At 43.4% G+C, this 144179-nt stretch overlaps 1 long non-coding RNA gene and 1 pseudogene across 2 annotated transcripts; one reads left to right on the top strand and one right to left on the bottom strand.

The window, feature by feature from the left end:
- The first annotated feature begins 60818 nt into the window (after positions 1-60818).
- On the top strand, positions 60819-123212 carry LOC307182408. The gene is made up of 6 exons (XR_013827164.1): positions 60819-61205; positions 84569-84713; positions 86861-86925; positions 87651-87740; positions 92778-92857; positions 121721-123212. It is a non-coding gene; the product is annotated as an uncharacterized lncRNA (long non-coding RNA).
- On the bottom strand, positions 65780-69667 carry LOC307181836 (cyclin-dependent kinase 1-like; annotated as a pseudogene). Its single transcript has 3 exons — positions 69631-69667; positions 66348-66663; positions 65780-66168 (listed from the first exon to the last, which is right to left on the bottom strand). The product of its transcript is annotated as a cyclin-dependent kinase 1-like (transcript).
- Positions 123213-144179: the final 20967 nt, after the last annotated feature.

Genomic DNA, 144179 nt, shown 5'->3' with positions numbered 1-144179 from the left:
TTGAAACCCTTAAGGACTTGGTCTCTTCAGGATCCCATAAAGATTGTTAATTTTACCTTCTGCTTGATTGTTCTTCCTTCACATTCAAGTCCTATCCATTCACCAAAGCTTAACCAAAGCATTATATCTTCCATAAATCCTTTCATGATGATGCTACTTGATGCCTACAGCATGGCTTAAAATGGGGAGCTGCCAGATTTGGCCCATCTCTTTTTATAAATAAAGTTTCATTGGAACCCAGCCATGCTCACATGCTTTCTTAGCTGCTTTTGCACTACATCAGAAGAGTTAAGTAGTTGCAACAGAGACCGTATGACCGGCAAAGCCTAAAATATTTACTGTTTGCCCCTTTGCAGAAAAAGTTTGTCTACCCCAGCTTAAACCATAAAGTTTATAACTTTAATTTATATTGTGCTTCCTTAAATTCTTTCAGAATGCTCTCCCAGCTTATTCTTTTTATCCCCTTCTTCCTATCCACTCTGCACTCTTCCCATCTTCTTTTGCTCCGAACTTTCATCACATTTTATCTGTTTATTTCTTGTGATGCTTTTCTCTTTCTAAAAATTGTAACCGTCATTTATTTAAATGCCTGTTCTGTATAATCTCTAGTCTGTAAGCCCTTTGCGGGCAGAATCTCTTCAGATCCATCTCTGCAACCCCTCAACTATTAGCACAGGGTTCAGTAAGTGGGGAAAGAACCTCGTTGGTTTCAGAGTCTGCCATGGCTCCTGAATGGCCTTTCTGGAATTGCCATGAGAGGTGTCAACAGTTTTCTGGCAGTTCTGTTCAGGGTTGTGACATCCTGAAGAGCTGTGTTCCTTGTAGAATAAAGCTATCTAACCCTGCCCTTGAATTACTGCTTCCTCAGTAGTGAGATCACCATTTCATGGAGGGTAGGGTGCCCTGCAACTTTGTGGATGAATTAGGGGATATTATTGATCCTGGTTCATTTCCATCTCTCCCTTCTTTTCTAACATGATCCCATTTTATAGAATTCCAGGTGTAGGCCCCTCAGTTCTATGGAGATGTCTGAGAAAAACAAAAGCTTCCTGACTTTCCATCTTTATTATACAAAATCACAGTGAAATTGTGGGAGGCAGAATAATGGCCCCCAAAGATGTCTATGTCCTAATCCCTGGAAACTGTAACTACATTACTTTATAATGCAAACGGGAGTTTGAAGATATGATTAAGGGTAAGATTTTGAGATGGTGATATTATCTTGGATTATTGGATTGTCCAATTTAATAACCTGAGTCCTTAAAGGTAGAATAGTGAGGCAGGAGAGTAGGTCAGAGAGATGTGACATGAGAAGGACTCAATCCATTGTTGCTGACTTTGAAGATGGGGAAAGGGCCATGAGCTAAGGAATGAGGGCAACCTCTAGAAGCTGGAAAGATAAGGTACAGATTCTCCCCTAGAGCTTCCAGAAGGGAAGGCAGCCCTGACACCACATTGATTTTAGCTCACTGAGACCCATGTCCGACTTTGACCTCTAGAACAAGCAGATAATGTATTTATATTGTTGAAGACACTAAATTTGTGGTAATTTATTACAGGAGCAGTAGAAATTTTACCATTTTACAGAAAATATTTCACTGACTTAGGGAGGCTGTGTGGGGAGGTGGGAGCTAGCTGGTATTTGTCTATCCATTCCAGAAAAAAGAAGTGTTGTTCAGAGTCCTGGAGCTAGGTCTGGCCTGGTTGTCTTGGAGATCATTACATTTACCCCTAAGATTAAGTTAAATTGGGGAAATGTGTATGGCCTTTTGCTGTCAGTATTTTTGGGGGAAGGCATGGACTGGCTTTGTGGAGTTTTTGTTGCATGTACATAGTGTATACAGACTTCAGGTTTTTAGACCAGTTTGTAGAACTCTGGTCCTCAGGGAGTCAGGAACCCTGAAGTTCACGGCCTGGGGTGATTTCTCCTGGGCATTGCTTTGGTTACTAAAACAACTGGATGAACCATGTATCAATTATCTATTGACATAATAATGCTACATAAAAAAACATCCCCCACCAAAAAAACCCCAAAAAACAAAAAAAATCCCCCAAACCTCACTGACTTGAAACAATAACCATTTATCATTGCTCACAGGCTTATGGCTCTGCTGATCTGGGCTGGGCTCAGCTGGGCTCAGCATCTGTGGTCAGGTTGGCTGGAGGCTGATTGGTTCAGAATGACCTCAGCTGGGGAGACTTGGCTCTTCTCCACATGCTCTCTCCCCTCCAGAAGGCTAGCTGATGGTGTTCTCATGACAGGGGAGGGAGAAAGGGGGGTTGTGGAGAGTGGGAGAGGGAGAGGGAGAGGGAGAGGGAGAGGGAGAGGGGAGTAGGTGAGGCCTCTAGAGGCCTAGTTTGGAGCTGATATGTTGCTGCCCACATTCTGTTGGTCAGAGGAACTTACAAGGAAGCCTAGATTTAAAGAACAGGGAAATAGTTTCAACTTCTTGATGAGAAGAACTACCAGGTCACATTGCAAGTGGTGTGGGAAGGATGGAGAATTAGGGCCATTTTTGCAGTCAGTCTGCCACAGACTCTCCAGGAAGGGAAAAATGCCCTTAGACCCAAACAGCTCCTGAGAGCTGGCTCCTTTCCTAGCGTGGGAGTCATCAGAGCCTCCATATCCCACCCCCTTTTCACTACATGTCCTCTCTCAAAGAAAGCCACAATTCTCCCTATGAACTGCCAGCCATCAGCGCCCGCCTTCCCTGTCTCTCGGCTCCAAGCCTGAGGGATGTCGTGGACGACCAGCCAGCTTGATGAATGCCGCCTCTGTAAACCCTCCCCTGGCCTCTGTCACAGCATCAGTGTGAAATGAACTTGCTAATACTCTGAGAGCCACAAACCTTTTCCTCTTCCCCAGCACGACGCATCGAATCGATCTGGCTGGGTGAGCCGCGACAAACCAAACCCCACAGAAAAAGGCATCAGCAAATTTAAAGCCTCGTTCAAGGTCTTGATTCACCATAAACTAAGTTGCCGGCAGCAGGTGTTGACACTTCTTCCACGGCGGTTGATACCGGGATTTATCGACTTGCCATAGATGTTGATATTGACCAAGACTGAGTTCCAAATGAAAAGACCTATGGCAGTATATCTTTATTGCTCAGATAATCTGCGGACTTGCTAATCCTTCCTTGTCCCACTCAATAATGTTGCAGAAATTCTTTTGGAACGGAGAGACCATTACTTAAACACAACAAGATGCTCTTTCCCTACAAGACCTCCTGAAACAGGGATGGAGGTACCAGCAGTGTGTTGAGAACATAACCAGTGTTGGAAAATCTATTTGTGCCTGTGCCCGAAACCATAATGCCTTTAAGTTTTTAAAAACCCAGCTCTCTCCTCTTGGGAAACAGCCCAGAAAAAAACACAGTAGGATTTGACATGGAACCTGTTCATGAATAGTGTCCACTTCCCTTTCCCCACTGGTCCACTTCAGGGCCACAGGTGCGCCTACCTCCCACCCAGGCTAGTGAACAGTATGATGTCACCCTTAGTGCTGGTCCCTGACAGTGAAATTAATGTGACAGTTGGTTCTTGCTAATTGTGGGGCCCACTAGGAACACAGAAAAAGAGGGACAATTTATTACCTGCTACTCTGTTTTCTCATTGAAATAACTACAGTCTGCAGCCCTCCTAAGGGAGGATATGTACGCATTAGAGTCACCTATGGTGACTTTTGAGTTATTTTGGATATCAGGATCCCTAGGAAAATCAGCAGGGAGAAGATGAGCCAACTGAACAGGGCCAAGGAAGCAGCCCAGAGTGGCTGGGTCAGGGAGCAAGCCAGAGGGGCAGAATTTCCAACCCAGCTCCCTTACCCAGCTCTGTTCCCCTGGATGGTTTCTAAGGGCCTCTTCAAAGAGGAAGATGGAGGCCAGTGGGGAGAGGCCAAGGAAGACAGAGCCACAGGAAGATGGAGGTTTCACAGACATGCTCTCCCCTGCCATCAGGTAAGCAGGTGCAGGATGACCCAGATGCTGACCCACAGTGGGACTCTTGCTCTGTTCTCTCTTCTAAGACTTGCATAGTCATTAGCAGTGCAATCTCTACTAGCCCTCCTGGCTTGCGGCCTCAGGGAGGGAAGGAATTGATCACAACGTCAACTGCATTCCAAAGAGGTACTAACAGAGGTTGAGAGCACAGGCTTGGCCGCCAGACAGTTTTGGGTTTGCAATCTGGCTTCTGCACTTATCAGCTGGGTGACCTTGGGCAAGTCTCTTATCTTTTCTAAGCCACAGTTTTCTCATCTGTAAAAAGGAGGAAATAGTAACTGTACCATGGCAGGCAATGTTTATGGCCTCCTTTTCTTCCTTGCCAACAGAATATCAACTTTGTTCAGGTGTCACTTCCCATGATTTCTGGGGAGGTGGGCCTAGGTCCTGATCCTAGAGTGAACATGTGATCAGTTCTGGCCAATGAGATGAAAAGGGAACATTTGGGGAGTAGTTCTGGCATTTTCCCTCCCTGATATGAGAAGGCAGACAAAGAGCATCTCTCTATTCTGTCTGCCACCTGCTTCCTTCTTGACGTGAAGTTGGTTGGTGGGAGGAACCCCCACCCCCACCCCGCTCATGCTGCCCCCTGCTTCCTACAATGGAAATTTCTTGACTAATGCTATGGCTGTGGCAGCAATTTTATTCCCAAGAGACCAGGAGAGTGTGGAGACACCTATTCAGGGTCCTCTATCATGGAGCAGCTAAGACAAAGCCTAACTGCCCAAGTTTCACGTGAGAAAAATGAACCCTTGTTTGTTAATGTTGCTGTGAATTGATTATTCTGTTCCTTGCAGCCAAAAGCATTCGTAAACAATATAAGTACCTATTTCATGGTTTGATGGGAGAATTAAATAAGATAGTCGGAGGGTCTTCTGGACAGAGGCCTGAAAGCTTCTCCAATTTCTCTGCAGAGTCTTGACAGTAGGTTTGTGATATTTCCTCCTTAAGAATAATGATGAAAGAGAGAGGCTGGGAAAAGGAGCAGAGAAGTGAGATAACTCCACTTTTCTCTTTCTGTTTTGGGGAGAAGGCAATTCAGACTTTAGATGATGATTCTCCAACCACTGTGCCTGTAATTCATTGCATGCTGGGTCAAGCGACTATTGAATACATCTTGCAGACAATGGCTGGATTTTAAATTTTTTGTGTACCTCAAACATTGGTAAATTTCATTCAATTTTCTCATTGCTTTACCTACTAAGTTTAGCATTGTGTAGGGCATCACTTCAGTTCAATAAGCAGTGGTTTCCATTGTTTTAGGTTTTTTATTTCTTTGCCATTAGGTCTGCAATCTGTACAGACTGAAGGGGACTAGACAGTTCTCGTTGCAAAGGAACCTTTTGGTAAGTGAAGAATCATTATTTAATGCTAAGAATCATCTTCCAATTAATTTATTTGCTAAAATTCTTGAGAACCCAATAGTTGGATGCTCAAATAGGGTAGCAAACTGCCCCAGGTTGGCTTCTGAACCCTGAAGCTCAACGTACTGTGGTAGCTCACAGCCTGAGAGAATCTTGCAAGCTATTTGCAAGGATCAGGGGAGGGACTGCAAAACAATGTATTCTTAGCTTTGAGTTGGTATAGCTTGTCTGTCTCATAGGTTAGTATTTATTTTTAAAATTTTATTTAAAAATTATTATATAGTAAAATTAATGTTTTGTGTGTATACGATTCTATTAATTTTGACACATATATGGATCTATGTAACCACCACCATAATTAAAACAGTGGTCCCTCATGCTAGCTCTTTCTAGTCACATTGTTTTCTCACTTCCAACCTCTGCCACTGACTTGTCTGTTTGCCATCACTATAGTTTTGTGTTTTCGAGAATGTCATATAAAGGGAATCGTATAGTAGATCACCCTTTGAAACTGGCTTTTTCATTCAGCAGAATATCTTAGAGGTTCATTCAAGTTGTTGTGTGCATTAAAATCTGTTCATTTTTATTGCTGAGTGGTTGATATTCCACTATATGGTTGTTCCACAGTTTGTTTATCCATTCACCTTTTGAAGGATAGTTAGGTTGCCTCCAGTTTGGGACAATAATGAATAAAGCCACTATAAACATTTGTGTTCAGGTTTTTGTGTGAACTTGGGTTTTCATTTCTTAGGGTAAATAATTAGAAGTTGGATTGCTGGGTCATATGGTAAGTGTACGTTTAACTTTGTAAGAAGTTGCCAAGCTGCTTTCTGGAGTGGCCACACCATTTTGCATTCCTGTCAGCAAGGTGGGAGAGTTCTAGTTAGTCCATATTTTAATCAGTACTTGGCATTTTGGGTATTTAAAATTTTATTTTAGCCATTTAATGTGTGTAGCGGTATGTCACTATGATTTTAATTTGCATTTTCCTAACGGTTAATAATGTTGAACATTTTTTTGACATCCATATATCCTCTTTGATGAAGTGTTTATTTCAGTCCTTTGCCCATTTTTAAATTGTGCTACTTGTTTTCCTGTTGTTGAGTTTTGAGGATTCTTTATATATTCTGGATACAAGCCCTTTGTTGAACACGTGATTTGAAAATATTTTCTTCCAGTCTGTAGCTTGTCTTTTCACTCTCTTAACAGTGTCTTCTGCAGACCAAAGTCTCTAGTTTTGAAGAAATCTGAATTTCAGTTTTTTTCTTTTATGCGTTATACTTTGTGTCTTATCTAAGAATGTTTTGCCTAACTTTAGATCTCAAAGATTTTGCCCATGTCTTCCACAAGTTTTGTAGTTTTATATTTAGATATATGATCCAGTTGAGTTAATTTTTGTATATGGTGTGAAATTTAAGTTGAAGTTCAGTTTTTTTTATTTTAGCATATGGATGTCCAGTTGTTCCAGTACCATTTGCTGAAAAGACTGTCCTTTCCCCATTGAATGGATTTGCACTTTTGTAAAAAAAAAAAAAAAAAATGAGTTGGTCATGTTTGTATGGGGCTATTTTTGGACTCTGTTCTGTTTCATTGATACGTGCATGTCTATTTCTTTGCTAATTCCATGTCTTGACTACTGTAGCTTTATAAAGAGTATTAAAATTCGGGTAGTGTGACTTCTCCAACCTTACTCTTCATTTTCCAAGATTGGTTTAGCTATTTGTCTTCATCAGTTTGGGCTGCTAAAACAGAATGACACAGAATGAGTGACTTAAACAACAAACATGTATTTTTCAGTTCTGGAGGTAGGACGTTTGAGATCAGGGTGTCAACACGGCTGGTGAGAGCCCTCCTCTTAGTTCATAGCTGGCTGCCCTGCTGTATTCTTCACATGGAAGAAAGAGAGAGGAAGTAAACTCTCTCTTGCCTGTTCTTCTAAGGGCAGTAATTCCATTATGAGGGCTCCACTCTCATGACCTTCCCAAAGCTCCATCTGCAAATACCATCACACTGAGGATTAGGGTTTCAGCATATGAGTTTTAGGGGTACACGAACATTCAGTCCGTAGCACTATTCTAGTTTCTTTGCTTTTCCATATAAATTTTAGAACTAGTTTGCCCAATTCTATAAAAAAAAATCCTGCTGGAACTTTGACTGAAATTGTATGAATCTATAGATTAGTCTGGGAAAAATAAATATCTTTACTATACTGAGTTTTCCAGTCTGTGAGCAGAGTATGTTTTGTCATTTATTTAGGCCAAATTTGAATTCTTTCATCAGCATTTTGTAGTTTTTTCAACTCACAGGTCCCATGCATATTTTGTTAGGTTTATACATAAGTATTTTATTTTTCTTGAATATGAAATATGAACATGGTATGTATTTTTACTAGTGTCTAAAACTATGATTGGGGCTTCCCTGGTGGCGCAGTGGTTAAGAATCTGCCTGCCAATGCAGGGGAAATGGGTTTGAGCCCTGGTTGGGAAAATCCCACATGCCGTGGAGCAACAAAGCCCATGCGCCACAACTACTGAGCCTGCGCTCTAGAGCCTGTGAGCCACAACTACTGACCTTGCTAGCCACAACTACTGAAGCCCGCATGCCTAGAGCCTGTGCTCCGCAACAAGAGAAGCCACCACAATGAGAAGCCCTCACACCACAATGAAGAATAGCCCCCGCTCGCCACAACTGGAGGAAGCCCGCGCACAGCAATGAAGACCCAATGCAGCCAAAAAAAGACAAACAAACTACGATTGAGTTTTGTGTGTTGAACGTTGAACTGGTGGCCTGTGCCCTTGTTAAACTCACTTACCGTTTCTATGAATTTTGCTGTTGTTGTTATTGTTGATTTCTCAGGACTGTATATTTAGAAAATTATGTTTGTGAATAAAGACATTTTTATTTCTTCCTTTCCAATCTGTAGGTATTTTGTTTCTTTTTCTTGCCTAGTTACATTAACTACAATTTCCAGTATGATGTTGATTGGACTGGTGAGAGTATGTCTTCTTCCTTTTTTTTTTTTAACATCTTTATCGGAGTATAATTGCTTTACAATGTTGTATTAGTTTCTGCTGTATAAAAAAGTGAATCAGTTATATGTATACCTATATCCCCATATCCCCTTCCTCTTGCGCCTCCTTTCCACCCTCCCTATCCCACCTCTCTAGGTCATCGCACATCACCGAGCTGATCTCCCTGTGCTATGCGGCTGCTTCCCACTAGCTATCTATTTTACATTTGGTAGTGTATATATGTCCGTGCCACTCTCTCACTTCGTCCCAGCTTACGCTTCCCCCTCCCCATGTCCTCAAGTCCATTCTCTACATCTGAATCTTTATTCCTGTCCTGCCCCCAGGTTCTTCAGAACCATTTTTTTTAGATTCCATATATATGTGTTAGCATATGGTATTTGTTTTTCTCTTTCTGACTTACTTCACTCTGTATGACAGACTGTAGGTCCATCCACCTCACTACAAATAACTAATTTCACTTTTTTTTTACGGCCGAGTAATATTCCATTGTATACATGTGCCACAACTTCTTTATCCATTCATCTGTTAATGGACAGTTAGGTTGCTACCATGTCCTGGCTATTGTAAATAATGCTGCAGTGAACATTGTGGTACATGTCTCTTTTTGAATTATGGTCTTCTCAGGTTATATGCCCAGTAGTGGGATTACTGGGTCATATGGTACTTCTATTTTTAGTTCTTTTAAGGAACCTCCATACTGTTCTCCATAGTGGCTGTATCAATTTACATTCGCACCAACAGTGCAAGAAGGTTCCCTTTACTCCACACCCTCTCTAGCATTTATTGTTTGTAGAAATTTTGCTGATGGCTATTCTGACCCACGTGAGGTGATACCTCACTGTGGTTTTGATTTGCATTTCTCTAGTGATTAGTGATGTTGAGCATTCTTTCATGTGTTTGTTGGCAATCTGTATATCTTCTTTGGAGAAATGTCCATTTAGGTGTTCTGCCCATTTTTGGATTCGGTTTTTTTTTTTTTTATATTGAGCTGCATGAGCTGCTTGTTTATTTTGGAGATTAAGCCTTTGTCAGTTGCTTCATTTGCAAATATTTTCTCCCATTCTGAGGGTTGTCTTTTAATCTTGTTTATGGCTTCCTTTGCTGTGCAAAAGCTTTGAAGTTTCATTTAGGTCCCATTTGTTTATTTTTGTTTTTATTTCCATTTCTCTAGGAGGTGCAAAAAGGATCTTGCTGTGATTTATGTCATAGAGTGTTCTGCCTATGTTTTCCTCTAAGAGTTTGATAGTGTCTGGCCTTAAATTTAGGTCTTTAATCCATTTTGAGCTTATTTTTGTGTATGGTGTTAGGGAGTGTTCTAATTTCATTCTTTTACATGTAGCTGTCCAGTTTTCCCAGCACCACTTATTGAAGAGGCTGTCTTTTCTCCATTGTATATTCTTGCCTCCTTTATCAAAAATAAGGTGACCATATGTGCATGGGTTCATCTCTGGGCTTTCTATCCTGTTCCTTTGATCTTTCTGTTTTTGTGCCAGTACCATACTGTCTTGATGACTGTAGCTTTGTAATATAGTCTGAAGTCAGGGAGCCTGATTCTTCCAACTCCATTTTCTTTCTCAAGATTGCTTTGGGTGTTCAAGGTCTTTTGTGTTTCTATACAAATTGTAAAAATTTTTGTTCTAGTTCTGTGAAAAATGCCTTTGGTAGCTTGATAGGGATTGCATTGAATCTGTAGATTGCTTTGTGTAGTATAGTCATTTTCACAATGTTGATTCTTCCAATCCAAGAACATGGTATGTCTCTCCATCTGTTTGTATCATCTTTAATTTCTTTCATCAGTGTCTTATAGTTTTCTGCATAAAGGTCTTTTGTCTCCTTAGGTAGGTTTATTCCTAGGTATGTTATTCTTTTTGTTGCAATTGTAAATGGGATTGTTTCCTTAATTTTTCTTTCAGATTTTTTGTTGTTAGTATATAGGAATGCAAGAGATTTCTATGCATTAATTTTGTATCCTGCCACTTTACCAAATTCATTGATTAGCTCTAGTAGTTTTCTGGTAACATCTTTAGGATTCTCTATGTATAGTGTCATGTCATCTGCAAACAGAGACAGCTTTACTTCTTCTTTTCCCATTTGGATTCCTTTTATTTCTTTTTCTTCTCTGATTGCTGTGGCTAAAACTTCCAAAACTATGTTGAATAATAGCGGTGAGAGTGGGAAACCTTGTCTTTTTCCTGATCTTAGAGGAAATGGTTTCAGTTTTTCACCATTGAGAACAATGTTGGCTGTGGGTTTGTCATATATGGCCTTTATTATATTGAGGTAGGTTCTTTCTATGCCCACTTTCTGGAGAGTTTTTATCATAAATGGGTGTTTGAATTTTGTCAAAAGCTTTTTCTGCATCTATTGAGATGATCATATGATTTTTATCATTTGTTAATATGGTGTATCACATTGATTGATTTGCATATATTGAAGAATCCTTGCAATCCTGGGATAAACCCCACTTGATCATGGTGTATGATCCTTTAATGTGCTGTTGGATTCTGTTTGCTAGTATTTTGTTGAGGATTTTTGCATCTATGTTCACCAGTGATATTGGTCTGTAATTTTTTTTGTGACATCTCTGTCTGGTTTTGGTATCAGGGTGATGGTAGTTTCATAGACTGAGTTTGGGAGCATTCCTCCCTCTGCTATATTTTGTAAGAGTTTGAGAAGGATAGGGGTTAGCTCTTCTCTAAATGATAGAATTCGTCTGTGAAGCCATCTGGTCCTGGGCTTTTGTTTGTTGGAAGATTTTTAATTAGTTTCAGTTTCCATGCTTGTGATTGGTCAGCTTATATTTTCTATTTCTTCCTGGTTCAGTCTCAGAAGGCTGTGCTTTTCTAAGAATTTGTCCATTTCTTCCAGGTTGTCCATTTTATTGGCATAGAGTCGTTTGCAGTTGTCTCTTAGGATGCTTTGTATTTCTGTGATGTCTGTTGTAACTTCTTTTTCATTTCTAATTTTATTGATTTGAGTCCTCTCCCTCTTTTTCTCGATGAGTCTGGCTAATGGCTTATCAGTTTTGTTTATCTTCTCAAAGAACCAGCTTTCAGTTTTATTGATCTTTGTTATTGCTTTCTTAATTTCTTTTTCATTTATTTCTGATCTGATCTTTATGATTTATTTCTTTCTGCTAACTTTGGTTTTTTTTTTTCTGCTTTCTCTAATTGCTTTAGGTGTAAATTTAGGTTGTTTATTTGAGATGTTTCTTGTTTCTTGAAGTAGGATTGTATTGCTATAAACTTCCCTCTTAGAACTGCTTTTGCTGCATCCCATAGGTTTTGGGTCATTGTGTTTTCATTGTCATTTGTTTCTAGGTATTTTTTGATTTCCTCTGTTATTTCTTCAGTGATCTCTTGGTTATTAAGTAGTGTATTGTTAACCTCCGTGTGTTTGTATTTTTTCCAGGTTTTTTCCTGTAATTGATATCTAGTCTCATAGCATTGTGGTTGGAAATGATACTTGATACAATTTCAATTTTCTTAAATTTACCGAGGCTTGATTTGTGACCCAAGATATGATCTATCCTGGAGACTGTTCCATGAGCACTTGAGAAGAAAGTGTATTCTGTTGTTTTTGGGTAGAATGTCCTATAGATATCAATTAAGTCTATCTGGTCTACTGTGTCTTCTAAGCTTGTGTTTCTTTATTTATTTTCATTTTGGATGATCTCTCCATTAGTGAAAGTGGGGTGTTAAAGTCCCCTACTATCATTGTGTCACTGTCGATTTTCCATTTTATGGCTGTTAGCATTTGCCTTATGTATTGAGGTACTCCTATGTTGGGTGCATAAATAGTTTCAATTGTTATATCTTCTTCTTGTATTCATCCCTTGATCATTATGTAGTGTCTTTGTCTCTTATAATAATCTTTTTTTTAAGTCTATTTTGTCTGATATGAGTATTGCTACTCCAGCTCTCTTTTGATTCCCATTTGCATGGAATATCTTTTTCCATACCCTCACTTTCAGTCTGTATGTGTACCTAGGTCTGAAGTGGGCCTTTTGTAGACAGCATATATATGGGACTTGTTTTTGTGTCCATTCAGCCAGTCTGTGTCTTTTGGTTGGAACATTTAATCCATTTACGTTTAAGGTAATTATTGATATTTATGCTCCTATTACCATTTCCTTAATGGTTTGGGGTTTGTTATTGTAGGTCTTTTCCTTCTCTTGTGTTTCTTGCCTAGAGAAGTTCTTTTAGCATTTGTTGTAAAGCTTGTTTGGTGGTGCTGAGTTCTCTTAACTTTTGCTTGTCTGTAAAAGTTTTAAATTCTCCATCAAATCTGACTGAGATCCTTGCTGGGTAGAGTAATCTTGGTTGTAGGTTTTTCCCTTTCATCACTTTCAATATGTCCTGCCACTCCCTTCTGGCTTGCAGAGTTTCTGCTGAATGATCAGCTGTTAACTTTATGGGTTTTCCCTTGTATGTTATTTGTTGCTTTTCCCTTGCTGCTTTTAATCATTTTTCTTTTAATTTAATTTTTGATAGTTTTATTAATATGTGTCAGTGTGTTTCTCCTTGGATTTATCCTGTATGGGACTCTGTGTGCTTCCTAGACTTGATTGACTATTTCCTTTCCCATGTTAGGGAAGTTTTCAACTATAATCTGTTCAAATATTTTCTCAGACCCTTTCTTATTCTCTTCTTCTTCTGGGACCCCTATAATTCGAATGTTGGTGCATTTAATGTTGTCCCAGAGCTCTTTGAGTCTGTCCTCAATTCTTTTCATTCTTTTTTCTTTATTCTGCTCTGTGGCAGTTATTTCTACTATTTTACCTTCCAGGTCACTTATCCATTTTTCTGCCTCAGTTATTCTGCTATTGATTCCTTCTAGAGAATTTTTAATTTCATTTATTGTGTTGTTCATCATTGTTTGTTTGTTCTTTAGTTCTTCTAGGTCCTTGTTAAACGTTTCTTGTATTTTCTCTATTCTACTTCCAAGATTTTGGATCATTTTTACTATCATTACTCTGAATTCTTTTTCAGGTAGACTGCCTATTTCCTCTTCATTTGTTTGGTCTGGTGGATTTTCATCTTGCTCCTTCATCTGCTGCATATTTCTCTGTCTTCTCCTTTTGTTTAACTTACTTTGTTTAGGGTCTCCTTTTTGCAGGCTGCAGGTTCGTAGTTCCCATTGTTTTTGGTGTCTGCCCCCAGTGGGTGAGGTTGTTTCAGTGGCTTGTGTAGACTTCCTGGTGGAGGGGACTGGTGCCTGTGTTCTGGTGGGTGGGGCTGTATCTTTTCCTTCTGGTGGGCATGGCTGCGTCCAGTGGTGTGTTTTGGAGTGTCTTGAACTTAGTATGACTTTAGGCAGCCTCTCTGCTAATGGGTGGGGTTGTGCTCCTGTCTTGCTAGTTGTTTGGCATGGGGTGTCCAGCACTGGAGCTTGCTGGTCATTGGGTGGAGCTGGGTCTTAGTGTTGAGACGCAGATCTCTGGGAGAGCTCTTGCTGACTGATACTATCAGTGGGGCTGGGAGGTTTCTTGTGGTCCAATGTCCTGGACTCAGCCCTCCCACCTTGGAGGCTCAGGCCCGACATGCAGCCAGAGCACCAAGACCCTGACAGCCACACAGCTCAGAAGAAAAATACGAAAGAAACAAACAAACAAACAAAAAAGAACAGCCAGAACCCTATGACAAAGGGTAAAAGCAAAGCTATACAGACAAAATCACACAAAGAAGCATACACATACACACTCACAAAAAGAGAAAAATAATTATATAAAAAGAAAAAAGGAAGAGAGCAACCAAACCCTAAACAAATCCACCAATGATAATAAGCACTAAATAGTAAACTAAGGTAAGCATAAAAGCATAAGCAAGTTAGACACAGAAAGCAAGCCCCAAGTCTACAGTTGCTCCCAAAGTCCACCACCTCAATTTTGGGAACACTCATTGTCTATTCAGCTATTCTTCAGATGCAGGGTTTATCAAGTTGATTGTGGGGATTTAATCTGCTGCTCCCGAGGCTGCATGGAGAAATTCCCCTTCTCTTCTTTGTTTGCACAGCTCCTGGGGTTCAGCTTTGGTTTTGGCCCTGCCTCTGCCTGTAGGCCACCCTCAGGAGTCCGTTACCCACCCAGACAGGAGGGGGTTAAAGCAGCAGCTGATTCGGGCTCTCTTGCTCACTCACGCCAGGGGGAGGGAGGGGTACAGTAATCATAATTGGAATGTGGGGCGAGCCTGAGGTGGCAGAGGCTGGCTTGACATTGCAACAGCCTGAGGCACACCCTGTGTTTTCCTGGGAAAGTTGTCCCTGGATCACGGGACCCCGGCAGTGGCGGGCTGCACAGGCTCCCGGGAGGGGAGGTGTGGATAGTGACCTGTGCTTTCACACAGGCTTCTTGGTGGCTGCAGCAGCAGCCTTAGCATTTCATGCCCATCTCTGGTGTCCGCGCTGATAGCCGCAGTTCACGCCCGTCTCTGGAGCTCATTTAGGCGGTGCTCTGCCTTCTGTGGGCACACAGGGAAGGAATCCCCTCTCTTTGCACACCCAGTAACAATGGTCTCTTGCCTCTCTGGCAGGCCCAGACTTTTTCCCAGACTCCCTCCCGGCTAGCTGAGGCTCACGAGCCCCCTTCAGGCTGTGTTCACGGAGCCAACCCCAGTCCTCTCCTTGGGGTCTGACTTCCGAAGCCCAAGCCTCAGCTCCCAGGCCCCACCCATCCCAGTGGGTAAGCAGAGAAGCCTCTCAGGCTGGTGAGTGCTGGTCGGCACCAATCCTCTGTGTTGGAATCTCTCCACTTTGCCCTCCGCACCCCTGTTGCTGCGCTCTCCTTCGTGGCTCCAAAGCTCCGCCCCTGCCCACACCCCATCCCCACCAATGAAGGGGCTCCCTAGTATGTGGAAACTTTTCCTCCTTCACAGGTCCTTCCCAGAGGTGCAGGTCCTGTCCCTATTCTTTTGTCTCTGTTTTTTCTTTTGCCCTACCCAGGTACGTGGGGAGTTCCTTGCCTTTTGGGAGGTCTGAGGTCTTCTGCCAGCGTTCCTTGCCTTTGGGAGGTCTGAGGTCTTCTGCCAGGTCTTCTGCCAGCGTTCTGTAGGAGTTGTTTCACATGGAGACGTATTTTTGATGTATTTGTTGGGAGGAGGGCGATCTCCACATCTCACTCCTCCACCATCTTGAAATTAGTTCTCCTTCTTCCTAACCTTAGGGGAAAATAATTCAATCTTTCACCATTAAGTATGATGCTAGCTGTAGGGTTTTTATAGATGTTTTTTGTTAGGTTGAGGAAGTTCCCTTGTATTCCTAGTTTGGTGGGATTTTAAAAAGTGATTATATGTTGCATTTTGTCCAATGCTTTCCTGTATCAACTGATATGAGGTTTTTCTTTTTAGATTGTTGATATAGTGGTTTGCATAGATTGATTTTCCAATATCAATCCATCCTTGAATTTCCAGAATAAACTTCACTTGTTTGTAGTATATTATTCTTTCTATGTTCTCCTGGACTTAATTTGCTAATATATTTTGAAGATTTTGCATCTATTTTCATTAGGGATATTGGTCTCCAGTTTTCTTTTCTTCTTTCTTCTCACTTCTTTCTTTCTTTTCTCTTTTTTTTGGGGGGGGTAGGGAGTACTGTCTTTGATTTTTGGCATTAGGGTAATGCTAAGTTCATAAATTGAGACAAAGTGTTCCCTCCTATTTTCTGGAAGAGATTGTCTAGAATTGTATTATTTCTTCTTTAAATAGTAGAATTTGCCAGTAAAATCCTGGGGATTATTTTGGGGGGAAGATTTTTAAACTATAATTTAATAGTTATAGCACTATTTGGGTTACCTATTTCATCTTGGGAGAGTTTGAGTAGTTTGTGGTTTTTGAAGAAGTGGTCATTTTATCTAAGTTGTCAAATTTACATGTGTAGAATTGGTTATAGTATTCTCTTACTATCATTTTAATGTATGTGGGGTTTATAGTGATAGCTCCTCTTTCAATCCTGGTGTTGAAACTTTGTATTTCTTCTTCTTTTTCCTTCTAGAAAATTTTCAATTTTATTTATCTTTTCATAACTAGCTTTTGGTTGTACTGATTTCCTTTTTTTTTTCTGCTTTCAATTTCATTGATTTCTTCAATATTTATTATTTCTTTCCTTTTGCTTGCTCTCTGTTTACTTTGTTCTTCTCTTCTGCTTTCTTACAGTGGAAACTTGGATTATTGACTTGAAACCTTCATTGTGTTCTAATATAATCACTTAATGCTATAGATTTCTCTAGAATTATGGCCTTAGCTACATCTCACAAATTTTGATGTGTTGTGTTTTCATTTTTGTTTAGTTAAAAATATTTCCTAATTTCCCTTGAGACTCTTCTTTGGCCTGTGAATTATGTAGAAGTTTGTTGTTTCATTTCCAAGCATTTGGAGATTTTTCTGTTATTTTTCTGTTACTGATCTAGTTTAATTCCATTATGGTCAGAGAACATTCTTTGCATGGTTTCAGTTCTTTAAAACTTGTTGGTTTAGTTTTTCACCCACTATTTGATCTATCTTTGTGAATGTTCCAAGAACATGTATTCTGCTATTCTTGAGTGGAGTGCAGTATTGAGAATGATGTGTATTCTTCTGTTGTTGGGTGAAGTGCTGTGTAAATGTCAATCAGATCCAGTTGTTTGATGATGTTGTTTAGTTCTTCTATATTCTTGCTGATTTTGTTTACTAGTTCTAATTATTAAGAGTGTCAAAGTCTCCAGCTATAATTATAGAGTTGCCTGCTTCTCCTTTCAGTTCTTATCAGTTTTTGCTTCATGTATTTTGAAGCTCTGTTGTTAGGTACACAGTTAGGATTGCTATTTCTTCTGGTGAATGACTCAGTAATTTTCTCATTTCTGAAATCTTTTTGGTCTGATATTAATATAGCCACTGTGACTTTATTTTTAGTGTTTGCATTGTATGCCTTCCCCCTCTTTTTATTTTTAATAAGTTTCTTATAAACAGCACATAGTTGTGTCAGGGGTTTAAAAAAATGTATTCTGACAACATTTGTCTTTTAATTGGTGTGTTTAGATCATTTTTACTTAATGTAATTATTAATAAGTTTTGATTTAGGTCTACCATTTTATTATTTGCTTTCTGGATTGTACTCTCTTTTTGTCCCTCTGATTCCCCTTTCCATTTTATTTAGTGGTTTTTTTTGTAGTTTTATTTTGTATCTAGTTTATAGCAATTTGATTATGATGCATTTGGGCATGGGTTTCTTTGGGTTTATTCTTTTTTGGATTTGCTGAGCTTCTTCAATGTGTATGTTTCTTTCTTTGTCTATTTAGACTATTTAAATCATTTTTAGTGTTTCACTCACGTTTATTTTTTGAGTCTATCTCTTTGTACATTTTTATTTAGTGGTTGCTATAGGGATTACAATATACATCTTAACTTTTCACAAACTACTTAGAGTCAATATTTTCCCACTTCAGGTGGAATGGAGAAATCTCACCACATCAATCTCTCTATTCTCCCATTTGAGGTTGTAATTATCTTACATAGTGTACCTGCACACATTGAAAAGTTCACCAGGTGATGTTACAATTCTGCTTTTAATCATCAAACACATTTTAAATAACTTAAGAGATGAGAATAGTTTATTATACCTAACCAGATATTTACCCTTTCTGATGCTCTTCCTTCATTCTGATGTTACAGATTTTCTTCTGGTATTATTTCCCTTCTGTCTGAAGAATTTCCTTTAACAATTCTTTTAGAGCAGGTCTGCTGGCATCTTAGTTTTTCTTCATCTGAGGAGGTCTTTATTTTGTCTTAAATTCTGAAGGATATTTTTGACAAGTATGAAATCTTGGTTGATAGTGCTTTATTTTCAGCACCTTAAAAATGGTGTGCCACTTCCTCTGGTCTCCATGGTTTCTCATAACAAATCCACAGTCATCTGAATCACTGTTCTCCTATAGCTAATGTGTTGTTTTTCTCTGGTTGCTTTCATGACTTTTATTTTGTATTTAGTTTACAGCAATTTGATTATGGTGCATTTGGGCATGGGTTTCTTTGGGTTTATCCTTTTTTTGGATTTGCTGAGCTTCTTGAATTCGTATGTTTATTTCTTTTTCCAGATTTGGAGGGTTTTCAGCTATTATTTCTTCAAAAAATTTTCAGCAAGGTACTATTTTTTCTCTCTGGGACTCTATTTTTTTTTTAAATAAATTTATTTACTTATTTATGGCTGCATTGGGTGTTGGTTGCTGCATGCAGGCTTTCTCTAGTAGTGGCCAGCAGGGGCTACTCTTTGTTGGGGTGCTGTCTTCTTATTGCAGTGGCTTCTGTTGTTGTGGAGCATGGACTCTAGGTGCACGGGCTTCAGTAGTTGTGGCACACAGGCTCGGTAGTTGTGGCTCGTGAGCTCTAGAGCTCAGGCTCAGTAGTTGTGGCCATGGGCTTAGTTGCACTGCAGCATGTGGGATATTCCCGGACCAGGGCTTGAACCCATGTCCCCTGCATTGACAGGCTGACTCTTAACCACTGTGCCAGGGAAACCCCTCTCTGGGACTCTATTAACACAAATATTAGACCTTCAATTAGTGTCCCACAGGTAAGGCTCTGTTCTTCTTTTTTTTTTCCCTCTCATTTTCTTTATCTTTGTTATTCATTTTGGATAATTTTATTCTCTACCAGTTGGTTGACTCTTTCCTATGTAATCTCTATTCTGCCGTTGAACTCATACTGTATTCTTCAGTTCTAAACTTTCCTTTTGGTTCTTCTTGACGTTTTCCATTTCTTTGCTCAGAGTTTCTATATTTACATTAATTTCCAGAGTGTTAGGAATTATTTATTGGAGCATTTTAATAGTAGCTGCTTTAAATACTTTACCAGCTAATTCCAACTTTTGTGTTGTCTAGGTGTTGACACCTGTTGACTGTCTTTTCCCAAGTGAGCTGAAAATTTTCTGATTCTTCACATGTCAAGTAATTTTGAGTTGTACCCTGAATGTTTTTCATATTTTGTTATGAGATTCAGGGTCTTTTTAAAGGCTTATGGATAATGGTAATATTTTTATTTAAGTAGGCAGCTGATCTGGTCAGGTTTAGGCTGCAAGTTCGAATTCACTCTCTGTGGGCTGTTTCCATATCGATTTGGTTTCTAAATCCTTTATATATGCTACTTGAATCTCTCCCATGTGTGTGCCACCCAGTGGCTACTCTGGGACCTGGGGGGTGATCTGTATGTTAGTTCATGGTTCATAGTCTTTGGTTTGCTGTTTGGGATCAGGTCCGTGCAGGCACAGCTTGGAGGCAACCCCACAATCAGTTAGCTGGGGTCACTTTCCTAAGCTGCTTCCTCTCCCTGATCTCCCTATTATTTTCTGGGTCCTTGGGTTTTTCTGTTCTTCAGTCAGAAATCTAAGATTTTATTTATACAATTTTGCCACCCACTTTCACAAATGTGCCCATGTCAGGGTCCAAGGAGTAGAAAGACAAAGGGAAAAAAAGCAATGGAGGTTCACTCCATTCTTTTGGGACCATAGCTCCTCCAATCATAGAGGAAGTTTCCCCTCTTTCTGAGTTTTTGTTCCTGTGGGATTCATTGCTACCAGAGCATTGTTTGGGAGATAGAGTGTGAGAGAATTGAGGAAAAGAAGAAAAAAAATCTAGGAGATTTTTGCACTCTCTCTGAGCTTTAGGAGTTCCCCAAGCCAGAGCTAGAGGCTTCTCCTGGAACTTACTCTCTGTGCCCCAGTGCCCCTTCTGGGTTTTGGGCTGCATTGAGTTCAGACTGGTGGATACCAGATGGAAAAAATGGTAAACACACTATTTAATTTTGAGAGTTCTCAGATAGCTGCTCCATGCATTCTGCCCAAGATTTACAGCTGCCTTCAATGGGAGAAACAGGGTTAAGGGCACTTACTCCATCTTACCTGGAACTGGAACCCCAGTATTCTCTTTCAGATTTAATAATAATTACCATTTCTACACACCATGCTAAATACCTCACATCACTTGTTTTGCATTTTAATAATCTGGCTAACAGATGGCCTCCTTTTAAAGGAAAAATACTCTTTCATGGGCTCCTAGAGTTAATAAGCTATTTTTATCATTTTGCTCCATAAATATGTATTGACACACAACTAGGTCTCAGATTCTTATGCTTACGGTGTTTAAGCAACTATAAAACAAAATGAAATTTATAAATTAAATGCAAACAAAAGTACAACACAATAATTTAAATCAACATCATTTATTTAACGTGACAGATGACGATGTTTGTTGAAACTAAATAGCTGTTCATACTGTAAATTGTAGTGGATGACTTCGGTGCAGGTTCTTTAGTCACATCACTGTTCCCTCGTGCTGAGTGATGACTCAGTTCTCCCACGAATTTCTCTATTTAACCAATGCACCACCCTGAAGCTTCCACATGTGCAATGTGATGTGACATCATTTGGCCCATCTTTAACTCAAAGCAGCATTTACGTATTAAGTGTCTCTGTGTCTGTCTGTCTCTCTCTGTGTCTCTCTCTCTTTCTTTACCAGCCTAAACTCGTTACAAAAGTTGTCACTGGTGCCAACACTTGTGCAAATGGCATCAAAAACTTGGACACTGAGCTTTCCCAGCAGGACTTAATTATGAGGTAGTCAACCAGATAATCTGGAATATGTTAATATTATAATTTTCTGCTTACTATCCAACTGAGAACTACAAAATATAGTTTTAGAAAACTCTCTAGACTCAGAAAGTGTATTTGTGGATCCCCATTTGAGAAGCATTGCAATATGACTTAATTTAATCCTTATCTCCACTTCACAATGAGGAAACTGAGGCTTAGAGAAAGAGGTTAAATAACTTGGCCACAGTCTCATAGCTGATAAATGGCAGGGTCTGGGTACACCAAGAGCAGCTAAGTCTGTCTATCTCCAGAGCCTCCACTCGTAACTGTGACTAAGTTAAAGCTACTGTTTCCTCCATAAAAGCTCGTGCCTTGATCTGTTTTTTCAAAGTGGGCAGAGGCTACCATCTATGAGACAGAGCAAACACCAAACTGCCTTACACCATCTCCCTTCACTCCTTGATCTAAGTCCTTTATGTTCCCCTAACTGGAAGAAAGACTTGTTTTATTATACCCTCAAGACAAGGAAGAATACAAGGAACATAGAAATGTATTCTTTTTATTACTTTGAATTCTTTTTATGTCCTTGTTCCTGCACAGAAATGCATTTTCCTATAGGTGTGATCAGGGCACATGTTGATGTCGCCTCTGAGGAGCCTCTCTGTCTTCTCAGACACAATTAATCACTCCCTTTCCTCTTCAACATATAGCTCTCTGCTCACAGGCCAAATGTATACACTGTATACATTGTATTGTGCTTGTCTTTCCTCCCCCAAGCTTTGAGCACCCTGGGGACGCTTGAGCACCTTTGAGCACTTTGACTCATCTTCCTCATGTTTGTAGCGTTGGAAGAGCACCAACACAGTTTAATATGTGCTTGCTGAGTGGAATTATGTCATGAGCTCATATATTAATTGGCCATATGTTAAAAGAAAACTGATCTCGTGATTTTCTCCCTGAACGTTTTCCTCTCTTAGTTTTCTCCATCACAGAAGAGGACACTGCATCCATGCTACTTTAAGCTACCATCATCTCTTGCCTGAACAACACCCATTGCCTCTAACTGGTCTCCCCACATCCACTCCAATCCATGGGGATCTCTGACTACCAGGTTTCCCTCTGTCATTTCTCCTTCTCTGTGTGTGTCTGCTTCATTCTCCTCTTTCTTCAGTCTGGCTTTCCTTTCTTCTTCTCCTCACACCATGTATCACATTGCTGTGTAACAAATTACCCCAAAACTTAATGACCTAAAACATCCTTTATTATATCACAGTTTCAGGTCAGGCATCCTGGTGCATCTTAGCTGGGCCTTCTTCTTCTCATAGGATACAATCAAAGATGTCAGCCAGAGCTGCAGTCACCTCAAGGCTCAACTGGGAAAGGATATTTTTCTAAACTCAGCACATGGTTGTTGGCAGGATTCAGTTCCTGGCAGGACAGTTCCAGGTGTTGGACCACAGTTCCTTGCTAGCTCTTGGTGGGAAGCCATCCTTAGCTCCTGGCCATGTGTGCTGCACCATAGGGCAGCTCACAATCTGTGGCAGTTTGCTTCATCCGAGCAAGCAAGTGTGAAGAGCTAGAGTGAAAGGGAGCAAAACGGAAACCACAGCTTTTTATAACCTAATCTCAGAAGTGACATCACGTTTTCCATATTCTATTTGTTAGAAGCAAGTCACTAGTTCCAGCCCACAGTCAAGGGAGGGGGTGGTGGATTATATATGGGCATGACTACCAGGAGGTGTAGACCGCTGGGAACCATTTTAGGAGTAGCTGACCGCAGACCAGATCACAGGCCGGGAAACACCGCTGTCCCTCTGTTCTCACATTGATACATACATCTGCAGCTTCGTGGAGTGATCCAGTTCTTTCTCATGGCCCCGGTTCTATATTTCTCACGGAAAGGTCTCTGATGGACTAGCTTAAGTCATGTGCTCACTCTTGGTTCAATCAACTGTGGCCAGGGTAGTTTAAGTTGAACGAAGTTGACGATTGGGAGTCCACTACTGTCATGTGGACTGAGGGTGGGGGAGAAAAAAGGAGCCTGGTGGTTCAACTGTGGACAAACTACAAGTATCCACTGTAGATGTCCCGGCCTCTAGGGTCTGTAATCATTCTTCCCGCTTTTCCCAACTCCCTAGCTTAAATGGCATCTAAATAGGAGAAGACCTTGACTTATATTGGACTCTCGGGGACACAGTGTTACCAGCCCTCCCAAGTAGGTTCCCAACAAGGGTCCTTTTGCTTGGTGTCGTTCAAGCCGATAGAATGAGACCGAGTTCAGTTTGGAAGCAAAGGAAAGCTTTATTCTTTCTGTGCTCTAGAGCACAAGTTCTCCCCCTTCCCTACAGACCAGGAGCGGGGCTGCTGCATACGGATTTCTGCAGCGGGGAGTGGGGTGGAGTGCTCGCCGGTGGGCACAGCTGTGCTGCGCGTGGCTCCAGATCACCGCGCCGGGCTCAGCGTCTCTGCACACGGCCTGCAGCGACCATCTTGAATTGCAGTGTCGTGTGCAGCGCTTCTGCACACGGCCCTCCTGAGCTGAGGTTTGAATTGCAGTGTCGTGTGCAGCGCTTCTGCACACGGCCCTCCTGAGCTGACGTGTTGGGGCAGGTGTTTCTCACAGGGAACTCTGGTCTGAAACGCCGGATTGGAGGTCTCTGCACGCCGCACCTTATAAGTAAGTGAAACTAGACTAAGCACCAAGGGGAAAAAAAGGTTAGACTTTATTTTATTACCCAGATTCTATTTTTATTTCCTGTGAATTGTTAACAGGCTTTGCTGGTGACAACAGATCATTCTGGAAGGTTCTCAGAAAGAGAAATCAAGACCACTGTCTTTAAGTTGCAATATAAGCTCCTGGCTTTGGAGAAGTTGGCATGTCCCCGCTGGGCTGGGGTCTCTCGGGTCAGAGGAGTGAAGAAAGGAAGGCAGGACAGATTCAGAGAAGTGCATCTTTTTGAAATATCTTGGGTGGAATCCTTTCTCCTTTCTGGTGTGTTAGGCCCATAGGAATTTGTCTTGTCCCAGGAGCCTGATCCTTCACAAGCTAAGTGACAGCTGTATTGATTTTAAGATTCTTGAGCAAAGTCTGTATTAAGCTAGGGCACTTAGAATGCTTTGTCCCTGGCCCCGTTCTTCCCACACATAATGTTTCTACTCAGCTGTGGTGATCATATCCCAGATGGGAGTCCTTGAAAATGCCTTTCGGAGGGTCTCTGAACCTATCTCTTGGGCATAGGTAGATTGTGGGCTAGCAAACTGCAGACTTGCCCTGTCTCTCCTGTGCCAGTGTTGTGCTGTGTTGTCTCTTACCCCAGACACTGTGGCTGTGATGAGGCGCAGGGTGGGCTCTCTGCACTCAACAGCTGACCATCGTATGGACAACCTCCTCAGGGTGGGTCTAGAGATAATTTGTTTCTTTTTTTTTTTTTAATGATGATAGTGGCTCTTTTTTAAAAAAAATTAATTATTTTTGGCTGCATTGGGTCTTGGTTGCTGGGCACGGGCTTTCTCTAGTTGCGGTGAGCCGGGGCTACTCTTCATTGCAGTGTGCGAGCTTCTCATCGCGGTGGCTTCTCTTGTTGCGGAGCATGGGCTCTAGGTATGCGGACTTCAGTAGTTGCAGAACACGTGCCCAGTAGTTGCGGCATGCAGGCCCTAGAGCGGGCAGGCTTCAGTAGTTGTGGCTCACGGGCTCTAGAGCACAGGCTCAGTAGCTGTGGCGCACGGGCTTAGTAGCTCCGCAGCATGTGGGATCTTCCCGGACCAGGGCGCGAACCCGTGTCCCCTGCATCGGCAGGCGGATTCTTAACCACTGTGCCACCAGGGAAGTCCCTATTTCTTTTATTTTTTAAAAATTGAGGTGCAATTCATATAACGTACAATTAACCACTTTAAAGTGTACGATTCAGAGGCATTTTGTGCATTCACCATGTTCTTTCTCTGGTTTCAAAACTTTTTCATACCCCTTAAGTAATCATTCCTCATTCCCCACCCCCACCTCCAGCCTCGGGAAACCACTAACCTTCTTTGTGTCTCTATGGATTTGCTTATTCTGGATATTTCATATAAAAGGAATCATACAGTGTCTGGCTTCTGTCACCTTTTTGGAGCATAGTTTTGAGGTTCACCCATGTTACAGCATGTAACGGTACTTCACTCCTTTTCATATCTGGTTTCTTTTAAAATGAAGTATCTGAACTCACATTTGACACATTGTAACATACCTCTCCCACATTTCTCCTCCTTTTCCTTTAACCTTTCTCTCTTCTTGAGGAGCTGGGGGGAGAGGCACACTTTTAATCTGGTGAGGAACACAGAGAGATTTGATGGTTGATCTCAATCAAGATTTGTTTATAAAATATTGGACTGGATGATACAGCAAAATTACCATCAACACAGTGTTTCTGAAGTCCCTTCACTAGGGACCCTGGAGGAAAAAGTTCTCATTTGATCATGCAACAACGTTTCTTGAGCACTTACTGTGTACTGCTAGAGCAAGGAGAGCATGTTGGCTGGATCACTGGGTGAGGTGAGACACTGGCCCCATCCTCATGGAACATGCATCTCAGAGGAATGACAGAGACATCCTCCAAGCATGACAATGCTGTGCAATAGATGCTTCTGTTAGATATTTGTTCAGGGTGTTGGGAAAGCACAGAGTCAGGGTGTTTAATTGGGAAAGGCTTTCAGAAGAGACTGATGTTTGAGCTAAATCCTGAAGCCTTGAAGGAATTTCCCAGAAGGAGCAGGCCAGGAAGGGAACAGCTTATGGAAGGTCCAGACGTTATAGTGAGCCCTGCAGGCTCACACATCATAAAAAACAAGAAAAATGCCAACCAGTCCTGACTTCTCTGTAGCGAGACCATATGACCTGTCCATTGGCTGGTGAGCTTGTTTCCACCAAACGGTCCATGGGATAGGAGTACGGGGTGTATATCCACATGACTGTGAAAACACAGGTTGCTGGTATATTCTACTAGAGGTAGTGGTGTGGCAGTTCAGAGCTGGATTTTGGAGCCAGGTGACCTGAATTTGAATCCTGATTCCATTGCTTATTAGCTGTGTAACCTTGAGCAAAATATGTTAAAATCATGGTGCCTTGGTTTGGTCATCTATAAAATGGAAGGCATAATAGTTTTAAGATTATTATGAGGAGTACATGAGTTAATACAATGTACGTATAGCATCTGAACAGTGCCTGGCACAGGTCAATCCCGTTGATAATGCAAGCTCTGGGCTCAGCTTTTATTGTTCCTCTGGACTGATCACAAAAACCATTCATTGGGGCAGGAGCCGTAATGGCTACTACAAAAGGCACTGGGTGATTTATATGTCATATCTACCACTCCTGGTGAGGGCGCTAAAAAGAGAGAGACCTGACAGATGAGTAATCAGGCTTGGAGAAATCCTCTCCCAAGACCCACAGCTATTAAGGGACGGAGTCAGCATTTGGACCTGGGTTTGCCTGATTCCAGAGAACTGCTCTTAACCACTCCTCTATACTGCCTCTCTTGGCTGGAGATTCCAGAACACCAGTGGTGCACATGCCTTGGGGCTGGGGATTGTGTGTTGGAGGTCATTTCAATGCAAATTTGGGTCATTTAAGCATTTATCCCCTTCTGTTACAACTCCAGCAAAAACCTTCCCGTTTGAACACACCCCACTAATATGCTCCCTGCTCTCTGTGTGTATCAGATTAATTTCATATTTGTCCCATAAACCAAAATGCAGCGGAGTTTCTTTCTTGGGACAAAATCTAGCTGAGCATAGGGGACATATTTTGATTCTGGAGAAGGAGGTGGGGCGTGCCAAGTAGATTCAAACACCCCCTTGGGTTCTAATTATAGTGTAAGTGGAAAACTGATCCTCAACCTGTGGTCCTGGAATTGGCCTAAGGAGGAGTGGCTTTAGAAGGAACGCCAGAGGTAGTGACCTAACTGAATGTGCACAGCTCTTCTGTGAGGGTTGTGGGAGCATCCTCTGGGGTGGGGATATCAGCACCTTTCAGGACCCTGGGGTTTTCCAGCTATTAGAGATCTGGGTCAGAGTCTGTGGGCTCCCAAGAGTTAACTCTGCAGGCCATGTGCAACAGAAGTGGCCTCTTTCTGTCTTCATCATGATGGAGAGGTAATTCTTCTTAAGAGCTGTTAGAGTGCCCGAGCCAGGAATTGGCTGGAGAGAGTGGCCATAATCACGTTTCCTGCTTCTGTCAGGACCTTGGATCCTTCAAAACACCAAAGCATCCTGCTGGAGGCCTCCGCAAGTGGGAGCTATCAGGAAAAGCCCAGAAACATGGCTATGCCCATCCTCCATTGGTCTACAGGGTATGGGCTGAGAAGGCAAAGTTCTATAGAAATTTGGAGATTGAATTCTGTCCATTTTGTCATTGCTGATTTTGGAATTAGAGGAGGCAGAGGAGTAGGGGATCCATGAAGGAAGTTTACTTATGCTTAGAGACTGTCCACCTTGATGGAGCATGGGCTGGGTGGGCAGTGGGTTCTTTGAGATGCTTGATGTGAGCAGTGAGGGATAAAATGCTTCTGGGCTCTCTGGGGACACAGATATTGTCTTGGGACTCTCTCTGAAGTTAGAAGGGAGAGGATAAAAGCGTCCTTTCCTCCCTCTATCTCTCCCTCCCTTCCTCCCTCCTTCACTCCTTCCCTTCCTTTCTCATTTTTCCTTCAAGAATTTATTGAGCTGTGTGCTAAGTTGGCTGATATTCCTGTGGAGAAAACACACCAAGGTGTTCTCAGTTTAGCAGTGGAGACAGCCAACAATTACAACATACAGTGATAATGAGGTCTGTGCAAGGAGCCAGGTGAGCAGAGGAGGGAGCAAACGACTGCTTAGAATGGGAGGTGGGGGACAAGGATGAGAGAATTCACTGAGGGCCCTGGAGGGGTTCATAAGGGAGCTAGCATTTAAGGTGAACACTGGAGGAGTCTGCCAAGTGGTGAAGTGGGGAAGGGCCCCCAGAAAGAGGAAACAATGCAAGAAAAGGCTTGGAGGCATTAAAGAAAATCAGATAGGTGTTCACGAAAATGGGGATATGTAGTGTTCCAATAAAATGTATGCATTTGCAACACAAAATAAATGCTGTTCTGTTGGAGACCATTGTTAGCAATACATTGGTGTTGGTTGTAGACATTTTGGCTATTTGTGAGTTTAAGGAAACCAAAATCAATATTAGTTAACGTCTGATAACATATGTGTTAATGAATTGTGAGTATATTTTATTAGATAACCAAGGGTTTTGGTGTATCTGGAACATAACGTGTCATGAGGGTGACAGGAAGAAGAAAGAAGTGAAGATACATAGGGCCAACTTAATGCTTAACTTGCTACATGTTTTAAGGTTTTCTCTTTTCTTCTTTTTACTTTTTATAATGGAAAAGTCTCACACATAGTAGTAGAGATGAGTATGAGGGAGTCTTACATATCCATAACCCAGCTTTAATAACCACCGACTTTTTCTATTGATTACTTCCCGATTCTTTTTAATTGCTGGAGTATCTGAAGCAAATCCAGTACCCATGGATACTTCAGTATAATTTCTTTAAAAGAGTATATAGGCTGGGATGAAGTGAGAGAGTGGCATGGACATATATACACTACCAAATGTAAAATAGATAGCTAGTGGGAAGCAGCCGCATAGCACAGGGAGATCAGCTCGGTGCTTTGCGATGACCTAGAGAGGTGGGATAGGGAGGGTAGGAGTGAGATGCAAGAGGGAGGGGATATGGGGATATATGTGTATGTATAGCTGATTTACTTTGTTATAAAGCAGAAACTAACACACCCTTGTAAAACAATTATACTCCAATAAAGATGTTAAAAAAAAAGAAAGAAATCTGCTTATTCATTGAAAAAATAAATAAATAAAGGAATATATAATCACAAAAGTATACCAGATAGTTTCTTTCAAAAATAAAACTACAATATAATTTTCATGCCCAACAAAATAAACAAAAATCCCTTACTGTCATTTAAAATCTGGTCCATTTTCAATTTTCGCTTGTTTTCTCAAAAATGTCTTTTTACAGTCGGTTTGTTTAAGTCAGAATCCAAACAGAGTCCACCTGCAGCATACGGATGATTTGTCTCTTAAGCCTTTCTCACTCTGTATTAGCTCTCTACCTATCCACCTCTTGATTAAAAAAACCTTTTTTAATTAAAAAACTGTTAGGAAACAGTTGTTTGTCCTGTGGGACCCCCAAAGCTTGGATTGGCCGATTGTACCTCGTGGTGCCTTTTAGCAAGCTCCCCTAACCCCAGCATTGCCTATGAACTGGTAGTTGAAGCTAGAGACTTGACCAGATCCAGGTTCTCTTTCTTTTGGAGGAAGACTTCGTGGGTAGTTTTGTGTGTTTCCCGTTGAGTCATTAGTTAGTGAGGTTAGTGAAGTAAACTTTGGTTACTGGGTTCAAGTGATGTCAGACTAATCCATTCATTATAGAGTTTGTATTCAGGCTTTAAAGCACGAGTGGCAAAGCCAGATTTGTTTGACAAAGATCCCCCTGGTAACTATGTGAAGAATGACCTAATGAAGTGATCTTAGAGGTAGTTAAGACCAGTTGAGAGCAGTTGCAGTGGTCTAGGTGAAACAGGAAGACTTTTGACTAAGAGGGTGGACAGGGGGGTCCACATTTGAGAGATACCAAACAGGAAGTGGGTGTCTACTGGGTGTGGATGTAATCGAGGAGAATACAGTCAATCAGTTAGCCTGTTGTCCTCTTTCCTCTAGATCCATCCTACCTTCGGAGACCTTGTCCATTTCCAAGGCTTTACTACCCTTATATGCAGTTGTAACTCTGGCCTTAAACTTTCATCCTGAACTTCACACTCATATCCAATTGTCTGCTGAACGTTTCCACTGGGAGCTTATACTTCCATGTCCAAAACTGTACTCTTGTCTTGTCCCCAGCAACCTGCTTCTCCCCAAGTTTTCCCTGTCTTAGTAATGACACTCCTACTTGTTCAGACAAAAACCCTAAGAGGCTCTTTGTTTCTTACCTGTCCTTACACACTATCATCAAGTTCTGTCAGCTTACCATCAAAACATACCTGAATCTGAACAATTCTCACCAGTTTTGGCGTAAGCCAAAATATAGTCATCTTTCAGCTCACCCTAAGTCTCACTCTATTTGTACACCCATGTTCATCACAGCATTTTTCACAATAGCCAAAAGGTATAAGAAATCCAAGTGTCCATTGATGGAGGAATGGATAAACAAAATGTATATTGTATACATACAATATAGTATTATTCAACTTTAAAAAGGAATGAAATTCTGACACATGCTGCAACATAGATGAACCCTGAAGGCGTTATGCTAAGTGAAATAAGACAGTCACAAAAGGACAAATACTGTATGATCCCACTTCTGTGTGGAGTAGTTACATTTATAGAGATAAAAAGTAGAATGTTGGTTGACAGGGGCTGGGGGAGGGGAAAATGAGGAGTAAGTGTTTAATGGGTACAAAGTGTCAGTTTTGGAAGATGAATAAAATTCTGGAGCTGGATGATGTAATGGTTGCAGAACAATGTCACTGTTCTTAGCGCCACTGAACTGTACACTTAAAAATGGTTAAAACGGTATATTTTACGTTACGTATAGTCAGTCTCAACTTTTAAAAATGGCATGGAAAAAATTTCCTCAGGCATTTAAGATACATTTTAATATATTTTTTGAGCAAATCAACAATATAGCAAAAAAAAAAAATTCAGGCATAATAAACGATTGGCCTTTTTTTTTGGTTTATTGTAAGGAAGTATATCTATTTTCAGACTATTATTCTGTGTCTAGACTCTATTTTATATTCAGGATACATTATAGCTCTGTAGCTCCCATCTTACGTCTAAATTATTTTCCCTTCATATGATGACTGATGACAAAATGGGCTTCATGCCCAATTAGTTATCTCATTTTGTATATTTTGAGCACAATCAAACTTAGATTAACTTTAAAATTATTTAATATTTAACAAGTACAATAAAACATGCACTATACATATAACATATGAATATTTATAATATAGGAATATATATGTAAGTTATATAAAAATATCCATTCTATTTAAAAATATAAATGTCAGATCATTTCGCTTTCTCATCAAAAAGACTTCAAAGACTTCCCTTCTTAGTCCTTCCCATGGCCCTCAAGTGCTATAGAACCCTACCTGGTCTGTCTTTCCAACCTCATCTTTTAGTACCTTTGTCTTAGCTCATTTTGTCCTTGGCCTTCTTGTCTGTACTCCAATTCCAAGTTTGGACGTGCCTCAGGGCCTTTGTATTTGGCATTCCCTCTGCCTGGAAAACTTTCTTTCCAGATATCTGCATGTCTCATGCCCTCGCTTCAATCTGATCTGGGCTCTAATGTCAGTTTTTCAGAGAGACCTATCCTGACCATTCTAAAACAGACCCTCCCCTTCATCGCTCAGGATGCGCTGCCTCCTGTCCTGCTTAACTTTCTTGTTAGTACTAATTTCTGCATAAGGTTTCATCACATACTTACCCTTCATCTATCCTTGCCTTTCACCTATTTGTTCACTGTAGTATCCCCAGCTCCTGACACATTGATGATGCTCAATCAATGTTTGTTCAATGCATGAACTCTACAAATGTTCATTGAGTCCCTACTGTGTGCCAGACACCATGGATTTAGTTCTGTCATCTGTGTGGAAGATTATACTGTTGAGTGACACAAGGTTTTGAGATTGGGAGGACTGGAGACAGTTAGGTTACCTTAGGACTAACAGGTTGAAATGGAGAAAGGCAGCTGTAGCCCTGGTATGGAATTCAAGGCATCTGAGAGATTGGAATACATAATAGAACATACAGAACTCTACCCTGGGACTCACTACCAGTCCATCCAATCTGGCATTCTGTCTCTGATGGGGACAAAGGGGACACTGAGGAAAGAATAGTCGTGATGGTCCATAATATCAACAGTAAGGTCCATCCTAGACAGAGCCTTAGATGATGTGGCTTCAGGAATTATGAAGACATGTCCACTCCCAGAACCATAGCTCCCTGTTGGAAATTCCCTTAGAGGGATGCTGTCACTTGGCCACTAGAGAGAAGCTAAAAAAGCAGGCACTCCCATGAGAAGGCCCCTCCACTTCAAGCCTGTCCACAGATACGTGTAGATGACTCATATTGGAACTTTCCAGAAGACAGGTTTTGGGAGTTGAGTAGAGAGAGAATCTGAGGTCTGGGGCAAAGAGCAAGGGAAGTAGGAAGATGAATATATACTGAATGTTCCTAACTTCTCACTTCTAAGTCATTGTCCGCAAATTTCCTAGATAAAAACTGCTCTTACATTTGTCTAGTGCTTCATAGTTTATAGAATATTGCATTGAAAAGTCAGGTGCTCCTAAATTTGAATTCCACCTACCACTTATAACCTGTGTGACCTTTGGAAAATTTAGGTAACCTCTACAAATGTCCTAATTTGTAAAGTGCAGGTAATAATATATTTATCATGGGGTTAAATGAGATAAGGTATGTAAGGTACTTAGCCCATTGCAGCACATGCACATACACATTAAACATTAGTTTCCTTCCCTATTGCTTTTACTTTACTTCATTTGAGCCTTACATCATCTCTGGGAGGTAGGTTTGGCAAGAACTGTTATCATCCCATTTTACAAATGGAAAACGGAGACCAGGGAGATTTATTCTGACTTTCCTAAAGCCACAGAGCTTTCAAATAAGAGAGCTGGGATTTGGATTCATGTCTTGGTCCCCATATTGTCTCCACACACCATGTTGCCACTAACTCCTTTCTGGTCATGCTGTATTGATATTGTCACATGGTGCTGACACTGGGGAAAACAGGGTGTAAACATTTACCACATGGTCTGTTCCATAGGCCAGGAGGACACTGCTGCCTTTGCTTTTGTTATAATATACTTTTGCACACATGTAGAAGCAAAATGTCTGAAAGCCAGAATAGATTTACATGTTATCAAAGATATTCTGATCAAATTATATAATCTCTAATTGCATCTTGCCTTTTAGACATAACCTTTGTTGCTCTATTTCAAGCCCGTCATAATGCCTTTCATTTCACTTTTTTTCCTCCATGATTAGACACAGACTTGGCTGGCTGGAGGATGCTGGGTGGCCAATCAAGGCTAATAATTCACCTTTGCCTCCATTGTCCAAAGTTTATGAGAATTTTACCTTCTTACTAGTATCAACTCGTTCCCCATTTCCTTTCCCAGTTATTAAAAAAAAATAATGGCAAATTCAAGACGACATTTAGATAGTTGCCAGCTAAACATGGCCATACAGACAAGGGTAGTGATCTTGCGGACCCTAATTGTTGAAGAGGCAGCATCCTTATGCTATAGCTCAACAGAGTCTGCTAATTTCCAAAGCCTAGAAGGGGTCATGGGTGACTGTTGTGTAAGGCACTGAAGACTGTGCTAATGTTACCCTTCAGAAGGTATGACTTGGTTGTCAGCTGCCTCTATTGGTCCTAAACTTGTGTCTGACCAGGAGGTGGCGCCCTTTCCCTGCCCAGTTGGTGGCGCCCTTTCCCTGCCCAGTTGGTAGTAGTTGGTCATTACTGTGGGGAGGGAAAAACACAAGCTTTGTAGTTTGGACTGCCATTTCAGAGGCTCTGAGATGCAGTGGCCCGTTTCCCTCTTCTAAACGGACAGCAATCCCTTGAAGCAGGATACCGTATGGGGCTTCTCTTCTGCAGCTGCCAGAGTCACCTCTCTGCCCAGGGTATGGCCCCCTTCTCTCTTCCCTTTAGAGGTGCCACTATCACCTCATTTCTTTGGGTTTTCTTCTCTTAGAATGAGCATTGGTTTCCCCGAGAATGATGAGAACAGAGGATTGTAAAGAGGGTAGAATGGAAATGGAAAAGAGGACAGGGCGGCTGAGGGGCTGCTTTTTGCAGTGGTTTCTTCTCTCTCTCCCTATTATGATGAGCCCTTCTGCTCTTATTTTTGGAGTAACAAATTTGTCCTGCATTCTGCACCCAGAACCTAGTCCCCAGTCAGGCTTGTTACCTGGGCTGCTGTTTGCCCTAAGTCCTTTCTTTGGTTTTGGATGGATTGTGGGGAATCTAAGATCTGAACTGGGAAGGAAGAAGAAAGGGATCGGAGAAATGAAAATCAGAGAAGAAATCAGGGGGAAAGAGACGGTCAGACATCAGAGAGAAAAAAACCAGAGAGACAGTGACACATATACAAGGGTGGGGACATTGATTTGGAGGCAGAAAAATGGATTTGCATCCCAGCTTATCTACTTCAAGCTCTGTGAAGTTGGGAAAGTCACTTGACTGCTCTGAGCCTCAGTTTTCTCATCTGAAAATGGGAATAATTGCACTTCATCTGCACCACTGTGGTGAGGACTGTACAGAATGCACGGAGGAGGTCCATTTGTAAGTGATAAAGCTCTACTTAAAATGCATGATACCTGATGTCAACCAGACCTTGAGAGAGAGGATGTGGTCCTGGCCCACGCTGAACCAGGTGTGGGGCATAGGTATTCATAGGAGCCCAGGGAGGAAAACTTAGCCCCCTGTCCCCAAATTTTATTTTCTCAGAGGACTTCGTAAGAGGGGAAGATTGCTTGCTTCCAGCTCCTGGGCAGAGAAGCCTCCTTGCCCAGGATGGCACTGGTCTCTCTATGTGTGTATAAACACTTCAAGGTTACTCGTGCCCAGAATTACTACTCATAGCTGAGTTTACAATATGCCAGGTGCTTTTCTAAGTACACTACGTGGATTAACATTTAATCCCCATAACTGCCTTATGAAGTAGGTACTATAGTTAGCCTCATTTTCGATGGGGAAACTGAAGCACAGATTAAAGAAAATTGCAGAGTTGCACAGGAAGTTGCGGAGGGGATTAAAACTCAGGCCATCTGGTGCCAGGTCCTCATCCTAACCACTCTGCTACACTGCCTCTCCAGTTAGGTTCCTGCCCCTCACGCTCTCATCTGTCAGTGAGCGCGAGATTGCCTCAGAGGAGAATTTAGCTGGCATGTGCATGCCCTGTCATTCTAGGGGCACACTCTGGGGACTTGTCCCTGCACTCATGGTATCGGGGGGTTTCTTAGCTTGCAATGCCTCTCTGTGGGACCAAATGTGCTGTAATTCTTTTTCTTGCAGTGAGCTGTCAATTTCAGCACTTCAAGAGACAGATGGGGAAAAGAACATCACATGCCCTTTGTTCCTGATCAAAGGCAGCACCCAGACATTGTCTAGACACTGACAGCCCCCCTGCTTCCAGCCTTGTTTCTAGAGTTGTCTGAAAGGTTCTGGACTTCAGAGCTGGGTTTGGTTATGCAGTGGCTGGGAACAGACAGCAGGGTTTGCAGTGAAGTTGTCCCCACGAAATGAAGGGTCATCCATGATTTTAGTTACTTTCCTTAGGGCAGAAATCGTGGGCCCAGAGTGAAATCCAATGATAGCTTCATTTTGCCTTGTTTCATATCAGGAAGTGATATGGACGTGACCAGGTGAGCAAGATTCCAAACAAAGGGGCATCAATTACAGGCTTTGCAGATATTCTCATTTTGCTGCTGTGCAGATGCACTTGAAACCCAGGGCCTGAAAATAAAGGTCAGGTCTATTGGTCTCATTTTTTTCCCCCAGAGAAGGGAAAATCTCCACAGGGGCCCTGCGGCCAGAGATCTAAGTCTCCTTTTATAGGGTATTTTCCTGAGGGTTTCTTCTAACACATTCACTGCCCTAGTTTTTTTTATTTCATTGAGTAGTTTTAAAAAGAAGGTGCTGGGTTGCTCTGCTGTCTTTGTTCTATCGAGTTTGGGCACATCTGACTGTAACTTTACGTTCGCACAACAATCTGTTGTAATTTGCAGTTATGTCAAAGTTGCTTTCCCTCAGACCTTTGTGGACATCATCCTTCTGTCTTCTGGTATTGAGTGTTGCTGTGAGAAGTCTGAAACCAGTCTGATAGCTTCCTTCTTGCTTATTCTGTTTATTCTTTCTTATCTCTGAGGTCCAATAATTCAACTAGGATGCGTCTTCTTGATATCTATCATGACTTATTTATTTTCATTATTATTTTCTTTGATGTTCATTAACTTAAGCAGGCTATATCATGATGCCTATTATTCTGGAATAATTATTCTTGATCTGTATGATGTATCATTTTGAATTGCTGATTCTTCCTTCATTTCAATGAAATTTTCCTGAATTATATTTCAGAATATTTCTTGATTTCTATTTTTTAAAACTTAGGGGTACCAATTATTCTTACATTTGACAAGCTTTGTCCTCTACACCTGTAATTCCTTATCTAATTGCTTTAATCTATTTTCTCCTCATTCACTGTGATTACATCAGCTCTTCCCCCAAACCTGTTTATTCTGTATTTCAGCTGTGTCTATTTCATTTCATTCAGCTATTTCTAATTTATTGATTAGATTTGTAATAAATTTATCTTGGTTCACAATTTGGTTCCTTAGCTCTGTGAAATCCCTTGTAGTTTCATTTTATTGTTCTATCATCTCCTATTTATGGATTTTATATGTTTAAAGTTCTACAAAAGAAAACTCTCATGGAGAACCTAGTTCTGTTCCTTGGATTACTTTTTTTTTTTCTTGACTGTTAGATTGGATCTATAATGTTTCTTTTTCCTGTTGTCTCTCTCCCTAGAAAGATGGTAAGCCCCAGGGATCCTGCCTGCCTCCACAGAGGCCCCATGGTGGGATGGAGGGGTTTCTATTCACTGGAATTTTCCCACGGCTGTTCCTAGATCTGCCTACTTACTCTCTCAGTTCACATCTCCTCAAATTGTACAGTATTGGTGAGAATTCTCAGGAATCTTTGGGCTCAATTACTTTCCTATGTTCTACTCTTGTCAAAAATGATGTAAACAGTCATTCTGATCACACCAGAATATTCTGTTTCTTTTCTTGGTTACCATTTGGAATTCTGTAGTATAAGGTTTTACTGCTTTTCTTCATTGGTTGCTGCTCATGACTTCTTGCTGGTTTGTTTCACTTTTTTTTGCTTTATTTCATTGAGTACTTAAAGAAAGAGATTCTGTGTGCTTGCTCTACTCAGATGGTTCTACCCGGAAGTCTGCACTATTTCTATAATCAGAAAAAATTCTAAAAAGACTATTAAAATAAAGCAAAGAGATCTCAGTTCTCTCTAGAGTTTTGACCAACTGTTCTAGAATGCTTTTGAGTGTATTAATATCTGCCTGTATGAATAAGTTTAATATGACCACCGTTTTAAGCTTGACTGCTTGTTTGAACACAGATTGGGACAAAAATATAGAGAGCAAAGTTGTACCACATTTTCTCTCATTACTTGAGCTTCACCTTTACAGACAATTCTGAACTTGACCTCACAGAGGGCTTCAAACAATGTTTAGATTTGCTTATTTGATTTTGCTTTTCATTGTATTGATCCTAGCTAACATTTCTCTTCTCGTGGTGTAGAAACTTTGGAGATTTTCTTTCCAAGTTTGCTTTTTGTTTTGAATGTTGCTGCAAGAGAGAGGGTTACATGCAATCATCGCCCAGGGGTTTCTCACACAAGGAATATTGAAGTTTAGATTCATTTCGTATTGTGTTTCCACAGCAATAAAACCCACATGATGAACCTATATGATGAACCCATATGATGAACCTAAGTAAATCTTTTTTTTTAAATAAATTTACTTATTTTATTTATTTTTTGGTGCATTGGGTCTTTGTTGCTACACGCGGGCTTTCTCTAGTTGCGCTGAGCGGGGGCTACTCTTTGTTGCGGTGTGCGGGTTTCTCATTGCGGTGGCTTCTCTTGTTGCGGAGCACGGGCTCTAGGTGCGTGGGCTTCAGTAGTTGCAGCATGCGGGCTCAGTAGTTGTGGCTCACGGGCTTTAGAGTGCAGGCTCAGTAGTTGTGGTGCACGGGCTTAGTTGCTTCGCGGCACGTGGGATCTTCCCGGACCAGGGCTCAAACCCGTGTCCCCTGCATTGGCAGGTGGATTCTTAATCACTGCGCCACCAGGGGTAGCCCCATACCTAAGTAAATCTTACACTCTTAAGACTGACTGCTGGTTATGATTTACTGTCACTGTCAAGGTCATTAATGGCAACCTAAAGGACAATAGCATGCCTGTCACCACCTTGGATGATTTTTGGAATGTTCTGAATATTTGACTTTCAAGTTAATGTTTCAAACTTTTGGATTTTTGTCTATCTATCCAAGTTCTGAGTTTCAATTCAAATTTCATAATATTACACTTGGAAGAGATACATACAAAATTCCAGAATTCTTGGAACTTTGTATTATTAAGAAATTTGCCCCAACAGTATACGTGGGAGTTAGCTTTGGCTTACTCTGGTAAACAAAAGTAGCTGGTGTGGCTCAGATGGCTTATTTGATGGTAGGCAAGTCCAACATTTACAGATTTATAAATGCTGAGCAGACCAGCAGGCTCAAAAGCTCTTGGACAGGAGCTGCTGCTGCAGTCTATGGGCTGAGTTTCCTCTTCCTCAGGGAAACTTCAGTTTTGCTCTCAGGGCCTTTCTGCTGGTTGGATGAGGCCTAGCTACATTACCATGGATAATCTTTCCTTAAAGTCATCTGATTGTAGATGTTAACGACATCTACAGAATACCTTGAACATCGCACCGAGAGTTTGATTGGATACGTGGGTACTGTGGCCTAGCCATGCCGACACACAGAACTAACGATCACAACTAGGGAGAGGGGAGTGGAAAGGGAAACGGCAAAGTATATAGCAGAAGTGTTGGTTTGGCACATGACTCTCTCCAGAATTTAATAGGCTAAAAGCATGTTCCTACTCCTTGACTCTGGCAGACGTGACCAACGATGAGAGTCACATTTATATAACTCAGCAAGTGAGTTCCTTGGAGAGGCTCCACCATGAACTGTCCATGTGAAGGTGCACTGTGGGCACCTCTGGACACCATATCCCCCTGTTGGAGATTCATAATGTGAATCACCATATTGAAAACCTTGAGAAATCCCATAGCAAAGACACTTGTTCATCTTTTTAGAAAATCTGGCTTTTCCTAAACTCATTTGACAATGAAACCTTTTCTTTCTTTTCCACATGTAGCATTCATCAACAGAGCATGTTTAGGGAAAGGCTGGCTTAATCTCCTCTCCCTAAAGTAGTAGCCCAGTCCACTCGGATACTGCTGAGGTTTCCCTGGTAACACAAAAAGAACAACTTTTTCAATCACTCGCTGCTAAACGTAAACATTTCCTTCTATCCTGGTGTTCACAAAAAGTACAAGATTGGCAGACACGGGAAGGTGGAGTTTTGCTGCTTCTGTTTTGTGCATAGGACAAAACCTTTTAAGAGATAAACAATTCAAAAGTTTTTTTACCAAATCTTTGAGCAAAATGGCCTCTAGGAAAGTGCTGCTTTGTACATCACTTGGTATACCACAAGGTACCCTCAGGGGTATCAAAAGCCCGTGGGAAAACTTGCTCTTGCACTCTTGTGAGTTGGTGCCCCTGGCAGCAGGGAGCAGTGATGCCAGTAATGTAATACAATTGATCTCATGCAACAACAAATTCCTCAACTAATTCTTGAGTATCTACTGGGGGCTGGGCCACAGTTATGTGTGTGTGTGTGTGTGTGTGTGTGTGTGTGTATGCACACAGAAATAAATAAAGAACTTAAGTTAATGGACTTTTGGGGTAGGATTTGATTTAGTAACAGAGACCCTTCAAATAATAGTGCCTTAAACAAGACTAGAGTTTATTTGCCAGGCTCTACCAGGCAGACCACAGCTGGACTGGGTTCCAAGGTGCAAGGGAGCTGGGTTCTGCAATTTCTAAGGCATTTCTCTCATCTTTTCATCCAGAATGGCTCAATACCCCATCCTCATTCCAGCTAGGAAGGAGGCAGAAATAGTGCTAAGAAGGGCATACGCTCTCCTTTTAAGGATGCAACTCAGAAGTTTCATACCTCATCTACTGTACACCCCATTGGTCACTTAGCCACATATAGCTTCAAGGAGGCAGAGGCTGAGAAACATAATCCTCATTCCAAGCAGCTATTAACCTGGAAATGCCATGGGTCTTATTATTCTGGAGAATGGGAGAATGGATTTTTGGGTACAAATAACATTTGCTTCCCCAGGGTTATATAAAGTATATAAAGACATTTATTAAGCCCTTGACTTTCCAAAGCAAGGATGTACCATAGATCTTTTATTACAAGGATTGGACTGAGAGATTTGAATTCTAAGGGCTGAGAACCATAAGGTGGTTATCATTTATACCTATGAGTAGATAAGAACCATCCCAGAATATGAAACATTTAAGGCTGACATTCTTATTTCCAAAATCTCCTAGAGTACTTTTATTTTTAATAGCAACTTAACTTTGCATTATAATTACTTCTGAGTGTAGATGTGTCTGCCTCCCCAATTATACTGTGCTCCTATAGGGCGGGGACTCTGTTCTGTGTCTGACTCATGGTAGGTACTTAGTAAACATTGTCTGAATCCATTGTGGGGAGTTGACACCCACTCCCATTCCCACTTCTGCCTCCATGCTTACCTGAACTCTGACCTTCTCTTGAGAATTAACTGGAAGTGCTGAGGGTAAATTCAGGTAGTAGCTGAGGGCTTGGATTCATGGCATCAACTCTGTTCTTGGGATCCCTGGTTGTTGGTTGCTTGCTTAACTGCATCTAACTTGATATGGAGAATATCTCCTCCAGCTTCTGGATACCATCTGTTCTGGCTATCCATTGCCATGTAACAAACTACCGCAAAACCTAGTGGCATAAAATAATTGCTCACAGACTCTGTCAGGAATTTGAACAGGGCACAGTAAAGATGGTTTGTTTCTGTTCCATAGCGTTGGGAGACTCAGAAGCTGGGGGTGACTCAACATCTGGGTTTAGAATTATCTGAAGGTTTCCTCACTCTCATGTCTAACAGTTGATGCTGGCTGTTGGCTGGGACCTTTGCTGGGGCTGTTGCCAGAAAACCTACACATGGTTTCTCCATGTAGCTTGGGCTTCCTCACAGCATGGTGGCTGGGTTCCAACGGTGAGCTTCCCAAATGAGAACGCCAGGTAGAAGTTGTATTGCCTTAGTTCTACCTCAACTTGGAAAGTCATGCAGCATCACTTTCACCATATCTTGTTCTCTGTGGCAATCACAAAGTCCCTTCCTGTATCAAGAGGAGAAAAAATAGATTCTAGTTCTTGATAGGGTGGTGTTGTTGGTGATGGCAAGGTTCTGGGAAGAGCACATGGGATTGGAAATATAGTTGCAGCCATTCCAGAAAATGCACTCTGCCTATTGCGCTCATCCAGAGGACTGAGGAGTGAGGATTCCTGGATTCACTGAGGACTTCTGGCAGGGTAATGCTATCAGCCACATTCCCCTCATTTCACAGGAGCCTGAGAAGAGTCAGGAGTTTTGGCAAGATCCCTGGCATCATTCCCCTTATATCCTGACAAGCAGCATGGGGCGGTGAAAATCTCCCTTGACCGTGAGTTAAAAGGTCTGTGATCTGATTGTCATGTGATTTGAATAGGCGACTTGATCCATTTAAGTCACAGTTTACCCTACCTGACAGGTGAGAAGTTGTTCAGAAGTAGATCAGTTTTTTTAATCCTTTATAGTAGGAAATTCTTTTCTTCTTAAATTTGTATTATTTTCAAACAAAAGTTCAGGTGAAACCCAATATATGAACTGGATAAATGTCATTGAAAGGGGTGTGTTATACATGCCCACTTGCCCCCTTCCCCGTGGGGATTCTCCATGGAATCTCAGTGCTCCTCGGAGCACATTTGGAAAATCCTTGAGCTATGATTCTGGTCACGACGTGTGGGGTTTTTTCCCACACCAATTAATTCTTCAAAACCAGCTGGGTGTCTTACAATTTAACTCAGTTCTGACACTATCTACCTGGAGGTAGCATCAGACTCCGCAGGTTAAGGGCTCAGCCCCACAAGACTGCCCTGTACTTCAGATGCCGGTTGCAAGCCTGGGTTGTTACTTGTGCTTCTTCTGTCCAACTGGCTATGAATCAGAGGTTCTCATGAGCCCCTCCTTGTGTTCAATTAATTTGCTAGAGCTGCTCACAGAACTCAGGAAACTAGTTTACTCACTAGATTACCAGTTTATTACAAAGAATATTAAAGAATACAAATCAACGTCCAGCTGAAGAGATACATAAGATGAGGTCCTGAACAAAGGACCTTCTGTCCTCAGGAGGATTGGGGTCCAGCTCAGTGGTGCATGGAAGGGTTCTGGCACCCCAACTTGGAAACACTCTGAACCCCATCCTTATGGGTTTTTAGCACAGGTTTCATTACATAAGCATGATTGGTTAAATCACTGGCCATCGACAACTGACAACCTCCAGCCCCTTTCCCTGCCCTAGAATCCAGTGGGTGGGACTGAAAGTTCCAACCCTCTCTTCACACGGCTGTTCTCCTGGCAGCCAGCCCCCACCCTTAGGTGCTTTCCAGAAGTCACCGCACATTAACATATACTCAGGTGTGGTTGAAAGGGGCTTGTCATGAACACGGAGACACCTTTACAGCTCTTATCACTTAGGACATTCCAAGGGTTTTAGGAGCTCTGTGCCAGAAACAGAATAAAGACCAGATATATACATATGTATTTATTTAGTATAAATCACAATATCACAGCCAGGATATTTCCCTAAGAGTCTCCAGGGTGTGATTGGGGTGAGAGAGAAAAACTCAGCACCCAGCTCCCAGATCTCTCTCCTGAGTACTTTCTGCTTCCTTCCTGCTTCCTACATGTGCCCTCACTCCCACCTCTCAGCCATCTGACGCTGAAAGACCGGGCAGGTGTTCTGGATGAGCCAAAATCCCACAAATACCTGGAAGAGCAGTATTTACGGAGCAGGGATCTCTACTGGTATTGTTGGAATTTGGGGCTCTTCCAGCTTCCTGTCACTTGTGCCAGACCAGCCTTGTCTGGAGAGAAACTGGGGACTCTGTGGAAAGGCCTGAGAGCTATGGAGACGGTGGTCTCGCAGTCCCACCTTCCGGGCCTGGGGGTGACTCTGGCATCAAGTGCCCGCCCCTGGAATCTGAGGGAGAAGTGGGGCAGTCCTATCCAAACCACATGGGTTCTCAATGGGGAGGAGTGGTCCCTCAAAGGACAATAGAAGAACCCGGCAGAGATGCTGCACCGGTGGAAACAGCAGATGCCTCTGACCGGCTCAGAGCACCCAGGTGAGGGCCCGGTCCCTGGAAATGCCCCAAATCCCCCTACTTCGATGCTCAGCCCGTCCTCAATTCCCAACCCTTGTCCACAGCTCCATGAGCCTCCTCACCTGAGCTAGATGCTCGTAGCGTCCTTTCCTTTCTCTGATGCGCTTATCCGCTTTGCCCACCACTCTCCCTCCGTCTCCACTCCTCCCCCTCTTCTCAGCCCACTCCCACCCCCACTTTTTCCCTCCCACATTCTCTGCTCCCTATCTTTGTCTCTTTATCCCGTTCTTTCTTTCTTTCTTTCTTTTTTTTCCCTTTAAATCAATCCACAGAGTGATTAGATTTGCAAATGAGCCGGCAGGAAACTGGGAACAAAGGCAACCAGAGGCGAAGAGAGAGCAGGTATAATTACTGTAATTAACTCAAGCAGCAGGGACACATCCCCTCTTCAGCAGTGGCTGCTGAGAGGTGCTGCGAGGCGCCACAGGGGAGGCTGAGGGGAGCTGCACGCACCCAGGAAACTCAGGCCACTCCCCCTTCCTAGGGCTGGGGTGCCTCGAGGGGCCCCTGGTTGGGAAGCTCCTCCTGGAGAAGGTGCCTGCATGAGGATCCACCTAATCTCCTGTCCTGGGCTCAGCGGGAGCAGGGAGGAGGAATCTGGGCCCGGAGGACACGATATGCTCTCCTGTCCGCAGAGTGGGGCCGGAGAACAAAACCATCTCTTTCCTCTCTTACCTGGACACTTAGCTCTTTACTGCTTTATGACATCCTGAGAGCCTGCTCTGGTTTCTCTGGAATGCAAACATTTCTAGAGACCTTGGAGGAGGAACATGTCATGAAACTGTCATATCTGCATCCGTAAGCATCCCCCAAATACACTTCCAGATGCTTGGGGCCTTCCAATGCACCTTTGCAACCTGACCTTTCAGAGTTGCCCCTCACATCTTCGTCCTCTAGACAAACCTGACCTTGCGATACACCCTGAATATGCCCTGCATTCTTCTCTTTCTCTGCTTTCACCTGTGAGACAATCCCTTTCCTCCCATGCTGCACTTGCCTAAATGTCAGTTGGTAGAATGTCATCCAGCTTTTGAGATACACTTGAAACTAAAGTCATTTCTGTGAAGTCTATACCGACCTCACCCTCTACGGAAGCCCATAGCCCTTGTGTCTTTTATGGACCTTACCTTACTACTATACCTCCTCTCCTATCATCTGGGGAAGGCAGACAGACCCTAACTTTGGATTCCTGGAGTTCATCACCTTTGGGGGGTTGTGTCAATCAGACCCTTTTCACCTGCCAGTGACAGAAATCCCAATGCAAACTGGCATAAACAACAAAGGGAATTTATTAGTTGTAGTAACTGAAGAGTCCAGGGATGTTTGCAGTCAGCCGTGGCTGGATCCTAAACCTTATCATCAGATCACTCTGTCTCCTGTCCCCTTTCCTCAGTGTGGGTTCATGCCCAGGCAGACCTCTACACAACGTGGCCCCCAGCATCTCCAAGCTAATATCATTCCTGCAGGCAGCTGTCTCAGGGAGAGTTTCTCCCTCCCAAAGTTCCAGCACACACATAAGATTATGTGTGAGATCAGCGGGCTGGATTGGGTTCAGAGCCAATCATTGTGTTCGGAGAAATGAAGCCCAGTGATTGAACAGACTGGCATCAAGTGCCCGCCCCTGGAATCTGAGGGCGGATTGGGGCCACCCCTATCCAAACCACATGGGTTCTCAATGGGGAGGAAAATTCAAAGGACAATAGAAGAACAGAGCAGAGATGTTGCACAGGTGGAAACAGCAGATGCCTATCACTGGCTCAGAGCATACAGGTGAGGGCCCGATTCCTGGAAATGCCCCATATCCTTTCATTTTTATACTCGGCCTGTCCTTCGATACCCAGCCCATGTCCACCAGCTCTCTGATGCCTCCTCACCTGCTCTAGGTGCCCAGAGTCTGTATCACTTAACCAGGCACACACCTATATGCTGCTTTCTTATGACTGTTATGTTTTCATTTGTTATAACCTCATCTGAGCAACAAGATTACAGACCCACTGGGAGCAGGGATGTGACCATCCTTGTATGCCCCTCCTCCCATCCTGGTACAGCCCTGGGCACCTGGACAGCAGCACTATGGTGAACCAAGCACAGAATGCCTGCGATGTCCAGGTCTGAGAAATGGCTGGGTCACGTACCAGCTGAGTGACCTTGTGAAGTCCCCTGACCTCTCTAAGCCTCAGTTTCCACATCTAGAAATTTGGGCTATGAAAACACCTATTTCACAGAACTGTGAAAAATAAAGGAGATAATATGTGTGGAAGTGCCTCCCATCTTTTCTCAGCTAAGCTCGGCCTGTCTTCCTCCAGTTACCTGATTGGGTATTTAATTACAACTGAAGTAAGAAACTGGCATTCACCTTCCTTATTTCTGTGACACTGAGCTCTCCAGCCTTCCCTCTGTTTTCCTAGTCATTTGTTTTTATTTTCTTGGCCAGCTGCTTTTAGTTTTTTGTCTACCTTTTAAACAATGTACGTGTTCATGGTCAATAACACAGGCTTGGGTCCTAGGTTGCCCCTTTTGGGGTTGCAGTTATACCACTTACTAGACTGTAACCTCAGGCAAGTTATTTTACCTCTCAGAGACCCAGTTCCTCATCTGTAAAACGAGAAATCTCAGTAGTATCTACCTTATGGTGCTGGATTGAGTGAGTTAATTTGTGTAAAGCACTTGTAACAGGACTTGCTGGGGAGTAGGTGCTATAAAATTGTTAACTAATATTCCTATTTTTCTTTTTTTTAATTTTTTTTCGGTACGCGGGCGTCTCACTGCTGTGGCCTCTCCCGTTGCGGAGCGCAGGCTCTGGACGCACAGGCTCAGCGTCCATGGCTCACCGGCCCAGCCGCTCTGCGGCATGTGGGATCTTCCCGGACCGGGGCACGAACCCGTGTCCCCTGCATCGGCAGGCGGACTCTCAACCACTGTGCCCCCAGGGAAGCCCTAATATTCCTATTTTAATGTTCCAAACTGAAATATATTATCCTTCAGCATCAAATTCAGTCAATTCTTTCTCCTTAAAACTTTTCAAATTCTTTTTTTTTTTAATTCATTTTTTCACTCTCTCCATCCCTGCTCCTAATTTCTTAACTTAGTCTCTCATCATGTCAAGCATGGATTACTCCCACATCCTTTTAATTGGTCTTCCTTACCTGTCTTTCCTTCTAGTCTGTTTTCCACACAAAAATCTGATCATACGTCTCCCCTGTTTTAAGTCTTTGAATAGCATCCCACAATGATCAGGATACAAAGTCCAAGCTCTAGGGCATGACATACAAAGTGCTTCATGATTTTTTTCTTGCTTATTTCCTTAGCCTCATCTATCTCCACTGACCCCTCATGTCTGAACCCATCTGCCTTCCTTTACCTCTTTGTTTAGAATGTGCTTACTTCCTCTTTTCTCGTGGCCACTTCTTTGGCATCCACTGAGCCTCAGTTTAGGCATCACTCCTCACAAAGTCTTTCTGGATGGCTAGCCCCCTCCTCCCAGGATGGTCTAGATGTCTCACCTACAGAACCCTGGGAATATCTCTGTCCTAGCAGTTGTCACTTTGTGTAAGTGTCTGTCTCCTCCACTAGACCATAAACTTGTTAAAGGCAGGGATCTCATGTTCGAACGCCTAGCTCTTGGCACAATTTCTGGCACCTAATCTGGGCTCAGAGCTTGTTGAATGAATTGAATAATGATGATCACTACTGAATTTGTCAGGCCTCTTCTGGTTGCAAGTGACAGAAGCTGCCGTTAAGCATCACTCATCCCTGTTCTCAAATGACACCATCAAGACCATATCTCTTTCCAATTCTTGGCTTCATTTTCTTCTGTCTTGGTTTCATTCTCAAGCTGGTGCCCTGAAAATGACCACCAGCAGCTTCAGTCTGTTCACTTTGCAGCCCTGAAAACTCCTAAAAAAAAATGGCGTCTCTTTCCCAACGTTTTTAGCAAAAGTCTGGACACTACTCTCGTTAGACCAATTTAATTTAGTTGCTGTCCAGGGGCATGAAATGTGGTGATCGGTCAGAAACAACAGCAATTTATTTCTTATAGTTCTGGAGGCTGGGAAGTTCAAGATCAAGGTACTGGTAGATTCTGTATCTACCTGCTTCCTAGATGGTCATTTTTGCTATAACCACACTTGGCAGAAGGGATGATGAAACTCTCCAGGGTCTCTTATCTAAGGTACTCATCTCACTCCTGAGGCCTCCACCCTCATGACCTAATCACCCCCAAAGGCCCTGAGACCATAATAACATGCCCATCTCCGCAACTGGAGGGTAGTCATGGTCACCTGAAACAAATGGATGAGTGGGGCAGGGGTGTTTCCCCCAAAGGAAAAATGGGGTGCTTTTGCCAGAAACATGGGTTAGAGGGAAGCAAAACCAACATTTGTACAGGAATGCCAGATACTGCTAGCTCTTATATAAACATTTCAATTAATCTTCACAACGATCCAAAGAAATCCATTCCACCCATGAGAAACCCGAGGCTTGAAGTGTTTCAGTGACTTGCCTGAGTCAGCTTACAAGAGATGGAGCCAGATTCTCAGACAGTCTGACTCCAAAGCCTTCCTTCTTTAAAAAATAAAGTTTAAAAAAAGGAATATACACACACAGTAAAAGTTCCAAACACTGCAAAAAGGTGTACAGTGAACAGGTAGTTATACTTAAAGCCCTGACCCTGATCCCCAAGTTCCCCTTTTCTGCCCCTCAATCGTTCACCCAGGAGGCTTCACTTCTATGCTTTATTATGCAGATCCAGAATAGTCTTTTGTCTAGGTCTAGTTTGTTCCCACTTCCGAGGATTTTACCCCATGCCCAGCTTATTATGAGGTCTTTCCCTTTGGGCTGGCAGGCACGTGAACTAGTTCCAGCCCCGCGTACAGTCGGGAAATTGTTGGGCTGGCTTGCTTTGCGGTGGTTCTTTCCCAGCCTCTGGTAGCTTCTCGCACATGCACCGACCGGGACTCAGGCAATGACTAGAGGGAATCCTCTGCAAGTCCCAGGAGCTCTCTCTTCTCCGACCCTCTGCCCTGTCAGTCTAGCTGCTTTGGCCACCCTGAATGCAAGCTCTGCCCCCTTAACTCAGGGAGAGCACTGGGTTCCACCTGGAAAGGACCTCCTAGTAGTAAGCTGGGCAGTTATACGGCCACTTTCTTCCTTTTCCTTCCGTCAGCCATCAGCGACCCTTCCAGCACTGTCTGCTGCACAGTGTCTTAAACCATTGTTTCCTCGTCTTTTTTTTTAAAGCTGTTTAAGGAAGGAGGGTAAATCTGGTTCCTGTTACTGCATCAAGGCTAGAAGTAATGCTACTTTGGCCAGTATTTATGAATCCTTCCAGAGTTATAAAGTGCATAAACAAGCATATATATCCTCTCCTCTTTATACACACGGCAGGTTTTGCTGCACAGTTTTGCACCTTACTTTAGTCGCTTATTATCATACAGATTGTTCCGTATAGATTGACCTCACTCTTTTAAAAGCAGAGCCTGCACTCCTAACCCCTACTCTAGTCTGCCTCAGTGAATGATAGCTGAGTTATTATTGGCTGTAATTGATGCTTGGTAAATAGTTGACGTGTTGAACAAATTATGTTGAAACTGCACCCAGGTGGCTGGACTCTCATGTTCTGATGACTGGAGAAAATAGGATACACCATATTCAGTTTGGGGTCCTTTGTATTCCCGACTACTCTGTCCTCTCCTTTCACTTCTCTGAAGAGTTTCTTCTTGCTTTCTGGTCTATGGGAAGCTGAGAAATAATAGTATTTAAACCTCAGCTCTTGTCTCATCTCCCATTTGATAAGAATCCAATTTACATGACAAAACCACATCCACTGCATAAAAAGAGGCACACGTGTACCCTTTCGGGGCAGCACTGTAAGGTGATATAGAAGTGTGCCTGGGGCTCCCCTGGTGGCGCAGTGGTTGAGAGTCCGCCTGCCGATGCAGGGGACACGGGTTCGTGCCCCGGTCCGGGAAGATCCCACATGCCGCGGAGCGGCTGGGCCCGTGAGCCATGGCCTCTGAGCCTGCGCGTCCGGAGCCTGTGCTCCGCAACTGGAGAGGCCACAGCAGTGAGAGGCCCGCGTACCGCAAAAAAAAAAAAAAAAAAAAGAAGTGTGCCTGGACAGTGCTTAGCTTCTAGAAGCTCAGCAAATACTTTTTGGATGAACTTGGGGTTCACTTGTGTCTTCTGCAATTATTATCTAGGCCCTTCCCCCCAAAAAAGTTCTGGTTGTCTAGTATCTATTTAGGACCTGTTAAGTGATAGTGTCAAAGATGAGTATATATGAGATAATTCATTGACTCATTACTTATAAATGGAAATTGGAAATACCCTAAATATTCATAGCAACAGAATTTTGTTGTTAAATCTGTGAAACAAGGCTGTTAAATAATGGTGAAAGATTAGTATATAGCATTAGTATTCTCTTAGTCTATTTGGGCTGTAACAAAAGTACCACAGACTGGGTGGCTGGTAAACAAAATTTCTTTCTCACAGTTCTAGGGGCTGGGAAGGCCAAGATCAAAGCTCTGGAAGATTCGGTGTCTGGTGAGAATCTGCTTCCTGGTTCAGAGATGGCCATCTTCTTACTGCATTCTCATGTGCCAGCTGGGCCAGGAACCTCTCTGGGGCCTCTTTTATAAGGGTACTAACCCCATTCATGAGGTCTCCACCCTCATGACCCATCCCCTCCCAAAGGCCCTGAGGCAGGAGATAGACGGGCCCCAGGCTGAGCAGCTGGAGTTTGTCTCCTGTGCAAAAATACTCCAAAATGAAGATAATAGCAGGTGCCCTGCCCAGGTAAGAGATAAAGACGCCACCTATTTCTCATTCTTGAGGTCAAGGAGACCTTCCCGACTACACGTGCACAGAAAGACTCCTTGGGAGTCAAAAAGGGAGGGGGCGCTGCCCCATAGTAGGTGATGTCAACCTACACATGGGCTTGTCCGCTAGAATCCATCTTGGCTAAGAGATGCGTGCGCACACAGGGGAGGACCCTGGGAGAAACCAAACACAGACTCAGAGCCAGGCAAAGCCAGATGACTGGCAGAGGATACCTGGAAGAAATGCCCCATATAAGTGATTCAAACTACCACGAGGGCTCGACTTTCTCTCTGAGACTGCCATTTGAGTCTATTCACACGTACCCTTTCTCCTCCTGATAAACACTTTACTTGTTTCACTACTTTCCATCTCTTGTGGACATTCATTTCTACAAAGCCAGCGGGCCAGGCCCTTGTCACTGGCCACTGGCCTAGTGGTTAGGATTCAGCGCTCTCACTGCCGCGGCCTGACTTCAATCTCTGGCCAGGGAACTGATATCCTGCTTCAAGCTGCTGAAGGCCAAGACCACCTGAGATCAGCCCCACCTCCTAATAGCATCACACTGGGGCATAGGATTTAATATATGAATGGGAGGGGGCACAAACATTCAGTTTATAGCAAGTATATAGCTCTTAAAAATGTGTGCTAGTGTGTGTGTGATACAGGTTAACATGGCCCTCAAATGCAAGTCAACCACTTCATCTGGGCTTTAGCTGACTTTCTTTTACCACAACTTTGGAAGCTCACACTCAGCTCGAGGTACAAGTTTACTGTTTAACATCTCTTCTAGTTCTCCCAGCAGGCCGACAAAGTAGCTTTATTTGCCTCATCTCTACAGAGCTAGTCAAGGCCATATAGGTAATGTGTGGAGGAACTAGGATTTGAGTTCAGGTCCTTCTGACCCTACAGCCTGAGCTCCAGCTCCCCATGGGGGTTAAAGCATTGTTCCCAGAGAGTGCTCTGCAGAAATCAGCTCTGACTGATGGTTACAAGCAAAAGGGGCTCCCTATTCTCAGGGATGTTTGCATTTGTTCTTGAGGTATACGCATTTCTGTTGTGATTTAAAGTGGGAGGCAGCTCACATAGTATAGGCACACCTCATTTTACTGGTATTTATTTGCAGATAACGCTTTTTTTTTTTTTTAACAAATTGAAGCTTTGTGGCAACCTTGCATCAAGCAAGTCTATTGATGCCATTTTTCCAATAGCATTTGCTCACTTTATGTCTCTGTGCCACATGTTGGTAATTCTCACAATATTTCAAACTTCATTATTGTTATGTTTGTTATGGTGATCTGTGACTAGTGATATTTGGTGTTACTATCGCAAAAAGATGTCAACTTGCTGAAGGCTCAGATCATATTTAGCATTTTTTAGTAAGAGAGTATTCTTTAATTATGTACATTTTTTTTACACATAATGCTATTGCACACTTCATAGACTACAGTAGTAGTGTGTAAGCATAATTTTATATGCACTGGGAAATCAAAAATTTTGGTGTGTCTCACTTTATTGTGATATTAGCTGTATTATGGTGTTCTGGACCCAAACCTGCAATATCTCCAAGGTGTGCCTGTATCTTCTAGCATCTGCCTGTGGTGGAGAGAGGAGTTTTTAACAGATGGTGGCTGGGTTGACACCTTGGTATATAAGGTAGCCATTTCTACAAACTGCCTGGGTCGTAGAAACTGGAATATCAGGGTGACGAGGGCTCCAGAAAGAATGACTTAGGCCCACCTCTTCATTTTACAAATGAGGAAATTGAGGCCAAGGGAGACTACCTTGTCCAAGGACACCACTTGTTTGGCTGAGAGAGAACTAGAACTTCCTGATCCCTAGTCCAGTTCTCTTTACTCCTTCTGTGAATAAGGAGTATTTTCTAACTTTTTCTAACTTTTTCTAACTTTTCTAACTTGCCTGGCAATCAACGAATGGTTTCACATATAGTTTCCATTTCTCTGTATTTTAGCTTGTGTTCTTACTCCTTCTGTCTCAGGCCTCCTCCTGATTGTACTGATATTTAGTTCACAGTGAGATGACAGGTTGATCCATGGAAAAGAGGGCTAGAGAGTTGAGCAGAAGGGCCATAGGAGGTAGGATTACAGCCTTGCATCAGCTCTGATAGGGATAGTTGCACATCAATACACCCCGGATTTGTGACTTGAAAAGCTATGTGTACAGGTAAGATTTTACAGGTGAGTCATATTAGGGATGCCTCCTATTTAAAGACTACCATGGCCACCCCTTTGCCTTATCCATTCCATCTCTAGAGATTTAACTTACAAAGATATATGCAAAAGGATGTTTTGAAAAACATTGTATACAGTAGCAAGAGATTATAAACAACCTGAATATCTACTGATGGGGGGATGGTTATAAAAACTGGTACATCCATACAGTGGAGTATATTTGAGATGCAATGTGGTAGATCGTATGGGCTAATATGGTGCAACCTACAAAATATATTGTTAAAAAAATAAGGTGTGTATATGGCTTGGTTTGTGTTCCCTTAAAAGAGAGCCTCGGACAAGGACGTGGGTGCAAGTAGTTTATTTAGGAAGAGATCCCAGGAAAAAGAAATCAGGGAGTGAAGAGAGGGAGACAGAAAATGCAAATAAAGTACGTACTGAGTTGTTGCTATAGCCAAGAGAAGCCCGAATAAGCCCAGACCTTTGAAAAACACACAGAATGTCTGTCTCCCAGAATTGTCTGTCTTGTTGGTAAGAAGGAAGGCTGGGATATTTATTAACGAAGCCCATCCTTCACTGGTTAAGGTTGTTCCATGGTGTTAACTGCCTCCTACTTCTGGCTGCATTTCCCTGCGGACTGAGCAGGCTCCTGTGGCTTTGAAGAAAGTGCTGGTGTTCAAGGTGGGAATCTGTCAGAGCAGAAATCAGAGGTGGTATGAGAAAATGAGACGCCAGGCGCCAGAAGCACCTGCTATAATACAAAAGATGTCTACTTGCCTGTAAACAAAGTATATGTGTGTGTCTGTGCATGTGTAGCTACGTAAATATCTATATACAAATACCAATATAGAGGTGTATTCACATATACACGTGGACAATTTTGACTAATGCATAAAATCACTGGGAATACTGGTTACCTTTGGGTAGGGAGATGGGGTGTTTAGAGGTCTGGATATTTGGTGTGGGAGAGGACTAAGTTTTCAATGTCTAGCTTTTTGTACTAGTTGCTGTTTTCAACCACATGAATGTATTTATTTATTTGTGTATTTATTTTTGGCTGTGTTGGGTCTTCATTGCTATGTGCAGGCTTTCTCTAGTTGCGGCGAGTGAGGGCTACTCTTTGTTGCGGTGCGTGGTCTTCTCATTGTGGTGGCTTCTCTTGTTGTGGAGCACGGGTTCTAGGTGCGCAGGCTTCAGTAATTGTGGCGTGCGGGCTCAGTATTTGTGGCTCACGGGCTCTAGAGTGCAAGCTCAGTAGTTGTGGCTCACAGGATTAGCTGCTCCACGGCATGTGGGATCTACCCGGACCAGGCTCGAACCTGTGTCCCCTGCGTTGGCAGGTGGATTCTTAACCACTGTGCCACCGGGGAAGTCCCATGAATGTATTTTTTGAACAATGTTTTAATTAATTTTGTTGAGGTATAACTTACATATAATAAAACACACCTATTTTAAGTGTACAGTTTAATGAGTTTCAATGAACGTATACAGCCATTTAACCACCACCATAAACAAGATATAGCACATTTCTGTTGAGTTCCCAATTGGCCTTTTGCAGTCAGTCCTCTACTCTCACTCTAGGTAACCACGGATCTATTCTGGATCACCTTAAATTAAATTTGTCTTTTCTAGGGTTTCTATAAATGAAATCATACACTATACACTTTTTTGTGTCTAGCTTATTTATGTCAATAGTTTGTTCCTTGTTACTGGTGAGTAGTATTCTATTATAACACAATTTGTTTACCATTCACTTTCTTTTTTTTTTTTCCAATGTTTTATTTTATTTATTATTTATTTAGTTAGTTATTTTTGAGGTACACGGGCCTCTCACTGTTGTGGCCTCTCCCGTTGTGGAGCACAGGCTCCGGACGTGCAGGCTCAGCGGCCATGGCTCACAGGCCTAGCCGCTCCACGGCATGTGGGATCTTCCCGGACTGGGGCACGAACCCATGTCCCCTGCATTGGCAGGCAGACTCTCAACCACTGCGCCACCAGGGAAGCCCGAATGTTTTATTTTTTTTTTAAACATCTTTATTGGAGTATAATTGCTCTACAATGTTGTGTTAGTTTCTGCATTATAATAAAGTGAATCAGCCATACATACACATCTATCCCCATATCTCCTCCCTCTTGCATCTCCCTCCCACCTTCCCTATCCTACCCCTCTAGGTGGTCACAAAGCACTGAACTGTTGTCCCTGTGCTATGTGGCTGCTTCTCACTAGCTATCTGTTTTACATTTGGTAGTATATATAAGTCAACGCTAGTCTCTTACTTCGTCCCAGCTTACCCTTCCCCCTTCCCGTGTCCTCAAGTCCATTCTCTACATCTGTGTCTTTATTCATGTCCTGCCCCTAGGTTTTTTATAACCACTTTTTTTTAGATTCCATATATATGTTAGCATACAGTATTTGTTTTTCTCTTTCTGACTTCACTCTGTATGACAGACTCTAAATCAATCCACCTTGCTACAAATAACTCAATTACGTTTCTCTTTATGGCTGAGTAATATTCCATTGTATATATGTGCCACATCTTATTTATCAATTCATCTGTTGATGGACACTTAGGTTGCTTCCATGTCCTGGCTATTGTAAATAGAGCTGCAATGAACATTGTGGTACATGACTCTTTTTGAATTATGGTTTTCTCAGGGTATATGCCCAGTAATGGGATTGCTGGGTCATATGGTAGTTATATTTGTAGTTTTTTAAGGAACCTCCATACTGTTCTCCACAGTGGCTGTATCAATTTACATTCCCACCAACAGTGCAAGAGGGTTCCCTTTTCTCCACATCCTCTCCAGCATTTATTGTTTCTAGATTTTTTGATGATGGCCATTCTGACTGGTGTGAGATGATATCTCATTGTAGTTTTGATTTGCATTTCTCTAATGATTAATGATGATGAGCATTCTTTCATGTGTTTGTTGGCAGTCTGTATATCTTCTTTGGAGAAATGTCTATTTAGGTCTCCTGGCCATTTTTGGATTGGGTTGTTTGTTTTTTTGTTATTGAGCTGCATGAGCTGCTTATAAATTTTGGAGATTAATCCTTTGTCAGTTGCTTCATTTGCAAATATTTTCTCCCATTCTGAGGGCTGTCTTTTGGTCTTGTTTATGGTTTCCTTTGCTGTGCAAAAGCTTTGAAGTTTCATTAGGTCCCATTTGTTTATTTTTGTTTTTATTTCCATTTCCCTAGGAGATGGGTCAAAAAGGATCTTGCTGTGATTTATGTCATAGAGTGTTCTGCCTATGTTTTCCTCTAAGAGTTTGATAGTTTCTGGCCTTACATTTAGGTCTTTAATCCATTTTGAGCTTATTTTTCTGTATGGTGTTAGGGAGTGATCTAATCTCATACTTTTACATGTAGCTATCCAGTTTTCCCAGCATCACTTATTGAAGAGGCTGTCTTTTCTCCACTGTACATTCCTGCCTCCTTTATCAAAGATAAGGTGACCATATGTGCGTGGGTTTGTCTCTGGGCTTTCTATCCTGTTCCATTGATCTTTCTGTTTTTGTGCCAGTACCATACTGTCTTGATTACTGTAGCTTTGTAGTATAGTCTGAAGTCAGGGAGCCTGATTCCTCCAGCTCCGTTTTTCGTTCTCAAGATTGCTTTGGCTATTCGGGGTGTTTTGTGTTTCCATACAAATTGTGAAATTTTTTGTTCTAGTTCTGTAAAAAGTACCATTGGTAGTTTGATAGGGATTGCATTGAATCTGTAGATTGCTTTGGGTAGTAGAGTCATTTTCACAATGTTGATTCTTCCAATCCAAGAACATGGTAGATCTCTCCATCTATTTGTATCATCTTTAATTTCTTTCATCAGTGTCTTATAATTTTCTGCATACAGGTCTTTTGTCTCCTTAGGTAGGTTTATTCCTAGATATTTTATTCTTTTTGTTGCAATGGTAAATGGGAGTGTTTTCTTGATTTCACTTTCAGATTTATCATCATTAGTGTATAGGAATGCCAGAGATTTCTGTGCATTAATTTTGTATCCTGCTACTTTACCAAATTCATTGATTAGCTCTAGTAGTTTTCTGGTAGCATCCTTAGGATTCTCTATGTATAGTATCATGTCATCTGCAAACAGTGACAGCTGTACTTCTTCTTTTCCAATTTGGATTCCTTTTATTTCCTTTTCTTCTCTGATTGCTGTGCCTAAAACTTCCAAAACTATGTTGAATAAGAGTGGTGAGAGTGGGCAACCTTGTCTTGTTCCTGATCTTAGTGGAAATGCTTTCAGTTTTTCACCATTGAGGACAATGTTGTCTGTGGGTTTGTCATATACAGCCTTTATTATGTTGAGGAAAGTTCCCTCTATGCCTACTTTCTGCAAGGTTTTTATCATAAATGAGTGTTGAATTTTGTTGAAAGCTTTCTCTGCATCTATTGAGATGATCATATGGTTTTTCTCCTTCAATTTGTTAATATGGTGTATCACATTGATTGATTTGCGTATATTGAAGAATCCTTGCATTCCTGGAATAAACCTCACTTGATCATGATGTATGATCCGTTTAATGTGCTATTGGATTCTGTTTGCTAGTATTTTGTTGAGGATTTTTGCATCTATGTTCATCAGTGATATTGGCCTGTAGTTTTCTTTCTTTGTGACATCCTTGTCTGGTTTTGGTGTCAAGGTGATAGTGGCCTCGTAGAATGAGTTTGGGAGTGTTCCTTCCTCTGCTATATGTTGGAAGAGTTTGAGAAGGATAAGTGCTAGCTCTTCTCTAAATGTTTGATAGAATTCGCCTGTGAAGCCACCTGGTCCTGGGCTTTTGTTTGTTGGAAGATTTTTAATCACAGTTTCAATTTCAGTGCTTGTGATTGGTCTGTTCATATTTTCTATTTCTTCCTGATTCAGTCTTGGCAGGTTGTGCATTTCTAAGAATTTGTCCATTTCTTCCAGGTTGTCCATTTTATTGGCATAGAGTTGCTTGTAGTAATCTCTCATGATCTTTTGTATTTCTGCAGTGTCAGTTGTTACTTCTCCTTTTTCATTTCTAATTCTATTGATTTGAGTCTTCTCCCTTTGTTTCTTGATGAGTCTGGCTAATGGTTTATCAATTTTGTTTATTGTCTCAAATAACCAGCTTTTACTTTTATTGATCTTTGCTATCATTTCCTTCATTTCTTTTTCATTTATTTCTGACCTGATTTTTAAGATTTCTTTCCTTCTGCTAACTTTGGGTTTTTTTTGGTTCTTCTTTCTCTAATTGCTTTAGGTGCAAGGTGAGGTTGTTTATTCGAGATGTTTCCTGTTTCTTAAGGTAGGACTGTATTGCTATAAACTTCCCTCTTAGAACTGCTTTTGCTGCATCCCATAGTTTTTGGGCCATTGTGTCTCCATTGTCATTTGTTTCTAGGTATTTTTTGATTTCCTCTTTGATTTCTTCAGTGATCACTTCGTTATTAAGTAGTGTATTGTTTAGCCTCCATGTGTTTGTATTTTTTACAGATCTTTTCCTGTAATTGATATCTAGTCTCATAGCGTTGTGGTCGGAAGAGATACTTGATACAATTTCAGTTTTCTTAAATTTACCAAGCCTTGATTTGTGACCCAAGGTATGATCTGTCCTGTAAAATGTTCCATGAACTCTTGAGAAAAATGTGTATTCTGTTGTTTTTGAATGGCATATCCTATAAATATCAATTAAGTCCATCTTGTTTAATGTATCATTTAAAGCTTGTGTTTCCTTATTTATTTTCATTTTGGATGATCTGTCCATTGGTGAAAGTGGGGTGTTAAAGTCCCCTACTATGAATGTGTTACTGTCGATTTTCCCTTTTATGGTTGTTAGTATTTGCCTTATGTATTGAGGTGCTCCTATGTTGGGTGCATATATATTTACAATTGTTATATCCTCTTCTTGGATCGATCCCTTGATCATTATGTAGTGTCCTTCTTTGTCTCTTCTAATAGTCTTTATTTTAAAGTCTATTTTGTCTGATATGAGAATTGGTACTCCAGCTTTCTTTTGGTTTCCATTGCATGAAATATCTTTTTCTATCCCCTTACTTTCAGTCTGTATGTGTCTCTAGGTCTGAAGTGGGTCTCTTGTAGACAGCAAATATATGGGTCTTGTTTTTGTATCCATTCAGCCAATCTGTGTCTTTTGGTGGGAGCATTTAGTCCATTTACATTTAAGGTAATTATTGATATGTATGTTCCTATTCCCATTTTCTTAATTGTTATGGGTTCGTTATTGTAGGTCTTTTCCTTCTCTGGTGTTTCTTGCCTAGAGAAGTTCCTTTAGCAGTTGTTGTAAAGCTGGTTTGGTGGTGCTGAGCTCTCTCAGCTTTTGCTTGTCTGTAAAGGTTTTAATTTCTCCATCAAATCTGAATGAGATCCTTGCTGGGTAGAGTAATCCTGGTTGCAGGTTTTTCTCCTTCATCGCTTTAAATATGTCCTGCCAGTCCCTTCTGGCTTGCAGAGTTTCTGCTGAAAGATCAGCTGTTAATCTTACGGGGATTCCCTTGAGTGTTATTGTTGTTTTTCCCTTGCTGCTTTTAATATGTTTTCTTTGTATTTAATTTTTGACAGTTTGATTAATATGTGTCTTGGCATATTTCTTCTTGGATTTATCCTGTATGGGACTCTGTGTGCTTCCTGGACTTGATTAACTATTTCCTTTCCTATATTAGGGAAGTTTTCAACTATAATCTCTTCAAATATTTTGTCAGTCCCTTTCTTTTTCTCTTCTTCTTCTGGAGCCCCTATAATTCGAATGTTGGTGTGTTTAATGTTGTCCCAGAGGTCTCTGAGACTGTCCTCAGTTCTTTTCATTCTTTTTTCTTTATTCTGCTCTGCAGTAGTTATTTCCACTATTTTATCTTCCAGGTCACTTATCTGTTCTTCTGCCTCAGTTATTCTGCTATTGATCCCATCTAGAGTATTTTTAATTTCATTTATTGTGTTGTTCATCGTAGTTTGTTTCATCTTTAGTTCTTCTAGGTCCTTGTTAAATGTTTCTTGCATTTTCTCTATTCTATTTCCAAGATTTTGGATCATCTTTACTATCATTATTCTGAATTCTTTTTCAGGGAGACTGCCTACTTCCTCTTCATTTGTTAGGTCTGGTGGGTTTTTATCTTGCTCCTTCATCTGCTGTGCGTTTTTCTGTCTTCTCATTTTGCTTATCTTACTGTGTTTGGGGTCTCCTTTTTGCAGGCTGCAGGTTCGTAGTTCCCATTGTTTTTGGTGTCTGTCCCCAGTGGCTACGGTTGGTTCAGTGGGTTGTGTAGGCTTCCTGGTGGAGGGGACTAGTGCCTGTGTTCTGGTGGATGAGGCTGGATCTTGTCTTTCTGGTGGGCAGGTCCACCTCTGGTGGTGTGTTTTGGGTTGTCTGTGGACTTATTATGATTTTAGGCAGCCTCTGTGCTAATGGGTGGGGTTGTGTTCCTGTCTTGCTAGTTGTTTGGCATAGGGTGTCCAGCACTGTAGCTTGCTGGTCGTTGAGTGAAGCTGGGTGCTGGTGTTGAGATGGAGATCTCTGGGAGATTTTCGCTGTTTGATATTATGTGGAGCTGGGAGGTCTCTTGTGGACCAGTGTCCTGAAGTTGGCTCTCCCACCTCAGAGGCACAGCACTGACTCCTGGCTGCAGCACCAAGAGCCTTTCATCCACACGGCTCAGAATAAAAGGGAGAACAAGTAGAAAGAAAGAATTAGTAGAAGTAGAAAGAAAGAAAGAAAGGGAGGGAGGGAGGGAGGAAGGAGGGAAGGAAGGAGAAAAAGAAAGAAAGAAGATAAAGTAAAATAAAATATAGTAAGATAAAATATAATAAAGTTATTAAAATAAAAACATAATTATTAAGAGAAAAAAAAAACGGACGGATAGAACCCTAGTACGAATGGTGGAAGCAAAGCTATACAAAGTCTCACACAGAAACATACAAATACACACTCACAAAAAGAGGAAAAGGGGAAAAAATCATAAATCTTGCTCTCAAAGTCCACCTCCTCAATTTGGGATGATTCATTGTTTAAAGGAGGGAAGGAGGGAAAGAAAGAAAGAAAGAAATAAGATAAAATAAAGTCAAGTTATTAAAATAAAAAATAATTATTAAGAAAAAAATTAAACAAAAACAAAAAACGGACGGATAGAACCCTAGGACAAATGGTGGAAGCAAAGCTATACAGACAAAATCTCACACAGAAGCATGCACATACACACTCACAAAAAGAGGAAAAGGGGAAAAAAATCATAAATCTTGCTCTCAAAGTCCACCTCCTCAATTTGGGGTGATTCGCTGTCTATTCATGTATTCCACAGATGTAGGGTACATCAAGTTGATTGTGGAGCTTTAATCCGCTGCTTCTGAGGCTGCTGGGAGAGATTTCCCTTTCTCTTCTTGGTTCTCACAGCTCACAGGGGCTCAGCTTTGAATTTGGCCCCGCCTCTGCCTGTAGGTCGCCGGAGGGCGCCTGTTCTTCGCTCAGACGGGACAGGGTTAAAGGAGCCGCTGATTAGGGGCCTCTGGATCACTCAGGCCGGGGGTGGGGGGCGGGGCACGGAGTGCGGGGCGGGCCTGTGGCGGCAGAGGCTGGCGTGACGTTGCACAGCCTGAGGCGTGCCGTGCGTTCTTCCGGGGGAGTTGTCTCTGGATCCCGGGAACCTGGCAGTGGCGGGCTGCACAGGCTCCCTGGAAGCGGGGTGTGGAGAGTGACCTGTGCTCGCACACAGGCTTCTTGGTGGCGGCAGCAGCAGCCTTAGCGTCTCATGCCCGTCTCTGGGGTCCGCACTTTTAGCCACGGCTCGCGCCCGTCTCTGGAGCTCCTTTAAGCAGCGCTGTTAATCCCTTCTCCTCGCGCACCAGGAAACAAAGAGGGAAGAAAAAGTCTCTTGCCTCTTCGGCAGGTCCAGACTTTTTCCCGGACTCCCTCCCGTCTAGCCGTGGCGCACTAACCCCCTGCAAGCTGTGTTCACGCCGCCAACCCCAGTCCTCTCCCGGCGCTCCGACCGAAGCCCGAGCCTCAACTCCAGGCCTCGCCCGCCCCAGCAGGTGAGCAGATAAGCCTCTCGGCCTGGTGAGTGCCGGTCGGCCCTGATTGTCTGTGCGGGAATCTCTCCGCTTTGCCCTCCGCACCCCTGTTGCTGTGCTCTCCTCTGCGGCTCCGAAGCTTTCCCCCTCCACCACCCGCAGTCTCCGCCTGTGAAGGGGCTTCTAGCGTGTGCAGACCTTTCCTCCTAAACAGCTCCCTCCCACTGGTGCGTGTCCCGTCCCTGTTCTTTTGTCTCTGTTTTTTCTTTTTTCTTTTGCCCTACCCAGGTACGTGGGGAGTTTCTTGCTTTTTGGGAGGTATGAGGTCTTCTGCCAGCGTTCAGTAGGTGTTCTGTAGGAGCTGTTCCACGTGTAGATGTATTTCTGGTGTATCTGTGGGGAGGAAGGTGATCTCCGCGTCTTACTCTTCCGCCATCTTCCTGGAACTGATGATCAATTTTTTAAATTGAAGTATAGTTGCTCTACAGTATTATATAAGTTACAGTTGTGTAATATAGTGATTCACAATTTTTACAGGTTATGCTTCATTTAGAGTTATTATAAAATATTGTCTGTGTTCCCCATGTCTTGCAATATCACCTTGTAGCTTTTTTTTTTTTTTTTTTTGCACGGTACGCGGGCCTCTCACTGTTGTGGCCTCTCCCGTTGCAGAGCACAGGCTCCGGATGCGCAGGTTCAGCGGCCATGGCTCACAGGCCCAGCTGCTCCGTGGCATGTGGAATCCTCCTGGACCGGGGCACGAACCCGTGTCCCCTGCATCGGCAGGCGGACTCTCAACCATTGCACCACCAGGGACGACCCATTGTAGCTTATTTTATATCTAATAGTTTGTACCTCTTTCTCCCCTACCCCTATATTGCCCCCCCACCTGCCTTCTCCCTACTGGTAACCACTAGGTTGTTCTCTATATCTGTGAGTGGTCTGTGAACAAACCACTAGTTTGTTCTCTATATTCTCACGGATATAGAGAATACAAATACAAATGGTATTTGTCTTTCTCTGTCTGACTTATTTCACTTAGCGTAATGTCCTCCAAGTCCATCTATGTTGCTGTAAATGGCAAAATTTTGTTCTTTTTTGTGGCTGAGTAGTATTCCATTGCGTGTGTGTGTGTGTGTGTGTGTGTGTGTGTGTGTGTGTGTGTATCTTGCATCTTCTTTATCCATTCACCTGTTGATGGACACTTAGGTTGCTTCCATATCTTGGCCATTGTAAATAATGCTGCTATGAACATTGGGGTGCATGTATCCTTTTAAATTAGTGTTTTTGGTGGTTTTTTATTTTTGGATATATATCCAGGAGTGGAATTGCTGGGTCATATAGTAGTTCTATTTTTAGTTTCTTAAGAAACCTCCGTATTGTTTTCCCCAGTGGCTGCACCAATTTACATTCCTACCAACAATGTACAACGGTTCCCTTTTCTCCACATCCTCACCAACATTTGTTATTTGTGTTCCTTTTTTTTAAAATATTTACTTATTTATTTGGCTGTGCCGGGATCTTCGTTGTTGCATGTGGGATCCTTGTTGTGGCACGTGGGATCTTTAGTTGCAGCATACAGGGTCTTTAGTTGCAGCATGCAAACTCTCAGTTGTGGCATGTGGGATCTAGTTCCCTGACCAGGGATCAAACCTGGGCCCCCTGCATTGGGAGCACGGAGTCTTAGCCACTGGACCACCAGGAAAGTCCCTGTTTGTGTTCCTTTTGATGATAGCCATTCTGACAGGTGTGAGGTAATATCTCATGTGGTTCTGATTTGCATTTCCATGATGATTAGTGATGCTGAGCATCTCTTCTCGGCCATCTGCATTTCCTTTTTGGAAAAAAATGTCTATTCAGTTTTTTTGCCCATTTTTTAATTGGATTTTTTTTATGATGTTGAGTTGTATGAGCTGTTTGTATATATTGGATATTAATCCCGTATTGGTCATATCATTTGTAAATATTTTTTCCCATTTAGTAGGTAATTTTTTTGTTTTGTCAATGGTTTTCAAAAGCTTTTAAGTTTAATTAGGTCCCATTTGTTTATTTTTCCTTTTATTTCCTTTACTTTAGGAGATGGATCCAAAAAATATTGCTGCAATTTATGTCAGAGTATTCTGCCTATATTTTCCGCTAGGAGTTTTATAGTATCTGGTCTTACATTTAGGTCTTTAATCCATTCTGAGTTTATTTTTGTATATGATGTTAGAGAATTTTGTAATTTCATTCTTGTACATGTGTCCAGTTTTCCCAGCGCCACTTATTGAAGAGACTGTGTTTTCTTCATTATATATTCTTTAATGATCAATTTTAAGTTAACTTTTGTTTATATTGTAAGACAATGTTCAAAGTTTATTTTCTTTCTGGGATATTCAATTGTTCTAGCAACATTTGTTGAAAATCCTTTCCCCTTGTATTACTTTGGCATTTTTGTCAAAAATTAATTGACCGTATGAGTGGGTCTATATCTGGACATTTTATTCTGTTCCACTGATCTATATGTCTCTCCTATGTTAATAGCACACTGTCTGTATTATTATAGCTTTATTGTAGATCCTAAAATAGTGTAGGTCTTACACTATTTGGGGATGTAGTGTAGGAGGTAGTCTAAGTCCTCCATCTTTGTTCTTCTTTTTCAAAGTTGTTTTGGCTCTTTTAAATCCTTAACATTTACATGCAAATTTTATTATCGGCTCATCAGTTTCTATTAAGAAAAACCTGTGGCATTGTGATTGAGATTACATTGAATCCCAATACATTGGGAAATATTAATATCTTAATATTGTGTCTGACAATCCATAAACATTGTATATATCTTCCTTTATTTAGGTCTTTTAAATTTTTTTCAGTGATTATTTTATCATTTTCAGTGTGGAGGTTTAGCATGTATTTTGTTAAATTTATCCACAAGGGTTTTATATCTTTTGGTGCTGTCACAAAAGTTATTTGTGGTAGCCAGCCTCCAGGTTGGCCCTCAATGCTCCTTCCCTCCTGGTATTCATGCCCTTGTACAGTCCCCCCTGCAATGCACACACATCGTACCAGGTCTGTGTGACCAATAGGATATGGCAAAGTGATGGAATGCCACTTCTGAGAGTAGGCAGTAAAAGGCATCATGGCTTCTTCCTTGTTCTCTGTTGGATTGCTTGCTCTGGAAAACATGAGAACAGCTCTACTGGAAGGTCAAATGTGGTGAAGAACAGATACCCTCATAAACGAGGAACGGAGGCCTCCACTAACAAGACGTGAATGAGTGATCTTGAAAGTGCATCCTCCAGACCCAGTCGAGCCTTCAGATGACGGCAGCCCTGGCTGATATCTTGACAGCAACCTCCTGAGAGATGCTGAGCCAGACCACCTGGTGAAGCTTTTCCCAGATTCCAGACTCGTAGAAACTGTGTGAGATTCTAGATGTTTGTTGTTTCAAGCTGCTAACTTGGTAATTCATTATGTAGCAGTTGAGAACTAATACAGTATTTTAAAAAATTAATGGTATCTATTTTATTTCAATTTCTAACTCTTTGTTTCTACCATTTAGAAATTCTTCTTCTTTTTTTTTTTCCCGGTAAGTGGGCCTCTCACTGTTGTGGCCTCTCCCGTTGCGGAGCACAGGCTCCGGATGCGCAGACTCAACGGCCATGACTCACGGGCCTAGCTGCTCTGCAGCATGTGGGATCTTCCCAGACCGGGGCACAAACCCGTGTCCCCTGCATCGGCAGGCGGACTCTCAACCACTGTGCCACCAGGGAAGTCCCTTCTTTTTATTTTAAATATACATAGACCTTGTACCTTTGTCCTTGCTAAAATCAGCTCTTTTGCAGGTATTTTAGGATTTTCTACGTAAGCAATCACGTTATCTGTGACAAAGACAGTTTTGCTTCTTTTCAAAGCTGGATGCTTTTTGTTTATTCTACTGCCTTATTAACCTGGTAGGACTTTTAGTATAATGTTAAAAAAATGGTGAGAGCAGATATTCTTGCCTTGTTCTTGATCTTAAGGGGAAAGCCATTCAGTCAGTGTGATGTTAGTTGTAGGTTTTTCCAAGATGCCCTTTATCAGGCTGAAGAAGTTTTCTTCTGTTCTTAATTTACTAAAAGGTTTAAATTTTGGGGCTTCCCTGGTGGTGCAGTGGTTGAGAGTCTGCCTGCCGATGCAGGGGACATGGGTTCATGCCCCGGTCGGGGAAGATCCCACATGCCGTGGAGCAGCTAGGCCCGTGAGCCATGGCCGCTGAGCCTGCACGTCCGAAGCCTGTTGCTCTGCAATGGGAGAGGCCACAACAGTGAGGGGCCCACATACCGAAAAAAAAAAAAAAAAGGTTTAAATTTTTTTCTCATTTTTTTGTCATCAATACTAGATTTATAGTTTTATTATAGTAAAAAATAGTTGTTACAGTGAGATCTACACACATATACAGAATTACATTTAAATTCATATAGAACAGTATTTACATTTTAAGTTGTACCTGAAATTAGAAGATGAAGTATGGCTTAAACTTTACAACAAAGAAAAGAAAAATACATGGGATAAAAATAGAGTTAACAGTAAAAATAGAACAGTCTGTTCTTGATACATGTGGAAACTTTTTGTCAGAATGCTACATCTTCTTAATATGATTGTCTAAACCATTAAAATATGGGTAGCTCAGTTTTATTTTGTCAGCAGTTTCTTTGACAGGATTATAAACTAATGTTTTTGAAAGCAAATCCAAGCCATTTTCAACCAAGCTTTTGACATGGGATGCTAGCTTCCTGGTTTTCACTTGGAAAATGTATTCTTATAGTCCTGTAAAGATGCCACTTCTGGCCATGCTTCATTACTGGGGGGGCCCAAAGTTCAGAATATTTTAAAGAGTTGATCAACTTCTGAATTCCCATAGAAAAGTGGCTTCTTTGTTGTTAATTCTGCAAATATGGTGTCTATATGCCAAATGTCAACTGGAGTCGAGTAGTGAGCTGACCCCAGCAGTACTTCTGGAGATCTCTACCGGAGTGTTACTAACTCATGTATGTATACTCTAATAGGTATTCCAGAAGCTCTGGCAAAGCCAAAGTCAACTAGTTTAATTGTTCCTTTGTTATCAATAGATTTTGAGGTTTTAAATCCCTGTGAAGAGATATTCTAGGCTGACAAAACACAATCCCTTGTAGGGTTTATTACAAATAACTCTTAACAAGTGAAGAATCCATGAACAGACCTGGAGGGATAGAATCCAAGTACTTTTGAGATCCAAGGAATTCAAAGATGAGATGTAACCTGGATTCTTGCGTAACCACATTTGAAGATTGACTATGTTTGGATGACAGTTCTAAAAGAGAAATTTCCTGAGTTGAGGCACTAGGAACACTTCCTCTTTACTTTCTAGTCTGATTTTTTCATGGCTACCACTTGACCTGTAGTTTTGTGTCTACCCTTACACATAATTCCATAGATACTTCTCCAACTTTCTCTATTTTGGAATAATCATCCACAATTACTAAACAGGAATGGTAGATCCTGGATTATCATTCTGTGATGGTAGAGGATGTGGTTGGAGGTGTCAGAGGGGTGGTGGAGGCAGTGATGCAGCCATCATATCTGTGTTGCTCTTCCTCAACTTCCAAGAGCCCTGAGAGCTTTTATTATCAATAATTTTCTAATAATCTTTCTGAGTCTATTGAGATAATTGTTTTCTTCTTTTTTGTTCTGTTAGTATGTTGAATTACATTGATTGATATTTGAATGTTAAACCAGCCTTGCATTCCTGAGATAAAACCCACTGGATCATCATGTATGAATTGTTTTTGAAAACATTTGATGAATACTTTTCTATTATTTGAGGCACATTTGCATTTCATCTGAGAGAAGCCAGGAGACTCTGCTCCCATTGGCTGCTTTTGGGAGCACAGTGTTTCCTTGGTGCTTGAAACTTGGATAAGTGGGTTTTTGTACCCCTTTGAGATCCTTGGGGGAAGTGTCCAGACTGAGACATGTGGGAATCTTGGTAGAGTGTTGATAATTTCTTGCCCCCCCCCCCCGAATCAATATATTTGTTCAATCAAAATGTTTGTTCAGGGCTTCCCTGGTGGCGCAGTGGTTGAGGGTCCACCTGCCAATGCAGGGGACATGGGTTCGTGCCCCGGTCTGGGAAGATCCCACATGCCGCGGAGCGGCTGGGCCTGTGAGCCATGGCCGCTGAGCCTGCGTGTCCGGAGCCTATGCTCCGCAACGGGAGAGGCCACAACAGTGAGAGGACCGCGTACCGCAAAAAAAAAAAAAAAAAAGTTTGTTTAGCTTTAATTTGGAGAAGGAGTTGAAAACTGGGAAAGTGAAAAAAGAATGGAGAAGGAGGACTGCTGGTAGAAACCTCAAAATAGGGAGAATATTAAGATATTAGCTACCTTAAATGACAAATATTCACTATTGAAATCATGGCCCTTAGAGGTCTTAGCTACAACTTCAGGATCATTTTGCAGTATTCCGTTAACCACACATTCTACTTTCCTGAGAAGAGTTTCGAACTTGCGTTTTTCCTCTATCTATCTCCTTAATTTCCAGCGACACACCGGCATCCAGTGATGTTTGAACGTATCTTTCCTTGTGTAGTAGTGCTCCATGCAGCTGCCCGGCAGACCCACTCCTTAATTTGACTCTGGCCTATTTCCTCTTAATGCTTTGATCAGTATTTGTCGAGAGCTCAGTGTCCCCTTCTTCGAGACTCCAGGGAGATGGGTATGAAATATTATAATAATTTATTTTCACTCAAGGGCATTAAGACCAGGAGAAACCTCTCTTGGCCTGCCTCGGGGCCTGGGGTTAGTGTCCGTGTGTTAGGAGTAGGGAGACTGAGACATGGGATTATGAAAAGGAAACTTTCAGTGGATGAAATGATAGGAGAGAGTCTGGGTGGCTCCATCGAGTCCCAGATAGCTGCCAGCTTCTGAAGGTTAACACACTGAGAAGGGCTAGACCCTCTTGGCTTTCTCCTGTGTTCAGGCCGCTAGGGATCTATGTGTCTGTGAAAATAGCTGCTGTGCAGAGTAGAGCATTGCAGGCTCTCTTTCTCTATTCTCTGTCTCATTTTTCATTCTCTCCTCGATCCCCCTCTAACCTAGACTGGGACAATCAGATGACAAAAGAGATCTACTTTAAAACGAGTGCACTCAGGTATTTATAGTAAGGAAATGGACTGAATGAGCCAGCTGCTAAAAATAGATGGTATGACTTAATCCATGCAGGAAGATTGTGGCGCGATGCATTTAGGGATAACATAAATCATTTCAGATCTAATATTTAGAAAACTTATCCCAGATTGGAATGGTTGGCCTCTTGTGAGAAATGCTATAGATTTTTCTAAACTGGTAGCAGGGGTCGGGATGGGCTTTGCAGGGAAAAGGCTTGACATCAGCCTAGACATCAGAAGATCTTCTCAAGTCTGTTTTGGTTTTCCTCCAGAGAAATTGGTCTAAGTCCTCTAAGCTCTTTACAAAACAAATGTCAGTAAACCTTGCTGAGTCCATAAGGTGGGTTTGGGGCTCTGACTTACGTTTGGGGGATACTAACTCTGTCAACTGTAGATACTCATTCAATTTTCCCACATGGGTAAGTTCTTTTAATAAATAAACACATGCGTAGCATTTATTGAACACTTCCTGAGTGACATGCACCATGCTAGGCCCTTCTCATTCTATTTTATTTAGACCTCACCCTAACCTTGGCATATGCTCTCCTTTTTGCTGATACACAAACTGAGGCTCAGCTAGGATTTTCCAAAGCCATGTTGGTTGAGAATAGCAGATTGAGATCTGAACTCATATCTAGCATGGGGGATAGATATGGAGTCTTGCAGTATTTTTGCAATCCTCTTGGCATTTTATTCTGGGCTGTGCACTTACAGGCCCTCAATCAGTGTTTATAATGAAGGCTTTCTTGATTCTCATTATCTCTTCCTCCTTTGAGTTCAATAGCCTACTTGTACTGTTCAACTTCGCATCCACTTTATGTTATCTTATATCATCCATTGTATCAGTTAGGAATGTGTTAATTTGCAAGGAAAAATACCTCAACCGATGTGGTGTTTTAAAGAAAAATGGTTGCAAGTTCTTTTTATGCCTCTAATTGAGAGCTGGCATCTGTGTCTCGTCTCCTTGAATCTGGTGACTGCTTCGACCAACTGAGTACTGTAGAAATGACACTGATTCCTGCATGAGCCTGGATCATACAAATCCACGCAGCTTCCTTCTAGGTCTCTTGGAATGCTTGCTCTCAGAACCCAGCCATTGTGCTGTGAAAAGCCTAAGCCATGTGGAGAGGCCACATGTGTTGGCACTTGGTCAACAGTCCCATCTGAGCCCAGTCTTTTATCATTCTAGCCTGGGTACCAGACACATGAGTGAAGAAGTTTTCATGGAAATGGATTCTCCAGGGCCAGCTATTCTAGTTCCTGGGTGTTTGAGTCACTCACCTGGTTGAGTCTTCTCAACAGAGGCTCCGGATATCATGCAGTAAAGACAGACCATTCCAGATGGACCCTGTCTGAATTCCTGACCTGCAAAATCTGTGAGCTTAATAAAATGACTTATTTTAATGGCACTTTTAGAGTAGCTTGTGACACAGTACAAGTAACTGGGATATCCAGCTAGCACTGGTTTACAGCAATTGAAATACGTGTATACATGTATTTAATGTAGTAGAAGATCTAGAGGTAAGCCCTTGTTGGCATTAGTTCACTGCTCAGCTATGCCATCAGGGACCCAGGATCTTTCCATGTGTCCATATTGCCATCCTTAGTGTGTTGCCTTTGTTCTCATGCTTGTTGCCTCATAGTTTTGGCATAAATGCTGTAGCTCCAGGCATTGCATCCGCATTCAAGTTAGGAAGAAGAAAGGACAGGCAGAGCTAGTCTCATCTATATGGTTTTATTAGGAAAGCAAAAGCTTTCCCAGAAGCCCTCAGGTCTTTGCTTATGTTTCACCAGCTAGAATTTTGTCACGTGTTCACCCCTCAGGGGAAGGGAGGCTGAAAAAATGAGTATTTACCTGGCATATTGCTGTCCTAGTCTGGATTTGCTTAGCAAGGATACCGGAGTGCGTGAGCACCACGTGGGCAAGACCAGTGTCTGCCACATACCTCAGTTGCTTTGCATCACTTTTTTCTGGTTGGTTCAACTAGGTGGTGAGTTTTTGAAAACAGAGACAGCGATGGTTCCTCCTCTGGAATGCTTCTTAGCATGCCATATAGCGCTGAGAATGTCACTTCTGTTTTATATATTCACCTACTGAAGAAAGAGAAGAACAGTAAGGGGGAGATTTTCTAGAGCAGAGGTATTCGCATGTTTTCCTTGCGTATCCCCTGAAAAAAATTTGAGAGGCAGTGTACCCCCTTGTACATTTTTAACTTGGTATCTACGGTTACTATAACTTTACATAAAAATTTCAAAGAATGTAATTTTGGGCAAATAATAAATACTGAAATTTAAAAATTTTTAAATAAACCTTTACATTGCCCTTTTTAAAGTTTCCAGTCTAAATATCATAATGATTTGATACTACTGTCTTCTGTTTAAAAATATACAAAAGAGCTTTTCTTTAGTAGTCAGAAAATTTTACATCATTGCTTTTTCTCCTTGAACTCACATTTTCATTCCACTTTCCCCACAGAATTTTATCCTCATGTAATATATTTTTATGCTTGAAAGTTTTTTATCGATTTCGGTATCACGCTTCTCTGCAACAAAAACATACATATAGATTGAAACAGCATTTTAAAACATTTCATGTGCCTAAAAGGCTTTAAGTATTAAAACATTCCTTCTGGACTGAATTATCATTAAAATTGTTATACTATGTAATTGAGAAAAACAACATAGATATATTATAATTTTGATATGGAATTATTAAACACAGAAGTGAAACTCATTGGAAATGCATCTGCTGTGAGATGGATGGCATTTTAAAAACTCGTATCATGTATCTGTGGGTGAATATTACTTATTGCTTGATTGAGACAGTTCGACATCAGTTGCAAGCCAAGTTTTTGTTTATTAAGACAAGTGCTGACGGATGTTAACTAGACTTATTGTCATCATTTTGCAATCTGTACTAGGATTGAATCATTACATTGTACACCTGAAACTAGCGTAACATATTTCAATTAAAATAAAAGGTTAAAGTGCTGAAAACGTTCACATAAGTAAGTGGAAATGTAAGGAAAATTGTTACATTTGAATTATTTGAACTGCTTCCAAGTCATATATTAAAAATCACATAGTGGTCTATCATCAAAAATTTGTTTTAATGATCTATCAGCTGACAGCGCAAATTAGGTCCCCATTTGATTATGTGGAAAACGCCTGACTCGGAAAAGAAATTGTAACCAGTCATTTGAGTTGCTCATTTGCAAATGGATTTTCCCCTCTCATTAGAGACATTCACAACCTCAATATTTCTATTTATTCCCTGTTTGGAGCCCTGGAAGTTTGTCCTCCAGGACACATAAGATTTGGGATGTGTGAGCACTATGTCTTGCTTTTGGTAAGTGGGAGGAGGGCTACTGTGAAAGAGAAGATAGGGAAGATGTGGAAGGAGAACTTGCCTGGTGCCCCAGCTGCAGGCAGATCAATTTTAGGGGAGTCTGTAGGAAAAATGAAGATTTGGAAATTCATCTTTATCAGTCTATCCATGTCCCCAAACCAAGTCCTCTTATACCCCCAACAGCATGTGTACCCCAACTTGAAGGCTGCTGTTCCAAAAGCTGTTAGAACTCATAGAGACGTTATCACTCTTGGAGAGGATGAATTTGCTTGAGTTCCCCTTTAGGCATACTGGCTCGCACTTAATGAGCTGCTCTGTGCAGTGCCTTATAGGTACCATCTTACCAAGTCCTGAAAACAATCTTAAAGGTAAGATTTTGCAGATGAGAATGCAGTGGTTAAGGGAAGTAGCAGGCATCAGGCACCAAAACTGGGGTTCAAACCCAGGTCGATGGGTTTACAGAGCCTGAGCTATTTAGCCACTGTGTAAATTGTGCCTGGCTCTGGTTACAGGGAGCATAGCTCTTCACGGGAGCTGTTGCCTGGACTGCTGTTGCTTTTATCTTTGTTTCCTTCTTGGCAAATTTCTCTAAACCCAGATGGCTGGGCTCTACCTCTAGAATTTCTGATTCAGTAGGTCTGGGGGAGGCCGAGAATCTGCATTTCTAACAAGTTCCTAGGTCTGGGAGCCCACTTCTCTAAAGCACGTCCAGCTTCATGGGAGAGATTCCCGTTTCTAATGTATTTAGGGACTGATGCTTTTTCCCTTAAGTTTCTTTTAGGGCTGAGGTTTTCATTTGCCTTGAAGTGAGTATATGTAAAATGCACATTGCATATATATTTCAATGCCTGAAACAACTTTGGAAAAACTTGTGCTGCAGGAATTTTTGCTGGAGATTTTTTTGGTGGTTTTGCACACGAAGGTCCTCTCTGTCTCTGCCAAGTTGTTCACTCTGTCTGTCTGGATGGAATGTCCCTTCCTTCATTCTTCACCTGTTGGTTCAGTCCTCAAGACTCATCTCAAAATAATATCTTCTCTCTGAAATTTGCTGGTTAACTTAAGTACCTCTTCCCTGAACTCCTCTAGCCCGGCATAGAATGCTGTAGGCATAATATTGCTTACACATCTCTCTTGCATTGGTTGATAAATTTGATACTAGCAAAGTGCCCAATAAATAATAATAGCTAGCAAACATTTAATAAGCACTTACTAAATACCAGGCATTTGCTTACATTTCCTATTTCATTAAATTCTTACAACAATATTATGAGGTAGACACAGTTATTATCCCTATCGCATAGTTGAGGAAACTGAGGCACAGAAAGGTAACTTAGACAAGGGCATACAGCTATTCAGGGGCATTTCCTTTGTTGAAGTCTCTGTGGCCTAGACTGACCCTTGGGCTTGCAGCCCGAAATACTGATCTGTCAGCTCATGAAGCTCATTGACATGAATGCACATAATCTGTGTCGAGAGAATGCCAGGCCATTGATTTGTGTGGCTAGAAATGCCCAGGGGAAAGGGTACTCTGGGCAGTGTATTCTGTCTCTTATGGCAGACTTCTCGGGAAGCCTAAGTATAAGCCTCCATTTGACTTGCTAGCACAGCAGTTCAGACCAGGGGAGTTAGTGACACAGGTGCAACCTGTAGTGGCCTCGGGTTAATACAATTCATTGCTGCAACAAAGATACTGTTGGGAGCAATAGGGCAAGTCCTTGGGTACTATTGCTTGGTGGATAAGAGAAGAGATTCTGCAGCTAGACTGAACGGTTCAAATTCCAGCTCGGCCACTTACTAGCTATGAGGAGTTGAGCAAGTTACTCATCTGAACAAGATGTTGATAATCATGGAAACTATCTCATAGGCTTGTTTCGAGGGCTAATACATGTGCATATATAAGGAACTTAGAGGTGTGCCGAATATATAACAAGAGCTGTACTATTGTGACTATTAGTGTTGTATTCTCAGTGCCCTGTGGAGGCCTGGCACATAATAGCAGTGCTCTGCATGAATGAATAAATGAATGACTAGTTTGACTAAAACTTTGTTAGACTCTACCAATATTTACTTGAAAGCAGTCACTGTCAAAAAAAAACTAACAGTAAAGAGATACATTTTAAATTGAGACCAGTACACGTGTACACACACACACTTCATGAAAACAATAAACAATACTTACTATTATTACATGTGATGCAATCATATTTTCTATTCTATGTTATTTCATTTTTTAAAAAATGCTGGTAACTCACTAGTTGATTTTACCACCTATAAAGGAGTCAGGACAATTTGATAAACTACCGCCTTAAGAGATTTCCCCTTTAATGAACACATTCCATGTATAGATATGTTAATATCACCAGGCAGGCTTTGCATATCTTTGCTCAATCTTTAGAAGACAGACTCATTACCCTCATTCCTCTCATTTTCAAGTTCTTGGACCCTGTATATAGGTCAGTAGAGATCATCTCCTCTATTCTGTGGCTGGCCTTGAGGTCTGTGGGTCTTTCCAGGGCCCGTGGATGGAACTCTTCCATGAAGCCCCAATTTCCTCAGGGCTGGGTGGACCAGAGCTGTGACCTAAAATTAACTACATCAAAGGCCTTGAGCCTCTTTGGCAAAGTTCAAACTTGGCTAAGGAAATGCTGTCTTTACAGACTCTAGTCTCAGTTTTAACACTTTCGCCGAAGGTTGACCAGCACCAGCTGTGGAGATGGTCTTGGTCTTTCCCGGCTTCTTGGCTCACCAGATGTAAGTTGCTACCACCCTACCTCCCAAAATGGGCTGTTGGCTCCTGGGCCCCCTTCCACACTGGGGAAGCCTTATGCTTGTATTTAGCCCAGATTCCTCAGGTTTTTTTTTTTTTTTTTTTTGAAATAAATTTATTTATTTATATATTTTTGGCTGAGTTGGGTCTTTGTTCCTGCGCACAGGCTTTCTCTAGTTGCGGCCAGCGGGGGCTACTCTTCATTGTGGTGCGCGGGCTTCTCATTGCGGTGGCGGGCGGGCTTCAGTAGTTGTGGCTCACGGGCTCTAGAGCACAGGCTCAGTAGTTGTGGTGCACGGGCTTTGTTGCTCCGCAGCATGTGGGATCTTCCCGGACCAGGGCTGGAAGCCGTGTCCCCTGCATTGGCAGACAGATTCTTAACCACTTCGCCACCAGGGAAGCCCTCCTCAGTTTTTTGGTGGCTGGCAAGGGTGAGTAGGAAAGTGTGCTGCTGGAGAATTATGTTCGATGGGGTGGGGTGGGCCGCAGGGTGCTGGAAGGAGAGGCTGGGTGGAGCGTGTCCTGATGTGGGTTTAGAACTGTATAGACTCTAAACCGAGGTGCCCTTTTGAAATGCACTGGCCTGACCTCCTTTTGCTGCCCTGGATTGTGCTCCCCCGTCTTTGGTCACTCTTCTTGTGTGAATGGTCAGGACAGAATCCTTGGGAAACTTTCCTAGCCATCAGCTTGGTTCTTTTCAAGGCTTGTGTATAAATGCCACATGTAATACTAGTTCAAGTCAAAGGAGAGGAAAGAAAAAGACTGTATGGTCAGGGGAGCTCGATGTGTCAGTAATGATACTAACAACCACTGCTACTATTTACTGAGCATTTCTGAGTGATGATACAGTGGGTTCTGCCTCCTGATTCAAACTGGCAACTGCGTCTCTGCTCTGTTATCTTGTGGTCGAGGGGACCTCTATTCATCTTTGTTGTTTAAACATTTTAAACTCTCTTCCATTGTTTCTTCGAAATGCTAAAGCTAGCCTTCTTAAACCATGCCCATTTAGGGCTCTTGTTTTCTTCTGGCTTAGGAGGGTGTAAACCTCCACCTGTCTTCCCACGCTCCTGTCCCTCTGTTCTTCATTACTTTTCAAGAATGTTAGCGCCTTAGTATATTCCCACCCAAAGACTCAGTAATGCAGACTTTTAAGATTTAGTGATTTTGTATGTATTACACATTTTCCAAGTATTCCCTAGCCTGTTTGTTGTTGATAATTATTTTTGCAAAGTCTTCATTACTTCCTAATAGTTTAAATGTGTTTCTTGGCCCCCTCCCTCTTTCCTTTCCTGTACTTTCACTATTCAAGCAGTGGGTTGTGGATTTTTGGATTTTATGGAGCAATAGTTAAAAAAAAAGTAGGGTAACTTACGTAGGGTTGCCATCTTTTAATGTTTTTCAAATAAAAACAAATACCATTTACTTTTTTTTTTTTTTTTTTTTTCGGTACGCGGGCCTCTCACAGTTGTGGCCTCTCCCGTTGCAGAGCACAGGCTCTGGACGCACAGGCTCAGCGGCCATGGCTCACGGGCCCAGCTGCTCCGCGGCCTGTGGGATCCTCCCGGACCGGGGCACGAACCCATGTCCCCTGCCTCAGCAGGCGGACTCTCAACCACTGCGCCACCAGGGAAGCCCCCACCATTTACTTTTAATTAATATAACCTTATTTATTTTAAAATAGTTTTAGAATTACAGAAACATTGTGAAAACAGTACAGAGAATTCCCATAGACGTCACACCCAGTTTCTCCTATTATTAACATCTTACATTCGTGTGGCACATTTATCTCAGTTAATGAACTAATATTGGTACATGATTATTGAATGAAGTCCATATTTTATTCACGTTTTCTTAGTCGTCCCCTAATGCCCTTTTCCGTTTCAGGGGCCCATCCTGGACACCACAGTCCATGTAGACTCCTCTTGGCTGTGACAGTTTCTCAGACTTTCCTTGTTTTTGGTGACTTTGACACTTTTGGCAAATACTGGTCAGATATTCTGTAAAAGACCCCTTAATTGGCATTTGCCTGATGATTTTCTCATGATTAGGCTGCGGTTGTATGTGTTTGGAGGAAGACCACAGAAGCCAAGTGTCATTCTCATCACATATCAAGGGTGCCTACGGTCAACATGACATCACTGCTGTTGCTGACCTTGATCACCTGGCTGAGGTGGGGTCTGTCAGGTTTCTCCACTGTCAAGCTATTTATTTATTTACTTAAGGAATGATTATATTTATTCTTTAAACACTCTTTCAAAAAACCTTAAGGATGCCTCACTTGACAATGGCTGGACACTGTCAAATTATTCTTTTATTGCCCTTTCCATACCGTTCTTTTTGGAAAGAAGTCAGTATGTGCAGCCCATGCTTAAGGAGTGGGGATTTGTGTTGCTTCTTTTTGAGGATGGAGTATCTACATAAATTATTTGGAATTCTTCTGTATGGGAGATTTCTCTTCTCCCCCATATATGTCTTCAATCATTTATTTATACAAGTGTGGGATAGAATCCAGTGCTACTTTATTTATTTTGTTGCTCAGACTATTCCAGCTTTGAGCACTGCTGGGGGGCGGGGGTTGTCTTCCAGTTGGCTTCCATCATTGTGGTCACCTGGGCTCTTCAGTGACATGAGCTATCAATTTCTTTTTACTCTAAGTCTTTTTAGTCTTTTTATACTTTTTAAGTCAGTTTAAGTGAAGGTTTCTGTCACTTGTAACCATAAGATACTTTTTTTTTCCCACTCAGAACCTAGATATGTTTATTTTATTTTATTTATTTATTTATTTATTGGAGTCTAGTTGCTTTACACTGCTGTGTCAGTTTCTGCTGTACAGCAAAGTGAATCAGCCATGCGTATACATGTATGCCCTCTTTTTTGGATTTCCTTCCCATTTAGGTCCCCACAGAGCACCGAGTAGAGTTCCCTGTGCTCTACAGTAGGTTCTCATTAGTTATCTATAACAAATACCATTTACTTTTACCATCACTTCATAAAAGAAGTTGCCCAGTGGAGTCCTAGAAGCATGGCAGTTGCCTTTGTGGAGATGAGTTCTCAGAGAAGCTCTCCTTCCTTACTGATTCAAGTTCAGTGTAATCTCTTGGGCACCCACTGTGTGCTCAGCTCTGTGGTGGACATAAAAGAAGGATTGGAGTTTTGCCTTTACCTTCAGGGATCCCACAGAGGAGACGAGACAAGCAGCTATGTAGGACTGTAACTCTGGGTCTGCCTTCTCCATGAGACTGTACTCTACTTAAAGGTAAAGATCATACCCTTATGTCTCCTACGTCCCACTGCACCAGCACAGGTCTGACACTTCATACGTGCTATATCAATGTTTGCTCACTCATAATGAATTACAGGACAGTACAAGATCAAATATGTGTAGACCTTCGATTGAAGTCAATCATGTACCACTACTGTATCATGGGCGGCAGAATAGAGCAGGAAGGGGTAGGTCACAGCTGACTCAAGTTGGCAGGAAGACTTCATAGCAGGAGATGGTGAGATTGAGATGGGCCCTCAGGAATGATTAGAAGTCAGACAACCTGGCAGTAAGCAGTGGGGCTCTGTTGGAAAGCAGCTTGAGGCCCAGGGAGTAATATTCAGAAGAGGTTATGTCTTTGTTTTGCAGGGTAATCGCTTATTTGGATTTTACGGTAGCATGTGTTGGTGATGGATACCAAAGAACCTTTAGGGCAGTGGTTCAAAACTGGGAGTGATTTTGCCCCCTAGGAGACATTTGGCGACATTTGGCAACATCTGGAGACATTTTTTTTCTTAAAACTGGGGGAAGGGTGCTACTGGCATGTAGTTCTGGCATATGGTAGAGGCTAGGGATGCTACTAAATACCTTACAATGCACAGGGCAGTCCTCTTCCCCCACCAAAGACTTGGCTGGCCCCAAATGTCAGTAGCACTATAAGTTAGAAACTCTGGGGAATTCCCTGGCAGTCCCATGGTTAGGACTCTGAGCTCTCACTGCCGAGCGCCCGGGGTTCCATCCTTGGTCAGGGAACTAAGATATCACAAGCTGTGCAGCACAGACAAAAAAAAAAAAAGAAAAAGGAAAAAAGAAACTCTGATGTAGGGGGATTAATATGAAAAAGGAAATAGATATGATGCTATCAATAGCATTTCATGATCATGAGAAGTGCCTGGAAGCCAAAGCTACTATTACAGGGTAGCATTTACTTCTCTCCTTCTCTCCAAGGAACTTCCTTTTCTCTCCCTTTATGGGTCTCTCTCCTGACTTGTGTTGCTGGTGTCTTTCTCTTCTCTCATTACCTCCCCTTTGGTTTCATATCTTCAGAGCTTCTACTGCCCTCCTGCAAGTCAAGAACCTCAGAGCTACCTGGGGAACTCTGGAAGGCTGTCTGGGCAATGAATAGAATTTGGAGATGAATGCAGTGGTCTTGGCCCAACATATGTCTTTGCTTTCATGTCATCTAGGCTAAAAGTCATTCTATTAAGCCTCATGGGTTATGTATTTATTCAAAGGGACTTTTTTGGCTTTGTCACATTTCTAATCTGTCAAGATTTTCCCCGCCCCAGGGGTGTGATAGCTGCATTTGTTTACCTTAGGGATGACAGCAGGATATAGAGGTGAGTTTTCCAAAGTATAGTCCCTGTAACATTAATTCTCTATATTAATAAGTATTCTCTGAAAAAAAAGAGTTAAGAAAAAAATATTTCAGTGGTCACTCTACAGGGTTAAACAGATATTTTAGTGTAAGACTTCTTAGAGTCTTTATTATTCATATGGGCGTTTTGAGTTTCCAAGGGAAGGCAGTGGCATTCTATAGTCTCAAACCTAATTGACCACGGGACACATTTTGTACAACATGTATCAACAACTTAGTTTGGGAAAGTATGGACTTTGGAGCTTTGTACCCAGAATTCACGTCTCTGCCTCCATCACTAACTCATTTCTTGGGATAAGTGCTTGACTTTTTGAAGCCTCAGCTTCCTCATCTGGAAAATATAGTTATATGTAGGCAAATAATCCTTCCTCACAAGGTATTGGGTGTTACCTCCCAATCTCATGCTTTCATGGTTGTCACATGTTTCTACATTTTGTTGTTGACATGAATGTCTTTCGTACTAAACTGAAATCATTGAGCGCCTAGATGGTATCTTATGATCTTTATATTCTCAGTTCTTCCCTCAATTCCTGGCCTATCATGGCCTCGGTAAATGCTAAATGAATCATGGGTAATGTATGTAATAGGCACAGTGCACCTTGTGCAGTCCAGTGAATGCTAGTTCTCACCTGGCTCCTTCCCTTAGCCCTCCTCAGTGTGTAACAGCTTCTTGGAAGAGATAGGAAGGAAGGGGATTGGAGCCGTATGGTGATGGTAACTTCGATATTTTGGTTGGCTAAAGGCTTCAGGAGGTTTCATGCTTTATCTGTATGACAGTTAGCTAGTGTATATCAGAGGCTTGCTTAAGGAAGGTGTGCTCATCTATTTATAATTTTGTGCCACAGTAACATTGGTTAGTTCTCATCTGGAGCATTCTGCTCAATTTGGGACATCAACTCTCGGGAGGGGGGGATATTGGTTTCTTTAACATCCTTAGCCACGACTGCTTCTGGAAAGGATTGTGGAGAGGGCAAGGGAAACATTCACAAGCTGATGAGGGTCTTCCTGGGAGGGTTCTGGTGCAGATGGACATCTCAGATTATGATGGATGGTGAAGGAAATGACAATGTGTACAGGGATACATGTTAATCTTCTTCGTAAGAGCAGCACACTATAAAGAAAAGGGCTTTGGACTTGTATGAGCCAACCTGGATTTCAGTGTGTGTGTGACTGGGTGGGGGGTTTCCTGCCTCCTGGGCCTGAGTTTGTCTTAAAAATGAAGGTCTGGGGCTTCCCTGGTGGCGCAGTGGTTGAGAGTCCGCCTGCCGACGCAGGGGACACGGGTTCGTGCCCCGGTCCGGGAAGATCCCACATGCCGTGGAGCGGCTGGGCCCGTGAGTCATGGCCTCTGAGCCTGCGCGTCCGGAGCCTGTGCTCCGCAATGGGAGAGACCACAACAGTGAGAGGCCCGCGTACCGCAAAAAAAAAAAAAAAAAAAAAAGAAGGTCTGGGGGACTTTCCTGGCGGTCCAGTGGTTAAGACTCAGAGCTTCCACTGCAGGGGGTGTGAGTTCATCCCTGGTTGGGGAACTAAGATGCCACATGCCATGTGGTGTGGCCAAAAATTAAAAAAAAAAAAAAAGAAGAAGATTTGGGGCTGGAAGATGTTTGCAGGTCTCTTTTTGTTTGATAAAGCGTAACTCTGAGACATTTGAGGGCTGTGTTGGACAAGAGAGTCTAGACTGCAGACTTTTTCTGTGGGTTTCAGAGGGCAGAACTCAGACCAGTAGGGTGGGAAGAGAAGAGGCCAGCTGGCTGCTCAATAAGAAAAAGTCATTTCAGAGGGAGGGAGAATGTGGATGAATCCTATTGCCAGAAGTGCTACCAGAGTCACCTGCCTGGGCTCTTCTAGAGATGACCCTTAAGACCCCTGCTGTCAATGAAGAAAAGTTTTATTTTAGAGTAATTTTAGATGTATGGAAAATTGTGAAGATAATGCAGAGAATTCCCACATACCCTCCATCCAGTTTCCCCTAGTATTAACATTTTATATTAGTAGGGCACATTTATTATAATTGATGAACCAACATTGATACATCATTATTAACTGAAGTCCACACTTTATTCAGATTTCCTGAGTTTTTACCTTATGTTCTTTTTCTGTTCCAGGATCCCACCCAGAATATCACATTACATTTAGGCTCCTCTTGGCTGTGATAATTTCTCAGACTTTCCTTGCTTTTGATGACCCTGACAGTTTTGAGGTGCACTGGTCAGGCATTTGGTAGACTGTCTCTCAGTTGGGGTTTCTCATGACGTGTTTCTCATGATTAGACTGGGGTCGTGTGTTTTGGGGAGGAAGACCATAGAGGTGAAGTGCCCTTCTCATCACATTGTATCAATGTGACTTTTCACTGACGATGCTGACCTTGACCACCTGGCTAAGACAGCATTAGTCAGGTTTCTCCAGTATGAAGTTGTTATTATTGTTTTTGCCCCTGTTATATCATACTCTTTAGAAGGAAGTCTCAATGTACAGCCCACACTTATGGGGTGGGGAGTCGGGCTCCCCTTCCTTGGGAGGAGTCTTTAGTTTTAAAAGAAAAAAATGTATTTGGACTCTTGTTTGTCTCCCAAGGCTCTTGCAGAACCCCAGGTGCAGTGAGTGAGCCCATTCTCATTTTTTCCTCAACATCAGACAGCTAATCAAGGCGTGAGGATTTACTTAAACTAACAAATGATTATCCTTCCCTGTAGAAGAGTTACCAGAATGCTGAATTTGCTAATTACTCTTCTCTCTGCTTCTTCCAAGCAGTGATCTTGAGAGAGATGAGACCAATCTATCTTAAGTGAGGGCTGCAACTCAGGAAACTGGGAGGCTGAGGAACAGGGAGGGGTGCCCACTTACCAAAAATGAAGTGGGGGGAGGTGGATGCAGAACTGAAGTGACCTAAAGGGAAATGATGTGGTTAAGAGGGAATTAACCACACTGGGCCTAATTGAAATTTCTCGGTCTGTCCTATCCATCAGCATTTCTTCTGGATTTCTGCTTGTATTGATACCTCTGCTAATGGGGGTTGAGCAGAAATGTTTATCTTGGGACAGGGGCTGCTTGGAGTCTCTCTGGCCTTCTGTTCCCAACTTGCTGCCATTTCCTCCACATCAGGCCTTTGCTGCTCACATCCAAAGCTGAACGTTTGTGTTCAATTCTGCCGTTAACTGTCTGTGTGATCTTTGAGGTCCCATTTCTTCATCTGTAAAATGATGCATTAGTTTGAACCAGAAAGGGTAAGATAGGCATTAGTGATGCTTGATCCCTTTTCATACTTTTGGTAGATATTGCTAACTGATCGCACCATTCTCTCCTGCTGAGACAGATGGGGCCTCAGAATCTTTCTCAACACAGTGCTGTAGGTATTAACTATTTTTAAAAAAATTTATTTATTTGGCTGCATTGGGTCTTAGCTGTTGCCCAAGGGATCTTCATTGTGGCAGGCGTGCTTCTCTCTAGTTGTGGCGTGCTGGCTCTAGAGCGTGGGCTCAGTAGTTGCAGCGCACAGGGTTTCTAGTTGGGGCGTGCAGGCTCTAGAATGCACAGGCTTAGTTGCCCTGCAGCATGTGGAATCTTAGTTCTCTGACCAGGGAATCGAACCTGCATCCCCTGCATTGGAAGGCGGAATCTTAACCACTGGACCACCAGGAAAGTCCCAAGTAGGTATTAACTATTGATACATATCAGTTGGGGTGGGCAACAAGTAAATGATTTGCCATCTCTGGACTAGAGGCTTTTTTAGGGTCTTAACGATATTAAGATTCAGGTTTATACAATTCATTCATTATTCAGTCAACAAATATTTCTGAGTGTCCACATGTGCTAGGCATTGTGCTAGAGGCTGGGTATATGTTAGTGAATAAAATAGACATTGTCCCTGCCTTTGTGGGGCATAAAGATTGTAAGTTCTTTGTTAAATGTCATGTGTTGTATCTCAGTAGCTCTTAGTATAGTTGAGGGCAATCAAAATCAGCTGATGGTGGGAGGGGTAGGAAGTAGATTTCATTAAGCACCTTGGGCAAGGTTCAAATATATTATCTCATTTAATCCTCACAGCCACCTTATAAGTTAGGAAGCAACAGTCACAGTTTACAAATGAGAAAAGCAAGGCATACAGAAGAAGTTGCCCAAGAGCCAGGAGTGGTAAGTGGTAGAGCAGAGACTGAACCTTTGTCAGTCTGATGCCAAGGGCAGTGGTTTTTATACCACATCTCACTCATCCAAACTTTCTGTTCTTTCATAAAGAGAGAACATCTTCAGTAAGGAAGGAGGGCAGATTAGAGTCCACGCCACGGAGAAGGGGAGAGGATGGGCCCGTGTAGATACTGACCTGTGGCTGCTGGCGGCCCTGGCTGGGGCTGCTGTGTGTGGCTGGTGCAGCCAGTCAGCCCAGTGGAGCAGGGGTCTGGCTAGAATGGTGATGTGAATGAGGGCAGCCGAGAGAACGCGCCTCCTCCTGCCCCTGGATCATTATCATATCACGTCAGCCTGATTTCCTCCTAGGCCTACCTCGGACTTGCAATGTAACCAGTCCTCTTCCAGTTTCTACCAGCTGCTTAAAGCTCTAAGATTTCTCCCTATGCTCCTGTGCTCCCTCAAGTTGGGTTGCACCCTGGAAAGATGTGTTGAAGGAAGAGGAGGAAGGAGGCAAATATTGGGCATAGTGGGTTGAACTTGCCCTCCTGCATGTGGCTCTACTCCAGGCCTAGACCTCTGTCAGGTCCTGGACAGCCAGCCTGGCCTTGCTCTGTTCTCACATTTAATACAAAGCTCTCCACCAGACTTTGGCAGGTCAGCTCCTGAATGCCCGGAGTTTCATTCATGGAGACTGATGATGTTCAGAGTTCAGAGGCCCATTAGTCCTCCTTGAATAGTAGGTCCAATATGGGAGAAATAAAGGACTTTCCTGGAAAAGGAATAGGGAAGAACATCTCTGAGGCTTCACTTAGGTTACTTCCAGAGACTAGGAAGACCCCTTTTCTCTTAGGCAAGCACTCCCTTTCTTCTTCTCCTAAATAACAATTTAATGGGCTATGAGAATCTCTCCTTCCTTATAAGTGAACTAAACATCACAGTTGGTCCCTGTTGTTTTCATTCCAGTTTCCCTGAGAGCAAAGCCTGAAGCCAGGACTTGGATGCAGGTAGTTTATTTGGGAGGGGTGGTGGACACTGGGTGCACCATCAGATCTTCCTTTAGGAATGAAGGGCTGATTGCTTATCTGCTGCGAGTGCTGTGGCTGGGAGCTCTCCGCTGTCAGCCCTCCCAGGGTGGCCTGTTACAGACAGCCCCCCAGTTCAAGGTCACACCCACTTCCGGGTGTGCTTACATCCAATGACTGATGGAAGTCAGGGTAGAAAGCTCTTGTCGCCTCCCCCCCAACTCAGGATAACCTGGAGGTGTCATCTCAGCTTCAGAACTCCTCTGAGGGTCAGTGGAGGCTCACCTGGTGCTTCGTTCCTTCCCCTCCACAGGTGTTGTTGATTCCTAGAACCCTCCATAATGAACCTGACCTGTGACTGTAGCTGCCAAATGTAGTCTGGGAAAGTGGATACTAGGATGGGGTTTGGGAGCTGGATCACCATTGCCTGGCTGGCAGCGAGGACCATGTTACTCACGGTAGGTGGGGTAGTACAAACTATAATTTGTGGTGATCTGGGATGTATACCAGTGGAAAAGAATGGATTAGCTGGTGCAGTGTATCAGCATTTGAGAAATATGGGATAAAGAGTAGCCATGAGGACAGTGAAATTGGGTAGATGTTGCTAAGCTCAAATAATGCTTTGAAAGAAGACATTGCAGAGTTGAGAGCGATCGGTCGCAACTATAAGGCTAAGTGTGAAGGCCAGAGGACTTCCTTCTGGCATGTAAAGAGGTTCTCATCACCAGCAGAAGGAGAGCAGGGAAATCTGAGGCCCAGGCTCAGGACTTAATCATTAGAAAGAAGAGATGACTTCAAAGAAAGTTAAATTAGCAACATAAGCAAGTGCTTAGGTCGAGTCTAACCAAGGTCGGGGCCCTGGTTAGGAAAGAATGGGATCGTAACACATGGAATGGGGACTTCTGGTTGATGTAGCTGAAAATGTTGAATCATCAGATTCTTCCATACTCTCTGAGCCTGCAGGAATGACCTTTTCCTCCCTATTAAGGGTTGGTGTTCCCCTTTCCTTGAAGACAATGCAAAGATCTCTGCAAGACAGCATGTGCCTCCCCAAGCATGCTGCACCTCCCCTCCTGGCCACTGGGCCACAAATTAGGGTACAGTCATGACACCTGGCTAGGGACAAACTGATAAGCTCTCTCCTTGGAGAGCTGCAGAACCCAAGCAACATATTCCAGCAGGAGCCAAGAGAGTATGCTTGGGGCTGGTTTTTGAGATGCTTGATCAAGGTGGGATGGAATGTAGAGTTGGTTGAGGGAGAGTTTTTCAATTTGGGAGGGAGTCCTCTGCCGGGGGCACACTGCTGCAATAGGTCCTAGAAGCTTGGGAAAAGTGTTGGCCCACACTAAAAGATGCCCAGATTTCTCTGGGGCTTGGTAGGAGGAGGGGACAAAAGGTTGAGAGAAATGAGCATGGTAGAGTGGATATACTATTAAAGCCAGAAAACCCACAAAGGATGATGTTCCATTGGAAGACCCTGAGGATTTATAGAAGCAGTAAGGAATTTGTGGGTAAGAGGAACGCCCTCATCAGTGAGGTGGCTCTCCTCCAGAGACCGAGGGCCGGTGGCAGGAGATAGATGCCTGTACAGAATAGTGCTCCATGAGAGCAATGGGGAAGGTAGGAGCCTGAGGCAATAGAACCCTGCAGAAGCTAGGTGGATACATTTGTTGTAGTGAGCAGAAAGGTCATGGGCAGTCAGAGGGGTCCTCAGCTGTGGAGTTAAGGGATGGCTAATTGAACATGGCATCTCTAGGGGCAGCCGAAGAGGATGGCACTCAATCTGCATAAAGGCCCAGCAGGATGGTCACCCATGGCTATTTACTCATGTAACTGTTCGCGGGGCGCGGTAAAGGAGAGAATGACCTAAACTCGTGAAGGACGGTTGACACAGGGTCAGAATTGACACTGCTACTTGGAGACCTGAAGTGTCATTTTGGACGCTGGCTGGCTGGAACATGAACTCTTCCCAGACCTTTGGGGATTACTTTGCCTACTCCTTTTCAGAGGATCTTTCCGCATGTCTCGGGTAGTTCCCTCTCACAAATGTGCACGTTGTTGCTCAGCGAATTACCCGAGAAGAGCTTTGTGCAGTATCTCCTCTCTGGTACTCTGCCCCACAAATTATAGCGACCATGGGGTCCTCGAGCTTTGATTTCTGGCTCCCGAACTCAGAGAGACTGCCAGGCTCTGTTTGTACACCCCCTGCTTTTGTCGTAGTCAGAAACTATCTTTACGTAAGCGGGTGTAATAGGAGGGCTCATCTGATCACAGTCCTGTGTTGCCTGTTATCTAATCTCTGAGAACTTATGTCCCTTTCTTTTGTGGTTTTTCCAAGTTGTTTAAGGTGTGAGAGTAAATCTAGGCCCTGTTATTCCTTCTTGATCAGGAGTAAAATCCTCTGATTTTGTTCCTTTGTTTGTTTAAATGTACCACTCAACCCTAATGACACAAAGGACTGTAAATGACAAGTAAAGTGCACGCTTGGTAGTTGTGGTGAATGATTCCTTGGACAATAAAGCAGTCAGAGTTCTATAGCTTAGCTACTAACTTGACCAAGACTTGCCAGGATTTTGCAGCTGAAATTGATGCTTTTTCTGCCTAGTGGAAGTACAGCTCCCTTTTGCTAACGGACCTTACTGGAGGCTGGTTGGTGTCTCCGTAATTGATGTGAGTATCCCATTGGTGGGCTTGAGTACCCACTACCCGCCTCCAACAGGGAGCAGCTGTTATGTGCTGACATCAGAGTGTTTCAAGGTTAGGGCTGTTTGGCCTGGGTAGTGGCTACCAAGGATGTCTGATGGAAGCAGGAGCAAGGGAGTGTATAAAATTGGGGAAGCCACAGAGGTGAGTGTGGGATGTATAAGGGGAAGCAAAATTCAGTGGCCGGGGAGCCAAGTGAGCACACAAGGGAAGGAAGGGGCCAAAGTGGAGGTGGGAAGAAGGGACTGAGGCCCCATGACTGTTGCCTTGCCCAGGCCTGGAACACCAGAGGTTCTTTCTAAATGTGAGGGTGAGTAAGCCCAGTTAAAGATGGAGAGTCAGGGGGGAGCTGGAAGGATGGACTGAGGAGCTAGGTTTATTGAGGACATCCTTTATTCCTTTCCTTCTAAGTCTGACCCCTCCCAGAGAGCATCAGAGTTTGGTTCAGAAGCTCATGAGCAGCTTGGCCTTCTGCAGGAGGGCCAGGAAGGATGTAATACCAGTGTCTAGTGCAGCTCTTCCAGAAGTGATTTCCTTAGATCACAGTTCTGTGAGGGGCTTTTCCTCCCTTGTCAAATAAGTTTGGGAAACACTGCATCTATATCTCTATCTTGAAGAGCCATTAGCACGTTAAAAGTTCTTAGAAACCCTGCAATGAAGAAAGCTTTTAATTTTATCTACCTTTTCCTCAGTTTGCCCTGCCACAGGAAATGGGGAGCCCCACTGCGGTAACCAGCTGGGGAGCGGTGGAGGGCACAGACATTCAGTAGATAACAGGAATGGTGAGTAGGGGATTGTGGGTCATTCTTTATGTCGTGCTCACTACTGGTTCAGCCATTCTGGTCTTCGTGTTTCTGGAGTCCATCTAGCTGTTCTAGCTAGGTAGGTTCTAGCTAGGTTCCATCTAGCTAGGTAGTGCCTCTGCGTGAGCAGCTTAGCTTGTTCCTTGTCCTAGAGCCCCTCACGCCCCATCCTCCCGTTCACCCACATCCCCACCTGGTTCTTCAATGACTGCATCATTCTTGCCTCCACTCTCCCCTCACGGGCTCACAGAGGCTTTCCTGACCACCCTGCTTAAAGCTGGCCTCTGCAGTCATTTTATTTATAGGGCTTTTCCTCTTCTGAAATTAATTCATTTACTTGTCCTTCTGCTAGAATGAGATTTCCAGGAGAGCTGGGATCTTTTCTCCTCTACCGTGGCATGCCCATAGCTGTCAGCTGCTTCATACAAGTTAATAGCTAATGGTTCTCAGGGCTGACTGAGCCCTCCCTTGGGACAGGCACTGCTCTTGGAGCTTTCCCTGTGTTTTTGTGTTTTTAAGACTTGTTGACTAAATTAATGAGGGGAGCCCTCTCCTCACCCCCCATACAACGCTGGCCCGCAGCTGGTCCTACCTTGACCATTCTGGTCGGCACTAGCCCTCTTCCTCCATCACACCATCTACTGCTTGGGAACTGCATTTCATGTGCAGATCATAATTTACCTGTTGAGTCCCTTCTTTTTTAAAAAATTTTATTGGAGTATAGTTGATTTACAATGTCATATTAGTTTCAGGTGTTGATTCCCTTCTTACCAATGGTTAAAATTAATTGGGTGTTTTTCTTTTTTTTTTAATAACAACTTTACAACTTGCTTTGTAATGATTATTGTAGCTTTGCTGCAAAAAAAGAAGTTTCTGAACTGTGCTGCAGTATTGCTGAAAAGCCCTCCTCTGGGCTGGTAATACCTAAATAGAGGCTTGTTGGAGCAGGAACTCTCACTCACTCACCTCCATTACCAGGTGTTCACTGAGCATGTAACATGGGCTAGGCAATGGGCAAGTGCTGAGGACAGTGTTGAACAGACAGGCACCACCCTGGACCACCCCCCCCCCCCCCCCCGCCCCGTGCTTACATCCTAGAGGAGTTTTGTGGTGGTTCTGCACATCTCATGGTGTTAACCCATGACCGGACATTCATTTATTCATTCATTCAATCACCTGTTCACTCATTCACCAGTATTTGTACCAACCAGGTTCTAGGCACTGTGCTTGGTATAGGCATACAACAGTGAATATCAACAGATACATAACTCACCGGACAGGGTATAGGGGAAGGGACAGGTAGCTATAAGGCCTATCAAGCCGTATGAGGGCTTTGCTGTAGTTTGGGGCACCTGGGAGGGCTTCCTCGATCTGAAAGAGGAGGAGGTGTTCACTGGACACTGTGGCCTGCTTTTGCTGACACTGGGAACAGAAGTGCCCTGAGGTAGGAGGCAGCTGTGTTGTTCTGGAAACCCAGAGAAGAGCAGTGAGCTGGGAGCCAGGGAGAAGGGGCATCTTGTGGGTCCCTGTGGACAGATAGGAACTCTAACCGTGGCTTTTATTTAAACAAAGACTCTTTTTCAGTGTAACTCAGTCCTAGGCCTGCACCAAGTTGTTCCCCTTCCTAGGGAGAGTGAGGCTGGAGACAGACATGCCCTTTGAAAGAGGCCTCCAGAGAGGCCCTGTGCTGGGTGTCTGCAAGGAGCAGAGGGTTGGTGTGAGGGTTGACGCCGAGCGCTGCAGGCTTGTAGAATAAATACCACCAGGAACAGGTTGTTATCCACTGCCTCCTCTGAATCCCTTCCCGCTTGCAGTGAGGCGACTGTTTGTACAAGTCAAACATTGATTCGGCAGCTGGTGGGAAAGTGTTCTGGGCTGGAGGGGGAGGGGCTGATCGCAGGGAGTGGGGAGGAAGGGGGGAGGGGAAACTGACGGGGGAGAGAGTTGGGGGAGGCCCGCACTCAGGGGTTAATTCCTCCTGCCTGTGTCTCTGTCCCTCTTTGCTGGCAGGCTGTATTTATAGACGGGATAATTGCAGAGGCTTTGAAAGCAGGGCACTGGAAGAGAGGGGCTGGTGGGTGCTGGTGGAGAGGCCTGGGCCCCACCTGCTTCTGGAAGCTGCCCCTCCCCCGTCCTCGGTTCCTTCTTCTCAGGCCTCCTTGGGAGACCTTGATCAGACAAAGGGGCGGGTGCTGACTAGCAGCGTCCTCGCAAGGTGTCAAGTGCCTCACTTTTAATCCCCCAAACTGCCCTAGGTGGTGAATACAGTTATTTCCCTAGCTCTTTGGTGAGACCTTTCCTGACCACCTTAGCTAAAGGCGCGCCTACGCCCGAACCCACCGGCCACTCTCTAGAACCTCACCATGTTTTTACTTCTTTCATAGCACCGATCATAATCGGACAGTTGTCTTATTTTTTACGTGTTTTTAGTGTCTGCTTTGTCTATCTTGTTTGCTGAATGCCTGGCCTAGAATAGGTGCTCGAGAAATATTTGTTGAATAAATGAATGCTTATTTAATAGAATAGGAAACTGAGGCTCAGAGTGGTGAAGTAGTTCTCGGGGTCACATGGGGTAGAAAGTAGCTGAGCTGAAATTAGTGTCCAGGTCTGATTGACATCAAGGCTTAAGGTCCTACCAGTGGACCGGGAGTCTCAAACACAGAGCCCAGGCCTCTAAGGTGAGTGAGTGAGTGAACAGGGCTGTGTGTGTGTGTGTGTGTGTGTGTGTGTGTGTGTGTGTGTGTGTGTGTGTGTGTTCGAGGAGAGGTCTCTGTGCTGCCTCTGGTGCATGGAGCTCCCTCCTGACCCTGGCTGAAGGGGCAGATGCTGTTCAGCTGTGGCTAATTGTTGCTAAATCTTCCGATTTTTAGGACAAGCCAGAAATCTGGATTTTTATGTGAAATGTCCTGGATTTTAAATGCTGGCAACAAATCCACATTTAAAAAACACACCACACAGAGCACAGCCAAACCCATCACAGCTGCAGGCTGGATGGGGCCATGGTTTGCAACCTCTGTTCTCAACTCGCCTGCCTTGTATTGAAAAGCAACACAAATAAGGCTCATCCCTTCCACGGACACTGCACATTGGGTATCTCATAGCCTTTCTTTACCTAGTGTTTCATTTAACATTCACAATGTTTCAGGAGGGAGGTAGGGGAGATTGCTGTACCCGTTTTAGGGATTAGCAAACAGAGACTCAGAAGGACTCTTATGAAGCCACAGGGAAGTGGCAGTGAGCTCTCACTCTTGGGCCCTTTGCCTTCTAGCCCAGTGTTGTCTGTCCTGCCCAGGACTACCTCTCGCCATGGGTTTCATTTCTCCTTCTCTACTTGAGATATAGGAGAGAGGTTCTGTGTGATGATTCCCATGTTGTGCCACCCACGGGTTTGGGGTACCCCCAGCAGGGTTTATTCTTGCCAGCTCTGTGGAGAGCGGCCTGTGCTGGTTCTTGTTTGGAGATGCAGTTATCAAAATACTGTCACGCTGAGTAATGATATAGCTCCATCAACACACTTTGTGATTAGGTCTAAACAGTCGTCAGTCAGCCCAACAGGAGAAGGGAAGCCCTTGGCTAGCCTGCAAACTCTGGTACACTGCAGTGCCTCCCTTATTCAGCCCTGGGCCACCCCAAGAGTGAAAGGGCAGCAGTCGACTGTTGAATGCATGAATGAATTCCCAAGTGCCCATGGGATGAGGGGAAGAAGACCTTTAATTATACTGTCATAACCGTAGCTAGCATTTATTGTGCACCTACACATTCCAGATACTGCTTTAAGCCTTTTCCATGTCTGTTGGGGTAATCTGTAAATCTAGAACAGTGACTGGCCCTCTGTAAGTATTTGGAACACGTTACCCATGAATGTTTCATGTGATCCTCACAGCAACCCTGGGAGGGAGGCATTATCATCCCAATTTGTAGATAAGGAAGCCAAGTCACGGGGAGGTCAAGCAGCTTGTCCAGGAAACCCAACCAGCAGTGGTGGGCTCAGGGCTTGAACCCCCAACTGTCAGACCCCAGAGCTCAGGCTCTCACCCACTTGGGAATCGCAGAGGGAGGTTGCCTAGAGAGACCAGAGGAGACAAGAGAAGTGAGGAAGAGCATTCAAAGAGTCAAGAAAGGAAGGGTGTGTGTGGGAACCAGGCTGATAAAGGGCAGCGAGTGGGAGGCCTCAGGCAGAGAAAGGGCAAGAGTGAATTGAATTGGAACCTGGTTCTAGGTGCCCCCCTCCCTGCTGCCATGTTTCCCACGTGAACATGATAGAAGCTGACAGATCTGGGATTAATCTAAAGGCTTCGGTTCCCTGAGTATCAGATGAAAATTTGCCTCAAGCCTGGCCAGGGCGTGATTTGTAAGGGGGCTTAACCTCGGCCGCCAGCCAGGCTTCGTACCCTCCACGCTTCTCCATGGAGGCTGGAAGGGCCAGGGGCCATCTGCTGAGCCAAGTCAGAAGTGTTTAAAAACAGGCAAGAAACAAGAGAACTGATCAGCTTTTCTCAGTGAACTTAATGCTCTCTGAAGGAAGTGTGTAATTACATGAACTTACGTGTGTGGGGAGAGGCCCATAGCTGTCCGTCTGTGTTTCTCTCTCACCGTGTACTACCCGTGGGTGGTCTGCAACCTTTTACAGTACATGTCTCCACAGCTCATGCATTTGGGTGAGGAAGGTGAAGAGGTACAGGTGCTTCAAGCTTTCTTTTTGCCCACGGCCCATAGTAAGAGAAACCTTTGATATCATCACACAGTACACAAATACAAAACAGTGGCACCAGTCTCTGTGGTCCCATCGCGGCCAGGCCTGGGAGCCAGGGCTGCTGGTGGGTGTGGTGAGGTCCACATCAAAGCTCAGCCCTCGCCTTCAGGGAGGCTGAGCCGGTGTGGTCATGTCAGGAGGTGAGTTGAAGATAGTGGTGGTTAGAGCCTTTTCCTTGAGCAAGCCAGGCCAGGTAAATCTGGGAAGGTGCTTAAAGTGGGATCAGGGTAGGTGAACTCCAGTTCTCCTTCTCTGTTTGACAGTCTATGGTGACTGAGTGTTGGCCAATGAGCTGCAACAATAAGACCTGTTGGGGGCTTCTGGAAAAGATGTTTCCTTCCTGGTAAGTAAGAAGTATAAAAGGAAAAAGCCATTTTGCTGCTCTCTCTTTTTTAAAACTTTATTTTCTATACATTTTTAAAGATTACTGTCCATTTATAGTTATTTCAAAATATTGGCTCTATTCCCCATGTTATGCAATATACCCTTGTAGTTTGTTTTATAGCTAATGGTTTGTACCTCTTAATCCCTTATCCCTATATTGCCCTTTCCCCTTTTCCTCTCCCCACTGGTTACCACTAGTTTGTTCTCTATATCTGTGAGTCTGCTTCTTTTTTGTAATATTCACAAGTTTGTTGTGTTTTTAAGAGTCCACGTATAAGTGATACCATACAGTATATGTCTTTCTCTGACTTATTTCACTTAGCATAATGCCCTCCAAGTCCATCCATGTTGCTGCAAATGGCAAAATTTCATTCTTTTTTATGGCTGAGTAGTATTCCATTGTGTGTGTGTGTATAATGTGTATTACATATAATGTGTATTTTATATATAATGTGTATTTTATATACATATATATATGTATATAATCACATCTTCTTTATCCATTCATCTGTTGATGGACACTTAGGTTGCTTCCATATTTTGGGAGCTGTAAATAATGCTACTATGAACATTGGGGTGTATGTATCTTTTCAAATCAGTGTTCTGTTTTTTTTGAAAATATATACCCAGGAGTGGAATTGCTGGGTCATATGGTAGTTCTATTTTCAGTTTTTTGAGAAACCTCCATAATGTTTTCCATAGTGGCTGCACCAATTTACCTTCCCACCAACAATGTACAAGGGTTCCCTTTTTTCCTCATCCTTGCTAACATTTGTTATTTGTGTTCTTTTTGATGATAGCCATTCTGACAGGTGTGAGATGATACCTCATTTTGGTTTTGATTGCATTTCCCTGATGATTAGCGATGTTGAGCATCTTTTCATGTGCCTGTTGGCCATCTGCATTTCCTCTTTGGAAAAATGTCTATTCAGTTCTTCTGCCCATTTTTTAATTGGGCTGTTTCTTTTTTTGATGTTGAGTTGTGTGAGCTGTTTATTTATGCTGCTGCTCTCTTTTTTGAATAGTGTTTTGGATACTGTTGTGTGATTATATGATGGTTGGAATATTGCAGCCATGGTGATGGTTGGAATATTGCAGCCATGATGTGACTGTGAGGGGAATGTAATATAAGGAGGATGGCAGAGGACTGATGGGACTAGGCCAAGCTGGGGTACTTACCCTGGGACCACCTACCTCTACTTGTCTAGTAAGTAATAACTGTCTCTATAGTTGAAGCCACTGTTGGTCATATTTCTGCTCCTTGCAACTGAAATAATCCTAACTGATTTAGAAGCATAAACTTGGAGGCTGTATTCTGGGCTTTAGGAGGTCCAGACTTTTTGAACTGAGTCCTAGAAACAACGTTGGATGATTCAGACCAATGGGTTGGCTTGCACCTTACTTTTTTGTGTGTGAGTGAAGTTAGTGTGGCACCTCATAGCATTGGCTCAGGATGCCTATTCCTTGTGTGTTTTGCTCTATTTGATTTCCTTGCTACTTTTCTCTTTTATAAGAAGAAAAAAAATCACTTTGAATTAACGGGGGAGTTTCAGTTTCATTTTCAATCAAAAAAATGTCCTGGCCAAGTACATTGGAATAGTCACACATAAGGAGCTAAGTACCCAAGGGTGATGGTGAGAAGAGAATGGGGAAGAGGACCTCTAAATAGCTAACATTAATTGCACACCTATATATATGAGACATAAAAAGTTGAATTCTGGGGGCTTCCCTGGTGGCGCAGTGGTTGAGAGTCCGCCTGCTGGTGCGGGGGACATGGGTTCGTGCCGCGGTCCGGGAAGATCCCACATGCCGCGGGGCGGCTGGGCCCGTGAGCCGTGACCGCTGAGCCTGCGCGTTGGGAGCCTGTGCTCCGCAATGGGAGAGGCCACAACAGTGAGAGGCCCGCGTACCGCAAAAAAAAAAAAAAAAAAAAAAAAAAATTGAATTCTGGGACTCTTAAATTTTATTTCATTGATCTATATATTTATCCTTAGGCCAGTGCCACCCTGTGTTGATTACAGTAGCTTCGAAGTAACTTTTGAAATTGGGAAGTGTAAGTCCTGCAAATTTGTTCTTTTTCGAGATTATTTTGACTATTCTGGATCTCTTGAATTTCCATATGAGTTTTAGGATCAGCATGTCAATTTCTGCACAAAGGCAGTAGGGATTTTGATATATTGAATCTGTACGTACATTTGGGGTGTACATCTTAACAATATTAAGTCTTCTGATCAATGAACATGGGATGGCTTTCTATTTTTTAAGTCTTAATTGATATCAGCAATGTTTTCTAGTTTTCAGAGTACAAGCTTACACTTCTTAAGTTTATTCGTAAGTATTTAATTCTCTTTGCTATTGTAAATGGAGTTGTTTCTTAATTTCATTTTTAGATTGTTCATTGCAAGTGTATAGAAATACAATTGATTTTTTTTTTTTTTTTTTTTTTTTTTTTTGCGGTACGCGGGCCTCTCACTGTGTGGCCTCTCCCGTTGCGGAGCACAGGCTCCGGATGCGCAGGCTCAGCGGCCAGAGCTCACGGGCCCAGCCGCTCCGCGGCATGTGGGATCCTCACGGACCGGGGCACAAACCCGTGTCCCCTGCATCGGCAGGTGGACTCTCAACCACTGCGCCACCAGGGAAGCCCTACAATTGATTTTTGTATATTGATTTTGTATCCTGCAGTCTTGCTGAACTCATTTCTTCTGGGTAATTCTATATGGGATAAGTATTTTTTTTCTCTCTGTAATTCTACTTGTTGCTGATCTCCAAGCTTGGCTCCATAAGTGTTTTTAACATTTTTAATATAAGTAGACAGAACATTTGAAAAGCATGTACCTGGTGAGGCTAGACATTTCCCCCCCACCCCCAACCTTTTTTTTTTTTTTTTTTTTTGCGGTACGTGGGCCTCTCGCTTTTGTGGCCTCTCCCGTTGCAGAGCACAGGCTCTGGACGCGCAGGCTCAGCGGCCATGGCTCACGGGCCTAACCGCTCCGCGGCATGTGGGATCTTCCCGGACCGGGGCACGAACCAGTGTCCCCTGTATCGGCAGGTGGACTCTCAACCACTGTGCCACCAGGGAAGCCCTCCCACCTTCCCTTTTTTTAAATTAGTTTCACTTTTGCTTTGAGTCTGAGATATGGAGCAAGATGGGGAATCATTTCAGGTATCTGGGGAAGAAAGGAAAAGGAGATCCATTTACTTAGGGAATTAGAAGAGCCGGTTTGAACAGAAACAGGAGTAAAGGAGAGAGAGCAAGAAAGCGGAAATACCCAGCACCATGAAGTAAGTTCCCTGAGGGAGTGTAAACAAAAGCCCAAGGAGGTGAGAGAAGGAGAGTAAGGGGGAGAACATTAAGGCGGTGTTCAGAAAAAGGCACGTAGGGTATCTGTCACTGAGCCTGGTTGCCTGGGTGAGGGGGTGCCAGTGACGTGCCCAGGAAAGGCTCTTTAGTGTTGGTGTGGCTGGGAGTAAACAACACTGTTGCCACCCAGTTCTCAATATTTGCATCAACTACTATAGCATGTCTGTTATGCGTTTGGCACTTTCATTCATGACTCCTTAAAATGACTCTGGATGGTAGATGATGTTATCTCCATTTTACAGGCAAGGGAATTGAGCCTCAGGGAAGTTTAGGAACTTTCCCAGTTAGTGAAGGACCAAGTAAAAGCCGAGAACTAGGTATTTGTTGGCAATCTGTATATCTTCTTTGGAGAAATGTCTATTTAGGTCTTCTGCCCATTTTTGGATTGGGCTGTTTGTTTTTTTGTTATTGAGCTGCATGAGCTGCTTGTAAATTTTGGAGATTAATCTTTTGTCAGTTGCTTCATTTGCAAATATTTTCTCCCATTCTGAGGGTTGTCTTTTCATCATGTTTATGGTTTCCTTTGCTGTGCAAAAGCTTTGAAATTTCATTAGGTCCCATTTGTTTATTTTTATTTCCATTTCTCTAGGAGGTGGGTCAAAAAGGATCTTGCTGTGATTTATGTCATAGAGTGTTCTGCCTATGTTTTCCTTTAAGAGTTTGATAGTGTCTGGCCTTACATTTAGATCTTTAATCCATTTTGAATTTATTTTTGTGTATGGTGTTAGGGAGTGTGCTAATTCATACTTTTACATGTAGCTATCCAGTTTTCCCAGCATCACTTATTGAAGAGGCTGTCTTTTCTCCACTGTATATTCTTGCTTCCTTTATCAAAGATAAGGTGACCATATGTGTGTGGGTTTATATCTGGGCTTTCTATCCTGTTCCATTGATCTATCTTTCTGTTTTTGTGCCAGTACCACACTGTCTTGATTACTGTAGCTTTGTAGTATAGTCTGAAGTCAGGGAGCCTGATTCCTCCAGCTCCATTTTTCGTTCTCAAGATTGCTTTGGCTATTCGGGATCTTTTGTGTTTCCATACAAATTGTGAAAATTTTTGTTCTAGTTCTGTGAAAAATGCCAGTGGTAGTTTGATAGGGATTACATTGAATCTGTAGATTGCTTTGGGTAGTAGAGTCATTTTCACAATGTTGATTCTTCCAATCCAAGAACATGGTATAGCTCTCTATCTATTTGTATCATCTTTAATTTCTTTCATCAGTGTCTTATAATTTTCTGCATACAGGTCTTTCATCTCCTTAGGTAGGTTTTTTTTTTTTTTTGCGGTACGCGGGCCTGTCACTGTTGTGGCCTCTCCTGTTGCGGAGCACAGGCTCTGGACGCGCAGGCTCAGCGGCCATGGCTCACGGGCCCAGCCGCTCCGCGGCATGTGGGATCTTCCCGGACCGGGGCACGAACCCGTGTCCCCTGCATCGGCAGGCGGACTCTCAACCACTGCGCCACCAGGGAAGCCCCCTCCTTAGGTAAGTTTATTCCTAGATATTTTATTCTTTTTGTTGCAGTGGTAAATGCGAGTGTTTTCTTAATTTCACTTTCAGATTTTTCATCATTAGTGTATAAGAATGCCAGAGATTTCTGTGCATTAATTTTGTATCCTGCTACTTTACCAAATTCATTAATTAGCCGTAGTAGTTTTCTGGTAGCATGTTTAGGATTCTCTATGTATAGTATCATGTCATCTGCAAACAGTGACAGCTTTACTTCTTCTTTTCCGATTTGGATTCCTTTTATTTCTTTTTCTTCTCTGATTGCTGTGGCTAGAACTTCCAAAACTATGTTGAATAAGAGTGGTGAGAGTGGGCAACCTTGTCTTGTTCCTGATCTTAGTGGAAATGCTTTCAGTTTTTCACCATTGAGGATGATGTTGGCTGTGGGTTTGTCATATATGGCCTTTATTATGTTGAGGAAAGTTCCCTCTATGCCTACTTTCTGCAGGGTTTTTATCATAAATGGGTGTTGAATTTTGTCAAAACAAACACATGAAAGAATGCTCAAGATCATTAATCATTAGAGAAATGCAAATCAAAACTACAGTGAGATATCATCTCACACCAGTCAGAATGGCCATCATCAAAAAATCTAGAAACAATAAATGCTGGAGAGGCTGTGGAGAAAAGGAACACTCTTGCACTGTTGGTAGGAATGTAAATTGATACAGCCACTATGGAGAACAGTATGGAGGTTCCTTAAAAAACTACAAATAGAACTACCATACAACCCAGCAATCCCACTACTGGGCATATACCCCGAGAAAACCATAATTCAAAAAGAGTCATGTACCAAAATGTTCATTGCAGCTCTATTTACAATAGCCAGGACACAGAAGCAACCTAAGTGCCCATCAACAGATGAATGGATAAAGATGATGTGCCACGTATATACAATGGAATATTACTCAGCCATAAAAAAGAAACGAAATTGAGTTATTTGTAGTGAGGTGGTTAGACCTAGAGTCTGTCATACAGAGTGAAGTAAGTCATAAAGAGAAAAATAAATACCATATGCTAACACATATATATGGAATTCAAGAAAAAAAATGTCATGAAGAACCTAGGGGTAAGATGGGAATAAAAACACAGACCTACTAGAGCATGGACTTGAGGATATGGGGAGGGGTAAGGGCAAGCTGTGACAAAGTGAGAGAGTGGCATGGACATATATACACTACCAAATGTAAAATAGCTAGCTAGTGGGAAGCAGCCGCATAGCATAGGGAGATCAGCTAGGTGGTTTGTGACCCCCTAGAAGGGTGGGATAGGGAGGGTGGGAGGGAGGGAGACGCAAGAGGGAAGAGATATGGGAACATATGTATATGTGTAAGTGATTCACTTTGTTATAAAGCAGAAACTAACGCACCATTATAAAGCAATTATACTCCAATAAAGATGTTAAAAAAAAAAAAAAAGAAAAAGCCGAGAACTAGCTTCTTTGACTTCCATGTCTGCCTTCTTCCTGCCGAGCTGCATAGCTTCCTGAGCCCTGGGTTGGGGAGGTGTGCTCTGCAGGCCTGCTCTGTTCTCCCTCCTGCAGCTGGTGCCTCCCAAGTCTCCTCTGAAAATTTCTTAGGGCAGGGTGTGTTGTGTGCATGGTGCTCCTAGATCTGCCTTGTATCACCTTTTTGCAAAGTATCTTCAACTCAGCTCTAGCCCTGATAGCCAGCGTTTTCTGCCTTATTCAGCATTTTCCTTGGTACAGCTGGGAGAACTGGGAATGGGTAAGGTGAAACACGTACTCTCCCTTGCCCTGAAAGTTCTACAACCAACTCTTTAAGTAGGTTGGGAGATGAGCATTCTCCTTTGTGTTTGGGCAAACTGACCTGTTGGATTCAGTTTTGTGAATATAGGAGAAGCCCTTGGTCATCTTGCCAAGACCTGGGCTTAGCTAGTAATACTTGGCCACCTAGAAACGCAACTGGGACATAGTTGGGTCTCAGAAATATTTTTTGAATGAATGGATTCTAGTCCTTGCCCAGTACCAGTGTTATTGGGGGCTGAAATCTGTTAGTGATTTTCAAAATGGGAGGCAGTCCAGTTTAGAATATGTGGTAGGTTTTTTTGCTTTTTTTTTTTTAATTTATTTACTTATTTATTTGGCTGCGCTGGGCTTAGTTGCGGCATGCGGGATCTTCTGTGCTATGTGCAAGATCTTCATTGCTGCAGGTGGGAATTTTTTGTTTTTGTTTTTTTTAGTTGCAGCATGCGGATCTTTTAGCTGTGGCATGCGGGATCTAGTTCCCTGATCAGGGATCGAACCTGGACCCGCTGCCTTGGGAGCACAGAGTCTTAACCACTGGACCACCAGGGAAGTCCCAGAATATGTGGTAGGACTCGCTGTTATAATAGATCTCACCTTCCTAAACTCATCTATGTGTTGAGTGAACAAATATTTATTGCTTTCTGAAGAGGTGACCGGGACAGACCAGCCAGTGAGTCTGGTACTCATGGAATTCAGAATTTAGAGGGGAAAACAGACATAAAGCAAGCATTTCGTTGCAAGTACCTATATCCTGGGCACTGCTGTCTGTCTTCTGTTACCATGTAGCTTTTCTTGACTAAACAACACTGTCATCTTTCCTGCTTCTTTATCCTCTCCTCAGCTTTCTATGTTACTTCCCCACATCTGGCTACACTCTCCAGCCTCTTTCCCCAGCGCTGGGTGTGAGTTTAACCTTCTTCCTGCAACAGAGGCTTCCTATTCCTCTTTCTGAGAAGCTCCAGGCAAGCATTCCACACACTGCTCTTGTTAATCTCCTGTGAGTCACTCCCCTGTCCGTCTCCACCCATAAATTCTGGGGGAACTTCCCTTGGTCAGGATGGACTCTGCAGAGCACTTTTACCACCTGAAGGACAGTTCTGGGAAGAGATGCCATAGAAAAGTATCATTTTAGGCTTAATTTTTCCTGGGTGAATTGCCTGTGCCGAGTTCCTACCCTTGGAGGGAAACGTTTTTAATGCTCATTTCCCTAACTGTCCCCTTCACTGAATGTATCTTTAAGGACATTCGGTGGGTCAGATAGAGGGCCAGGGGCTGGAGATGTCTGTGGTGATCAGTCCCCACCCCCGTTCTTGTCCTTTTGGGACAAGGAAGTACCTGTCAAATGGTAGTTAATAAGGTATGGAGTCATAGAATCTCAACGTTAGGAGGGACCTTATCATTTATTGCAATACTTTTCAAACTTCTTTGATCATGACTAACAATAAAAAATTTTACACGTTTTTTTACATGACACAGTATGCATGCATATACATTATTTGTACATATGCACATACGTATTAAATAAACAAATGTATAACAAATGTTTCACAAAGCCAAATTTACCCATAATATGCCTATGTTTTCTATTTTATTTCATTTAAAAATGCTGATCCTGCAACTCACTAAATCGATTTTTGTGACTTAGTATCTCAATATGAAATTTCAAACTGCAGTTTGGAAAGTACTAATCTAACAGTAACCTGGAGCTTACACTCTGTCCTGTTGTCAAGTAGTTGTCTAGTCTTTGCTGGGATTTCTCTGGTGATCGGGAACTCAGTGTCTACCTAGGAAGTCAAATCTATCTTTGGACAGTTTTGTCTTTTAAAAAGTTTCCTTATAATGACCTTAAATCTGGTCTTCCACAAATGACTCATTCTTATTCCATGTAAGATCCCCTCAGAATAGCAATTGTGCCATCTTCCATTCCTCAGTCTTGTGTAATGTTGTAACTCTGGATCAGTAGTGTGCTTGAGCCAGTGTGCACCAGCTTGTGAGAGCCAATTTCCCCAATTTAGGAGTTTTGTGAATCAATTATTAAAAGTCATTATTAAAAATTAAATTCTATGACTTACAAATTAAAACCAAAGGTAATAAGTACTCAATACTCATCACTTTATTTTACTACATTTGACTATTTTCTACGCTCTTGAAGTTACGTCTGTTGAACTTGTATGGTAGAAATACCATACGATGGGGCGCTACTGCCCATCTCTTCCCAGCTCTGTGCTCAATGGCATCACATTAGTAGCTCAAAATTGGCCATGGTGGGGGTATTTACACCATGAAAATCAGCAAATACAACCGGGCTCCACCCCCAGGAAAGCCAGCTGTTAAGTACTTACCAGCACACCACTGCTCTGCAGTTGCACCACTTGGGTTTAATCTCAACTGCAGCACTTGGCTAGCTGTGTGACTTGGGCAAGTCACTTACCATCTCTGTGGTTCAGTGTCTTTGCACAATGCCCATCTTTCTACAGTTGCTTTGAGGATTAAATGAATTAACCCATATGAAGTGCTTAGAACAATGCCTGGCACATGGCGTCTTTGTAGGTGTTAGCTGTTGTCTAGGCTAACTGTTACTAAATTATTCCATTCTCCCTGGAAAGGTATGGTTTTCAGGAGTCGCTCAGCCTGGTCACGCTCTCTTGTCTTGCCTTCATCTTCAGCATATGGGTTTGTCTTCTCTTCCCAGCCGGATCACAGGGCCCCTGAGAATAGGGGTGGTTGGCTTTTTCTTTGCAACCTCTAGGTTCTGGCACTGAGCTGGGTGCAGCCTGGATGCTCAATCTCACTGACAAATGGGAACCTCGAGGGGGCCCTTGCTGTTCCAATGTGGTGCTCTTCTCCTGGTGGAGGGCTCTGGGCTTGGCTGGATGGTTTGAGGATGAATAAGTATTTGGGTTGAGGCAGTCCTGAGCTGGCTAGCAGTCTCAGACAGCCCAGCTGCCACCAGGCGGTTGGCCTATAAACTGCTAGGCCTTACCCTCCCTGCAACTCGATAAAGCTGGAGCATAAACAGCATCTTGTGTCAGTGATGAAGCATCTGGCTTCTCCCTCAGCTCCGGACAAGGCTTCATGGAACTTATTTAGGTCCTGATTATTTCTTGCATACAGCTGCTGTGCTATTTGAAGAAGTCGAGAGACTCTCCTGCCTCAAAACAGCTCCACTGGTGTCTGTATTTTACCATTAGGGATTTATTTTTTGAGGGTACACAGTGCTTTCTCTGTAAGGTTTTATTTTACAATGGTGGTACCTTGGGAGAGTGGCATCTTATTAAGCCTCTAAAATCCTAGTGTGAATGTACTTGTCAGCTACCTTGCCCCCTGCTCCACTGCCATGTCTTATCAAAGTGGGCAGCAATTCCAAAGAAATGCTGGAGGCGGCACTGTGTGGTGTCGATTCCCAAAGCTGGCTGCACTTTCAGAATCACCAGGAGATGCTTTTGCTTAATTAGAAAAATTTTAATTTAATAACTATTGACCCCCCAAAGTAAATGTCACTCAGACAATCTCAGTATTTAGATATATGTTTCTGTATATTAATAAGAAACAAAAATTTCCCCCGCAACTTATCCACTTCCAACCTGGGGAGTCTTTAAAAAGCAATGATTTCCTGGGTCCCTCCCTAAGCCTACAGAAATGGAATTTTCTGGAATGGGGGCCAGGAGTCCTTATTTTAAAATATTCTTGGGACTTCCGTGGTGGCGCAGTGGTTAAGAATCCTCCTGCCAATGCAGGGGACACGGGTTTGAGCTCTGGTCCAGGAAGATCCCACATGCCATGGAGCAACTAAGCCCGTGCGCCACAACTACTGAGCCCACGTGCCACAACTGCTGAAGCCCGCACACCTAGAGCCCGTGCTCTGCAACAAGAGAAGCCACTGCAATGAGAAGCCCACGCACCGCAACGAAGAGTAGCACCCGCGCGCGGCAACGAAGACCCAACACAGCCAAAAATAAAAATAAATAAAATAAAATAAATAAAAATTTTTAAAAGTCTGCCCTGTTTAAAGAAAAAAAAATCTCTCCCAGTGATTCCTATTGTGCAGACAGGCGTGGGAACTAGTGGAGTAGTGGATTGATGTTCCTTAGTGATAGGTACCATATTTGATCCGTTTCTGTGTTCCCGCGTCTCCTCACCCAGGGCTTGGTGCATAGCAGCGCAAAGTCGGTGCTTAATAAGTGATATTTAAACTAAAATGGAAGAGGCTAGGTGTTGGGCAGACCTGGATTTGAGTCCAAGCTCTGCTGCCTCCTGTGTACCCTGAGTGGGTGACTGCCTCCTTATCTGGGAAATCAGGACAATAATATGCACAAAAATAGGGTCAAGGGCCAGTGGGATTGCCCCACCCCTTGTCATGCCTCCCTTCCTGGAGCCGTCAGGGGAAAGGAGGCAGTCAATTAGAAGACAGGGTAAGTTTCAATTACTCAGGGGGCATCTATAAGCCTCCTTGGGGCACTGGCCTTACCCTGCTGCCACAGGTCTTATGGCACTGCCTGTGGGCTGCAGAAAGAAAAAGCTAGTGATGTTGGCCGGGCTGGAATTGATTCCGTCTCTGCCTGCCTGTGGCTGGATTGATCCGATTGCTGCTTGATATCTGCAATTAGGAGACCAACTGAAGCTAATTTCCAGCTCGACCTGCCCTAGCTCCTGAGGATTGTCGGGGTGGTGTCCTTAGAGGAAGGCAGGAGTCTAGAGGGAGCTTGCAGAGAAGGGGGAGTGCACTCCTCTGGGGGTGGGATTGTGTGTGTGTGTGTGTATGTCCCCTCCATCTTCACACGTAGGGAAGGAGCTGTGACCGCCTTCCCCACCGTCTTACTGTGACTTTTTGACACCTGCGTCTCCCAATCCTTTTCCATTCTAGTTTCAATAATCATCATACGAGTGCATTTTTGAAAATGTTTTCTTGAACTGGGGACTTTGGAGTACTTAGGGGGAGGGACAGCAGAGGCATCAGCAAGTATCCGTAGCTGCGCTCTGTGGCCTCTTTTGGAGGAAGGGAGTGGGCTTGTGTCACTTCAGGGATTTGGTTTCTGGCTGAGGTCTCTGGTGGAACCCTGGAGCCAATTCTTGGAGTGGGGAGAGGTAAAAAAGTGTGCTGCTCCGGATTTGGTTATCTGGGGGCTCAGCTGTTCTAGGAATTGAGGCTCCATAAGTTTGTTTCTTTTTCTGTAAAACAGGATAACAATATCTATTTTACAAAGGGGTAGGGACTCGATGAGAAAACCCAGGAAAAGAACCTGGCATGGTCCTTGGAACATAGTAGCTGCTCAATAATTGGTAACTGTTGTGGCTATTGTAATTCTTCTTAGTTTCTCCTCTAAGACCCCCTCCCCATTTAAATATATCTGAAGTCATGTCGTGTCTTGCAGTCTTGTACACTCTATAGTGTTTTGCTCCTCTCCTCCACCAAGAGCTATTGTTAAATCAGTGATGACTTTTATAACTAAGAGTTTCTCAGACCTGAAAAAATGTGCTATCAGAGTTCTGTTTCCCAACCCTCAGCTGGGACTGCAATGATACGCAGATTTGTTTGGCCAATAACCCCTTTTTAAAAAGGTAATTGAGCAGGAGTTAAAGGTGTATTAGCAGCTAAGTGAACAAAATTAAGGTGGCATTGAAGAAAGGAGAAAGTTTGCAGAAGAGTAGATAACTGTGTAAAGCTTCACATGGAAAAAAATATTTAGGGACTTCTCTGATCTGGGCATCCCCAGAACCTGATCACCTGCCTGCCTCTAGAAGAACCCCTCTCCTCCTGTGGGGTTATCTGCCTTAGGGGGCCTAGTAGAGTCTTCAGGATGAGGCGTTTGCTCATTTGTGACAGGGTATCTTGGCTCCCCACACACAGACCAGTCTACAGATGCACTCAATTAAAATTAAAAAATCAATTTAGAGCCTAATTCCTAAGACATTAGGAAATAGCAAAATGTGGTGTAATTCTGGCCCCTCCATTCATAACTGCCACATAAAGAATTTGAAGATGTCCTAAGCCTTTCTCGTTTTGTATGCCTGTGTGCACGTGTGTGTGCTGTGCAATTAGGGGACCTGATGTTCCTGAGAGAACCTCCTATTGGAATCGTTCCAGAGAATTTACACCTTTCTGCAGGCACCAGCAGCCAAAGGAAACTTCCAAGCCCTCTGTGGGTTCCAGGTGCTGGGCCGTGAGCAAAATCCTTCTGGGGTGCTGCCTTTCATTCCCACATTTTTGGCAGGGTAGGAAGTGGACAGTGCTTTCACTAGAGTGAAACTGTGTAGGCTGATGATAAAACTATTACTGATTCTACCACCACTGCCTTAGGTAGGAGCTGACCCTTGTTGAAGGCTTGCTATGTGGAAGGTACTATGCTAAACATGTAACTTGCAATTCCTAATTTGATTCTCACAATGTTCCTATTAGAGAAATTCTATGAACACCATTTTGCAGATGAGGAAATATAATCCCAGAAGACTTGCTTTATGATTCCCAAGTCAGCCTGCCTCCACACTCCTGAGTTTTAAGTTCTCTGCCGAGGTCACTGCCTTCTGGTAGCCCTGGATAAGGGTGCTGAGCATGTGAGTAGATGTGCTAGGAGGGGTTTTGGGGGTCCTGAGCTGTTTGTGCTCCATCTGAGCCCTGCTCTGTCCTGGGTGGCCCCTGCCTAGATCTCCCTTAGGGTTGCTCATCACATGACTCCAGGAAGCATCATCCACATCTTGGTCGATGGCAAAAGGTGACAAACTTGTAAAAGGCCCGAGACTATTTCTGGCTTTGCAGGCATTACAATCTCTGTTGCAAATACCCACCTCTGCTGCTGTAGTGTCAAATCTGCCACTCATAAATGAATGGACGTGGCTGTGTTCCAGTAACAAAACCAGGTGGCACATTGCAGATTGCTGACCTCAGGTCTGTGGCAGGCAAAGGGGTGACATTCACAGACATCCAGGTGGAGGGTGCCCCCCGGAGGGGTGCAGTGAGTGAACTCTGCTTTTTGATGACTGACGAGTACTTCTGAGGGGGAGAGAATCGTCGTCTGTGTTGAACGAAGCCCATGTGTGTGTGCGTGTGTGGGTTTGGGGGTAGGGGTGGGGTAGGAGTATGTACATGTGTACTTGTATAAATGAATCACATTCCTTATTAAAACCATCCTAGTTTCATAATCCTTATTTAAACAAAAGCAAAAATGCCAGCATTGTCAGGAGAGCCTTGCAGGTAGGGAAGGATGGTGTGACTCAAGGGCTCCCTGAGTTTCAGTTGTCTTTGGTGGGGGCAGGGTTCCCTATGGTCACTGAAACAGGGATTCCAGGGATGTGCTATTCCCCCCTTTAAAGGTCAGGCCCCAGCGCAGGCAAACATCTTCCTAAGTCCTTTTTAATGGAGCCAAAAGATGCAGAGATTCGAGATTTTTCAGAGCGTTCAGAGGAAACCAAAGGGATAAATGCATATGACACAAAAATACATCCAGTTTACCACATACAGATTTCTGACCCTACCCCAGCCAGCTTGTCTCCGTGGGTCTCAGAGTCTCTCCTATTTTATACTCTCTTCTGGTACCTTCTAATTAAGTCTTGCTTCAGGCCCAAGGATACCCCCATCCCTAGGTAATCAGTGGCACGTGGGGTTTGTCATTACCAGTGACCTACCTGGAGGACCTCATTCTCAACATACAAAGGAGGGCCCACAGCCATGACATGCCAATTAGCTTTTTATTATTATTATTATTATTTTTGGCTGCGTTGGGTCTTCGTTGCTGCGCGCAGGCTTTCTCTAGTTGCTTTGAGCGGGGGCTACTCTTCGTCGCGGTGTGCGGGCTTCTCATTGTGGTGGCTTCTCTTGTTGTGGAGCACGGGCTCTAGGTGCGCGGGCTCAGTAGTTGTGGTTCGCGGGCTCTAGAGCGCAGGCTCAGTAGTTGTGGCGCACGGGCTTAGTTGCTCCGCGACACGTGGGATCTTCCCGGTCCAGGGCTCGAAGCTGTGTCCCCTGCGTTGGCAGGCGGATTCTTAACCACTGCGCCGCTAGGGAAGTCCCGCCAATTAGCTTTAAATGAATAAAAAAACATATAAGTGGTAGAAGGAAAATAAGGTACATTTAGAAAGAAAGAAAATAAAAATCAGGTGTAGTCCTTCCATTCAGGGAAGACCACCGCACATTCTGTTACGTCGTTCTCCATGCCCTTTTGGTAACACACTCGGTGTCTTTCTTGAACCACAAGTATAAATCCACACAACAGTAATGACAGTGCAGTAATAGAAGGGTCATTCCGTCACAGCAGAATAAGCACTGAGAGATGTTTGATGAGGGGGAAGGGAGGGGAGAGAAACAACAGCACCATGCAAGGTGCCGGGCGGGCAGCTGTGCCTCTCTTGCCTTCTGGGTGCTCAGAATGGGAACAGTGGCAGGGAGGGAGCAGGGTGGGTGTGCACAGCTGTCTGAGATGTCCTTGCCCTCTCTTGCCTTGGAAGGCAGGTGGCAACTGTTCTGCAAATGGAGATGGGATAGGGGTGGGAGCTGGTGCCTCCTTCTCATTCTCTCCAGCTGCCCATCCATCCTGGTCAATGATGCTTGTCCATCACTGCTGAGATCCAAGTCTAGCCATGTCCGAGGGGAACGTCTGTTCCCATGGTTGCAGGGCCCTGCAGTCCTGAAGCTAGAGTGAATGCAGAAGCCAAACTTGGGGTCACTGGTAGTGTGTGTGCTGTGGGTGTGGAGAGGGGGTGCACAGTGGAGTGCAGGGTGTCTGGTGTCATTGGGGGCGCTGCCTGTTACTCTCTGGGCAGTTGGCACAACCAACCCACTGGTCATTGGGGCTCTGAGTCCCCTGGGGCAGCGTCTGGCAGAAGGATGTAGGCGGTGGTTCTTTGGGAGCTCAGTAGGCTGTGGGAAGAAAGCGGAGCACAGAATGTGCTTGTCTCCTGGTCTCTGTGCCACTCAGCATCAGCAGTGTAATAGAGGATGGGTTTCTCCTGTTACCATATTATGAGGGCTTTATGGATACTGTTCCTTATAACCTCAGAGACCAGGTGTTCACAGCAGGACCTGCTTCCATCTTTTCATTAGTTCTGCCACCAGTTCTGCACAGATAGCACAGGGGTTAAGAACCTGTGCTCTGGAGTTTAACAAAAGTGGGTTCAAATACAAGCTCCTGTGTGTGCTGGCTATGTGACCTTGAGCAAGAGATAAAATTTCTCGGTGCCTGTTTCCATCCCTGAGAATGAGGATAACAATGCCTGTTTTCGGAGGTCAGGGAAGGATTAGTTCAATTAATCACCCAGCTACAGCACTGTAGCTGCCAGTAGGGTAAGTGTTGGTTGCTTCCTTTCTCTCTTGGTTTTGTTCACATCTATAGACTCTGTGACTGCACTCTTCGAGGTACCCAGGGCATCTGCCATTCAGGAAAGGATCAAGGTCAGTGCCTTTAAGCTCCCCGTTTGATCCTGTGATGGCCATCTGGTCACTACCACTCACTGTTAACCCCGGCGGCCTATTTCCCAGGCCTTACGGGTATGAGAGGGCTAGCAGGTCACATGGATGGCCATGACCCATTTCCCTTCCTGCTTCTGGAATTTACCTGCTTACCCAGGACCTCAGCCCTGCAAAGTTGCTCCAACCCTGACACATGTGGGAGTGCCTGGGGGCAGGGGTCTTGAACTATCATGTCAGAGCTGGTCTGCAGCCTCAGGGCTCTGCAGCTGTTGCTCTGGCTCCCCTGAGTCCGCAGGCTCTTTCCCGCGCCAGGGTCCCCAACTGTTTGCCAGTGGAGACCACACCCTTCCCAAGATCTCTCTGCAGGGCCGTCCATCCTTTCTCTGAAGCTTTTGAGATGCCAAGGCTGTCCCTGATTCTGCACTGAAGAATGCCTTGGTGGGGGTAGGGTGAGGACAGAGAATGTCTTTGAATGTACTCTTGGGGTCACACTGAGCTGGGAGGTAGTGTCCTAAAGCCATTCTGCGTCTGCTGTGATCTCAGCCCTTCTCTTGAGATGTCTCTCTTCACTTTTTATTTCCAGCATCCACCACCGCTGGACTTGAGACCTGGTCCCGTTGAGGACTGGCTGGGACTAGGTCTGAGAGCCTGTCTAGATTCATCCCTCCTTCCTGACCCTGGGCTTCTATGGATTACAAGATCTTCCAGAAAGATCCTCAGACCTCACAAAGAGGCTGTGGCAGGCCTGCCCCTCTGGGCTCCATGCCAAGCCCAGATGCTCAGGCTCAGGGAGGGAGGCCTCATGCCCACATGATCGTTCACCATTTGCTTGGAGACTATCATGGATCATCTGGTCTTTTCTTTTCCAACTAAATAATCCTGTTTCCCAGAACTGTCCACTTATACACTTTGTTATACTCTTCTGAGCCTTTCAAGTTCAGCTGGATTTTCTTGTTGTAGGGGCTTAGCTATGGTCCTGGGGACAGTCTGAGCAATGCTGAATAGCATGGGTGGTTGCAGCGTTTCCTGTATGCCATGTGCTTTGTATTAGGTGATCTGTATGGGGATATGCCCTGGTCGGGGGGCTTCTCTGGAGTCATGGGGTGTTCCCGCTGGTCAGCAGAACTCTCGCCATCCCTCCTCCCTGCCAGCCCAGGTGGCTTTTCCTTCCCAGCTAGTTGTAATGCAGGTTCGCCCTGGAGATCTCCCTCATTCCTCTGAAGGCCAGCGGTCAAGGTGTGGTCTGAGGACACCTCTAGGGTCACCTTGGGGTTCTTGTTAAAATGCGGAGTCCTGAGCCCTTCCCAAACACACCATCATTGTATCCATTCAGTGCTTCAGGCACGGTACATGGTGGAAAAGCTTATAAGCTCTTCAGCGGCCTTTGTAAACATTTGAACCCTGAGGAGGAAAAAATACTGACCATAATATATAAAAAGAAAATTGAAAAATCAAAATTAATAAATGTTTAATTAAATGTCTAGAAAATGTAGCTATGTCAACTCATCAACCACAGGTCAATCCACTCTCTCATAGTTACATATCATTTACATTTATAGTGGGAAGAAAATGGCTTTTAATATGTCCCTTATGAGGCGGGCTGGAGCCGCCATGGTAACAGTACCTGGGACCTCCTACAGTCTTATGATGGCTCTGTCCAGACTCTTTGAAATCTGAATCTCTGGGGTGGGACTGGGAATCTGCATGTTGGTCAGGTTTGCCAGGTGATTCCCAAGAATGTTGGTCTCCTGGCCTTCCTGCTGATTGAGAGGATGGTTATTGAGGGACCAGAGCTGTATCCTGGAGGGTGGCAGTTCCCAAACCTAGGTGATCATGAAAACCTCCAAGGAAATAAAACTAAAAAACACAGTGACCTGGGCCCACTCCAGGCCTGTTCGATAGGCTCATCTGGGGTGGAGCCTGGGAATCTACATTTTAAAAAGTTCTGGTGGGGGGTGCCTCATGATTAGCCAGATTTGGGAACCACCGGAATTAAGGAAAGGGACCAGACCAGTGCATCTCAAACTTTGATGTGCACAGAGATCGGCTGGGGGATCCCGTTAAGCCTTGGATTTTGAATCAGCCACTCTTGGTTGACGTCCCAGATTCTGCATTTCTAACGAGCTTAGCAGTGCTTCCCCTGCCTGTTCACAAACCACATGAGGGTTTGAGCATCGAGGACCTGGACCCTGGCCTGCAATCCTGGTTTAGCTACTTAACAGATAGGAAAGCTTGAACATTTTAGTAACATGGAAAGCCCTGGAAAAGAGATTGCAATCAGCTGACCCTGAGGGCCCCCAGGGTGGTGAGGTGTGGATGGTTCATTTCCCTCTTCTTGGCTCACCTCTGGATTAGCGTGATCTCCCCAAGGCCAAGGCCACCCTGTGGATTTCCCAGATTTTCCAGAATACAGCCAGGGACTGGTTTGCTCAGCCAGCAGAATCTGATTTGTGGCTGTTATTTTTCTCGTGGCTTTTTATTCCCCAGAGAAACACTTATGATATGATTAATACTGTTCTTCAGAGAGTGGTCCTCTTGGAAATTCTATGAGCTCTCTAGTGTCCTTTACCAAAGCTCTCTTCTTAAATTAATCAGAGTGGCTTCTGTTGTTTGCAATTAAGAACCCTGACTAATATGTGTGTGGAGGTGCCAGAGATCAAAGCCATAGAAAATGTTAGAAATGGCTGCTCTACCCACCACCTGGGCTCAGTCAGGCAGCTGGGAATTTCAAGTTCTTCTTTGTCCTCCCAATGCCTCTACAATTTATTTCTTCATATATTGTGTGTGTGTGTGTGTGTGTGTGTGTGTGTTTTGTTTTGATAATTTAATTGCAAGCCTCTTGAGGACAGGATTGGGTGTTCATTTATATCTTCATTCATTTATTCAGTCAGTCAGTACACATTTATTGAATGTCAACCATGTGCCTGCCAGGTACTAGCTGTCTTAACCTGGGTTTCCCAGAAAGCAGAACTTGAGACAAATAGCGTATGTAGGAGTCCTTTATTGAAGGGTGATCCCAGGGGGCAGGAGTGAGCAACAGGAAAGGCAAAACAAGGAAGGAGGGAGAGCCCCAACAAGGGTGTACTACTGGGGTGGCCACGACTATGGGTGTTTGGGTGACAGACACCATGGGACATCTGAGAGGCCATATGAAACATATCCCAGGGCCACCTGTCCAGGGCGGGGAAGGAAGCAGCATCTACCCATTCACTTCTATACCCCATGTGTATTAGTTTTCTTGGGCTGCCATGACAAATACCACAAAAACAGAAATTTATTCTCTCACAGTTTTGAAGCTGAAAGTCTGAAATCAAGTTGTTGGCAAGGGCAATTCTCCATCTGAAGGCTCTAGGGAAGCATCTTTTCTTGTTTCGTCTTAGCTTCCAGCGGTTGCTGGCATCCTTAGCTTTCCTGGGTTTGTAGCTGCATCATTCTAACTTCTGCTTCTATTTCACATGGCCGCCTTCCGTCTCTCTGTGTCTGTGTATCTCCAGATCCTTCTTTCCGTATAAGGAAACTAGCCATTGAATATGAGAACCACTCTATTTAAGTATGTCCTTAACCTAACTTGATTACATCTGCAAAGACCCTATTTCAAATCAGATCACATTTATAGGTACTGGGGTGAAAGGGAAAAATTTGTTTCTCCCTGGACGCACAGTACTACTCTCAGTACTTCACTTCTGACACCAAATGTGTGGGTGTTTTTTCTCACACCAAGCAATTCTACAAAGCTAGCTGGGTGTCCTATAATTTAACTCAACTCTCATACTATCTACCTGGAGATAGCATTGGATCCCACATAAGAGTTCAGTCCCACAAGCCTGCTCCCTCTTCAGATGCCAATCACAAGTCCAGGTTGTCACCTGTACTTCTGATTGGCCAGCTATAAATTGGAGGTTCCTACAACTCCTTCCTTGGGCTCAGTAATGAGCTAGAATGGCTCAAAGAACTCAGGAAAACAGATTACTTACTAGATTACCAGTTTACTATAAAAGGATACTACTCAGGAACAGCCAGATGGAAGAGATGCAGAAGGCAAGGTATGGGGAAGGGGGTGCAGTGTTTCCATGCCCTCTCCAGGCACGCCACCCTCCAGGAAGCTCCAGGAGTTCACCAGTACTTTTGGGATTTTTATGGAGGCTTCATTATTTAGGCATGATTGATTAAATCATTGGCCATCAGTGATTAACTCAACCGTTAGCCCCTCTCCCTCCCTGGAGGTCTGGGGGTGAGTGGGTGGGGTTGAAAGTTCCAACCCTGTAATCACACAGTTGGTTCCCCTGACAACCAGCCCCCATCCTGAGGCTATCCAGGAGACCCCAACCACCAGTCATCTCATTAGCATATAAGAAGACACTTAGGACTTCGAAGGTTCCAAGGGTTTTAGGAGCTGTGTGCCAGGAAACCAGGGCATATGTATTTCTTAGGTCACAGGGGTTAGGACCTCAATATAGCTTTTTGTGGTATGCAGTTCAACCCACAACACCCTGGCTAGAGGTTCTCCCCAACGTGCTAACTCCACTGTAGTTCCAGGTTGCATTTACATGGGGGCCAAGGCTTGACATGAGCAGAGGAGCCTTAGGATGGGAGGTGAGAAGTCTTAGACATGGGCCTAAGGTGAATGGACTGTCAGGCTGTACCTGTAGGAGCCTATCAGCGGCCACTGAGCTGTTGGCTGCAATAGGGGCTAGAATAAGAAGAAAGGCCAAAAGAATTTAAAATGCTGCATACGAGGTGTCCTTACTGACAATGAATATGCTGGGAGCTGACATTCAGCCCTTACTGTATGCCAAACCCTGTGCCAAATACATCAGAGGAATTTTCTGATTTAAATTTCACAACAACACCATGAAGCAGGTGCCATTATCCCCATCTTACTGATGAAGAATCTGAAGTTCAAGAAATGTTTCTTACTTAGAGTTAAACCTTCCCTGCTCTAGAATGTAAGCTTCATAGGAACAGAGACTTTGCTCAGTGCTGTAGCCTCAGCACCTAGAAAAAGTTCTGGTATACAGTTGGTGCTCCATAAACGTTTGCTTACTGTTTAAATGATGGAGCTGGGATTTGAATCCAGGTAGTCTGATGCCCAGGCCCATGCCTTTAACCTGACTTAGAGAATTCGTGATGATTAAAACAGAGAGATGCCCTTCCTTTCATGAGCTACTACCCCATTCAGGAGACGAGCCTAAATAAGTAATTCTAAATATTCAGTCCTAGGTTGGCCCTTGCTCAGGTGACAGGCATGCAGTAGGTACTGCGTACACATTTGATGGGTTGCTGCTGGGCTCACATGCCACAGGATTTGCACTTTCTGCCCAGTCTGGCCCATCTTCAGCAATTGCACTTTGGTCTCTTCTGCAAAGGCCAGGCTTTGCCTGCCAGATGCATTTCATGACACTAGTAAACATTCACACCTACCTGGAGCATTTAGACAGAAAATGGAGCCTAAAAGCTCTATGCAGTAATGTGCTCCCCCTCCTGCAAGCTGGGGGAACATTAACTGAAACGCATATGCTACGGAAACTGGCTGCATCGTTATTGGAACTGATGCACACTCACTCCGACCAATCTATTTTTATTTGAAGCACTTACGTTGCATGAAACCGAGCATAATAACTACAGTCAATAGAGATGTATTTGTTTTTATTTAAACTCATGAATGTGCTAACGCCAATAAAGATTCTTTTCCCTCTGAAATGTGAGACATGTATGGAGGAGATGGAAATTTACACATCCATCAAGACACGAAGGCCCATTTTCTCAGAAACCATTTTTTGAATTGCCAGTGATTTATGGTGGCAGACTGAAGACCGAGTTGGTGAGGCTGGGAGAAGGAGAGGGAAAAAACCCATCAATGTAGTTAATTTATTTCGCTCCATTTAAAGAGCAGAGGACTTAAGACTGGAGAGTGGAGGGCAGAGATAGGGTACAGGAGTGAGAGTTGGATTCTAGGAATAAGAAAGCAGTTGGATCCTCATTGTCCTATTTTTGTTCAAATATACTTTGGGAATTTGGTGATCAGATGGGATGGTGAGAATAGCCTGGCTCTAGAAGACCTAGATTTGCTACTATCTAGTCATGTCACTGTGACATGGGTCTTGGGCTGCCTCATCCGTAAATGGGACATTAATGTCGGCCTAGCTTGATGCTTAAGAGCACAGATTCTCCAGAGCCAGACTTTCGGACTTAAATCCTGGCTCTGGCTCTCCTACTTATAACTGTGTGACCCGGGCAAGTTACTTTACCTCTCTAGGCTCTGGTTTCCTCCTTGATCTGTGAGAAGATGCTAATACTACAGACCTGTGATATTGTGATTTATAACAAGAAGTATGTATTTGATCTTTGTCGCATTTCTGACAGAGAACTCCTAAAACCCTCGGAAATTCCTGTGTGACAAGAGCTAGGAAGGTGGCTTTTATTATGTTAATGAAATGACTTTTGGAAAGCCCCTAGGTAACCTAAGGATGGGGGAGACCCAGCCAGGAGACCCAGCCACGTGATTGGAGGTGTGAATTTTCAATCTTACTTCCTGACCTCTGGGAGGGGAGAGGGGCTAGAGGTCGAGTTAATCATCGATGGCCAATGATTTAATTAACCATGCCTATGTAATGAAGCCTCCGTAAAAACTCTGAAGTATGGAGTTTGGAGAGTTTCTGGGTTGGTGAACACGTGGAGGTGCTGGGAGCATGGCGTGCCTGGAGACGCATGGGAGCTCTGTGCCCTTTCCCCGTACCTTGTCCTAAGCATCTCTTCTGTCTGACTGTTCCTGAGTTGTATCCTTTCATAATAAACTGATAACCTAATGAGTAAAATGTTTCTCTGAGTTCTGTGAGCCACTCTAGAAAGTTAATCAAAATGAAGGAGGAGGCAGTGGGAACTTCCAATCCATAACAGGTTGGTCAGAAACGCAGGTGACACCTGGGCTTGCAACTGGTGTCTGAAATTGGGGGAGGAGGGAGCAGTTTAGTAGGATGGAGCATTTAACCTGTGGGACCTGACACTACCTCCTGGTAGATAGCCCCTACAGGAAGGTGTGCCTTCTGAGAGCTCCCTTGCAGGTTGGTCTCAGAAGCAATTCAGGGTTAAGTGGAGAAAGGGGCAACACAAGCAGAAGGTACAGAGCATCCTCAGGTGGCCCGGGTCCCAGCTGCAGTTCACACTCCAAGTCTGCACCTTCCTTGGCTTCAGCTCGTGGCTCTGCGCATCAGCAGATAGTCTCGGCCTGGGGCTTTCTCTTCCTCTAACTTTGACCTCTCCTTTCTCTCTTGCACCACCTCCTCTGAAACCTTCTTTCACCTTCTTCCCCTGGCTGGTCACTGTGGGAAGACAACTTGACTGTATTGGCTGCTGGAATCCAAGGTTCAGCCGGAGTGGGTTCTGAATGGGCAGCTGGGTAAGTGGCTTTGGAAGACTGAACAGCATTTGCTCCCCCTGGGTTCCTGAGGCTGCCCTAGCCTGTGCCTCTGACTGCTGAACCAGGTGTTGGTTTTAGCAAGCTGGGATGGAAGGGGGGTGCTTGGGAGGGGACTGGTGATAGTGAGAGCCCCTCACCTGTATAAAGGATCAAGAAATAGGGCTTCCCTGGTGGCGCAGTGGTTGAGAGTCCGCCGCCAATGCAGGGGACGCGGGTTTATGCCCCGGTCCGGGAAGATCCCACATGCCGCGGAGCGGCTGGGCCCGTGAGCCATGGCCACTGAGCCTGCGCGTCCGGAGCCTGTGCTCCACAACGGGAGAGGCCACAACAGTGAGAGGCCCGCGTACCTCAAAAAAAATAAAAAGAAAAATAAAAGAAAAGCTGTCACTAGGCTGTATACAGAAAGGTTTCCATGAGTGATAGACATAATATTATAGGAAATGATAGATAAGAGCCATGGCCACATCCTAGAGGGCTTTGAAAAGGAGTCAGGGACTAAAAATGGGCCATGAGGGGTAGGGGGATATATTATCTTTTGGTTGTGAGGGAAAAAAAAGTTCAAGCTAAAAGAAACAAACAAACAAAAAGATGTTTTAGCCAAAACCTCCACACGTAGATACAGCTTGAGGCCGATCTTGGTTCTCAAGTGATGTCATCAGGAATCTTTCTCTCCATCTCTCGGTCCTGCTTTCTCTGTGTTGGCTTCTTTCCCCACACGTGTTGGCAACATGGCTTCTAGAAGCTCCAGGCTTGCAGGCATCTGCCAGCAGTGAGGCGGTGGGCAGGCTGCTAGTGTGAGAGTAGAGGTTTCATGCAGGGGTTACATTTGGAAGATTCAAGATAAAATTTAAAAAATAGATTGGATCCAGGTTCTGGGTGTTTTTGAATGCAAAGCTAAAGGTTTCGGCTTTATTGAAGGTTTTGAGTAGAAAAGTAACATGGTTAAGCTGAGTTGGCATCTTGAGAATCTAGTCTGGGTGTAGTGAAGTTGGACTAGAGAAGGAAGAGTTCGGGACCTGAGAGATTAGAAGGGTGTTTGAGAAGTCTAGGGGTCAGTGGAGGGCCTGGAGTGAGCTTAGAGGGTCGTCCTACTCACCGTGTTGCTCATAGTGGCACAGTCACCTAGATGTAGGGTCCAAGGCCCAGCCAGGGGCTCAGTGAATGTCACAGCGTGAGTTGTTGGGTGAGTGGGTGGATGGATGTGGGTGGAGCGACGTCTAGGTGAATATCCCAAGTCCTAGACCAGGCCATGCAAATGGATGGAAGTTGTGTGGGGAGAATGTACAAATGTGAGGAGCCCCAGTAAGGATACACATGCATAAAGGTTCACCTGGGGTGAGCGGATCCCAGCAAGACAGAGAAATGTCTGTTGCCTTCAGCCTGCCCTTGGCAGCACTGAGAATTCCACAAGAGATGTTAGGAACCAGTACTTCCCTCCTCTGACCTCCTGGGCATCTGGCACCAGGTAATTGTTTCAACTAGAAAATTTAAGCCTGTCTTCCCCTTTCAGGGAAAATCAGAAGCAGAGTGTTTTTATAATTTGTTGTGTCAGGAAAGGTTGGCACCAAAGAATCTTTTCCTGTCCACCACAGGACATTCTGTCATTCTTCTTAATCTTATCTCATGTAGAGTGGCAGGGGGAAATTGGGCTTTCATAAATTTAAAACAAAGTTATTGAAGATCTACCATATGTTAAATCTTATGGTAGGTACTGGGACTAAAAGATGAATACAAATAAATTTTATCATTTGTGATTCTTTTGATTGCAACGAACAGAAACCAACCCTGGCGAATGTAAGCCAAATGGGCAATTCATTTGAAGGATATTGGGATGGTGGCAGAATCTGTAGAAGACACTAGCCAGGCCTCAGGAAGAGCAGGAACCAGGCCTGCCTAGAGTCCCCAGTTGCTACCTTACCAGAAGTCTGAGGAATAGCAAAGATCTCCAACCTCAAAACTCCTGAAGTCTCAAATTCCTATGCGAGAGAATCTGATTGTCTCAGGCTTGGATCAGGTGTCTTTCCTGGAACTGATAAGCTGTGACAGGAGCTTCAGACTCACATAGCAAAGACATAGCTACCTTTGGGAAATGGACCAGAGAAAAGGAGATAAACTACTGTTGTGAGGCAAGCAGCTACCCCGATATGTCCTTACTACAAAAACCTGTTTCAAAGGCCACTAGAATAATCCCACTCATTCTTGGTTCGAGGTGGATAGGAAAGGCTGATCCAGTATCCATCTTGATTCCCTAATTTTCACACTTGTGTAATGGGTTGTCCCATCCCTTGGCAGGAAATAATTTTCTCCAGACACTTAGAGATGCTCATCCCATCTTTGAGCCAAACAAGGTAAACAGACCTATTTCATTGATTTCCAGGCCACTTATAAGGCTGGAAAACCCACAGAGTACTTTGATGCCAAAGGGGCTACCTGGATGTTGCCCGAATTTCCTTAATAGCTCACCTTCAGGACATCTGCAGTAGCATCAGCAGTAGGTAAATCAGTGAAGGCTTCTTCTCCATCATTCCCTCTTATTTATAATCAGTTAAATTTGTGGTCATCTTTTTTTTTTTTCCTTCTGGATGGTTTTGTGATTGGTATTTCTGTTGTAAGTGGGTCAGAGCCTAAATAGGTCATGTAGGCTCTCTGAATGTGGTAATCCTGAAATGAACAGGGCAGGGGAGAGGGAGGGAGGAGTGCTTAACTGGTATGTGAAGGGAGAGGGAAGGTCAGCTTGGGGTCCTACTCATAGGGTCCCACCACATGTATGGAAACCTCTGGTAATAGGGGCTAGGTAGGGATCCCTAGGTGAATTGAGGGAGAAATGGCTTTTTGGGCTTTGGACAGAGTGGAAGATGGTGTGTATGAGAGCACCTCTGCTTCCCTCTGACCTGATCTGTGAGGGTGATAAGAACTGGCTGGCATTCTGGATCTTTCAGCAGCTGGAAATTTATGGGAGAGGGTGAAAGGAGGAGGGGGAAAATGAATTGTTCTGGGCTGAACTGTGTTCCCCCTAAATTCATGTTGAAGTCCTAACCCTCAATACCTCAGAATATGACTGTATTTGGAGTTAGGATTTTTACAGAGGGAATTTAATTAAAATTAGGTCATATGAGTGGGCCACAAGCCAATATGACTGGTGTCCTTATTAGGACACAGACATCCCAAGGGAAGACCACATGAAGACACAGGGAGAAGATGGTCATCTGCAAGTCAAGGAGAGAGGCTAGAAGAAACTAACTCTACTAACACCTTGATCTTAGACATCCAGCCTCCAGAATTGTGAGGAAATAAATGTTTAAGTCACCATGTCTATGGTACTTTGATTCCAGACTGATATAGGGGCCTTCTGGGAGGTGATAGGGTTGCATTCCTCTCTGCCTCCTCTCCCATGAACAGGCTTGGCTTTTTGGATTCTCTGAGTTTTTTGGGGTGGTGTCTGCTCTTGAAACTTATGGGCTCAGGACCTCTGGGACAGATTCTGTCTTTATCCTCAGTCCCCTTTCTCCATGGCTTAAGGAACTTTCCTATTTGCCAATGAGACAGCTGAGAGAGACTGTGCAGAGCTGACCTTGAGCCTGACCCTGGGACTTGTCTTCATTTTCTTTCTCTGCATTCCTAGCATACTTTCACACTGAATGGCCCTTTCAGTGCAACTATGAGAGGGAGGGCAGAGGTCACATCGTTCTTGTAGATAGAGCCATAAATAAAGGCCCCTTGATGATGACCCCAGAGAGCTTGATCCGTCTCAGCATCTGTTCCTCCTCCCCGTCCTCCTGCCCCGCCCTGCTGCCCGGGCTCTGCCCCGCCCCAGCGGAGCCAGGTAGGCATTTACTAAATGAAGAGTTTATGCAGTTCATTGCATTTATTAATTTGTAATTTCACTGAGCTACATGTAGTGAAAGTTTTAATAGGACAATCAATTCCATTAGTGTTATTTTCTGCTTGAACATTTACAAAAATTATTTTAAAATTGAAATGATTCTATTGGGTCTTGGCCACTGGTCTCTCTTTCCCCTGCCCCACTTTGTGTCCCAGAGGTTAGTACAGCTGATGCTATAGCTTCAAGTTACAAAGTGTTTTTCAGAACAGAGGGCTGTATAACTATTTTATTGGTACATTCGCTCTTGAGTCCCTGGGAAGCCATGAGGACAGAGAGTTTCTGCAGCTCTCTTTGACTAGAGAGCTCACCCTTAGAGGCTGTGAGGGCCAGTTCTCAGTACTAGCTGTGAGCTCTTTGACCATTTGACTTGTACAGGAGAGGTGGAGAGCTAAAGTTGGTTTTGCCTGCTCTCTCTCAAGTCTTGTTGGTATAGAAAGCTTCCAAGTTTAGGATTAGGAAGAGATTTCTGAGAGAGAAAGGATTTCCTCAACTTAGCTGATCAGAATTCCTGGTTCTGCTGCCTAAATCCACAGACTATTCAGCCAACCTTACAGATCGTCTGTTTGCAGAGCAAGGATTAGGTCCCATGGGAGACAGCGCTTTTCGAGTTTCTGTGGAGCCAGGATTCTTTTCTTGGAAATATGCCTCCTTGAGACCTCACTCTAGAACGGAGGCCCTGCTGTTGGGGGTGCCTCCAGATCTTGGATCTGAGGGGAGAATACCCTGGCAGCCTCTCCCTTGCTTACTTGGAAAGGAGGGAGGAGGAGAGGTACTTAAGAAGGAAGATTTATGCCTAAGTGATAACAGGTCCCAAGGAAAAGTCCCTTCCTGGATAGAAACAGAATTATTGTCACAAGGATGGCCTATGGCTGGCATTTTAGTGGCTGAAAACTTACAGATCATGTTGGGAACAGGAGAGAATATTAACTCCCAGCAGTCTGCTGTATCGTCTCTGTGACAAGCATCCGCATGGATATGCCCGGCAGACAGGGTTTCTTGTTGCTGGGTTTATAGCTGCTCCCTGGATCCTCTTCAGATATTTGGTGAAGGCTGGTCTTGGTGGGGGATGCCAGCCTATGAATTTTGGGGCTGCTTCTGGGGATATTCTGGGTGCAAAGGAGTAGAGGCTATGGTAGGGCTAAGGTATTGGGTTTCTTCCCCTGGAGGACAAGTGGTTAAATTATCCAAGGCTCTTTGTGTTGAGGACCTTTAACGTGAGTGTTTAGAAGTTGAAGGTTTCCCTGACACCTGTCAGTAGGTGACCTCAGAAACCTTGGCGCTCTCCCTTCAATGGATCTGTGCTTAGGGCCATCCCGGGGTTAACTGTCTCCTGACCTTGAAGGTACATCCCACTAGGGTAAGCAGATTGAGCAATATTGCAACAGGACTTTACAGGGACTTTGATAGCTGGTGTGGTGTACCTATAAAGTATGTAGTATTTCCCAAACCTACTTGAGATTGACCATAATTTTTTTTTCTTAACAGCATCATAAGGGGTTTATATTCTGCAAACCACATTCTGGAGACATAAATCTTGTCCACTTGCAAGACTGATGAATTAGTAGTAGAGCCATGGTTTCCTAACCCATGGGCTTTCTACTTTGTCCTTGCTGCTCAAAGTGTGATCTGTGGACCAGCAGCATGGACATTACCTGGGAGCTCCTTACAGATGCAGAATCTCGGGCCCACTGTAGACCTACCGAATCAGAATCTGTGTGTTAAGAAGATCCAGGTGACGGGTGTGCAGCCTGAGAACTGAGATGCCCTGCCCTGCTCCTTGCTGCTGTCTCTCCTTCAGAGCCTTCCTAGGCAGTGACAGCAATTGTGCTAAGTTTGGATTTGGATAGGGAAGATTTCTGGGCCTCTTGGTCCTATTGGGATGTCCTGTTTTTCGCTTCCAGGTGGCAGTAGTAACCTACAGCAGGGCGCTCTATAAAACAATTCAGAGGTAACAGAGAGAAAATATAGTGAGACCATGGGGAAAATATAAAGAGATTTTTTTTTATTAAACCCGGAAGGAAAAGGTGCTTGGGTGGGTAAGCATGGACAAAATTAGAAGGAATTTAAGCAGATTTATGCCGAGGGCTGTGATGTGTTAGGGGTGGTGGTGGGATGATGCTCTAAGCCCTGCCAACCCCATCCTGTTTGATGGGAGGTTGGGAGAGGAGCTCAAAAGACATCTTTTTTCAGCTGAATGTGAGAAGTCCCTGCCAGATCAGATGTTCAACTTTAAAACAAATGGAGGAAAAACGATCAAATGCAGTCAACTAGAAAAATCCACTTTTCCTATTTCATAAAAAGCAAGAGCCCATGTGATAATCCCTCCCTTGGCACATGTTAGAGATTTCTTTATTGTTTCTGTGCTTGCAGCCAATTCTGCCACACCCAGCGGGGGTCTGGGCAACAGTGACTTCATTTGCACCGGGTCAGCATGCCAGTTCCAAGCCAGTGGCTCTAGAGCTGAATTCTAGTAGTTTTCCAGGGAGAAGGAAAACTCCTTAGAGTTTTCCTTCATGCCTGCTTATGAATGAGAGGAAGTGAAGAGGGAGAAGGGGGAAGAAGAGAGGATGCTACGCCCCTTCTCTCCCCAAGCACAGAGGAATGCACTTCCCAGCGTGGACAGCGGAGGGGGGCTGAGTCTGTCCCCCTCCTGAGCCAGGACTGAGAGCTCTTTCAGTGCCAGGATCATGACTTTCCTGCTACATACCAAAGATAAACACAGTGCCTGGTATTTACCCTAGAGTTGCTCGATAAATATTTGTTGAATGAACTTTGACAAAATGAAAAACATTGAGGTAATAGAAAGCTCATGAAATATGCAGTCAGGAGATCTGGGCTCTAAGACTAAATGCTGTGTGACCCTGGACAAGCTCTTCATCTCTCTGAACCTTAGTATATGAAGTGGTGATTGTGGTGCTTACCTCCCTGAGGTGTGGGGAGGATTAAGTGAGATCTGTGAACAGTGCGTAATTAATGTGAAGGATTTAAATGTGAAGGGATTCATTTTCCCCTGTACATCGTAATCCCTACAACTACCCCAGTTCATACTTACCATAAGGAAATGAAACAAAATGAAGAATAAAATGTCTTCACATTGTATTCAAGGGGGCTGAGACTTGAGAGCTTTGTAGGAATTGAGCTTAGAGCTCAGAGTTGGGTGTGAATAACCTTGGAGTTGACCTCGACTCCTCTTGCCCTCACCCTCCACATCCAGTCCTTTGGCCGATGGTGATTTAGCCACTCAATACCTCCGCTGCCACCCCACCCTGACCTGGGTCCCCATTGTATTTCACCTGGATTTCAACTGAATTTCTGGCTGGTCTCCCTGCTTCCTCCATTACACCACTCAAGTCTATTCTCAGCTTAACATCCAGAACGATGCTGGTCAGACAGACATAAGCTTCTTCCTGTCACCCCTCTGCTCAGAAGCCTTCAGTGGTTCCCATGTGACTCATATAAAAGCTGAAGTTCCCTAATGGGGTCAGACCTCCCCACTCCTTGACCTCTCTGACCTCACCTCTTTTCTCCTTGAGCATTAGGACCCAGAAATGCTGGCCTTGGTGCTCTTTGACTATGCCAGGCATGTTTATGCCTCAGGGCTTTTGCACTTGTTGTTCTCACTGCTTGAAAACCTTTTCCCCCATTGTTCCCTTAGCTTCTCTGTATCTCAGCTCATTTTCACCTTTATGTGAGGCCTTCTCTGACTTTCTATGGAAAGTCACACCCTGTTCCCATCTCCTACCTGATACTCCCTAAGTCATACTTTATTTCTCTCCATGGAACCCATGGCCCTATAGCGTACTTTATATTTTACCTATCTGTTTGTCTCCTCTCCTAGGTGTTAAGGCCTGGGAGTGTTTTGTTCATTACTGTATCATCAGCTCTCAGCACACTGCCTGGCACTATGGTATAAATATTTGTTGAGTGAATGAATTTCATATAACCTTGTTATATAATCTTATACAATCTTATTATAAGGCTTGGGTCAGAGGTATCGAGCACGGAGGGCTCAGGCTTATTTTGGGGCCACTACAGATTGTATCCTGAATTAGACAGCTCCTTTAAGATGTCATAAAGTAGGAATTGGTATTGTGTTTGCTCAGCTTGTCTCAAGGACCCCTGAGTGAGGAATATGTCATTGGGCAGAATTTATTACATTGCCCTAGCAACTGCTTCCTGAGTTTCTATTTTCTGAAAACTTGCTAATTTGCCTTATTTTCCCCTTACTCTCAATTATGACAGTCTCCTCCTTTCACCCTCCCTTTCCCTTTTCTTCCTCCGCATCTCCATTTATCGTCTTCTGAGCACTTCCCAGCTGTCCCTCCACCCCATCCACTACCCAGCCTCTTGGACTGGGAACTGGAACAGGTGCCTGTTTTACCTGGTTTTAAAACTACTGACCCTGCAAGCTCCTAGTTTGCGCTTTTCCAGCCCCAGTGGCAGTGTGCATGATGGGCTTCACCCTAAGTCTGGGGAACCCACATATTGATTCCCTAGAAGTCTTTGCTTGAGATTGTGTTGGTCCTTGTGGGAAAAGCACAGAACAGATCTGATGGATATTAGCACTCAGTGGGGACCCTGACTCTTGTCCCGAGGGTCTCTTGACCTTGACAGCTTATAGGTATGGACATGCACCTGCTATCCGTGGCTTCGGGTTTGAGTTCTTACTTTGCTTACTAGCTCTGTGTCTTGAGTTCAGACTTTGCTTACTAGCTCTGTATCTTAAGCAAGTTACTTTACTTCTTTGAGCTGCTCTAAGCCTCAGTCTGCCTCCTTATTGAAAATTAGGGCAATAGAACCTACCTCACAGGATTGCTATGAGGACTGAGGGAGATCATGTAGCTTTGGCACTTGGTGTAGAGCCTCACATGCAGGAAGTGCTCACTGAATTGTTCTCTCATTATTGCCATTATTATGTTGTTGTCACTGATAAAGTCAACTCCCTGGCTGACCTTCCCTACCAGGCAGTGTGTGTTTGTTTGTATGTCTGTGTGTGTGTGTGTGTGTGTGTGTGTGTGTGTGTATAGGTAGACATGTGTGGGGGAATTTACAAGTTGTCATTGTAAACTCATCAAGAAATAAATAGGAGATTTATAGCTTCAGGGCAATTAATTCTGCAGCTTTGCCCAGCATTAGCTCAGTTCTGGGAACAAATACGCCCCTATAATGGATTATAATCCTTAGGTATTCGGAATATAAAACAGCCCCTTGGGTTCCCTGTTGTGTTATGAGCAAACAATAACAGTTTAAAATGCAACCCACAGGCAACACTCCGGATGGGGTCAGCTCTCTTGCTATTGGCCTGTGATGTCCTTCAAAGAAAGTTAGTGAAACAGATATTCTTAACCTCCCTATAGTGTCGCAGGAAGAGAAGATGGAATCTAAATGCTGCGTTGACCTTGACAACGGTGGCAGTAAAAGGTTTTCAAGTTAGATGGAAATATTCACTCTTTTCCCTCACCTGGCTAACTCCCATTTAACCAGCAAATCCAGGTCCAATGGCCTGATCCTCCCGGGCAGAAGAAATCACTCTCTCCTCTGTCCTCTGTAGCACTAGGCTCATGCCTCTCTCACTGTATGCATCACTTTATGTTATTATCCTGTTTCCCTATCTCCACCCCACTGTGCAAGGGAGGGAGATACTTGAGGACAGGGATGATATTTAGGCAACTTTGCATCTCCAGGGCCAATACAGGGCCTGGCACCATGATGGTGGGAGGAGGTGAAACATGCTGGTTGAATTCCTACCAGGTTCTCGGACACTTGGCACTTGGTAAGTTACTTTATCCCCCTCAGAGTCCTGCTGGGGGGCTGTCTCTTCTACACAGGAGCAAACTGAGGCTCAGAGATTTTGCACAACCTGCTAGTTACTTTACTAATGAGTGGTAGAACCAGAATTTGAACTCAGTTCTGTGTGTCTCCAAAGCCTGAGCTCGCTTGCTTGCTTTCACTGTTTTTTTTTTTTTCCCCTTCCAGTGGAGTGTAATGGTCAAGGGCATAGACTTGGGCCAGACTGCTTGGCTTCGAATCTTAACCTCCTCATTATCAGCTGCATGGCTTTGGGCATGTTACTTAGCTTCTGTCTCAGTTTCCCATTTATAAAGTTGAATAACAATCCTTCCCTCTAGGATTGTGGTGTGAATTAAATGAGATAATATACATAAAGACCTTAGAACAGTATCTGGTAGTATGTAAACACTTGCTATTACTATTAAAATTTTCCTTCCTTCCCTCCCAAGTCATACTGCATGTGCTTTTCATAGCTGCCCATCCTATTCTTCCCATACCCTGCTGGCTCTGGTGTTGAATGGATGGATTAGGATGTGTCTGGCAAACACCTGGGCTCTCTTCCCAGGTGGATCTAGCAGGTAGCTTTGGGTACACACTTGTGTGATTTTTTTCACCTGGCACCTTGTCTCTCCTGGCTTCAGAGGGCTATTGAAAATCATTACTTAACCTCCAGGAGGTCATGGCTGAATATGAGAACATGCTTGACATATAGCCATAATGTGGCTCTCTAAAACATGCCCCCTGAATTGAAGTTACCCCTCAAATTGACACCTCCCCCTTGTAGTATAATAAGAGACAGTATAACAGAGTGGGCCCAGCAAGGACACTGGAATTAGACTGCCTGAGTCTGAATCTCAACTCTGCCATTTGGTAGCTCTGTGACCTTAGGCAAGTTACTTAATCTCTCTGAACCTTGGTTTTTTAATCTGTAAAATGGAGATAATAATATGGCTTATAGGGTACTGTTGTGGGGATTAGATGAATTAATGCCTATAAAATACTGAATCAGTGCATGGCATATTGTAAGTGCTCACTGGGCATTGGTTGTTGTTATTATTGTTGTTGTTATTACTGGAGCTGAACCTGGTAAACTTACTGTATGAACAAGCAGAGATGAAACTATCTAGGGGTCAGGGCTCCCTGCAAATGAGGGAGAGAGGGGTGGAATGAAGAATATTCAATTCCTTCTCCTACCTTCACTGGTCTGATAAGTCGCTCCTTTTGAAGAGAGGAGCAGGGAGGTGGGGGCAGAGAGAGAGACGTGGTGGGCATTGCTCTGCTGTATGGAAATGTGATACCGGGCCTGGCTTTCCCTGCACTTACCCCAGACCTGGTGCTCTGCTCAGTCACAACGGAGAATGCGGCAGGGCTGCTCCTGCTCTCAGAGTTTATGTGAAATGCAAAGTTGCTCTTGTTTCAAGTTACTCTTTTTTTTTTTAAATTGAGGCATAATTGACATTTTAGTTTCAGGTGTACAACATAATGATTCAATATTTGTCTATGTGTCAAAATGATCACCTCAATCGGTCTGGTTAACAACCATCACCATACAGAGTTACAAAATTTTTTTGCAAGTTATTCTTGCACAAAGTATAAAGTTACTCTGACTTTTAAATGACTTAAGACTAATGAGTGTCATGACCCAGGCAGAAGACCTGAGCTATGGAAAATCTGGTTTATTGTCACATGCTTATCCAGGGTGGCTTGTGTTTCATTATTTACCCAGGTCTGTCTGTGAGGATGGGGAGGCCCAGGGGCCGTGGAGGGGCCTACAACAGATGCCGATTTCATAAGCCTCAAGTGCAAGCAGAGGCAGGACTGCGGGGCGGCCTGGCTCCTTCTTCCCAGCCTCATATGAATCACCAGGGAGGGAGAGAAGGACTATGATTTACTATATCCATGTCAACTGGGAACGTATTTCCACGTCACAGATGAGGAAACTGAGTTTCCAGGTGGGGGTTAAGCACCTGAGATCCAGAAATCTTATTCAAGGTCACTCAACTAGTGAGCACTAGCTGGATTAAACCTGGATCTGTCTGATGCCAAAGCCACACTCTTTCCACAATGTCCCCTTCTGCTTTCCTACACTGAGATGCTCCCCAGTGCCCCTGTGCTATAGACAGGAATGAGAGTTATTACAGGTAACTCTCCATTATAGCAATCAGTTAAGCAAAACTGATTTTGTTGTTCTTACTGGCCCAAATGGAAACATATTTGGGCAGAATCAAGCTGATTTTACCATGAGAAAAGTAATAATAATGACTCTAAAATGCATCGTGCTTTATGTGAGGAGGATATCGGCATCCTGCTCTCCACTGTGTTCCATGGCTGGTTGTGACAGAAGTGGTTTGCAGGATCTAGTGTCCAAGGGACCAGCTAAGTTTCAGGGAGCTGCTTGTGTTGGCAGAAAAGATGTGTAGCTAGCATGAGAATCTAGGTTGCCACCTGACTTTATGTCCTGGAATGATGGCTCTCACCCACGTAGAATGGTACACAGAAGCAAGCATGCTTAGAGTGGCCCTGGCAGGCTACTAGCCTAGATTCAGTTCATTTACAATGATTTGGAACATATTTGTAAAGTATCAACCATGTGCAAGCCACTCTTCTCAGGGCTGTGTTGTGAGTTGCATGGTCTGGATTCCCCAGTATCCTGCATGTGTTTGGCAGAAAGACCAGTGTGAGCCAAGATTGGCTTAGGGAAGAGGGGTGCAAACAGAATTTAATTGTCAAGATTCCAAGGTTTAGAAAGTTGGCTCTCAAACTTTGATGTCAGAAAACATTATCTGGGACATTTGTTAAAAATGCAGGTGTCTTCCTCAATACATAAGGCAAATAGTAACAGCCATAAAAGGGGAAATCGACAGTAACACATTCATAGTAGGGGACTTTAACACCCCACTTTCACCAATGGACAGATCATCCAAAATGAAAATAAATAAGGAAACACAAGCTTTAAATGATACATTAAACAAGATGGACTTAATTGATATTTATAGGACATTCCATCCAAAAACAACAGAATACACATTTTTCTCAAGTGCTCATGGAACATTTTACAGGATAGATTATACCTTGCGTCACAAATCAAGCCTTGGTAGATTTAAGGAAATTGAAATTTTATCAAGTATCTTTTCTGACCACAACACTATGAGACTAGATATCAATTACAGGAAAAGATCTGTAAAAAATACAAACACATGGAGGCTAAATAATACAATACTTAATAATGAAGTGATCACTGAAATAATCAAAGAAGAAATAAAAAAAATACCTAGAAACAAAAGACAATGGATACACGACGACCCAAAACCTATGGGATGCAGCAAAAGCAGTTCTAAGAGGGAAGTTTATAGCAATACAGTCCTACCTTAAGAAACAGGAAACATCTCGAATAAACAACCTAACCTTGCACCTAAAGCAATTAGAGAAAGAAGAACAAAAAAACCCCGAAGTTAGCAGAAGGAAAGAAATCTTAAAAAATCAGGTCAGAAATAAATGAAAAAGAAATGAAGGAAATGATAGCAAAGATCACTAAAACTAAAAGCTGGTTCTTTGAGAAGATAAACAAAATTGATAAACCATTAGCCAGACTCATCAAGAAAAAAAGGGAGAAGACTCAAATCAACAGAATTAGAAATGAAAAGGGAGAAGTAACAACTGACACTGCAGAAATACAAAAGATCATGAGAGATTACTACAAGCAAGTCTATGCCAATAAAATGGACAACCTGGAAGAAATGGACAAATTCTTAGAAATGCACAACCTGCCAAGACTGAATCAGGAAGAAAGAGAAAATATGAACAGACCAATCACAAGCACTGAAATTGAAACTGTGATTAAAAATCTTCCAACAAACAAAAGCCCAGGACCAGATGGCTTCACAGGTGAATTCTATCAAACATTCAGAGAAGAGCTAACACCTATCCTTCTCAAACTCTTCCAAAATATAGAAGAGGGAGGAACACTCCCAAACTCATTCCACGAGGCCACCATCACCTTGATACCAAAACCAGACAAGGATGTCACAAAGAAAGAAAACTACAGACCAATATCACTGATGAACATAGATACAAAAATCCTCAACAAAATAGTAGCAAACAGGATCCAACAGCACATTAAAAGGATCATACACCATGATCAAGTGGGGTTTATTCCAGGAATGCAAGGATTCTTCAATATACGCAAATGAATCAACATGATACACCATATTAACAAATTGAAGGAGAAAAACCGTATGATCATCTCAATAGATGCAGAGAAAGCTTTTGACAAAATTCAACACCGATTTATGATAAAAACTCTGCAGAAAGTAGGCATAGAGAGAACTTTCCTTGACATAATAAAGGCCGTATATGACAAACCCACAGCCAACATCGTCCTCAATGGTGAAAACTGAAAGCATTTCCACTAAGATCAGGAACAAGACAAGGTTGCCCACTCTCACCACTTTTATTCAACATAGTTTTGGAAGTTTTAGCCACAGCAGTCAGAGAAGAAAAGGAAATAAAAGGAATCCAAATCGGAAAAGAAGAAGTAAAGCTGTCACTGTTTGCAGATGACATGATACTCTACATAGAGAATCCTAAAGATGCTGCCAGAAAACTACTAGAGCTAATCAATGAATTTGGTAAAGTAGCAGGATACAAAATTAATGCACAGAAATCTCTGGCATTCCTATACACTAATGATAAAAAATCTGAAAGTGAGTGACACAAAAACAGAAAGATAGATCAATGGAACAGGATATAAAGCCCAGAGATAAACCCACACATGTATGGTCACCTTATCTTTGATAAAGGAGGCAGGAATGTATGGTGGAGAAAGGACAGCCACTTCAATAACTGATACTGCGAAAACTGGACAGGTACATGTAATAGTACAAGATTAGATCACTCCCTAACACCATACACAAAAATAAGCTCAAAATGGATTAAAGACCTACATGTAAGGCCAGGAACTATCAAACTCTTAGAGGAAAACATAGGCAGAACACTCTATGACATAAATCACAGCAAGATCCTTTTTGACCCACCTCCTAGGGAAATGGAAATAAAAACAAAAATAAACAAACGGGACCTAATGAAACTTCAAAGCTTTTGCACAGCAAAGGAAACCATAAACAAGACCAAAAGACAACCCTCAGAATGGGAGAAAATATTTGCAAATGAAGCAACTGACAAAGGATTAATCTCCAAAATTTACAAGCAACTCATGCAGCTCAATAACAAAAAAACAAACAACCCAATCCAAAAATGGGCAGAAGACCTAAATAGACATTTCTCCAAAGAAGATATGCAGACTGCCAACAAACACATGAAAGAATGCTCAACATCATTAATTATTAGAGAAATGCAAATCAAAACTACAATGAGATATCATCTCACACCAGTCAGAATGGCCTTCATCAAAAAATCTACAAACAATAAATGCTGGAGAGGGTGTGGAGAAAAGGGAACACTTTTGCACTGCTGGTGGGAATGTGAATTGGTACAGCCAGTATGGAGAACGGTATGGTGGTTCCTTAAAAAACTACAAATAGAACTACCGTATGACCCAGCAATCCCACTACTGGGCATATACCCTGAGAAAACCATAATTCAAAAAGAGTCATGTACCAAAATGTTCATTGCGGCTCTATTTACAATAGCCTGGAGATGGAAACAACCTAAGTGTCCATCATTGGATGAATGGATAAAGAAGATGTAGCACATATATACAATGGAATATTACTCAGCCATAAAAAGAAACAAAATTGAGCTATTTGTAATGAGGTGGATGGACCTAGAGTCTGTCATACAGAGTGAAATAAGTCAGAAAGACAAATACTGTATGCTAACACATATATATGGAATTTAAGAAAAAGAAATGTCATGAAGAACCTAGGGGTAAGACAGGAATAAAGACACAGACCTACTAGAGAATGGACTTGAGGATATGGGGAGGGGGAAGGGGAAGCTGTGACAAAGCGAGAGAGTGGCATGGACATATATACACTACCAAATGTAAAATAGATAGCTAGTGGGAAGCAGCCGTATAGCACAGGGAGATCAGCTCGGTGCTTTGTGACCACCTAGATGGGTGGGATAGGGAGGGTGGGAGGGAGGGAGATGCAAGAGGGAAGAGATATGGGAACATATGTATATGTATAACTGATACACTTTGTTATAAAGCAAAAACTAACACTCCCTTGTAAAGCAATTATACTCCAATAAAGATGTAAAAATAAATAAATGAAAAAGATTCAGGTGTCTAGATGCCTAGACATCTGGGGGTGAGACTAGCCTGGGGATCTGCATGTAACAAGCATATCTGGTGATTCTGATGTGGATGGTTCATGGACCAATTTGAGAGCCTGTGGCTCAATCTGTGATGATGGAAGCATCAGAACATTAGGGGGCTGAACTTCTTAGGTGGGACAGGGATATTCTAGCAAGGTTCATTCTTGGTATTGGGAGCAGTCAGCGCTAATGGTCACAGGACAACAGGATGGTCAGTTGTCACTGGACTTCAGGACCGGGCTTCAGTCCCAATGGGTGAACTAGAGTAGAAAGGAAGAGCCAGGGCAGAAAGCAAGGCAAGCTGACTGGTCACATGGTGGAGTTAGATTAGGAGGTTTCCACCTAAAAAGTTCATGGGGTCTCTAGGGGCCAAATTCAACTCTGTCATGTTGAACATGAGCGTGAGATCAGTGGACACCAATGGAGAAGACCTCACCATGCAGCTCATGGCAAGATGCCGAAAGAACAGGGTTTGGGGTAAATTGTGTGGAAGGTCCCAGTTGGAAGAGGGTACTATGTCTGACTTAAATCCATCAGTGGCTTTGCCTCACACTTAGAATGGTCTGAGTTACCTGGCCCCTGCCGGCATCCACAATCCCCCTTGAGCCTTTGTTTCTCTCACTCATTTTGTTCTAGCCAAACTTTGAAGAACATGGCTGTTTAGAGATGTCAAGGTCTTTCCTCCTAAGGGGCTTCCCAAGTCTGTTCCTTTGCCTGGAGACCTCTTTCCACCCCTTTTCCCATAAGATATGTTTTATGAAAAAGCTGATGGCCTTGAGTTCCCTCTACCTCTTCTCATTCCCAGCCCCTTCAAAAGTAACCAAAGGCACAATGACATGGGTCCTCCAGCCCTTGCAAGGATGTGTCCCAGGGGATTCTTGTGGCTTTCACTTCTGTTCCTGGGCATAGAATTTGGGGGTGGTGATGGAGAAGGAGGGCATTGAGTCCACTTAAAACTGGCACAGTCTTGGGAAGGGTGGGGAAGTAGAGGGCAACTGAGCTCTCCCTAAGGAATCAGAGGTGTCTCAAGGGTTGGTCAGATTCAGGTGCCATTTGGCCTCACTTACACGGTGGCCAGTAAGTCTAGGAATAGTCTGCCCTTAAGAGGCAGGGGCAGAGAATGAAGAATGGTTGGTGATTAAAAGAGGCTAATCAGAGCATCTTTGTATCCCCTAGTACCCACTAGCACACACACCTCTATCTCCTTACATCTATACTCATACAAATACCCATTTGTGCGTGTGTGTGTGTGTAAGTATGTGTATATACATGTGAGCATATATAACATACAGATGGTTGGGACAGCATAGGAAACATGCTCAGGAACTTTGGGGATGTCTCAGGTTGTGTTCCCAGCAGGTCTGGGAGAATCAACAGGCAGGGCTGCCAAGCATCCTTGCTGATTGGCTCTAGGTATTTATCCAATGGCTGCACCATCCATTGACTCAGTCACATCTGTGATGGACAGGTAGTCCATTTTCACATAAAAGGTCTTCTTATCCTTGCAGAAGGGACAGGTAAATGAGGACTCAAAGTGTGTGACATCTTCATTTTGGGGGGTGGCTGCTGCTTTGTCTTTCTATACATTAATCTCTCAGGAGGGTGCACCTATCTCAGCTTTCCTCACCACTCCTCTCATCTCCTTGGAGCCTTCATGATTTTGTCTCGACAAGCCAACTCATTCTTCAGCTCTCAGCTCCAATTTCACTGCTCCAGAGATGGATGCCCTGACCTCCCACTCCCCTTATTTCAAAGAACCCTACTGGCTATATCACATTTGTGGATATTACTGTAGTTATATTATTTATATATCTATATATTTATTTATCTCTCTTCCCCACTAGCCTGTAAATGCCATAAAGGAATGATTGTGTCTGTCTTGTTCACTCATTGCCTCTTTAACACCTTGGGAGAGGCACTGTGCTTATCAGTAATTCCTTGTTGAATGAGGGAAGAATGAAGGAATGAAGAGCTGGTTCTTAGAGAATCAGTAGGGCTTTGGTGGAAGACAGTCAGGAAGTCATAAACGACAAGGGCAACAACAGGAGGGAACTGATGCATGACATCTTTGGGATACTTTGGGTGAACCTGTTGGTTAGAGCACAGGGCTCATTTGGGGGCAGGGTGGGAGACCTAGTTAAGAAGGTAGACTGGGGCCAGCACACAGGGTTTGAATTCTGAGCTTAGGTTGGACTTTATTCCTTAGGCAATGGGGAGCCCCTAGAGGTTTTTGAGCAGGGGAGTGATAAAAATAGTGAGAAGACTGGTGGTACTTGGGGTGAATGAAGAGGAAGAAGCCAGAGGTAGGAAACGCAGGAGGAGGGTGTTGCAGCAGCAGCCCAGGCAGGAGGCAATTGCGTCCTGAACCAGAGCAGTGACAGTGGGAGTAGAGAGGGAGAAGCAGATGTGAGAGACATTGGGAAGGAAGAAATGACAGACTTTGGTGGCTGATTAGATGTGGGGGCGAGGGAGTTTCTCAGCCATTCAAAGGAAAAATGCCACCTCCCTTCTCCTGCTAACTTCAGCTCAATGGCAGGAGTGTATCAGTGACAAAGAGCTGGCATGATCTGAGTCTGGAAGCATCTGTAGAAAGTAATGAAGTACATGCAGCTGAATGTGAATGGGAAAAAAAATTGTGTCGTCAAGTGGTCCTATTGCAAAATGTGGAAGGAAACGAGCATTTATTTGAAAAAAAAAAAATCTGCTGCGAGTACAGTGCCCCATCCCTTCCAGTGGATGAGTTGCTCCCACCCATCTGGCTGTGGTTTTAGCTGCGTGTACTTGAAAAGAGGATTAAAATAATGGCAAGAAGCAGCCACAGGAGACTTTCTTCGAGCTCTTTTGGTCATTAGATCAGTCTGAACTTCAGCCATGTCTGAGATGGGACATACTTTTCTGCTAAAGTATATAGGCTTTCAGGGAGATTAAAAAAATGGATCCGTTAGAGCTACAGTTGGCCAATTCCACAGCAGGGTCCCACTAACTGTATGAAACTCCAACTTACTTGGCCATTTTGGGCCTCAGTCTCCTTACTTGTAAACATAAGGGTCTGGAAAAGATAGAAACTCCATTGTTTTTTTGTGGGCTAACCTGAGATTCTGTGACCCAATCGCATGTGTTGAGGGGAGGGATTCAATCAGTGGGGAGGGATTTTGTGCATTTTTAATTTAGGTGCCAGGTGTCTGGAGTCAAAACATTGGGGGCACATCTTTTTACCCACTGAACTCCAGTATTAAACAATGTTCTCTTCCCACCCACCCATTACATATCTATTAAACAGAACCACTCACTGACAGATTGCCTTCTTTGTAGGCCGAGGATTTTTTATCTTCATTTTCCACTGGGGGATATGTAGGGTTTATGTAATTTTGATGTAAATTTACATTCATTGGAGTCATTGCTGTTTCTCTGGTGGGCAGTAGAGCATAATGGTTAAGAAGCCAAGGAGACAGGTAAGTTAGTAAGTGTGAAGCCAGGATTTGAACCCAGGAAGCATAGCTCTGAGGCCACACTACCTTATGCTAGTGCCTTTGTATTAGTTTGCTCAGTTTGTCATAACAAAATACCACAGATGGGGTGGCTTTAAAAGCATAAATTTATTTCTCTCAGTTCGGGAGGCTGGAAGTCCAAGATCAAGGTGTTGGCAGCTTTGGTTTCTCCTTGGCTTGCAGATGGCCGTTTTCTCACTGTGTCTTCACATGGTCTTTCCTTTGTGTGTGAGCATCCCTGGTTCTCTCTCTTCTTATAAGGACACTAGTTTTACTGGGTTAGGGCCCCACCCTTGTGACCTCATTTGACCGTAATTAAAGGCCCTATTTTCAAATGCAACACATTGGGGGTTAGGGCTTCAACATGTGAATTTTGCAGAGCACAATTTAACCCAGAACAGCCTTCCTCATGAGTTTGTTGAAAGGATGAAATGAGCTTGCATATGAAAAGTACATACTTAGAACAACAGTGCCCAGGATACAGTTAATTCTCAGAGCTATTGTAATTTTTAAAAATTAATTAATTAATTTTATTTTTGGCTGTGTTGGGTCTTTGTTGCTGCATGCGGGCTTTCTATAGTTGGAGCGAGCAGGGGCTACTCTTTGTTGCAGTGCGCAGGCTTCTCATTGTGGTGGCTTCTGTTGTTGTGGAGCACGGGTTCTAGGCGTGCAGGCTTCATTAATTGTAGCACACTGCAGGCTTCAGTAGTTGTGGCTCACGGGCTCTAGAGCGCAGGCTCAATAGCTGTGGCGCACGGGCTTAGTTGCTCCGCGGCATGTGGGATCTTCCCAGACCAGGGCTTGAACCCATGTCCCCTGCATCGGCAGGCGGATTCTTACCCACTGCACCACCAGGGAAGTCCCTATTGTTATTTTTTGATGTGGATATAAGGAAGGGACTAAAACTATTACAAGGTGCTAAGGGGTCCCAAGGAGAATTTTTCCTCTTCTCTCATGTCCACTGCCACCCTTACCACCTAAGCCACCAGTATCTCTTGCCCAGAGTCCTGCAACAGCCTCCTGACTGTTCTCCCAGGTTCCACACTTGTCCCCTGTCGTCTGTTAGCCACACAGGCATGATCTTTTAAAATAAATCAGATAATTCCACTCATTTACTTAAAATCCCCAGGCTCTTCATTAAACCTTAATTAATGTCCTAATTCCTAAGCCTGACTTCCAATCCAGGCACAATCCAGCACCTTCTCTGCTACCTCACCTCCTTCCTTCCTTGCTATGGTCCAGCCACACTGGTCCTCTTTCCATTTCTTCCTTGGGGCCTTTGCACTTGCTTGTCGTTAATTCCCAAATCCTCTTTCCTCAAATATCTGCTGGGCTCTCTGCCTTCTCTCATCCTGGTTTAGGCTCAAAATGCACCTCCCTGCCACTCTACCTAACGCATCTCCCTCTCCCACAGATACTCTCTACCCCATTACCCTGTTTTATTTTCTTTAAAGTGCTTATCACTGTCTAAATGATCTCATCTTCTTTATTTATTTATTTACTTATTATCTTTCTTTCTCGTTACACTCTATTAATGAAGGGATGTGTTATCTTTGGTTCACTATTGTAACTCCAATGGATAAGCTCAAAGTGCATCATTTTTTTTTTTTTTTTTTGTGGTACGCGGGCCTCTGACTGTTGTGGCCTCTCCCGTTGTGGAGCACAGGCTCCGGACGCGCAGGCTCAGCGGCCATGGCTCACGGGCCCAGCCGCTCCGCGGCATGTGGGATCTTCCCGGACCGGGGCACGAACCCATGTCCCCTGCATCGGCAGGCAGACTCCCAACCACTGTGCCACCAGGGAAGCCCAAAGCGCATCATTTGAATGAATGGATGAATAAGTGAATGATCTTGAATATGCAGATTCAAGTAGGAGGGGACTATCCAGGATAAACATCCACAAAGTAAGAATGGAGAGCTCAGTGGCAAAGTGGAGGAAGGGTTTTTTTGGTCTTATACGTCTTCTTCAGAATGTCTATTTTGGGGGCAGGTGCAAGCATGCATATCTTGATCTCCATGGTGCAAAGGGAACTATATGACATAAATAAAATTTCCAAAAGATTCAGACTACTCTTGGCCTTTACTGGATTTAATCCCAGGACCCCAAAGCATTACGGCTACTGAAAAAGTATCCTGGCATCAGCTACAGAACCTGGCTCCTGCCTTATCAGCCTTTGCCATCTTGTTTCATCCCTTGGCCCTGATGGATTTTGTCTGTATGCCTAGCCCTGCCCAGGCCCAGGAGCCATGCTGTCCAGACCAGGGAGTAGTTTCCAAAGAACAATACCCATTCTCCCTCGGGTGATATTCTAAATATTTAACTAGTGTAGCAATGGCACTGACGATTCAGCCGTAAACAACCAGTATAGCTGAATTAATGTGCATTGGCCAAATGTCAGCTCTGACTTTCCCGTCAATCCCCTCTCCAGAGAATGGGGTATAGCGTTTACTCTATTGCAGATGATGAAGTGGCTGTACCTACATGCCCATTAACCTTTCCCTTTCCACATGCAGTAGCCCAGTCTTTCCTGTGGGATGCTTCACTTTTCCCATTGCAGCTGAAGCCCCTTTTTGTATCCTGGAACCTGATAGCCTGCCAAGTACCCCATTCATTGGACAAGTGTTTATTGAACAACTTTTATGTGTCAGACACTGTGCTGGATGCTGGGGATAGAGCAGTAAACAAAAAGATGCAAATTACCTCCTTTATGGAACTTAGAAGATTCAAGAATATTCCAGTATTTCTGCCTAGTTCTTTATAAAATACAATATTGAATTACAAAGTTATTGAAGTGTCAGGGATGGGAGTAAATAAGGAGAAACCACACTTGAGATGAAAGGGGAGCATCTCCTGCTTAGTTCTTGCCAATCTCAACTTCTGCCCCAGGAGGTGGGACCTTTTCTCCTGTACCTCTCACCTTGCCTGGGTCCTGTCCCAGGGTTACTTACCTGGAACCACATCAAATCACTTGTCTGACTGCACGTATTGCTGTGGCCTAGAGGCACTTCCCCTGTTGTGCTGGACACTGTAGATACTGATGCTGCCTGAAGTCACATTGTGCTTTCCCAGGCCTTTTGGGCAATGGTTTATGATTTTCATCTCCTAAGTCCTGCCTTCCTTTTTACCTTTTCTGATCTTCTCTCAGCAGAACACTGAGTCTCAACGTGACCCTCAGTGGAGTTGCTGCACATTTTGACAGATGTAGAGTCTCAGAAGCCTCCTGCTTTTATTTCTCCCACATAAGACATCCTATGACACCAGTACGATGGTGTGTGCCTGATCTTTTAAATGTAGACGCGAACCAGCTACTTCTAGTGGAATTATGTCGGATCCCTTTCTACGAGGCCTGCTCTGCTAGTTCTTTTCTGCTAACTTATTTGCTTTGGGTACTTTTGTCTCCTGAATCATGACTGGTTCTGGCATGCACCCTCATTTGACTCAATATCCCCATCCCAACAGTCAGCAAAGTGCTTTAGTTAGGACGTTTTAGGTTTCAAAGAATGGAAAACTCAACCTAAGTTGGCTAAAACGGAAAGGGGGAATCTATTTGCCTTGTAACTAAATGGTTTGGGTAAGGCCTGAATTAGGACTCAAGTGAAGTGACCAGAACGTGGCTTCTCTCCCCATTTCTTGGCTCTTACTCCTTGACATTGGTCCTGTTATCAAGCAAGCTGTCCCTTGTTTCTGAAGATGATTGTGAACATCTCCCTGGCAGTGTCCTCATTCATATCCATGAGAAAGAGAAACTTTGCTTCTTTGGTGGTTTTAACCACAAGTTGAGTCTTACTGGCCCTTGATTGGCCTGATTTTGATCATGTGCTATTTTGGTCAGTTGAGACTGCTATAAGAAAGTACTAGATTGGGTAGCTTATAAGCCACAGAAGTTTATTTAGCACAGTTCTGGGGGCCGGAGGTCTGAAATCAGGCATGATCAGGTTTTGGTGAGTGCTCCCTACCAGGTTGTATCCTCACATGGCAGAAAGAGCTAGCTAGATCTCTGCTCTCTTCCTATAAAAAAGGCTAATCCTGTTCATGAGGACTCCACTCTCATGACCCAGTTAACTCCCACAGGCCCTACCTCCAAATACTATTACACTGGGATGAGATTTCAACATATGAATTTTGGAGGGGCACATTCATTCCATGATATGTGCCTTTTCCTCAACCAATCACTGTGGCCAGGATAGAGGGGCAACACAGGATGGCTGAGGCCAGTCAGGACCCAGCTCCTCTTGCTGGGAGTGGGGTCAGTTTCAGCCAAATTGCTCGGCTGGAAGATTCAGGGTGATGTTAGGAGAGGCAAAATGGGAACAGGTGTCCCCTATAGCAAGCAACTTGACCTTTGCCTCAAAATTCTGCCTTTGCCTCCAGAATTGTTATGGCATTCAATATAATTTCTCGGATAGAAGTTGTGTGCGTGTTTTTATTTCCCATCTTGCAAGTCCTTCTAGTCACCCCTCCTCCACTCCCCTTTTCCTTCTTGGGAGTATGGCCTTAGAGATGTTGTGCGATAGCAGGTCATTGGAATAGCTTAGATATTGTAAATGCAAAAGATACTCCTTCTGCAATAGTAAGGTGGTAATAATCATGGTAGAAACTATACAGGTTAATAGTGATAGGTACGTTGAAAGTAAGCAAAACAGTCCAAGTTTGTCTTGGAGATATTCTTAATGATTTTCCTTGGATTGATATCTGTGACAGTTGTCACAATTTATATCCTTTAACTTCTAGTTTTACCCCTATAGACGATTTCTTAGAATTATTGGACTTGAAACTTGGTAATGATCTAATCCAAGACTCTCATTTTTCTTGTTAGAAAACAGACCCAAATAGGTTATGGGACCGCCCAAAGTCACAGAAATATCCATAGTTTGGGGTCCTAGTTCTTAGTCTACTGCTCTCATTGTCCTTGTGGACAGAGAGGCGGTGGGGAGTGCCCACCAAGCAGCAGTAGATGCCCCGACTAAGTGTTCTGAGCCCCCCAGGCTAGGTATGCCCTGGCATTCTCACTGCAGTTGCTAAGGCTCCCATTATAGATTTAGAGCTATTCTGTCTCCTTTAAAAGAAAATATATAGTTTTATTATTAAAACTGATGAAGTTAAACACCGTATTTTTCTAGCAGATTATAAAAGAAATGCAAGCCAAAAGTACAATTACACATTTTCTTGCTATTCATTAATTTATGGCTAAATGAATTCTAGCCATATTTCCAAATTTTCACTAAAATTTTTGGTTTCTGCATTACCCTTAGATATCCTTTCTGAGATCTATAAGATTCTTTGGGACTTTAAGACTTTGGGACTTTCTTCGACTGTTGGCATTCATTCATTCATTCAACAAATATTTGGTTAGGTTTAAACTAGGCAGTCATTCATATAAGTACTTCTGTTATTCGTTTGCCAAAAAATTCCTGGGGACTTGGATTTTCTTTTTCTTTGAACCCCCAGTCTTCTGTTTTATGTGATCATGGCTATCACAGTAATGATAACATACATATGCAACAGGCTTCCTAGTAAGTGTTATCATGATACACATTTTACAGATGGGAAAACAGAAATCCAGGGAGGTTATACCACTTACCCAAGGTCATACATCTGGTGAGTGGTGCAGGTGGAGTTTGAACTCAGGCAGTCTGGCTCCAAGGTCCATGATCTAAATGTCTAGAGATAGAGAAGGCTCTGTACAGAGACAATATGGACTGCATATACAATGCGCTGCCTTTTGAAAGATTTTTCTCTAATAAGAAGAGGGCAATTTTCTACTTTCTTTTAAAGGAGAATGAGACCAACACTGCTATTTCCAGCTTACTGTGGGGAGATTGCTAAAATAACTTAATAAACTGTTGTTTCCAACTTTTGGGTATAGAAGCCCATGAGCTTTTCTTCTCTTTCTTTCTTTCTCTTTTTCTTTCTTTCTTTTCTTTCTTTCTTTCTTTTTCTTCTTTCTTTTTCTTCCTTTCTTCCTCCCTTCCTCCCTCCCTCTCTCCCTCTCTCCCTCTCTCCCTCTCTCTCTCTCTCTCTTTCTTTCTTTCTTTCTTTCTTTCTTTCTTTCTTTCTTTCCTTTCTTGCTTTCTTGCTTTCTCTTTCATGCTTGTTTCCCTTGTAAGGACTATGTTAACAGTTTTTGAATACATCTCCGTCCAGATACAGAGTCCAGCTTATTCTCTCACAGAGTTGCTTTTATCTGGCCATCTGAGAAATACTTCTCTCTCTAGTTCATTCTAATCATTTACTCTTCAGGGCAGACCACATGGAATCACAGAAAGAGCACTGTACTGAGAACTGAAGCACCAGCTTTGTGACCCAAGGCACATCTCCTCTCTTGTCTGCTCTTTGGTTTTCTTATTTGTTTAAAAAAGGATTGCAATTAGATGATCTCTACACGTCCATTCAACTCCAAATGCCCTAAGTCTTGGTTAGGGTATCAAAAAAATATACTGGATCTTTAAAAAAATCTCTTTGGTGGAGGATGGAAATCCTGATTACAGTGAATTAAATAAAAGATTTCTTCACACAAGGGCAGCTCACAGGTGGGGCGGGGTATCCATAGCCAGCATAGATGCTCCTGGGTATCACTGAATACCATGCTTTATCATTCACAGTATGTGACTTTCTTTCTCACAATTGAAAGATGGTTTCTGTATCTCCAGGAGTTGTGATCATGCTCCTGACAGAAAGAAAGAAGGAGGAGGAAAGAAGAGGAGGAAGTACTGGTATCAGGAAGACAGGTGCTTTCCCCAGAAGTCCCCATGGACTTCTGCATATGCCTCATTGGCCAGAACTGGATCACATAACTATTAGCTATGAAGAAGTCTGGGAAGGTTAATGTTTTCAACTGAGTATATTGTCGCCCTGAACAAAATTGAGGTTTTGAGGTAAGGAGGAAGTAGAGAGTAGAATGGGGGAACGACTTGCAGTTCTGTCATGTGTCATGTCTAATTCTTTGTTTCTTCTAAACTTAAAAACAGATGAATAAACAAACAAATCCTTCTTTCATTCCCTGTTTTCTTCCTTTCTGTCTGGGTACTAGATAGAGTTCCTCCTTGATTGACTTTTATTGGTATAAAAATAATGACATCATTATTATTATACTTTTATTGACTTCTATTATTATAAAAATAATGACATCATTATTAATAATATGTAATTATTCATAACATTATTAACCACTAATTTATACACAAAGACTTGAGCAATTAGACTAAGGAGTTCCTGACTTCGGTTGTCAAGGATGAGGGAAAGACATGATTTACCCAGTGGGAGGAAGAATCTGGAGAGCAAACATGGGCTGGACCAGAAGTTCTGATGGACAGAGCAGGGTTTGGATTCTATTTGCAGTTCAGTGTGTGACTTGGGAGATATAACTTCATCTGTGGGTCACAGGTTAGCCTACCTTGTTATATAAAAGTAAATGAGATGATGGACTAACACCATTTGCATTCCTTGGAAAAGAGCTATTTAAAAGAGTCAATGTGGGCTTCCCTGGTGGCGCAGTGGTTGAGAGTCCGCCTGCTGATGCAGGGGACATGGGTTCGTGCCCTGGTCTGGGAAGATCCCACATGCCGCGGAGCGGCTGGGCCCGTGAGCCATGGCCGCTGAGCCTGCGCGTCCAGAGCCTGTGCTCCGCAACGGGAGAGGCCACAACAGGGAGAGGCCCGCATACCGCAAAACAAACAAACAAAAAACAAAATAAAAGAGTCAGTGCAAGATGAAAATGTATATTAATTAACATAGACCTTACTGGGGACCACTAATTTGGAATTTGTCATAACTCAGGCAGAAGCTAGATTTCAGAGGGACTCTTTCATCTTCTTCAGAGAATAAGCTATTTGCAGGCACTGTAGAAGCACTTTAATTTGCAGAAAGTAAAAGCAATAATGAATAAAATTTTTCTTGACTATTCAGGATTTTTACTTGGCAATAATACATTGTTACCTGAGGTCTAGTTATATTTGTTCTTAAAAGTGAAAGAGATAGTATTTCTTTAAAAATATTTCATAATTCAGACTTTTTAATGAAATCAGGTGGCCCTCTTTATTTACATATTTCAGTGAGTCCTTGCTACATTATTATCCCGATAGGAAAACCCATCCTGATGCTGTCTCAGGATCCACTTCTGGGTCAACTGGAAGAATGATGACCTTCTTCAGGGCAGTGGCCTTTGTTTCCTTCCCACTTAGGAAACTTCTTGGCTTGGTGTATGAAGTTAGTCCTCAGTAGACTAAAGAGTTGCTGAATTACTCACCTTAGCTGCCTATGTTATGAGATGACATATGTAATCAGCCCATCATTAAGCATAACATGTATTGAAGTATTCAAAAAATGGTAGCTATAATTGTTAGAAGGCAGATAGTAGGGTGATTAAGGGCACAAGACTTAAAGAGTCT

Source organism: Stenella coeruleoalba (assembly GCF_951394435.1).
Source record: "Stenella coeruleoalba genome assembly, chromosome: 2".
NCBI classification, from domain to species: domain Eukaryota; kingdom Metazoa; phylum Chordata; class Mammalia; order Artiodactyla; family Delphinidae; genus Stenella; species Stenella coeruleoalba.
Note: the sequence above shows the minus strand (reverse complement) of the source record. Positions and strands in the feature narration are given on the sequence as shown.